The sequence below is a fragment of the Panicum hallii genome, chromosome 6 (genome assembly GCF_002211085.1).
Source record: "Panicum hallii strain FIL2 chromosome 6, PHallii_v3.1, whole genome shotgun sequence".
In the NCBI taxonomy this organism is placed as follows: domain Eukaryota; kingdom Viridiplantae; phylum Streptophyta; class Magnoliopsida; order Poales; family Poaceae; genus Panicum; species Panicum hallii.
In genome coordinates, this window is record NC_038047.1 from 3235650 (window position 1) to 3373936 (window position 138287).

General features: G+C 46.0%; 11 protein-coding genes, 3 long non-coding RNA genes and 1 pseudogene across 27 annotated transcripts; 9 read left to right on the top strand and 6 right to left on the bottom strand.

Annotated features, from left to right (window-relative positions):
• Window positions 1-4039: 4039 nt before the first annotated feature.
• On the bottom strand, window positions 4040-10039 carry LOC112897668. 2 transcript variants are annotated; one of them, XR_003229697.1, is made up of 5 exons: window positions 9960-10039; window positions 9727-9870; window positions 5031-5092; window positions 4555-4915; window positions 4040-4451 (listed from the first exon to the last, which is right to left on the bottom strand). It is a non-coding gene; the product is annotated as an uncharacterized LOC112897668 (long non-coding RNA). The 2 variants fall into 2 exon arrangements; XR_003229698.1 differs by having other exon boundaries at window positions 4996-5092.
• A 107-nt stretch (window positions 10040-10146) lies between these two features.
• LOC112896875 lies at window positions 10147-14070 on the bottom strand (annotated as a pseudogene).
• A 4149-nt stretch (window positions 14071-18219) lies between these two features.
• LOC112896976 lies at window positions 18220-24590 on the top strand. Of its 4 annotated transcripts, XM_025965124.1 has the most exons (4): window positions 18220-19782; window positions 20735-21844; window positions 22349-22447; window positions 22992-23031. In XM_025965124.1, exons 2-4 carry the CDS (start codon window positions 20767-20769, stop codon window positions 23021-23023), a joined length of 1209 nt encoding a protein of 402 aa, XP_025820909.1. In that variant the 5' UTR covers window positions 18220-19782; window positions 20735-20766; the 3' UTR covers window positions 23024-23031. The 4 variants fall into 4 exon arrangements, with proteins under 4 accessions (XP_025820909.1, XP_025820908.1, XP_025820907.1 ...); XM_025965123.1 differs by lacking the exons at window positions 20735-21844; window positions 22349-22447 and adding an exon at window positions 23720-24590 and having other exon boundaries at window positions 18345-19782; window positions 22922-23622; XM_025965122.1 differs by lacking the exons at window positions 20735-21844; window positions 22349-22447 and adding an exon at window positions 23720-24590 and having other exon boundaries at window positions 18347-19782; window positions 22995-23622.
• A 322-nt stretch (window positions 24591-24912) lies between these two features.
• LOC112896876 lies at window positions 24913-26930 on the top strand. Its single transcript, XM_025964996.1, has 4 exons — window positions 24913-25055; window positions 25107-25455; window positions 25625-25952; window positions 26522-26930. Exons 1-4 carry the CDS (start codon window positions 24913-24915, stop codon window positions 26593-26595), a joined length of 894 nt encoding a protein of 297 aa, XP_025820781.1. The 3' UTR covers window positions 26596-26930.
• Window positions 26931-27378: 448 nt separating this feature from the next.
• LOC112896691 (protein FAR1-RELATED SEQUENCE 5-like) lies at window positions 27379-34600 on the top strand. Of its 7 annotated transcripts, XM_025964774.1 has the most exons (7): window positions 27379-27477; window positions 27567-30276; window positions 31748-31840; window positions 32626-32866; window positions 32968-33074; window positions 33166-33469; window positions 33536-34600. In XM_025964774.1, the coding sequence occupies exons 2-4, from the start codon at window positions 27788-27790 to the stop codon at window positions 32630-32632; spliced, it is 2589 nt and encodes an 862-aa protein (XP_025820559.1). In that variant the 5' UTR covers window positions 27379-27477; window positions 27567-27787; the 3' UTR covers window positions 32633-32866; window positions 32968-33074; window positions 33166-33469; window positions 33536-34600. The 7 variants fall into 7 exon arrangements, with proteins under 7 accessions (XP_025820559.1, XP_025820562.1, XP_025820557.1 ...); XM_025964777.1 differs by having other exon boundaries at window positions 31732-31840; window positions 33166-34600; XM_025964772.1 differs by having other exon boundaries at window positions 33166-34600.
• A 21435-nt stretch (window positions 34601-56035) lies between these two features.
• Window positions 56036-60406, top strand: LOC112897848 (ABC transporter G family member 14). The gene is made up of 3 exons (XM_025966242.1): window positions 56036-56452; window positions 56648-57530; window positions 58935-60406. The coding sequence occupies exons 1-3, from the start codon at window positions 56201-56203 to the stop codon at window positions 59978-59980; spliced, it is 2181 nt and encodes a 726-aa protein (XP_025822027.1). The 5' UTR covers window positions 56036-56200; the 3' UTR covers window positions 59981-60406.
• Window positions 60407-62296: 1890 nt separating this feature from the next.
• LOC112897993 (atherin-like) lies at window positions 62297-63146 on the top strand. Its single transcript, XM_025966399.1, has one exon. The coding sequence runs from the start codon at window positions 62352-62354 to the stop codon at window positions 62865-62867; it is 516 nt and encodes a 171-aa protein (XP_025822184.1). The 5' UTR covers window positions 62297-62351; the 3' UTR covers window positions 62868-63146.
• Window positions 63147-63848: 702 nt separating this feature from the next.
• LOC112896877 lies at window positions 63849-72997 on the bottom strand. Its single transcript, XM_025964997.1, has 4 exons — window positions 72811-72997; window positions 72341-72447; window positions 65071-65552; window positions 63849-64433 (listed from the first exon to the last, which is right to left on the bottom strand). Exons 1-4 carry the CDS (start codon window positions 72995-72997, stop codon window positions 63863-63865), a joined length of 1347 nt encoding a protein of 448 aa, XP_025820782.1. The 3' UTR covers window positions 63849-63862.
• Window positions 72998-73982: 985 nt separating this feature from the next.
• On the top strand, window positions 73983-76540 carry LOC112897425 (putative UPF0481 protein At3g02645). The gene is made up of 2 exons (XM_025965715.1): window positions 73983-74472; window positions 74967-76540. The coding sequence occupies exons 1-2, from the start codon at window positions 74093-74095 to the stop codon at window positions 76279-76281; spliced, it is 1695 nt and encodes a 564-aa protein (XP_025821500.1). The 5' UTR covers window positions 73983-74092; the 3' UTR covers window positions 76282-76540.
• Window positions 76541-78102: 1562 nt separating this feature from the next.
• Window positions 78103-79871, top strand: LOC112897141 (protein CHLORORESPIRATORY REDUCTION 6, chloroplastic). Its single transcript, XM_025965354.1, has 4 exons — window positions 78103-78477; window positions 78992-79126; window positions 79225-79433; window positions 79499-79871. The coding sequence occupies exons 1-4, from the start codon at window positions 78240-78242 to the stop codon at window positions 79703-79705; spliced, it is 789 nt and encodes a 262-aa protein (XP_025821139.1). The 5' UTR covers window positions 78103-78239; the 3' UTR covers window positions 79706-79871.
• Window positions 79872-80769: 898 nt separating this feature from the next.
• On the bottom strand, window positions 80770-81627 carry LOC112896374. The gene is made up of 3 exons (XM_025964313.1): window positions 81494-81627; window positions 81308-81348; window positions 80770-81154 (listed from the first exon to the last, which is right to left on the bottom strand). Exons 1-3 carry the CDS (start codon window positions 81555-81557, stop codon window positions 80885-80887), a joined length of 375 nt encoding a protein of 124 aa, XP_025820098.1. The 5' UTR covers window positions 81558-81627; the 3' UTR covers window positions 80770-80884.
• A 9916-nt stretch (window positions 81628-91543) lies between these two features.
• LOC112896436 lies at window positions 91544-96787 on the bottom strand. Of its 2 annotated transcripts, XR_003229450.1 has the most exons (5): window positions 96351-96787; window positions 93569-93696; window positions 92923-93109; window positions 92011-92145; window positions 91544-91928 (listed from the first exon to the last, which is right to left on the bottom strand). It is a non-coding gene; the product is annotated as an uncharacterized LOC112896436 (long non-coding RNA). The 2 variants fall into 2 exon arrangements; XR_003229449.1 differs by lacking the exon at window positions 93569-93696.
• Window positions 91983-95256, top strand: LOC112896435 (zingiberene synthase). Its single transcript, XM_025964403.1, has 7 exons — window positions 91983-92128; window positions 92208-92460; window positions 92837-93200; window positions 93282-93500; window positions 93886-94021; window positions 94439-94690; window positions 94905-95256. Exons 1-7 carry the CDS (start codon window positions 92018-92020, stop codon window positions 95193-95195), a joined length of 1626 nt encoding a protein of 541 aa, XP_025820188.1. The 5' UTR covers window positions 91983-92017; the 3' UTR covers window positions 95196-95256.
• A 6492-nt stretch (window positions 96788-103279) lies between the features above and the next one.
• Window positions 103280-104610, bottom strand: LOC112898544. 3 transcript variants are annotated; one of them, XR_003229851.1, is made up of 3 exons: window positions 104474-104610; window positions 103494-103600; window positions 103280-103420 (listed from the first exon to the last, which is right to left on the bottom strand). It is a non-coding gene; the product is annotated as an uncharacterized LOC112898544 (long non-coding RNA). The 3 variants fall into 3 exon arrangements; XR_003229850.1 differs by having other exon boundaries at window positions 103494-103606; XR_003229852.1 differs by having other exon boundaries at window positions 103494-103711; window positions 104474-104609.
• LOC112898543 (beta-sesquiphellandrene synthase-like) lies at window positions 103426-108782 on the top strand. The gene is made up of 7 exons (XM_025966879.1): window positions 103426-103611; window positions 103690-103942; window positions 104388-104751; window positions 104866-105084; window positions 105776-105911; window positions 107174-107425; window positions 108268-108782. Exons 1-7 carry the CDS (start codon window positions 103483-103485, stop codon window positions 108556-108558), a joined length of 1644 nt encoding a protein of 547 aa, XP_025822664.1. The 5' UTR covers window positions 103426-103482; the 3' UTR covers window positions 108559-108782.
• Window positions 108783-138287: the final 29505 nt, after the last annotated feature.

Sequence of the window (138287 nt, forward strand, 5' to 3'; positions counted from 1 at the left end):
TTTTTACCCTTCGTTTTTCACCCTTCATTGGTGATCCAGAGTTGGTTTTGACCCCTTCGGAATCAATTTTTCACCCTTCGTCGGTGACCCGGAGTTGGTTTTGACCACTTCATAATCAATTTTTCACCCTTCATCGGTGACCCAGAGTTGGTTTTGACCTCTTCGGAATCAATTTTTTACCCTTCATTGGTGACCCGAAGTTGGTTTTGACCACTTCCGAATCAATTTTTCACCCTTCGCAATGACCCGGAGTTGGTTTTGATCCCTTCGGAATCAATTTTTCACCATTCGTCGGTGATCCGAAATTGGTTTTGACCCCTTCAGATTCAATTTTTTCACCCTTCGTCGGTGACACGAAGTTCATTTTTTATCCCTTCGGAATAAGTTTTTCACCCTTCGTTGATGACTCGAGGTTGTTTTTCATGCTTAATTTTTCACCCTTCATCGGTGACTCCCTTCGAAATCAATTTTTCATCCTTCACCAGTGACTAAGGGTTGTCTTTTACCCTTCGGAATTAGTTTTTCACCCTGGTCAGTAACTCCCTTCGGAATTAATTTTTCACCCTTCGTTGGTGACTCGGGGTTATTTTTTATCCTTAGTTTTTCACCCTTCGTTGGTGACTCGGTGTTGGTTTTTACCCTTCAGAATTGGTTTTTCACTCTTCTTCTAAGTGGGCTTCGTCATCGGCCTTCGGAGTATTCTCGTAATGGGACTTCGTCAGTCAGGCCTTCATCACTTAGGCCTTCGTTGGTCAGAAGCCTTCGTCCGGCAGGGCCTTCGTTAGAAATTGACTTCATCATTCATCGGCCTTTGTTAGTCAGGGGCCTTCGTCAGTCAAGGCCTTCGTCAGAAATTGACTTCATCATTCATCGGCCTTCATCATCCAGGGGCCTTCATCGGTTAGGGGCCTTCGTCAGTCAGAGCCTTCATCAGAAATTGACTTCGTCATTCATCAGCCTTCATCGGTCAGGGGCTTTCATCGGTCAGGGGCCTTCGTCAGTCAGGGGCTTCATCCGAAATTGACTTCGTCATTCATCGGCCTTTGTCAGTCAAGCCTTTGTCAGCCTTCATCCTTTGTCAGTCAGGCTTTCTTCACTCAGGCCTTCGTCAGCCAGGCCTTCGTCACTTAGGCCTTCATCAGTCAAGCCTTCGTCACTCAGGCCTTCATTAGCCTTTGGCCTTCGTCAGTCAGGCCTTCATCAGCCAGGACTTCGTCAGTCAGGCCTTCATCACAGAGGCCTTCATTAGTCAGGCCTTCGTCACTCAGGCTTCGTCACTCAGGCCTTCATCAGTCAGGCCTTCGTCAATCAGGCTTTCTTCAGTCAGGCCTTCGTCAATCAGGCCTTCGTCGGTTAGGTCTTCATCAGTCAAGCCTTCGTCAGTTAGGCCTTCACCACTCAGACCTTTGTCGGTCAGGGGCCATCATCGGTCAAGGCTTCATCAGGGCCTTTTTCAGAAATTAACTTCATCATTCATCGGCCTTCGTCGGTCAGGGGCCTTCATCAGTCAGGGCTTTGTTAGCTAGGAACTTTGTCAGAAATTGACTTCATCATTCATCGGCCTTCGTCGGTCAAGGGCCTTCGCCAGTCAGGGGCTTCCTTAGAAATTGACTTCGTCAGTAAGTGGCCTTCATCTGTCATTGACCTTCGTCAATCAGTGTCTTTATCAATCACTCATAATGGAGCTTTGGCATTGCCACCATAACGATCTCACAACCTCGATATCTTGGAGGTTCAACCAGTCTTTATTCATGACGCCGAAGCAACCTACCCCTTCGGTTCAAAGGGGTGTTCTCATCGGCAGAAGGGCTGAAATGCCCATGATAAGCGGGCACAGTCCATCCTTACTTTTAGGGCAATGATGTCCATAGCCCTACTTAATGTCTTACACTTTACCCTTCATTTTTACTCTCATTGCAAAAGCATACATCCATTCATTCATTCATCTCATACATGCAATTTGCATCACGATGCATTGCATTGCACCAGAGCGTGGAGCTAAGAGTGCTCACGCCGAAGATGGAGCCCTTTCTAGCTAAAAGCCGAAGGCATCTGCAAAACAAAAGGCGAAACCCTCTCGAGCGAAATGCCAAAGGTTGTCGCAGAAACAAAGACGGAGCCCTCTCGAGCCAAGAGCCGAAGGCATCCGCAGAAACAAAAATGAAACCCCTTCGTCGGGGCTTTGTTAGAAATTGACTTCGTCAAAAGTTGACTTCATTAGTTATCGGCTTCGTCAGAAATTGATTTCATCAGTCATGGCTTTCGTCAGTGTTGGGCCTTCATCAGAAATTGACTTCGTCGGTGATGGACCTTCATTAGAAATTGATTTTGTCAATGATGGACCTTCACTAGAAATTGACTTCATCAGTGATGGGCCTTCATCAGTGATAGGCCTCCGTCGGTCAGGGGTCTTCATCAACCGGGGCCTTCGCCAGCTAGGGGCTTTGTCAGCATCAGTCTTCGTCAGAAATGGACTTCATCGGTGAATGGCCTTCATCAGAAATGGACTTCGTTGGTGATTGACCTTCGTTAGAAACGAACTTCGTCAGTCATCGGCCTTCATCAGGGATGAGCCTTCATCGACACTGTTCGGCTCGAGGGGCTCGTCATCTACCTCGGCGGCGACTGCTTCGCCTTCGGCCTCGTCGACACTGTTTGGCTCGAGGGGCTCAACGTCTACCTCGGCGATGACTACATCGCCTTCGGTGACGACTACATCGCCTTCGGCCTCGCCGACACTATTTAGCTCGAGGGGCACGCCGTCACCTCGGCAACGACTACTTCACCCTCATCCTCATCGGCGGTGTTTGACTCGAGGGGCTCGGCGACGACTACTTCACACTCATCCTCGTCAACGGTGTTCGACTCAAGGGGCTCAGCAATGACTACTTCGCCTTCGTCCTCGACGACAGTGTTCGGCTCGAGGGGCTCGGCGACGACTACTTCGACTTTATCCACGACGTCGGCTGCTTCGACTACGCCCCACGAAGCATCTTTGCTGCCTCCGCTACAAACCCCAGCCAAGAGGGGCTATGGTGGGGCCATGGTGGACTAACATCACTTGGTGCATCAAGTCTTGTCCGGCGCTCGTGAGCGAAGACCCGAAGGCGCTACATCCCCTACTTGGACTACATCGGCTACAACGAAGAGTGATCTGAGGAGACGACGAGGCTCAACCGGCTCCGAGGGTGTGAGTGCTCGGGAACCAAGGCTCCGGAGCCTACGCGACGAAGTCAAGTGATGAAGCTTTTGCCTTCATCATCGCCGAAGACCCACATCATCATTAAGACCGAAGTCAATCACTAACTAGATTATCATCGTCGTGTATGTGTGGACCAGCTAGGCGTGCGTACTCTTTTCTCCATCTGTTTTGTCCCACTGGGTTTTTGGATGGAGTTTTTAGCGAGGCGTATGAACGGCTGGTCATGAGGGTATTTCCTTACGGCCGAGGTCCTAGATAGATTTGGGCCACTTCCTATGTATTCAGCTACGGTGATTTGTTGTACCAGCCAAACTGAAGTAGCTGAGGGGCTACTGTTGGAGGAATGGCCCAGCCCATGAAGTAAAATGTACCTCATGTGAAGGTTCGAGGTCCTATTTGTAAATATTGAACCCGCCAGGGACCTGAGGGCAAATTGGCACCCACCCTCTTCTATATAAAGAACCCAAGATGTTATTAGGAGAGGACTCAATTTGAGCACTCCACACTTGACTCATATGTTTTATGACGTCACCTCACTCACTTGGACCTTCGGAGCTCTCTTCCTCTCTCTCTCGGCTGCTTGGTGGAGTCACTTCCCCAACACACATGAACCCTAGCTAGCAAAGATGATGAGCAGAGTAAGTGAAGCTAGTAACTGTACAGTTGTGAAGTTGCTGCTTTCACTCTTAAGCTAATTTATAACCAATCATCGAGCAGCGGCAGGCCGGCAGACAGCAGCATATGTACGTGTCTGCTAGACTGTTACCTGCCCTTCACGCCAGTTGCGCCTTTGCGTCCTGAATGCTTGCTACCTTTTGCTTTCAATTTCAGGAGATCTGGTAAAATTGGTAGACTGGCCTACATCTTTTTTCCTGGGCACAACTGTTTTTTTAGGACTCACATATAAAACTGGTAAAACTGAAACTAGAACTGCAAAGTTTCACTTATAATGCAAGAAACTTTGCCAGTTTTTTTTGTAAGGATCGTAGAATTCTTGCAAAAAATTTTCCGTTCCAAACAGACAGGTGGACTGGCCAAATTATTTATTTGAAACGAAAAATTCTTGCAGTTTGTTCGTCACGGTTCGCAGAGATCACGACAGAGTCCTCTGCCTCACCACTTCACCAGCGATGGCCGCCAATGTTGCCTGCCTTTGCCCTGCGCCTGCCCGTCGTCGTCTCCATGCTAGAAAGCTGTTGGCCGTCCTGGTATATGCTCGTGCGCATGCCGCAGTGCTCCTGCTTCATCTCTACAGGCATGCGGTGGCAGGTTCAGTGCCAGAGCCACATAGGAACGACCAAAGCAAAAGAACAGCACGTGCCTACATGAGTTCTTGTTCAAGCAAATCTTACAGTGGGTAGCACACATACGTGTGTTCAGATTGACCTTCACCGCTGTGAAACACTGAAACTTGGGACATGCTTCTCGGTAGATAATGGTTTTCGAGCTGCTTCTTCAGTTCGTCAGATCTTGCAGGGGATCAAGCCCCCCTATCTCCTCAAAATTAATGAATACCCCCTAATCTCTCCCTTATTTTTGGGAACAAAGAATGAACAAGAGGGGAGGAAGAAGAAAAGAAGGGGAGGAAGAAGAAGAAAAGGAGATGAGCCCTCTCTTCACTTGGCTTTAGGATTGGCCACTGAGATCTTGGAATCCAAAAGGTCTGTAACGTCACGCTGGTCAGACTATTTCTATCGACATCTTGAACCAATCCTGAAAGGGAACCACATACGATGAGTTACAGGCACAGGAAGGAACCGAAAATAGATAATTTAGTAACCGAACCAACTTACAATGGGTACAAGCTGCATAGTTTAACGTGACAAACCTGTTTAGGCCGACATCCAGGAATAGCATACTTCCAGGATTTAGGGTCCTTCAGTTTAGGCCCTAACAGTGGGGAAAAAAATAATGTCAGAATGTCACTGTGAAACTAGTTGCTGCGTCCGGGATTTTTAACATCGTAAGAGTTGGATTGGAGAGTGAATGTTAATCAAACAAAACGAGGCTCACTCACCCCAATCATACTGAAATGCATCCAAACAGAAAATAAAGTTGCACGTTACTGGATGCAACTAGCTGTGGGGATCAAGTCTAATTATACTTGTTGGCCCCTGTGGCGCCTGATTGCATTGGCTAACCTCCATAGTCAAGTACAGAAGCACGGTGGTGCTCTGGCTCTGTAACATCCCAGGTTTTACCTAGAATGTTAATGTTGCAAAAATCATGAATTTTAAAAACTTTTCGCGTAAGTGCTCTTAGTTAGGATCAAACGCAAGGATAATCTCTCCTACCCCAAATTCCTGGAAAATTTAACCGAAATTAAACTAAGGACGATATTGTTAGTGTGTAAATTTGGAGTCATTTGGATTTATTTGGAATCTACCTTGTTTGAAATTGTTGTTGGATCTTATTTGAATTGCATCCAATTTGTTTGATTCAATTGAGTGCAATTTGAATTTGAATGGATCATTCAAATTCAAAATCAAATACTAACTACCCTAAGCCTACTTGGGCCAATAGCCCGAAACCGGCCCACACGAGCATAGCCCGGCCCAGCACCCTTTCTCCCTTCCCCCACAAGCACCGCCCACGCGACACGGCCACTCCGGCCCAGCCCGCCAGCCGCACCCCTTTACCTCTCACCCAGGCAGCTGCCAAGTGGGGCCCGCTTGTCACCTTTCCCTTCCACCTCCAGCCGCGCCCCTGCGACGCTCCCGCTTCCGCCCCACGACAAGGCAGCGCCGCCACGCCCTTCGCCTGCGTTACCGCCGCGCCCTTCGCCTACATCACTCCACCCCCGCGCCTCGCCTGTCCTCGCTCCGCGACATGGAAGCGAAACCGTCGCGCCACCCATGTCGGCCACCGAGCCCGCACCGCAAACCCTAGCCCGCGCCACGCCGTGCGTTGGCACCACGCGTCTCCACGCCGCGGCCGTCCCATCACCGCCCTTGATGTCCGGGCCCGCGCCGCGAACCCTAGCACAGCCTCCTTAAGAACCCCCAAGACTGCCGCCAAAAATCCTAGCCGTCTCTGTGTTTCCCTCTTCCACCGCCGCCGCAACCGAGAAGGAGGGAGAAGGAAGGAGAAGGAGAGCACGGGAAAAGGACGACGCCGCCATCGCAGGAGCGTCTTCACTGAGCCAGCGCCCCGATTGACGACGTCGATGACCCCGCTCTCCCCGGCATTGCTCCGTCTCGCCACGGCCTCGCCTCTCCGCCGCCCCGAGCACCAACTTCCCCAGCCTCAACCGGTGAGCTTCGCCACTGCTCCCCAACTCCCTTGTGCTGCCGGCATTGCCGATGAGCCTTCCCTAGCTCAGCTCTAGGACCCCCAACCCCTATCCCGGCCTTCGTGCCGCCTTTGCTGCAAGAGCCCATCGCGCCGCCGTTCTCCCTGCAACCACCATCGCCTCCCTGTCGTCACATTGTGCCGCGGGCCCGGAACACCGGTACCCCGCGCGCGGCACGGCCACGCTGCGGTCCCGGGATGCCAGGACTCGCGCGCGCGCGTGCACACTCGAGCCATCAACCAGGCCCGAGCCTTGGCTTCAAACCGCCGCCGTGACCGCCTCGCCGGCGCCGAGCCGCGACCCTGAAGGACCGGGACACCATGGGCACACACACGCGCACATCCAACACCGACCCATACCGAGCCTTGCTACCGGCCGTTCCCTGCTGCCACACCGCCGCCGCCGGGGCTGTCGCGCCGCGGCCACGCATGACCGCGCACACCCCCGCGATGTCGCGGCCTGGCGCATGTGGGCGCCTCTACAGCATATCGCCGAGCGCCTCACATGCGTCTGCACGCACACACTCGCTGCACACACACACACGAACACACGCACACCTATCTGCCATACCAGATCCTACCGAGGCCAACGCGTGGGGCCGCCCTATCAGCAAGAGGAGGAGAAGGAGGAGGGGAAGCCACCCCAGCCCAACACGGCCCACGGTGCTACCGGGCCCGAAGACGAGTCAGCCCACGATGAAGCTGAAGCCCAAGCTAGCCTGTTAAACCCGAGCCGGCCCGCCTAGTCGTAACCAAGCCGGCCTGCGAGCCGAGCTGAGTGGATGGACCAGATCGGGCCGGCCCATCACTTTCAGCCCAAAAACGGAGACGAGCCCCGTTTCCCTTTTTCCTTTTCCCAACCTAGCCTGTGGACCCCGCCTGTCAGCTCGAGGTGAGACTGACCTGTGGGTCCCACCAACCGCTGACCCCGTTGACCGTTGACCGGTCAACGCTGACGTCAGCAGGGCACATTGCTGACGTCGGCTGGTACTGAACCCCTGCTGACGTCCGCATGCCACGTGGCACTCTTTGGTGCTGCCACGTGTCGCTGCTGAGTGATTTTCTTTTTCAAAATTCTTTTATTAATTTTAGGAATAGGTTTTTTCTTAGAAAATTCATAATAAATCAACTGGACCTCCGAAAATTATGAAACCAGTTCTATAATTCTTCTGAAATTATGAACTACCTATTAGAGTAGGTTTTGTGGTAATCTGGGTCTTATTTGGCATCATTTGTATATTTTTACATTTTGATCCTTGCCCTTACTCGTATTTACAAATAGGACTCATCTACTCGTATTTACGAATAGGACCCAGCTACAAGGAGCTGATCGAGGGCCAGGACCACCCGGAAGCCCAAGAGGACTTCGAAGAACCACCAGGTTCATGCCCATCTATGATCTGATTACCTATTAGGCATTGATTGCTAGATGTGCTACCGCATCATGGTGTGTTACTATGAGATGAACCTGCATAGCCTATTTATTTACCGGTACTCCTTGCAAACCTATCACACTTGAATATTATATGAAACACCTTACTATTATTTGCATGTGTATGTGTGGGGATGGATGGATAGTCTTGGCGTGAGTGGAGATACACTTTCCAGGAGTTGGTGAATAGGGCTTTTAGCCGGGAGCGGGTGAACTTAACTCGATCATGGATCGAGGGCTTGGGGTGTATATCTTGGCACACTCTAAGAAGTACCTGTGGCGGGTACAACTTTTGGATACTTGGCTGAGGTGTTGGGGCACCCGTAATGGGTGCAGTTGCGGACCATTGCGGTGGAGACGCATATGACAAAGATGCCCGCTTCGGTAATTGAGGATCGAGTGAGAGTAACTATGATTAGTGGGAGTATGTTAAACATGCACACCACTTACCCGTTATGAGAGTGGGCGCGGTCTGGGGCTAACAAGTGCGGTACCAAGCTGGTAGGAGGATCGTGTATCGGTGCAGGGGAAGGAGATGCTAACCTTACGTTCCTCGAAACGCAAGGGAGGCTTCACAGTCCCGGGGTGACCTCTTGCGGGAGGATGCGCCCATGACCCGGGAAAGTTGGATGGTACCGTGGCTCCTAGTTCTGTTTCAGTAGACCAGTGTCTCGTTGCTCAGTTGGCTGATCCCCGGCTGGCTTCAATTCGAGTGGGTCCTCCTCTAGAGATGACTTCCTGCCTAGGGCAGTTGAGATGTGAAGAGAAGGAGTTCTCGCATCGACTTGGTGGTTTTGGAAGGTGTGTGTTGGACTGGAGTCCGGAAATGCCGGAAAGGCCCGAGTTCGAAGTTGGAAGAAGTTATATATATATATATGGATGTATGTATATATATACATATATATATGTTGTTGCGCATGCATAGGAACCACAATTTAATCTCTTGAACTTTTATTATACCCTTAGTATAGTCCACTTTAAAGCTTGCATACGGATGGTGATATGAAGCTATCACATACCTTGGGGATAGCCTGGTACAATGTAAGATCCGATCTGGAGTTCGACCCCAACGATGACGGTTGGTACGATTGAAATCCGTGCTATGCTACCGCTTTCCGTTTTCTGTTTGTTCGCTCTAGCCGAGAGGTTTGTAATGAATCCCGTACTACAAATTCTATGGATTTATGTAATAATTAAACCCGTAATTGACCTTATGCGAAGTATGACTATGATATTATGATTGAAATGAGTTCTGTACGTGATAGCACTTGATCCAGGAACTATCACAATGATAGAATGATACAGGGAGTCGGATTCTCGATTTGGGAATCCGGTTCGTTTCAGGCTCTAAGTCCTAGATACAGAAGGGGAGGGAACGAGATAAATTTGCTTTCCAATTGTCTTGGGGAAAACAATTAGAACAATCTCCTAGCCATCAACCAGCAAAACTTATTCCCAGATACAGGAGGGGAGGGGACGAGATAAATTTGCTTTCCAATTGTCTTGGGGAAAACAATTAGAACAATCTCCTAGCCATCAACCAGCAAAACTTATTCTGAAGTGGTGTTCCTCTCATGTCTCATCAGAAATGTTACAATAGCACCACCTAACCACCCACTCTTTCCGTTTCCGTAGGCAGAAAGGAAAAAAAAACACATGCAAGGAAATAAGAACAGCCAAGAATTTGAAATCAACCGACTAAATTTTAAACAATCAAATGTACCCAGCAAACTTACAAGCCCAGGAAATTAAAAACTTGAGATTGCAACTGCATATGGAACTAAAATGGATTGCTACATACCTCAGAGTCTGCAGAGTCTGCAGATAACTGAGTTTCCAAGGTCTGGAGGCATGCCCTTCAATGAACGACATCCCTCAGTATAGAGGTGTCGCAGGCTTGCCATATATTTCATATCCCTTGGAAGCCGACAAAGTTTCGCACAGCCTGAAAGAATCAGAGTCTGTAGATTATACCGAATGCTTATTTCTTCAGGAAGTTGTTTGGTCCACCAGTTGCCTGAGAGATCAAGATACCTTAGGTGTTTTAAGTGTCCAGGTCTGATTTTCAATTCCATATATAGAAAGGAAATCTTAGGGGCTATTTGGTTGCCTGCCGACGGCACCACACCGCGCCTAAGGTGCGGCAGCCGATTCGGCTGCCACACCTGCGGCGCGAGATGTGTGGTGTGGCGCGGCGTCCGAGGCAGGCAACCAAACAGCCTCTTAGTGCTCGCAGAGAATTATACTTTAGCAGACGCGGTGTCCAAATTTTTGCTCCCCCATGTGAACACAACAACGTTTGGAGAGTTGGGGCTTGTTCCTTCAGAAAATCAATCAGATGTATTAGAGTATATTTGGTAGGTTAGGATATGTAATCCCAGACTGCCATATGTATCGGGGAGGTGCCTTACCTCCAAGTCTTTGTACTCTATATATACCGCCCAAGGGGCTCAATGCAATATAATCCAATATTCCATGCAACTTCTTTTGATCATAACACGATAAGAGCATGTGCTGAGTGTGTTTCGACAACAACTTCTTTTGATCATACCTGTCGGTGATAGCTGCACACTCTTCTCCTAAAACGGACAAAGCAATGTCATGCATGAGATCATGTATCTTGCATTTCTTACTACTACGGAAATGACTCCAGTTTTGATCCTCCAACATGGTTTGCTCTGCGTCTTGAAAGAATGATCTCCAAGCTAGCTCATCGAAAGTCCGTCTTCCAGTTGTTTCAAGAGGCACGTTCTCTGAAGCGGTACATAGTCGTTTGCCATCCACAGTTGGATCAAATCTTCCACATCAATCTTCTCATCTTTTGGAAACACGGCACAAAATGCAAAGCACTGTTTCATATGTAATAGCTGAGTATTGGTAAAATTCCAGTCTCCTCATTGCATATGTTACTTTTCTTTAATACAGCCATCCATTCGTCCTTGCTACTCTTGGTACTCAACATTGCTCCTGTGGCTTTGGCAGCTAAAGGAGAGCCACAACATCAATGTCCTCCAGCTTAGAAACTTCTGGCTTCTGCAAAATGAATGCTTGCTCTCAAGAATTTCTTTTAGAAATACATCATCTAGATTTCCCAGATTATGGGCTTCAACTTTACCCCCAGCCATAAATCGAGCTAGTTTTGCATCACGAGTTGTGGTGAGTATCGCACTACCTGTGCCAGCATGCTGAAGACATGTCTTCAGCTTTTCCCACTTATTAAAATCCTGATTCCATACATCATCCAACACGAGGAGGCACATTTTTCCGCATAGTTCTTTCTGAAGGTCTTTCAATGCCATTTCACTATCTTTCTCTGTGCTATTGCAGATGCTTCTTGCAATATTACCCACATCAAAATGCTCTGACACACAATACCACTTTTGGAACTGAAAATGCTTCTTTATTTCGGGGTCACTGTAAACTAGCTGCACAAATTAAAGGTGGTTTTGCCCAGCCCACCCATTCCAACAATAGGTGAGAACCAGGAGATCAACTTTGTTACCTTGGTCAAGTAATATCTTCACAATCTTCTTCTCTTCATTTCTAGATCTGCTAACAATATCCTTCTCAGATTCAATCAGGATGGGATCTGTCTGCCGCCATGGCTTTGATGATAGTACTTGCCACCTGTGTCTGAAACCATAAGCGTTCATCCCTGCAACCAGGATCTCAATGTCTTGCACGATTTTCTGGAGTTTCTTGCCCATCCTGCGACGGAACGGAACACAATAGGGTTATAAGTAGGGAAGAGGCTTGCAACATCCATGCTGAGCGTATTGTGGTGCCCCCTCTTCGTGGCTTCTCGCCGAAGTGCCTCGTACTTGAGAGCTCATCGAAGATATCATTTGCTTCATAGGATACCTTCTTGAGTTTTCTGAACCAGGCACTCACTCCTGGCTGGTACGCACCCTTCTACTTTGCGTCATCGATGATGTTTAGTGTAGGACCGAAATGGCGACCAGAAGGGGAGTCTTTAAAAATTCTCACTGACGAGAGAACAAGGCTATATCCTAACTTTCACTCCAAGACCATACCGCCAAGATGAAGCAAGTTAACTGGTGATAAGCTCACCATAGGAATGGTTCAGAAGAGCTCGACGCAAAGTGGAAGCAACTGAAAAGCAAAGCTTGAAACGAAGCGGAAGCAGCTGAAAGCAATCGATACAAAACTACCACCAAAGCTTCTATTAACCAAGCACGCGAAGAACTCGAAGAACCAACAAAGCTTCTATTAACCAAGCACATGAAGAACTCGAAGAACCAACAGAGACTAGCAAGAACAAGCTTCAAAACACTAGCTAAACATGCTAAAGAAAACTTAACTAAGCATGCAAGAACTAATAAAGATTGCCATGAACAAAAGCTAATCAACAAAAACTAACTAACCATGCAAAGGCTAACAAGAGTTACTGACAAAAATTGCTAAATAACAAGCTTAAGCAAGAAAGCAGTAAATAGATAAATGTGAGAGCAAACAAAAATAAAACAGAGCTCATTGTGCTTTCTTGCTGTTACTGTGCTGGGCTGCCACCTTCCCTCGTAAATGCCGGCATGCTTCGCACCTGGCTGGCTGGGCCGACTGCCTGCTCCCCGTGCTGCAGCTCGTGGGCCGTGCCAGCAGGAGCCGAGCCTGCCGCCTGGGCAGCTGCAGGCCTGCACCACTCACCCCGCCTGGGCCGAGCTGGACTGCTGGCCTGCGCACGACGGCCCGCCTGGCCTGCGGGCAGCTCGAGCGCTGCACGTGCGCTGCTGACCGCGCGAGCTCCAGCCGCAGGCACCGCCTCGCGCTGCGCGGCCGGGGCTGCCTGCCCCGCCCCTGTGCGTCGCGTGCGCAAGCACGGCACGCCCCGCGCACTGCCGTTCCCCCGAAATCCGCTGCGCACAAACAGAAGAAGAAAGAAAAGGAAGGCATGAAAAAAATCGAGATTTCAAACGCAAATTCCTCTCTGAAAACGCAATAATTTCGAATAAGATTTCAGCCATAGATCCGTGCGACTAGACCTAGCAGATGTAATAAGAAAATTACGAAAAGATCTAGTAACCATCAAAAATGAAAAATTCTCTGAAAATCATCCGAAAATGAGAAAAAGAAAAGAGATCGGGAGAGATAAAAGAGCCACGGGATTTTCGATCAACCGAGCAATTGGATATTAAAAAATCATCTTGAACAAGTAATCTAGCTAGAAATCTACCCTTATCCTCCCTCTTTTGACTGGAACTTGAGATCAAGAGCAATCACCCTCTCCCTCTCATCCCCTCTCATGGAGCCCTCTCCTAGCAAAGAGAAAATAAAATTAAGGTTCTAAGAGTTGCCTCAAACCAGCCATGCCCTTCTATATATATAGTCCATGGCAAAAGATAGAAATACCTCTACACTAATAACTACGATACATGTCCACGCAGGGGCAAAATAGTCCATCTTTTTGTAGAAGTCTCAGACAGACACGCCGCCTTCACGACTTCGCTTCGCGAAGATGCCACGTGTCCTCCATCTCCGCCATCCGGGCGCACTGGACGCGCCCCCGGTTTTGAGACCAAACCGGTCAAACGCTCTTGCACGCCCTGCAAGACGTGACTCACCCCCGGTTTTGAGGCCAAACCGGTTAAACCCTTGATGTCGACGCGTGTCCGACCTCCCGCCAAGTGCCACTATACCTTCAAGATCTTTCGCTCCCGCGGCATGGGCAGCCTACACGAACTTGCCATCGCCTTCCTCCCTGACTCGGCCGACGCCGTCTTCATCACATCCATATACTCTTGCTCTTCCATGTACCACATGAACCGCCCATGACTCCGCCCGGACTCCTCGGGTCCCTCAGTCCAAACCTACTCACGTTCATCCTTCACTGTCCTAGTCCATCGGTACGAACGTTTCGCTTGACCTTCACCACATGTCGTCGAACGCCACGTTGCATCCTCCGCTTGCACATCACGAGCCAAGAGATATATAAGTCCACACACCATTGTCAATCACTCATCTCATCCAGATGACCACCGTTGATCACCGGTAGCTTGCGCTCCAAGATCTCGCGCTGCTCCTCCATACCTTCTATCACCTTGTACTCATCAAGAAGGTAGTTGGACACCTTGCCCTTCACCATGGAGACCAGCGGCCCGATGAGCATACTGGTTACCAATTCAGCCATTGTTGCACTCAAAATTCTGAGAATGTACGGAGCAAAGCACACTGTTTCAGGGAATTTGGCAAAGGAGAGGTGGATGAACTATGAAGTGATGAACTGAGGGAAGGAGAAGTGGGAGCAGGAAAATGTGGAGAAAAGAGATAAAGGTGGTCGGCACTACAAGTGAGAAAGAGGAAAGGGCAAGGAAAGAACGTGTTGCCAGCAAGGGTACTGGAATAAAATATGCCAAAAAAGGAATATTGTACCAAACGAATATGAAAATAAAATTCCATGCATTTGTGCTTAATAATAGAGAATTTTTATGACGGACAATACGACCATGGTCTGAAAAGCACTCGTATATAAACATCGGACGGTCGAGATTTTTCTATATCAATAAAATATTGATTAGTAGTATGAGGTAATATATTTAGATGGTATAAGTAGTATAAGGGTAATATAGAAAAGTTATTTCACTGCAAGGTTTCACCCCTGATGCAACGGTCTAAAAGTGTTACAATATTAGTTGCAATAGATAAAATTGCAAAAAAAAAAATAAAAATTATCCTTAAGTTACTCATGATAATCTTACCCCTTCTAATGAACGATTGAATCTTTTCTATACTACATGCTACCTACCAAGTGGTTGTATTGCACGCATTAAAAAAAGCCTAATAAGATTGCAGGTGCAGTGGCGTTCCTAAGTTAGATCTTAAATTGTACTCAGGTTGTCCAGCATTTTCCTGATGCATGTAGATTTTTCCTATGTTACGCTAATATTACGATTCTATAATAATATGCATAGGTCAGCAAGCAAGTTTAACAGCCTTGAAAATTTTAAGGCACACTTACCAGCAAAAACAAGTAAACGTGAAATAATTAGGGCACCCGCAATTGTCCATGTCATCTGTAGAGAGCATCGTAGACTAGTGTCCCAACAGGATTACTGTAACATTTATTTTTAAGTTTTAATGGACCCCACCTCTCTGATTCTTTTAATCCCATAGCAGCGGCAGGAGAAAAGGGGCGGGCGTGGAACAAGATGGGGCCCGCTCGTGTGGGAGTCTGTGTAGCGGCTCTCGCTACGTTAAGCAACAGCTTTCTCTCTCTCCTCAGATGCTGACATGGAACTCTTATAGAGAGCTGACGTGGTCCCGTTGCGGGTGCCCTTAAGGTCGTCATAGAATAATCAAGCAAGCGATAAGAACGAAACAAAAGGAAAAAGGCACAAAGGCAGTGAGTGATCCACTGGCCTGTATAAACTACAAGGGAACCCACTTACGTGTGAGCGTGTTACGATCAAGATGGCAAGCCGACCCTCCACCCCCTTTCCAACGCTGAACCGCGGCCGCGGCCATACGCCAACGACCGTGCCCAGCGCCGCCTGCTTTCCCTTCTCTCCCGACACCATCGCGGAAGCGCCAGCACGCACGCTGGCTGGCTCGCTGCAGGAGGCGGCGGTGAGAGTGGGGAATGGCAGATTGGAGACGGCTTGACGCTCCTCGCCACCGGTCGCCGGAACTCGAAAGCCGCTGGCCGGCAGCGAAAGCGAGCACGATGGACAGAGGAAGGGCAGAACGTTTGGTTGGGCCTTCTTTTTATTTATGGGCGGCTGGCTGGGCTTTGGGCCTGTCTGTTTTCTTCCTCTCCCCTTACATTTCAGTTAAGTAAGGCCCACTCCCCTTTGTCAACACATAACGCCTGAATAAAAATGCAAATGCTCCCACCATCTTAAAAAGGGTAAAGATAATTCCCAGCAAGATGATGGAGTCAGCAATCTGAAGCACGGTTTTATAAGAAGCAACCCGTGTATGTATGAATTTGCAGTGTTCCAGGTTCATTTTTCCGTGGATGTCCATGTAGCAAGCAACTCCGACGAATTTAGTCGAGGCATTACAGTAAAATTAACAAACTGAAGCCGAGGCCAACTCAAACGGCACATGAAGGTATCCACTGGTAAAAAGGTTTCTAGAACGGAGCATTCGAGGTGAGATATTAGAGGAAACTGAACCCTCACCGCTTCTTTTTTACTCCGATGGATGTGGCTTCAGTTCCCTCTAATCCTCAGCTCAAATGGCACATGCGGATGACATGCACTCTCCTGTACCCAATATGCTACATGATGGACTACAACTTGTAGGGAAGCTAGACAATAGACATCAATCATGCGTGTTCAGACATCCACCCGGCCATCAGCTTGTATTCCTCCAACTCTCACTTTCAGTGCCTGAACCGAGAAAACTAAAGCCCATGAAAAAAAAAGAACTTGCAAAACTAGCAGGGGCAAGTGAGCAGTGAAGCTTGTAGGTTTTGTAACTATCCAGTCGTGAAGTTGCTTTCAGCCGGAGGTAATTTTTATAGCCTGGTTGGCCCGGAACTGAAGGAAGATTCCCAATCATGGAGCAGCGGGCCGGCAGATGCTTCGGTTACACCTGCCCTTCATGCCAATTCCGCCTCCAGCCTCTGGCGCATGCGCCTTTCGCTTTCAGTTTCAGAAGGCTCGTGTGGTTGGAGCACCGGTAAAAATCGGTGGAAATGGTCTGCAGGATCTGTGTCTTTGCTGGTTGAAATGGAAATAGACTGCGGTGAATTGAAATGTCTGATTGGTTGGTTTCCAATTTTTATCCAGTTAAAACTAAGATATGCCAATAAAATTCGGCTAGCATCAGTTCATATCTAAAAGTTGGCACTTTAATATCTGTGGCCAAAACCATTGCAAAATACTAGAAATTCCTTAAACCTTATAAGAGAAAAAGTATTAGCTGCTACCTTTTAGCACTAAACTAAATGAATACTAATTTTTTTCTCACACTTTGGAATGCCTTAATTTTTGCAAACCAACATCTTGGCTTGCAAGAGAAATTAGTATACCAAACAGGCTCGTAAGTTCTAGATTGCTCTGACAAATTCAGATCCATGAATAGCTAATATCATTGAGGCTGATCCCTTTCAAACAAAAGAATATATCATTGAGGTTGTGCTCAGCGAAGACGACGTTAGAATTGGTGGTTCATGGGACGTATGACGGCGAATGAAGATTCTGTGGCTATTGAGGTTTTTAGCTTCAAGATCGAACCCCGGCCCACCCGAAACGCAATTTGACTCTGACCTGAAATTTTACTTGACCATAGCTAGGCATGAATTCAATCCAACTTTAGTGAATTATTTTCTGTTAACTGTTTTCTCGGAGGTCTCGTGCCTAATTTCCATGCACTGGTAATGGCTATTGCACGTTGGCCTAATACACTAGTACTAGACTCTGTTGTCAGTTCTTTCGCCACCGCTAGCTTTGTGTGACACCTCATACACGGGCCACGGCAGCAAGCAAGCAAGACTACACCCAACTTGCCCAGGACACGACTCCACGTGGATTTTCACAAGAGGTTTAGTGAGCAAAGTTTAAGTGTTGAGCGTAAAATTTTGTTTTCTCTTTTTTCACGCGGCGTGAGTAGGCAGCGTTCTGTACAGTTTTGTATTTATAGCTTTTTTTTAGTTTTCTTCATTCCCGAGCATGCAGTAACTAAAATAAGAGAGAGAGAAAGGAAGATCGTGCTTGTTAAAGGAGGTCTAAGCTTAAATTAAAAGCTTTAGCTACTATGCAATTGTATGTATAGGTGACAAACAAAATCAGATCGTGTAGTAAAGTAGCCGGGAGGCGGCCGGCCGAGCGCCCCGAGAACAGAAACAGCTCGCAGCAGTTGCTGTGCGGTCGAAGCATGCATGGGCACACGTGTGCGCTCGCCACCGGTACGTGGCATGCAGGCTCGCACCATGTGGCCGCCGACCGAATCCAGCGATTCCATACGTGCGGTCGGCCGCCCGACGGCCGGAATTTCCACCTGCTGGGTTTGTTGAAGAAGTCAGTGTGGTTTGTTTGTACCGTGATCCACGGTACGTGCCTGCGAAGGTCAGAACCCGCGCGTACTTTGTTAGGCCGAAAAGAATGCGGGGACGGTGTGCGTTAGGCCTGACAGGCACCCTGATTTGCGGTGATGGTGTGCGCTTGGCTGCTAGAGCAAATCGGAGGCCTTTTCCTTTTCCCCTTGGAAACTTTGTGTCCGCGGGGCCCACGTGGTGGTGAGGGGTGGGGATTCTCTTGGCGCGGCAGAAACAGGGGCGTCTATTCATCCCATTCAGCGATTTTTACCGCCCCGGTCGCATAAGGCCGCGGGTGCTGTTCCCCCGCCTTCCCTCAGCTCCGGCGCCATCTTCGACGCTTCCGCCGCCGTTCTCCACCACCGCCACTGCTAACCACTCTCACGCCATGCCGCCTATCCACCACCGCCGTCTTCTCCTCACCCCGCCGCCGGCCACCGCCTGATCGGCGGCGCGGGAGTGCCGCCTTGCCTCCGCCGCTGGTTGATCGCTGCCACCGCCTACCTTTTTTAGAGTCGGTGGTTATTGGAGCTCTAGAGCCCCGAACTCTAAAGTTCCGCTGCCTTGACCACCATCCTAGCCGCCGGCGGTCTCGCCGGTGGCCGCTCCGCCATCTCGCATCTCTTGTTGGCGGACCCTCCACCTCCTCTCTTAGCTCACCCGCGACCGCTCCCCCTCCTCAGCTTGGGGAAGAAGATGAACAGGATCTCCGGTTCTTCTGCGATGGCATCGTGCGCAGTAACGCGCGCGTTAGAATAGATTTCCCCGGCAGAAACGGCGCGGGTCCGAGGGCCGGCGTGCACGCGGACAGGTGGGCGCGCGTACCGCATTCTCTGTGCGTACTCCGTACGCAGACGCGCGCGCGCGGGGAACGGGTTGACTCTCCGTGCGAGCGAGCGAGCGAGCGAGCGAGAGGTGGGCTGGGTTAGGGCAGAGCTGAGCTGAGCTGAGCAGGAGTCGCCGGAGCCGGGGCGGGTCGCGGTCGGCGCCAGGCTGTCGGGAAAGCGAGGCGCCGAGGCCGCAAGTGGCCCGCGGTGCGCTCCAGCTGGCACGCATCCCCCCTACTACTGCTGCCGTCATCCCTCTCGTCCTATCGGCCATCGCATCCCGTCCCGTGACACGACACTCCACGCTTCCACACCATCAGCTGCTCGCTGTCCGTCAGTATACAAGGCTGCTGCTGCTGCTACTGTAGCAGTGTACAGCAGCCATCAGATCCGATCATCACACCGTCCGTCGTCTGCCCAGCCCAGCAACTAATCCCTAATCACCACCCTGCTACTCGCGACCACGCAAGAACAGCTCGCCTCGCCTCGAGCTGCGCGCCCTCCCGCCTCAGCTCGCCAGCTGCTGGCTTCGCTTGCGTGCGCTCCCCGCCTAACCGCTCTCCTAATCTTTTGTTTAGCCGCGGCCCCGGCGACTAATCTTTCCCGCGGGTGGTGCTGGTATAAGTAGCGGCCGCCGCCGCCCTCCCTTCCTCGCGCCCTCCTCGCCCCAGCTCTGCCCTCCTTCCTCCGCACCGAGCCACCGACCCGTCCTGCTTACTCTGCCCGGCCGGCCTCTGCCTCGACCCACCCGCTGCCCGCTCCGCCCCCCACCACCATCACCTGCTCATCCGCCCGCCATGGATCCCTGCTCCGGGGGCCTTGCCGTGGCCGGGTTGCGCGCGGGCGGGGCTCTGCCGCGGCCGTCGTCGTGCCTGCTCCTCGTCGCCTGCTGCAGCCTCACCACCAAGCGGCTATAGCGAGCGGGTGCGCGCCCACCGAGCTCGCAGCTCGGACCTCAGCAAGCCAGCGTCCATCCCATCTGAAGCCCGGCGGCTCCTTCGTGAGGGCCCAAGGAGGCGGTCCCCAAACACAGGTAAAATCAAATTCAAATTTGTCACTTTTTCGTTCCTCTGCTCCGGCTTCGAAACGTACATACACGATACATACATATATACAAGTAGTAACCTACCAGTAGCACCGATCATGTTCCTTGTGTTACATGCATCACGAGTTGTGTTATGCACACTTTTGATTTCGGTTTCAACTTTTGTTTACCCCCAAAGCACTTTAGGTCGCATCTCTTTCTTTTTTTTTTCTCGACAAACACTTTTGGCCATTTGAGCTTGGGAGGAGAGAGCTGGGAGATTCTTGGGATCCGGCCGGGCTCGCCTGATTTCCTTCTAGTCAAAGCGCAATCAATCAATTAGGGAGATGGAAAGAGGAAGGAGCAAGGAAAGGAAGAAGAAGAAAGGGAGCACATGCATATGCAGTTCACCGCCTCAGCCACTGACCGCGTTGCTGCCAGGTGCCAGCACGACGCATTTCTTCTTCTCCTCCGTCCGAGTCTGACTCCCCCCTTCCACACGCTTTGGTTCTCCTTTCCATGGCCCTCCCCATCCCCCCCGCCTCTTGTCCTCTGGGGATCAAAAGGGTCCGCCATTCAATTCCCCAATCAAGGAAAGCTTGGGAGGAAAACGAAAGGAAGAAAGCAGGAGCACCAATTCTTGCAGCAAATTGAACACAGCCTCTGCAAATCAACTTTTAATTATTACCGCTGTCCGAAAGAATTACTGCAAATTTTGATCGTTCCCACCACCGGTATCTATCACCTCAATTTTTCTGCAGCTATGGCTCTGCTGATTCCTACTATCTAGAAATTCATTTACAAATGGGTAGAAAGAGCTAGTAGTAAAGAATTGATCGATCCTTGCCAGCCTATACATGAGGGTAATTCAGTCAATCAGAACTCAGAAGGAACCCAAGAAACTGAACCCAGCTGATGTTCCTGAATCTTGATCCATCCCACTTCATGGATTTGAGCTCAGAAGGCTAGAACTACTGGCTAGACACGGCGGGCATGGCGGTCGTCAGGTCAGAAGAACCAGAACTTGGACTTGGAGTTGCAGCTGAAGTGGAGCGCGGTGCCGTTGGGCCAGAAGAACCGGAGCTCGCAGGCCAGCCGCGTCCAGTGGTGGACGCCGACGAGCCCCGCGATCTTCCACGCCGTCCTGGCCTCCCCGTCCACCCCGAACGGCACCACGCCGTCCCGGAGCGCGGCTTCCATGGCGGCGCTGCGGGTGGCGTCGAGCGGCGCGCCCTGCGCGCGCGCCACGTAGGCCAGCGGCAGGGTGCCCCTGGGCGGCAGCCCGAACGGGTCCGCGCGGAGCTTGGCGAGGACCCCGCCGCCGAACGCCAGCCGGAGCTCCAGGCGCGAGAACGACGCGGCGGAGCGCGCGTTGGCGTTGCGGGCCTCCACGAGGAGCGAGAGCTGCACGTCATCCAGCGCGCCCTGCTGGTCGTACATCAGGGAGTTCAGGCTCGCCGTCCGGACGGCCAGGTACGGCGACCGGGGCTGCAGCAGCAGCACCACCACCAGCACGGTCACCGCCGCCAGCAGCACCACGATGGCCAGCACCGTGAACACCACCGCCGCCGTCCACTCCAGCACGCCCGACCGGTGGCCCCGGAAGTCGTTGTACCGCTGCCGCCGGTGCGGGCGCCGCCCGGCGTCTTGCCGCCAGTGGCTGCCGCCGTAACCGTCGCGCTGCTGCTGCTGCTGGTCGCCGTAGCCCTCGAGCTGTTGATGCCGGTCGCCGTAGCCGTCGCGCTGCTGATGCCGGTCGCCGTAGACGCCGCGGCCGCCGTCTCGTTGGTGGTACTGCTCGGAATGTGGCCGGTGCTCGTCAGAGAGGCGATCCCGGCCGGTCGACATGGCGGCAGCGGCGGCGAGCTACAACGGCAAGCGGCAGCGGCAGCAGCATGCCAGCATCAGGCGCGGGGAGAGGCGATCGAGCGCGGGGCCGGGGGGATTCAGCTCAGCGACGGCGTGCCGTGCCGTGCGGTGGCGGCCGCCTTATTATGTGCGCGGGGAGAGCGGCGGCGACGTGGCCGTTGCCCGGCGCGGGGGGAGTTCGTTCGCGCTGTGGCCGGCAAAGGTTTGGTATCTCCACCTCGCACGCTCGTTTCTACGACGCAGAAAGCATCCTCCCGATCGGAGGAAGCTTTGGGCGTCGGGTTAAAGAAATGGAGGCAAGGGAGCACGCCGCGCTCGGGCTACCTCGCTCGGAGCCACTGCCATGGCGGCCCTTCCCTCCCGGGGCAATCACTAGTTTAATTTTAGTAATCGAGCCATTGATGCTGCTCAGTCACTCATGGATGCTTTGGCAGGCTAAGCTTTCTGCAAATGCAGCTTTGCATTGCACTGATCGAGCTGGGGTGCTAATGAAATCGGCATGTCCACTGCCATCCTTGCAAAAGCACCGGATGCCTTTTGCTTTTCTGTTGCTCTGTTTGTTTAAACTTGGTGGTGCTGTGTGCCTTTTAGCAGTGCTTGCAAAATAGTGGTTTTCAAAAGGGCATCTGCTGGATCAACATTCATCTTTAATTTCTTATACAATAATTTCTGACCACGTTTTTTTTCTACTGAAAAATATCGGTAGCTATGTGCGTAGTAGAGGATCAACATTCAGATTTCCTATACAACCATCTAGGATGGAGCTGGAGTAGGACTCAGATGGATGATGGATACTCTGTCCATGGTTGGTCTTACATTAACAAGTGGGAATATTCTAGATCAATATTTACCTTTCTTGTAGAATATTTTTTTGAAGGTTCTAAAAGTTATACTAAAGCAAAATGGAGAACCTAAGCATCTAGTTAGTAGTAGATACATGTATGTGTTGGTTTGCTCTGATACTAATAAACATTTGCTAGGCTAGAGCCTAGAGCTACATTAGGATAGTCAAATGGATAATATACTTAGCTTTGCCCCAACGAATATGAAGTTATGAACCTAAATACTTTGATTATGGTTTCGAGAACCCTCAGGAGACCTGCGGGTCGATACTTTGCCCAAGTGTAGGAAAAGTGTTTTTACCTTAGCAAAAACGAAAGTTTAGGAGTACACATCTTTGCAGAGCTGCGAATAGGCAGTGCAGCACACTGTCTCAGACACTGTCATCATTCATCACCTAAGCAATGTTTAAAGATCTGATTTAACCTATTGTTTGCAGCTATCTTTTCCTAAAATCATACAATGATATAGGATCTGACACCATGGATATTCCAAACTTTCATCATCAGCAGCAACAGCAATGTCGGGAGCTGGTTTCTAGTGACGCGGCACCATGGATCCCCAGCCGTTCGTGCGACTCTCTGTCGGCCAGCTCGGTCTCAAGCTCCCCGCCGGTGGAAATGCTAGCAAGGCGGCGTCCCGGCTCTGCGACTGCGAGATCCGGCTCGGCGGCTTCCCGGTGCAGACGGCTCAGGTTCCGCTGATCCATTCGCCGGAGTTCAACCTCGACCCCTTCACCAACGCGGCGGTCTTCTCCCTCGACGAGTCCGACCTCAAGGCGCTGGCGGCGCCGGGGTGCTTCCGTGCCCCGCGGTCGTACCTCGAGGTCGCCGTGTACCTGGCCCGCTTCGGCGCGCGCTGCGGCGTCGCCTGGAGGAAGCGGCTGGTGGGCGTGTTCAGGGTGGAGCTCGCGTCGTCGTCGGAGTGGCGGGAGGGGAAGCCCGTGCTGCTGCACCATGGGTGGGCCGGCATCGGCAAGGGCGAGGCCAGGCCGGAGCTCCACCTCAGGGTCAAGATGGAGGCGGACCCCCGGTACATCTTCCAGTTCGACGATGAGATCGCGCTCAACCCGCAGGTTGTCCAGCTCCATGGCAGCATCCGTCAGCCCATCTTCAGCTGCAAGTTCATCCGCGACCGGCGGTGAGCTTCTCGATCGATCAATTCCTTGCACGCATTGTGAAATTTGTGATCGTGTTGAATTAGGAGAAGGTTAATGGCGGTTGTTGTGTGCTTGCAGGCCGTCTCAGAGTGACCCGTTGGGCGGGCAGTACTGGTCGAGCTCCGGCAGCGAGGAGAAGGACATGGAGATGGTGAGGAGGGAGAGGAAGGGCTGGAAGGTGGTGATCCACGACCTGTCCGGCTCGGCCGTCGCGGCGGCGTTCATGGCCACGCCGTTCGTGCCGGCGCCGGGCGGCGACACGGTGGCGCGGTCCAACCCGGGCGCGTGGCTCATCGTGCGCGCCGACACCACGGGGTCGTCGGAGAGCTGGCAGCCGTGGGGCCGGCTGGAGGCGTGGCGGGAGTCGTCGGCGCCGGCGGCGGTGGCGAGCAGCAGGGATACGGTGCGGCTGCGGCTGCACCTGCTCCCGGACGGGCAGGACGACTGCGTGCTCGTGTCGGAGGCGCCTCTGAGCAGCGACAAGGGCGGGGAGTTCTCCATCGACATGGACCGGCAGGTGCCGGCCGCCACGGCGGCGGACCACTGCGCGGCGAGCCTGGGTGCCGCTTGCGCCGGCGGCGGGTTCGTGATGAGCTGCAGGGTCGAGGGGGAGGCGAGGAGCAGCAGGCCGTTCGTGCAGCTCGCCATGCGGCACGTCACTTGCATGGAGGACGCCGCCATGTTCGTCGCGCTCGCCGCGGCCGTCGACCTTAGCGTCAAGGCATGCCGGCCGTTCCAGAGGAAGCCCAACAAGAAGGCCGGCTCGCCGGCGCCCGACCCTCTCGAGCTCGACACGTAGAAGCACGGCTCAGGCACACACTGTAAATTGACTTAGCATCCATCCATGGCCATGGAATCCATCTTCTAACTTTGTAAATTCACTTATTTTCACAAACTGGATAGCATCGCTTTCAGCAATCAGAACTCTATCGTTTGATCTTGATTCAAATGCCTCATTCAAATTTGTCGCATATTTTTTCTCGTCGCCGGCGAGCCTCTGGACGACGGCACTGGCGTCGTTGACTCACACTTTGACAATCCTTGGCCCCACCCGTCAGACACTGTGGTTGGCCTCGTCAGACCTGGCCCAGTTCGTGGGCCCACACGTCAGTGACTTGACTTATGCTGACGACGCCTTCAAATGCTTCACCACCGCGCCCCAACGCAACCGTCGTAACAAACTCTCTGCTCTCTTCTTCCTCGCGACGCGACGCCAAGAAACCAAGAAGCCATCCGCGTCGGCGTCTCCCTCTCTGAAGTCGTCGGCAGCAATGGAGGTGTTCGAAGGCGTGGATTTCGTGCGGCTGCGGAGCCTGGAGCACGGCACGTACCTCCACGCCGCCGAGGACGGCCGAAGCGTCCACCTGGACGCGCTCGGCGCGTCGCACCACGCGGCGTGGGCCGTGCAGAGGAAGCAAGGAGGCGGCGGAGGCAGAGGAGGCGGTAGCGGCAGCGGCAGCAGCAGCCGCGGCACGAGCCACGTCCTCCTCCGCGGCGTCTACGGCCGGTACCTCGGCGCCCCCGACCCTAGCGGGCCGCTCCACCCCTGCCGCCGCCGCGCGGCCACGCAGCGCGACCGGGACGAGCGGGAGGTCAAGGCCATCATGTGGCGTGCCGTCGCAACGGGCTCCGGCGCCGGCGTCGTCCTGCTGCACGACGCCCACGGGCGCTTCCTCCGCGCCAACTGGAGGCGCCTCCCCTGCCGCTCCGGTGTCGCCGTCGGCGACGACAGTTGCCTCGGCCCGACGACGAAGTGGGCGGTCGAGGTCATCCCCCCGAAGCACGGTCAGCCTGAGTTACCGCTCGCCCGCGACGTGAGCTCCTCGTCCCCTCCTAGCCTCCTCCCTTCCTGTACCTCCCAACTTCGTTGTGTGGTCGAGTTCTTGAGTTCTTGAATTGTTCGCGTCAAAGATTCTGCCATTCTTTCAAGAACTCCAAATTTTCACTTATTTGCCGCCGGAATAATCTGATGATCTTGTGCAGTCGGAGTGGGTCAAGTTCTTCGACGGAGCGTGCCCGCCGCTGGCTCGCCTTCGCCGGTGGGTGTGGGCAGCTTCCCAGCAGCGGGAGATCCAGTGGGTGCTGGCGGACGGCGTCGGCAACTTCAGGGAGGAGGACTGGGCCTCCTCCCAGTACTCCGGGAGGTCCGCGATCCTGCTGCGAAGCAAGCTGGCGCACCTCACGCTGCAGTTCTGCCGCCTCACGCTGTTCATCCGCGCCGGCCGCCACGGGCAGCTGACCCCTCTCGTCACGGACCTGCCGCGCAGCAGGGAGCGCCTCGACATTGTGGTCATCAGGGCCGACGCCATAGGTCAGTGCTGGTTAATTGAACTTCTTGTCGGCTTATTCTGAGTCTCTAGTTCTGAACCACAGAGGTTCCTGATGGTGTTCATGCAGAGTTAATCGGTAGTTCTGAACTTGCTCTTATTTTTCTTTTTCCTGCAAACTTCTTGCTGGTCTTTTCTGAATTTCTGTACTTCTGAATGGGATGAATTGCATAAAACAGAGTAAATTGGTGGCAATTAGTGTATAGTTTCATTTGACATCTCTTTTCTTTCTTTTTTTAATTTGCTGTAAAATGTGCTGTTTGTGCGTGTTATTGGAAAGCAGTTTTTGTATCTGAAGAATGTTGTGGCTCACTTACAAGTTCACATCCGTAGGTGTGGCCTGAAACTAGTTCAAACCGCTAGTGTTTGCGTATTTTGGTGGGAGCTGAATTCAGTTTGTTGTGGGAATGGTTACTTTTGTCCTACTTCAGTGAGAGACGCAGCATCTTCGTAGCAGTTTTACTTGCAGAACTTCTGTTTCAGCAGTTTCTATGTTCATGAGCATGTTAATTCTTCCATGTCTAACTGCAACCTTGTTTGGCTGTTCTTGCAGCGGCTGATCAGTTGATATTCCCAGATGTGGATACGGAGACGGAAGGGCCAGTAAAGGAAGGTGTATGCTTATGACCTCCTCGCGGACTCGTCACTTTCAAAAGCATCACAATTCTTCCCAGATTTGATGGCATGAGGATAGGATGATTCGTTTTCGTTTTGTTCAGATAGGTTCAGAGAACTAAACTTCACTCCTAGTTTTCTAGTGTCAGGGAGAAGCAGTTTTGGTTTGGTCTTTCGGTTTCCGAAACTTGAGCAGTTCATCAGACTGTCTGAGCAGTTCTGGTTTCCCAGATTTCTAGCGGTAGAATCTAGAATGTTTGCAGTTCTAGTCTTCATCTATGAGATTGTGCAAATGTGGGTTCCGCAGTAGATTGGTGCTGGTGAACCATGTCTACTCTACAGGAATTACAAACAGTACTGAGATCTGATAGCAATACATGAATCATTGAAGCTCCACTGCTGTGCCCATTTTCAGTTTCTCTAATCTCTGAATTCTGACAACACACCTGAAAGGCCGAAACCGACAAACCTCCCATAGCTTCCGATCCTTTAGGTCGGTCGCTTGCTTGTGCTATTCCTCAAGCTCTGTACTCCAAATTTCGATGGAGTGGGTTAACTCTTGAGATTTTTAAGGGATTTTTAAATAAAATGTTGAAAGGATATTAAGCAAATCGAATTTTTCAGTGATTTGATTAAGATCCATTCATGATGATGGTGGCTTGAGTCAGATCGTGAAGGCCGAACTGACACGACCCATACCCATGATGGGCCTGAGGCCTGATTGACTTGGGCCTAATCTCCATTCTCTCTGCGCGAGAACAAACATATGCTCACTTGCATGTTTCTGTAGCCCATCCCTTGTTTCTTTCCGGCAGCAGTGTTCTGACCGTAGCAGCAGCAGCAGCAGCCGCCGCAGGCAGCGCCGACCAGCCAACCAAGCCGCGGAGCCCGAAGGTACTGCCTTTGCTTGCCCCTCCCCCCAAATCGCTCCCCTTTTCTTTCATTTCCGTCGAATCCCAGGTCTCACCAATTTAATTCTCTAGGGTTCTTGCTCCCCATTTCCGCAATTGGAGCCACCTGCTTTCGATTCCTCTTTCTGCAGTCGTGGAGTTGTCAAAGATTCAGATTTCTTGCTTCCCCGCAGCAATTTGGCAGGGTCCGAGTGCCGGAGGGCGGCAGCTGGTAGTTTCCATGGTTCTTGGTTTGCTGCTGGGGTGGATATAACACGGGGGAGGAGATTGGGGGCTGGCGGCGGGCGCGCGGGATGATGGAGCCCCAGGTGGTGGACCTCGAGGATGACAGCATCAACTTCTGGGCCTCCCTCGGCGTCAGCCCCCATGTCGACCAGATGCCGCTGCACAACGTCCACATCGTCGACCACCAGGCTCAGCCACCGCCGGCTGCGGCAGCGGCACAGCTGCAGTCCGTCTGCAGGGACCTCTTCCCAGTCGAGTCCGACGCCTGCCTGGAACCTCGGTTGGGGATGGAGTTTGAGTCCGGGGAGGCTGCCAAAACCTTCTACATTGCTTACGCGGGCCGTGTTGGGTTCTCCATCCGCATTGCCCGGTCGCGCAAGTCCAAGTGCAGTGAGTCCATTATCATGTTACGGTTTGTGTGCTCGAGGGAAGGGTTCAGTAAGGAGAAACGCTCCGTGGCAGCTGGGAAGAAGACGAGGAAGCGGGCCGCCTCCATTAGGGAGGGCTGCAATGCCATGCTCGAGGTGCTCCGCAGAGGCGATAGCAAGTGGGTTGTTACCAAGCTTGTCAAGGAGCACAATCATGAGGTTGGGCTACCCAGCAGAGTGCATTATATTGCCATCGAGGGTGATGCTGTGGTTGACCCTTACCTTGGTATGGAGTTCGAGTCCCTTGAGGCTGCCAAGACATTCTACTACTCATATGCCAGCCGTGCCGGGTTTGAAGCTCGTGTGCGTCAGTCCCGCAAGTCGCAAGATGAGTCACTCAAGATGCTGAAGCTCGTGTGCTCGAGGCATCGATACCATTCAGGCCGGGAGAACAATGGAGAGGATACCAAGAGAGTGCGTGCATTGGACCCCTCTAGGGATGGCTGTGATGCATTGTTTGAGATAATTCGGAAGGGCAAAGATGTATGGATGGTCTCCAAACTCATCCTAGAACATACTCATGAGCTGAACCCAGCTCCAGCAAGCAGAGTTCACTGTGTTCGCTCTCAAGGTGAGGTACTTGTCATTGCAAATAATTTTGCCGACACACGCAATCTCCTTCTGAATGGCCAAGATTCTCAGCGTCCTAGAGAGATGCGGTATAATGATTTAGGGCCAGAGGATGCTCAAAGCCTATTTGAATATCTTAAGAAGAGACAAGATGAGGACCCTTCATTTTTCTATGCCATGCAGCACGGAAAGAATGGGCAGTCAGCAAATATCTTCTGGGCTGATGCTAAAGCTAGGATGGCTTACTACCATTTCGGTGATGCTGTTAGGTTTGAGACAGCATACCGGAAAAACAAGGAGACTATCCCTATCGTCATATTCTTAGGTGTAAATCATCATGTGCAGCCTGTTGTTTTTGGCTGTGCACTACTTATTGATGAGTCTGAAGCATCATTTACATGGTTATTTGAAAAATGGCTTGAAGCAATGCACATGGAGCCACCTATTTCATTGGTAACAGAGTTCAACAGGGTTATGGCAACTGCTATTGCCAAGGTATTACCTGATACCCACCATATTTTCTGTGAAAAGCATATCTTAGACACCGTGAGGGAGGGGCTACATGGTATGTTCCCAGATCTAGAGCCTTTCATAACTGATCTGAGGAAGTGCATTGATGGGTCCAGAATAGAAGAATTGTTTGAATCAGGTTGGAACTCAGTCATCATAAAGCATGGACTCAGCAATAATGAGCTTTTACAATCTCTCTATGATATTCGCCAACAATGGGCTCCTGCATACACAAAAAAGGTATTTTATCCTGGAAACCAGATGCCAACAACCTGTGAAAATATAGAGAAGGTTGTTGAGAAGTACTTTTCTTCCAAGACTGAATTGCGGGTGGCAGTTTGGCAACTTGGAGAAGCTATTTCCAGTTCATTTGATGCTGAAGTTCAGGCAGATTATTTGACAATGTTCCAAATGCTACCGTTGAAAACTGCCTCACCAGTAGAAAAACAAGGGAGTTCAATATTCACTAGCACAATATTTGGCTTATTTCAGGGGCAATTTGCTGAGTCTTTTGGGTACAATGCAGAGAGACTCGAGGATGAGACAGTACACAAGTATCGTGTCACAAGATATGAGGGTGATGAGGAGACACACACTGTCTCTTTCAATCCAGATCAAAGTACCGTGAATTGTAGCTGCTGCCTGTTTGAGAGCTGTGGTATGTTGTGCAGGCATGCTCTCCGGATTTTCATTATCGAAGGAGTACGTGCCCTTCCAAAAGCATATATCCTGAAACGTTGGACAAAACATGCAAAAAATATAATCACCTCCGAAAATTACATTGATCTGAGGGGAGACCATGAGGATCCTTCAACTGTAAGGTACAATGATCTCTTCTGTGATGCAGTGAAATGTGCAAAAGAAGGTTCAAAATCCTCTGAAATCTATGCAATTGCTAAAGATGCACTGCACAAGACTCTTGATGAGGTAATACGGTCGTCAAAGAACTTTAGAGGGCAGCAACTTCTGCGAAGCTGTACAACGTCAATAAAAAGGCCAATCAAGAAGTTTGATAAGGCCAAAGATTCCTCTGGTAAAAGCTTAAAGAGGTCAGCATCTAAAAGTCCCCTCATGGAGAGTGATGATATTAGATGACCAAAAAACCTCGAATTAGGGAACAACATGATTTTCCTGTCAACTTGTATGTAGCACCATGCAATCTAATAATTGCTAGTTAAATTGTAGCTGGCTGCAGGATTTGGCTATTAGCAGATCTAGTGGCCATAAGTGTGATAGTGAACCCTTAATCTTGAGAGATTAATGCTCAAAAAAATGTAGAAACAGATGCCTTTTTGTGGAAAGATTTGTAAATACTATTCCAGATAGATTGTTTTCTTAATATGAAACTGTGGTCTTAGTTTTCCTTGTAGGATTGCACACCATTGTGATTTTCCTGCATGCTAGTTGCAGTTCAATTTTTGTGCTGCTATGACTATTAATATTGGCCTTTATGACCCCACAAATGGCGGAATAAGCGGTAATAACAGCTGTGGTTGTTGTATGCGTTAGAGTTGAGTGGGCTGATGCAATGTTACATTTAGCAGTTAAATAGGTTGATATAGTGGTTTGGGGGAACCTTGGTATGCGTTAAGAGTTGAGTGGGCTGATGCAATGTTACATTTAGCAGTTAAATAGGTTGATATAGTGGTTTGGGGGAACCTTGAAATACATCTATCAAAAGATAAATATTTTTCTCTGATGTTCGCATATCTTTGGCCATTTGACTGTAGTGCAGTGACCTCAAATTAAACTATATATGAACTCATTTCTTGAATGTTTGTTTTTTATTCTACACATAGAAGTAGTTATCAAACCGCTTAAAAGGCCGCGTACCACACAAAGATCACAAGATATAATGACAACTAGCTAACTGATATTTAGAACATTGTTTGAAAATGTACGTTCAGATATTAGGTTCTATTTAAACACACATAGGGATTAGTATCCTTTGTACGACCTTTGCCCTGAACTCCAACGGCCAACTTTGCAAAACATTATTGCTAGTCTATATCACTACCTAATGATACTGGCATACTGAATCATTGTTGACAACTCACTTGCCTTATCCAACTTTTATCCTAGTTTAATTCTTATCTGAATTGATTTGTGGCATGTGCTGCTCCCTCTGCATATCCTGTTCTTTGCATACCTCCAAAAAACGTCTACTCTTCTAAAAGGACTAAAAGAGTTTTTTTTTAATGAAATAAAAGTGGTTCTTCTACATCTCTACTCTATGCATACTATGTCTAGCTTACTGGTATCTCATGACTCGTGCCTTCACTCTCGTCTATGGTTCTCCCTTTAGCAGCATAGCTCGCCACATAACTGGATCAGTGCTCCCTTGAACCCCATCACCAGTTCCAGAATTACTTGATTGGTCCATCGAGAGCCAATAATCAGCAAGTGCATTTTCAATTTCTGAAATATGTAAATTTACATTCTCAATTGTAGTCGGTATGGAGATGTGTGCTGCAGTTTTCTTCCTTTCTGATGAATCCTGTCAGTTTAAAATATTGCTAGAAACATGGAGGCAGCCAAATCGTGCAGAGAAGTGAATATTGATCATTTAAACCTATTCAGGTCCTGGAATATTCTTGATACCTATTTCTTCTGGTAAATTTTTCATAACCTTCCATTTGTGATAAAAAATCGCTCTGGTATGCATTTTATTGCTTGTTCATGGCATAGTGTATGCATAAAGCAGTGAGGTATTTCCCGCAAAATAAGGGTGTTTTGTAGTGGTACTTGTTGTCATGGTTTCAGCTAGGCCGAATAGTTGTCTTTGCTTGATAGCACCATATTTTGTTTCCCGTGCCCTCTGTACATCCGTTTCTATTCACTTCAAATGTTCTTTTAAATGATAATATAATATTTGGTTCCTTGGTCCAATACTCCGACTCAACAGGCTTTACTTTTGTTTTATTAGAATGTGGATGTTGACTTACCTCTTTTCTAGTCGCATATCAATATGATTCGCACTATGTAACTGCCAAATATTGCTCCTGTGCTTTTTTTTATTTCACTATTCCATGCCACTGTGTCGTGGGTTGTTGTGTAAAGTTCACTTTTGGACAATGCCATGTTTGAGCAACTGTCAATGTTTTATCTTTACAAAATGGGATTTTGCATGCCATGGGTACCCCATTACTGTTCTTCATTTGCAACTGCAAACAAAACCGTCCTTAAGGCCTTGTTTGGATGTGCCTAATCCCAGTCTAATCTACATGTATGGGTAGGGAATTTGAACTAAATTCCTGGGATCCATGTGGACTGGGTTAGGATTCAGCATCCATGCAGGCCCTAACTGCACCTGGGCTAATTGAGCTGCTTTTGTGCATGTCTCAATCTTTCCTCATGTGCTAGTTTCCGCTGCTTGCTTTGACATTTTTTTTTTGCAGTGTCTAACAAAAAAACTCGACCCTTGGGGAAAAATCTCCCTGGGTTTAAGCCTAAGATTGAGAGAAACTCAACAGTAGGGTCGAGAAGAGGCCTGTACAAGGAACCTCTACCCACTGTACAGCTCTTAACCTGCACTGTCACAGCAAGGGGCCTTTTTTTGGGTGCAAGACCAGGGCTCAAATCCTGGCCGGTTGGCTCTCCACTGGACTGCAACCACTGGGCATCTAACACTTGCTCCTGGTTAGTTTCAGAAGCAGCTTTGTTTTCTCTTTAGTTTTAGACATAGGTATTTTTTTTTTGTCCTAGTCTAGGAATGAGTTTAATACCACATCGAATTGCAGTATTTCAGCGTTGAGGTGCAGTTTGAGAACCACTGAAGGCTGGAATGACCTGTACATTGGTTTTGCTCCACTGTTGTCCTACAAATGCTGTAATTCTTACATGCTTGGTCAGTCTCTTTTTCTCATTGTTTTGGTATCTGTGGGTTGCTAAAGCTGAACATGATATGCTAATGCTGTGTTCTCTTTTTTTGTTGACAGGTTGTAATCGCCGAAAATGTTCAGTATCAGCTGCATGCCATACTTCAAATTGGCCGCTGGCTGAATGACCAGGAGAGCTGTTTCTGTGCTTCAATTTCTTCAGATCCTTTTTTTCTTGAGGGAGTTCCCACAAGATCCTGTCAGCATGAACTTCGACATGCTTTCAGCTGGAGGTCACTCTTTATGTGCACCATTTTGTTGATGTAAACAGTTTGTTACAGTACTCGGTAAAACGAAAAGATTAGTGGAGTCATGAAAGGGAAGTGCTGTTTCCCCCATTATGGAAGCAAGTGTGATGAAAAAGGTGACACCTTGCACAACACGTCTTCACAGTTCACAGCAAATCTGATTCCATGGCTGGAACTTGTAGGATGCTGTTGGACATGTTCCCGGGGGCAAGAAGATCAGTTGAACCTTTCTGGAACAGCACCACGCATGCACATCATACCACAAACCGGGTACAGTGGATGATAAGTAAGAGCACAGAAAGAGAAGGACTGGCATGCCAAGATGTGTCTAGATAGAAAGCAACATCTGTGCAGAGACACGGCGCAAGATCTAGCTCGAGAAGCATGCTGCGATCGTCGACTATCAGCATGCTGACCACTGTGGCATCTTACCTGGGAACAGAAATGAATTTGAGGACCACATTTTCTCCATCGAAGAATGCAAGGTGGGTGCATCAGTGACCACTGATCAGGCATGTGCATCCTGCATCAGGCTCATCGCCCGTTTGTGCAAAAGTGAGAAGGTGGTGGTGGGTTTTCAGATGCAAATTGCAGGGTTTGGTGGCAGTCGTGCGGTTGCAAGTGTCAGGCTCAGAACTGGAGCTTTCAGTTCAGACTCACTGGTGCTTCCAGTCCCAGGCAGACGTGTCCCGGCATCAGCTACCTCCCTGCACACGTCTCCACCCGGCTGTTGATCAGCCCCCACCAAACCCGCCGGCCCACGGTCTCACCGCGCGGCTGAGATGGGGGGATAGATTGTGTGCTGTGTGTTGTCGCCGGCGTGGAGCTTGTGGCCGAACTGATAGAGCACTAGGCTGGTCTGCCATTGGCCGCCAGGGAGCAAGGGGGCAGCATGCCTGGGTTTCTTTAACCTCCCTAAGCTTCTGCCACCGTGCTTTGCCTTTGCAGGCCTTGCTGAGTTCGTCACCTGCATAATGAAGGATACATGGCTGCTGTCTGCAGCTTGCTTAATTCCCTCTCCAATTACTACTCCAATGTCAAACCTTTCTTATCATCCGGATCGATAATTGAGTGTGCATCATTTGGATAATATTGTAATTAGCTGTTGCATCCCCTTTCTTTGGGCATACTCAATGTGGACCAAGTGAGTTCACTTTGCTCTTCTTTCTTTAAGAGAAGTGGACCAGTTGATCCAACCTAGTCATGTTCTATGCTTAAACTGAAGTGAACCAATGTGACCTAGTGCTTGATTCCATGTTCCTTATCTGTGTGGAGTTGTGTTTAGTTTTAGTGATGACTATATATGCTGCAAATCATTGAGCTGTGGACTAGAATTGGGAACTGAAATGGCCATAGTTATGCGAGAAATATACTGGTGACTGGAGTTTGGGTTTTTTTTCATGTTGATTTAGTAGCCAAACCAAAACTGATGGCATGATTGTACTCCGACATCTCCTCCCTACTAAGCAAAGTTTGCTTGTACCAAGCCTACTAAGTTTGGTTGTAACACGCAATACGACGAAAGCGATTTCGCCTCCCGAAAAACGGTATCTTAGCTCTTCTTTTGGAGGCTCATCATCAACTTGGATGACATCTTTGCTCAGATTGTATATATAATCAGCTCGTGGGGCGAGCAGATGGTGATGCTCACTCGAGTAAAGTTGCGGCGGATGAAGAGATCAGTGTCGGAGTTCGATGCAACTAGCCTAGTTGGCATTGGGCCTCACCCTTCAAACTATTCCCAGAACTAACTCCCCAACTCGCCAAACTGCAAATGATTTCATCACCCAAATATATAATGCATTCTCAAGTGGCAGTGCTTTGTTGTCAAGGTGTACAAGTTTAAAAAATGTTATACTTGATATGCCAAATCAAGGCCTAGATCTCCATGCTAGAATGAGATGCTGGGCAGTGTTTTGTATTGTGTTGCATTGTAGCATCATCAACCATAACTGGCTCTGACTCCCAAGGGAGCCTTTGAAAAGGGAGACAGAAGGCAGTGGCATTGTTCCTGGCTGCAAGAGCAAGGGAAGGGAGGAGCTAAACTAACCCAGCTATACTAGACTCCAAAGGTGAATTCAGGAAAGCATGGTGCATCATGTCCTGTCATGCTTATTCAACCACACATGTCATCTAGATAGGGTTGCGTTACAACTTTTTCAAAAAGATAGAACCGTGTTAGAACTATCTCCGTAAAAATTAGGAAAAACGAAAACGACGGTTTGGCCATCCTATATAGATGGTATTGTGGTGAGTGGACCACCTTAGCCTCATGTGCTGGAACTTGGCTGGACATTTCTTTTGTCCAATCTAAGTTGCTAAAGGTGTTAGAATTGTGCTTCTTCAAACAAAAGAACCAGTATATAGAAATAACTACTTGATAGCAGAATGTTCAAACCTTAACTTTGTTTCTCAAATGTACTATGAATTTTTCATAAGTGCATATCCACAGCAACTTAAATAATACGGCACTTAGGACAATTGAGCACAGAAATCACAAACTGACCCATAACCATCCACGGAGTGCACTAGTCATTACTGCCAGAAAATGGAGCATTCGTCTGCGGGCATCAGTACCGCTTGTCTTTCAGCCGGTACTAAGGTGCACATTGAGTACCGGGCTGGAGTTACAGTACCCGGGGAGCCATTTAGTACCGGGCTTCAGCCAGTATTAAAGTGTGCCACCGACACCGGGGGGCAACGGCTAAACTTTAGTACCGGCTGGAGCACCGGTACTAAATGAAGCCAATAAGCCTTAGTACCGGCTGACAGCTCCAGCCGGTACTAAATGGAGAGAGCTAGCACCGGCTAGAGCCACCAACCGATTAGCCTCTTCCTCCCCAAGCCTAAGCCAAACCATTTGACCGAGCTCGGGCTTCTTCTCCACGGCGCCGTTTTAGAGAGGAGGTGCTGCCCATTTCTATTTTCCCCAAGTTTTGTGGGGATTTCACTCATCCAAGTGCTCAAAAGCTTATCAACTTCATCCTCCCTTCTTTGATGGTCTTTATGCCTCCTTTCATGCTTTATAGTTAGAAATTTGTGATTTTTACAAAGAGTGAGAGAATGAGCATGATTTTTTGAAGATTTATTGGATACATGGTTAGTTTGCTAGTTGTGTTATGCTTTGTAGCTAAAGAAATTTATGATTTTTGGATAGATTGCCACATCCTACATTTCAACCTTAATTTATGGTTAGTTTTGCTAATATTTATTGAATGTGTGAATGTTTATGTGAAATGTGAAATGTCAAATTGAATAATTATTGAAAGTGCAAAAAAGATGTATTATTTGGTATTTATTTTGTATTATGAATGAATTATTTTGACACTCTAATGATGTATTTATTCAGGCTCCTATTAAAACTATGAAGAAGTTAAAAAAAATCTTTGTTTCAAATATGTATCTGTCATTAACCTTGACCATACAGTGTTGATACTGCCATTCGGGGCCAACATTGATGTCCGTGATACAGTGCGGTATAGGGACGTGATGAAGGAGCATAGCCTTGGTCCCAATGAAGAAATCCTCACCTTTAAGCGAGGTGAGGATGCCACCATTCGGACCAAGGTTGTACTGCTTCATCACGTCCTTAGACCGCACCATGTCGCGGTTATCAATGTTGGCCCCCAATGATAGTGTCATCACCGTAGGGTCAAGGTTAACAATATATACATATCCTAAACAAAGACTATTTTGTTCTCGATGGTTTTTGCATATAGAGCTTGAATAAATGTTCTGAACCATGATTGCATCCCATATGGCGTGGAACGACGAGTGTTCGCCTCAAACTGAAGTGTGTTAAAATAACGTGGACCTTTTAATTAGTCATGGTGTGTGATGGATATTTGGAACTTTTAATTTTATTATCAAATTTCATCCTTCATTATGTTAATATTTTAATGTGATGGATATTTGTGTTTGTTTGAATGGAATTTTTGTTCTGTTGACTAAATAGTTTTGACATTTTTAAGTTGCATGTTAGTTGTTGGGATATTAATTTGTGTTTGTTTGAATGGGATTTATGTTCTGTTGACTAAATTCTGCTGGATGTTGAGAACATGAGCTTTTTACAAAGAATGCATTTATTTAGAGTTTGGTCCTTTATATTAGTAATATGATTTCATCATATTAAGGAAGATGTGCATCTTTTATTATAGTTCCTTATTAAAAAAGTGCGAAGCCCTATCCCATTGACGTAAATTGCTCATCCAAAGTGTTCCTCAATGGAAAAATATGATTGCAGATGGACCGACAATGGATGTACGATGACTGGCGCAGCATGGCGTGGATTAATGGCCTAAAGTCTTTTCTCGATGCAGCTGAGGCTCACAGGTCATCGAAAGGTTTCATGTGCTGTCCATGCCACACTTGCAAAAATAACAAGAAATTCTCTAAAAGAAACACTCTACACGTCCATATTATTGAAAGGAGTTTTATGGATAACTATGCTCTTTGAACCAAGCATGGTGAACCTGGAGTTCTGATGAAAAACGATGAAGATGATGCTGATGATAGCAATAATTCAGACTTGGCTCACTTATATGAAGCGGGTGCTTTTGATGATGAACCAATGGACAAGGCTGAAGAAAATGCTGCAGAAGAGCTACCACATGACGAACTAGGTCAGGTATTGCTTGATGCATAGAAAGACTGTGAAACTGTGAAGGAGTCAAAGAAGTTTGAGAAGATGTTGGAGGATCACAAAAAATTATTGTATCCATATTGCAAACAAGGGCACAAAAAGTTGGGTAGCACACTGGAATTGCTGAAGTGGAAGGCAGCAAATGGTGTTACCGATAAGGGCTTTGAGGAGCTACTGGGAATCGTAAAGAACATGCTTCCCAAGGGTAACGAATTGCCCTCCTCAACATACGAAGCAAAAAAGGTTGTTTGCCCTCTTGGATTGGGGATAAAAAAGATTCATGCATGTTCTAATGACTGTATCCTCTATCGTGGTGATGAATATGAGAATCTGGATGCTTGTCCTGTTTGCGACGCAAAGCAGTAAAGATCAGGCAAAATGATACTGGTGATATTGGAAAAAAATTCCCGCTAAAGTTATGTGGTATTTCCCTATAATACCACATTTTAAGCGCTTGTTCAGAAACAAGGCACACGCTAAGTTGATGCGGTAGCACAAAGAAGAGCATAAGCAGGATCAGATGCTGAGGCACCCGCAGATGGGTCCTAGTGGAGAAACGTGAATAGAGAATTCCTAGATTTCGAAAAGGATGCAAGGAACATAAGGTTTGGTTTAAGTACGGACGGAATGAATCCATTCGGCAAGTGGGGCAGCGGTCACAGTACATGGCCTGTGACTCTATGTATGTTCAACCTTCCTTCTAACATGTAGTCGTACATAGTGCAGAGACAGATCGTATTGTACCATTTCCGATATCCCGTATAACCTGTTTCATTTTCCCGGACAAACTTTCCGTTTCCGTTTCGGATATCCCTTATAAAAATGGTTAGGGTTGTACCTTATGTAATTTGTTCGCACAGGAATCGAGATAGGACCCAGTGATGATGAGGAGGAGTTCCTTCTTTAAAATATGATTCATGAAGGTATGAAGCAACAAGCTTCCCTAGAAGATTATGAAGCGCTCGAGGATGATGGCTGCCAATATCTCAACGATACTGGTGATGGCGATGCTGAGCAGCAAGAAATTGGTGAGCCAGACATTGGTGCTGAGGTATATGCGTGGAATTTGTGCATTTATAAGCATGACGTGAATTCTCTACGTATGTACATCATATATTAATAGATATTTTTTCAGGCATTTGGGGAAGCCAAAGCGGAAATGAGGCTCAAAGAAAAAGATGGAGGGGCATACCAACATCACCTTAGTGGACTCAGACAGTGAACCAAAGGGTCCCAAGGGTGTTGATAGGACAGTGGTCAATCAATGTGGATATTATGTCAGGGAAAATATCCCCATTAGCTACAAGCTATGGAAGAAAACAAAACCACTAATAATGATGCAGATGCCGTCCCCGACATAGAGAAGGAAATGTTATGGAGAGAGGTGAAACAACACTTTAATTTTCTAGTTGATAAAGAGGAAATCTTCAAGAAATGGGTCATGAAGAAGATGGCTATTGCTTTCCAGATGTTCAAGAAAAACTTGAACAAAGACTACATCAAAAAGGGCCCCATGCCAGACTTTAAGAAAAACTTCAAGAAGAAACGTGCTTTCTAGGATGAATTTGTGCAGTACAAGCTGTCCGAGGACAGCAAGGAGCGAACAAGATGGAACAAAGACAATACGAGCAAGAAGAAGCACTTCCATCATCTAGGGCAAGGAGGTTGTTCGTCAGCCATTCCGAAATGACAGAAGATGGAAGAAGATTAGATTGCAAGAGAAATCATACCGGCGACTTTCAACTTGCCATTGCGAGCAAAGTATTTCTTCTATGCTCATGGTAGCACACTAAACATGAAGATGGATCGTTTGTGACTACCGATTGACTAAGAGAAGCGGCCGACAGGCTCGATATGGCACTAAAGGCTGTTGCCAAAGGCATTTTGAAGCATGACAGAGAGAAAGACAAGCTGACATACGCTCTTAGGACACCGGAACACACAGGACGTGTCCGAGGCATGGGCGTAGTTTCATGGAAGCATGGCTTCAGTGCAGATATCGAGACTTATTAAAGCCGATGCAGAAGGAAGGCTGAGCAGGAAGAAAAAGTGCGTGCCCTTGAAGAACGAGTAGCTTCGATTGAAGGCGCATTGGCAGCTAGCCATCGACAACAAAAAGCTTCATCAGTTCCTAATATGGAGAGCAGCCCCAGCTCTCAACGCCGTAGCAGCGTGGCTTCCATGGAGCACCCAGCCGGAGACTGAACTGAAATGGTTGCGGACAACCAACAATGTTACCCCGTGGACGGCATCACCGTGAGGATCCCCTGCGAGCTTCTTTATCAGCAAAGGAAAAAGATCAAAGTAGTGGCTCATAGTATTGCTGAAGTACCTGCTCAAGGCGGGACAATTCATGGCACGCTGATTCCTGAAGGTTATGCTAGAGTCATGGTTGACCTCGAGATTCTTGAAGGCGACAGAGAAGAGGAACTACAACATGCCCTCCACAAATGGATCTGTTGGAACAAGCGCTACATAAGATTTCCGCAAGGAAACATGGATTCCGCAGCATCACCTTAGAACCCAATGCTAAGATCGCCACTGTCACCACCCACACAAAGGGGCCACAGCATGGATCTGCCGTCACGATCTCCACAAATGGATCCTAGCATGGATTTGCCGTCACCAGCCGCTCAAAGGGACCCCATCATGAGTCCGCTGCCTCTTAAGGTGAAGAAGACTGCAAAGGCTTGGGTCCCGCCACCACCACCTCCAAAGGCGAAGAAGAACTCAGCTAAGAAGAAAGAGAAGCCTCCACCTCCGAAGTTAGCGTATGAAATGACTAATGAGGAATTGCATGCACACGTGAGAAAGGAGGTTACCGATCACTTCACGCCGAGGAAGCCTGAGCTGAAGCAACCAGTGGATCCGGCTGAGCAGAAGTTCTTCGTAACCATGTGCCAACCAAGGGCGAAAGAAACATAGTTGGACTACGATTGCTCAATGACAAAGTCTTATCAGAAGAAGAGTAATCGTCAATACAACCAAATCCCCTAGCTCGGAGAACAACCCAAACAATCAATACCTCCACTAAAAGTGCTTTCAAAATAGGATCAAGCTACGACCGAGTTTGTGGTGGAAACGAATCTCACGAAAGGTCAACTCTGAGAGGAGGATCAAATCCCGATTCACCCAGGGGCATGAAGAAAACCATTTGTATTGGGTGAACCTCTTATGTAGCCAGAGTTGGTGGAGATGCTACCAATGATAATGCGTGAGTTGCATAAATGGTAATTGAAGGCGCATGCAGATGGAGACGTAATGTTCGCAGCTCGGGTTAAACATACTGATTTATATCGGGGGCTCGCTGATGTATGGATTGAGTTTGTTAGTCTTTGGTTTCTATATAATCAAGACGCCCTAGACAATTCCCTTATCAGTGCATTTGTTATGTAAGTGTTTCTTCTCATTTCTATATTCTAGCTCTACTACTTCTGTGCTTTCTCATTCCCTCTTTTGTTTTGTATCACGTATAGGATGAAGGAGAAAGAATGCCGAATCGGACCGAGAATAATATATTTATGGTCTTGGATGGGCAGAATACTTGTACATTCATTATTTTGCCGTACAACTTCAAGTAAGCCCTTCGACTCTTTTTTTCATGCCTTCAATTTGATAATAAGTATATCAAATATGTTATCTGTATATGTGTATCAATAGGTTTCATTGAGATCTTGCTCTCTATCGAGATTGATCGATCCCGAGTTGTGGTGTTCGACCCTAAGAAAAAACCGATAGAAGAATATCAAAAACTTATAGACATCCTTCAAAAAGCATATGGGCTCATTTTCTTAAAAAGCACATAGGATTCATAGAGAACCCGGGTATGCTTTATATCAAAATGGACTTTCCGGTATGAACACAATTCGCATATCTAGTTCCATTTCTTTAAACACCATTAATATTTCATAATCCATGTATATACATATAGTATTTGAGACAGGCGGAAGGAAATAATTTATGCGTGTACTACGTATGTGAGTTCATCCACACGTTTTTGTGGTCCAAAGAAAATGACGCAAAATGTACATAAAAAATTAAGAACAATTTCTTTCATTTAATTCCTGATGTTTGCATGTGACAGATCTTGCGAATGAAAGACGATCTCATCGAACCGGAAAGAATCAGGGCAATTCAAGAAGCACTATGTGGATTCCTGCTTGATGAGGTCATAAATCCTAAGGGAGAATTTTATGCAGATTATAGGATAAGCGTGGGTCAACTTGATCCAAATAGGGCCGACGACGACAATGAAGACCAGTAATATTTGAAATACTTGTAATGAAATAACTTGTGTGACTACTTGTAATACTGAAGTGTATATAAATTATATATATAATATGTATAGCCATCTTTGCTATGTTAGATACGAATATAAATTAAATATGAGTATGAAAACGAATGCTAGCTATACACAAATGGATACGAATACGAATTCGAATTAAAATTAAAAAGAAAAAGAAAAAAACCAAAGCAAACATATAAAAAATAAAGCATTTAATACCGGTTGGTAATACCAGCCGGTACTAAATTGCCGCTCTAGATGTCTTGCGTGGCGAGCAGTTTAGTATCGGCTGCTGTTTCGAGCCGGTACTGAATACGCTATTTAGTACCGGGTATTGCGCCCGGTACTAAATTCAAGCTGGCTTAGTACCATCTGGACTGTACTGGTGTACTGGTGGGAAACTGTACTAGCTAGGAGTTCCCGTCCGGTACCTATGCTAATTCTAGCAGTGCATTAGAAATTATTACTACCTCCAGTCATTAAAATATGACGACAAATAAAAAAGACAGAGAGCACGTTGCTTCTCCTGCCTAAAACGCCGTCGTCTTTTAGTGACGGGAGGTACGTACTTTATTTTCTTTGCTCGGTGATATAGTGGTATATATCTGGTGACTTGAATATAATATGGCCACATAGTTCTTAAGACAATCATATAGTATGCCAAAAAAAATTTTCCATACAAACAAACAAGTACATATTGCTTAGCGCCTGCACATAAACATATAGGCGCCTGTACCTGCGGTGATTTCGTCAATCTCGATGATTTGCCGGCTTAGTATTCGAAGATGCTCATAGGGGTAGGGTTTGCGTACGTATACGTGTTTATAAGGATGAGTGTGCGTGCATTGTGAATGTTTGAGTTGTACTGTGTAATAAAAAAATAATTATATAGGCCAGTCATCCAACTTCATGTAGCTTACTTGTAGGAATCCAGAGGAGAACAACATCAACAATACTCAATACCGCATGATTACTGCACACTTAACGCTCAATATTCTTAACAGGAAGACATCTATGTATGCTATCATCTTCTCAATATGGTAGAAGTACCAAGAAAATTGACTAAATCAAGAGCACAAGAGACAATATTGTACCAAACCTCTTTTTAAAACCAAACACCAAATGAGACATCACAAGAAATTAGAAGAACATATAAATGGGAGCCAACAAATTCAGAAACTTGCCTAATCCCCTTGGAAATATAACTAAGAACAATGGAGAGAAACCTCTTGTATTTGAATTGAGGAAGTGATCCCATAGTTTAAATGCCTACATTTTGCTTGATAATAAAAGGTGTCAACAATTTAGGGTTATTTGCAAATTATTTTTTTGGCATCAGGAGAACAGGTATAAATTTATTTTTTTAGGGAAAGTAACAAATAATAACTTAGTGGATACCAGATCTAAATTAGTCATCCTTGGTGTAATCTAGGTGCGAATTGATTGAATTCAAATTTATAATTTGAGTTCAAATGGATTTAATTGGCTTCAACGTACAAAAGGTTGCTTTTCTTGTGTCCTAAAACTGTGACACCCATGATCTAAGAACTTCTTAGAATCCCAAATCGAGAATCCTAGGCTAAATATCCATATCACATAGTGGAAATACCAAAATTCCTCGGACATTTGTTTGGGAGAAAATCTCCTGGAAAATATAGTATGGAACTATTGAAAATATATTGCTACGTACTGCTACAGTAAACTGTATAGGCTATCTAGACCGTCTAGCGCATTGTGAACACAAATGTAGAATCTGAAATGTGATTCACTTCCATGGTAGCATAAAGATCACTAGGAATCATTTTTGCAGTTTACCTGATAGCCCAACCTAGATAGAGATCGAAAGCAACACTTGTCAAAACAGACCCATACTTTGATTCGAGACATACATACGTGCGTTCATCATATCTACCGGTCACAAGTCTTCCATGTCTGAAATAACAATGTTCCACTTGTGACTTCAGAGATAATATCTGAAATGTAACTGGATAGCATCAATTGCATACATGCATGTGTCTTTCATTCTGATCTGACTGCATATCTGAAATTCCCTTTGCATCAGGAACAAGAGAACTTTGCAAATTGCAAGTATTCCTAGCTAGTAACAGTACACTACTGCTAGTAGCACTCCAGAGAAAGGTAATGGTGGGTACGTTAGGTGATGGAGGCAACAAACAGGGAAGAATAGGTATCAATGTGGTCATGCTGAGGAAGGATATACATATTACATGCTCCAAATAGTATTCTGTGGATGCTATAGATCAGCACTAATTATACTAGATATATGTATTAAAGAGAAGAAGACGACAACTTTGCTTGCACTAGCTAGATTGCACTAATCTGAAAGATCTTTTCAGATTCTGAATGAGGAGGTGTGGGTCTTGTGTTTTGTTTTTATTTTAGTTTTTGGGTTTGGTGGGTTAGGGCGTATTGTGTTGAAGAATCTTCATTTGGGAAACAAAAAAAGGACCATTATTTACTAAACCTTGCCCTAAACAAAATTTAACCAATGTTTTTATTACCAGAACAGAGGATTAATAATATCTCTTGATGTGTCTATATTCAAGAGATAATTAATAAACTTGATACTCAAAACATGGTCTTTTTTACCATTAGCAAGGCTAGCCATTATCCATCAACTAATTTACCTTGTACTATAAATACAAGAAAACACAATAAAAATACACCCTTGCTAATTATTTTTGTATATAGTAAGCATATAAAGTTTTTAAAGTTTATTTTTATACTCATATGTAGTATCAACTTTCTTATGTTTAAAATATACCATGGTGCCAAGGATTACTAAAGTTATGTTTTAATTAATGTGCAAATGTCTAAACTACACTTATTGGTGAGAGTTCTATGTTTCAAAAACAGGGGTCACTCATGCATCAACACTATAATACAAACTTTTTAACCTTTTCTAAAAAGTTTTCAAAAATATTATAGTGACATGAAAATATATCTAATGAAAATACATCTATTAATTTACATGAAATATTTACATACTTATTTGTGTCCAACTATTTTACGAACTTAGATATGGACTTTTCAAGGTAAACACCTACTCTAAAATGAGGGAATAAGTGCTAACAGATGTCATACAGGATAGGTCGGTCTGGGCATTGATGCTAATCTATCAAATGAACAAAATAAGCATATTAACTATGATCTTTTTTCTGTGGTAGGACCTTAATTTGTTAAGAAACTGGGCATGAGTCTTAGAGTATAATTAGCTTTATTTATCTAGAGTTAAGCTAAGTAATTTCTTTGGGGACTCAACGCCATGATTGATCACCACCACTAGAAGTGGGATTCTGGAGAACCCATCCTGCCACTTCCTTACCCATAGATAACCTATTTTAAGTGTTGATCTCCTAGTTAGTTAAGCAAGGATTAATTTTTGTTCGTTAGGCATCCATTAAATTCAAACTCACTTCACCACTTCCCCCCTAGTATATTTATCTTTCGGTCGCCTACGGAATATTTCGTCATCTTATTAGTGCGGCATATTAGTTGAGCATAGGTTCTGCATACTAGGACTGGTAGCTCACAAGTGTTGAAAGAATGTGTGCATATGCTATCTCATTTATTGTACTTAACACCTAATAAAGTTTCATACATACTATTTGAACTCTACCTGAGTAACTGTATTTTCAGATTGATGGTTGTACTATTTTCTAATTAGTTAAAAAACAAAGAAACAAATTTTGTCGCACATCAGCCGCTCATGTGCTAGAAAACTTAAAATTCCTTGGTTATTTTTTATTTACTTCTCTCTATTCCCTTTTGATTTTGATGTGCCCTTTCAAAGTATCTTGGTTTTGTGTCAATGATAACAGATTAACAGTTTTGGTTATATCACATACGTGAACTCTATTCTGATTATTAGTTTTCTCCCTAGTTTCCACTCCTGTTTCTGATACAATTAAATGACACCGAGCAGTTAATTAGTAGCAAAGAGCAATAAAAGTTTATTTGGTACTATCGATTTGATGGTTCCATATATAGGGGTATTTTGATCTACCTGATGTAGTATTTTAATTATCATATGATTGATGTTCTGAACTTTATTGCAGAAAGTTATATCGTGAAAATCGAGTAAGTGGGAGCTATAATATTTTGTCCTAGGATACAACATCAGGTCCAGATCTCCTCCATTACCGATCAGGGAATGGACAGGATGCGACATCTAAAATGCAAAATTTATCTAGTGCTTTCACCTTTCATATGCTCATAATGGCTATATTATAGGTTACAAAAAGACCTACTCCAGGTGTACTAACGCTTACATCACTTCACATATATACATGCATGATCCACTACCAAATGAAACTTTTTGGGGACCCAACTGATGATCATCAGAAAAAAAATGTACCGAAACCAAACAAATCAAACTTCCACACATAGATACCTGCGGTGAAATAATTAACTTACAATGAAGCATCATAAATAGCTTTGCATAATACTATCATTTGCATAAACAAATTATTAATTTTTTTGAAACAACAACAACAAAAGATTTGATGCAAGTTCTATTAGTAGGTCCTGTTTGTTTCATCTTCTGGTCGATTTTGGAAAATCCAAAAGTCACATTGATTATTAGAATCGAGAATCGAGAATCTAGCTGATTATGGATTCTGGGAGTCATCTGACTTTTGGATTTCTCAAAATCGAATCTTCAAAATCGACCATAAGCTATAACAAACAGGGCCGAAAAAAGGCAAAACAATGTAGTAGTGTTGGCCCACTTTGTAAGGGAACACAGGGCCTAAAAACCGAACAACTTTGTGATTCATTAGTGGGATGCCTCATAGAGCACCACTAACCCAAATAACAAGTCAAATGGCACAATTTATCAAGGGAAAACTGGCCAATTTAATGAATCTCCGTCCATTTGAGAATCTGATATCATATTCTAAGTATTTGTGTCACATATTTTCCAAGCTAGTAACTCTAGGCAAGCATAGATATTCCATAAGAACTAATTGTAAAACATAATGCAAATCATCACTTGAAAGTATTGATTGATCTGTCCCTTCCAAAAGGTTCTTGCATTGAACATACCTGATATTTGTGATGACAGATGTTGAGGTTTGTGCAAATAATCCAGAAGCCACAACTTTTGTCGGCCACAGCAGTAGTCTAATATAACACATTTCCACTCCTACTTGTTCTCCTGTGAAAAGGATGGTTAGTACGTGCCTTGATGCTAACGCAAGTAATAGATTCTATATATTGTCCTAATAAACAATCGCCGGCCAAATTAGTCTAGTTATTCATAGATGCTTAGGGCAGCCGTTTCTGCATTTATTCAGCTCTGGCTAGAACTAGCTAAAGCTGTATGTGTAGACTGAGGATTGATGCCCCTCTCTAGTCTTTGTGTGATTCCATGATCTGAAAATCAAAGGAGCAGAGAAAGTGATGCCTTAAAGTTTAAACAGGTGCAAAAATGACAGCACATAGAACATATCCTATGGCGATACATATATATTTAACACTAGCTGCTTTGACGTGTAGGTTTTAACAATCAATATTGTTCCATCATGCACACTTTTTTCTATATTATTCACATTAACTAAATCTCTTAGTAGATTCATCTTGGTTCCCAAATATGGACTGATATCTGATCTTGTGAATATATAGGTTATAGGCCAGTGCAGCGTAGAAATTAGTGGAGACAACTAAAGTCAACTGGACACCATTAACCTCGTCACTAGTTCGTTTTTTTTTTCAGAAGCTAAATTAGATGCATTCTATGGTAGTTTTGTTTTGAAGGAACAGGAGGGGTTTCACCCTACTGGTAATATATTATTATAATAAAAAAGTTAAAAGAGATATAAGAGAGGGGGATCTAGGAAACAAAGAAGAGTAAACTAAAAATTACAGGGCTTGCAGCCATATCTCAATTTCTGGAAAGTAATTTTTCTTTGCTCTATGTAACAACAGGGCAAATTCTTTCTTGCAAATTTCCTTGCAACCCTGCATCGAGGGCTGGATTATTATGCTCGTGAATTATGTCGCTTCTATTGTGAAAGGACACAGGAACCGTTATTTTTTATAAATTGAAAAAACTTATGAGAAAAGACCTCTAACATTTCAAAATAACATTTCTCTTGAGTAATATTCATCAATACTTTATACACAAGAAGCAGTTTTTCTCTTTGGTCCTTTCTCTCCCAAAAAGGTCAGTTTTCCTCTTCTGATCGAACTAAAGGACTACATTGATTGATTATGATTATGATTCCAATTGGGAAGAAATGGTGCCTAAAGCATCTATCTCTCATATCTATAAGAGAACAATCTAAGTGTGTTTTTCCTCTACAGCCAATGACTTACTTAGAGGTTTGATTGTTGGCTTTTGATCGAGGTGAAACCAAGGCACAAGCCACGTGCTACCATGACGTGTCAACTCACAAACTACATATGCTATTGCTCCTTCCCATTGCACGGGTGCTGGCCAGAATATAATCTTCCTTTGCTCCGCCTTTTACCTTATCCCGCAAAGAATATTGCTCGTCAGACTGCACCAATGGCGCACACAGGAGAAAAAAGAGAGAGTCACTGCATGACATGAACAAACACATGTGGTCTCATCATTTTCATGTTCCTTGATGGCACCTGTGAACCAATTAAAAAAGCAGTTAGCAAAGGTATTTAGAGGAAAATGTTTCTTCCAGATAAATACGCGCCGGTGACGAATCTATGCTTCCACATCAATATCAGCACACTATAGATGTACATTTGGGCCGGGCTATACGGGCTGGCACGAAGCACGACGATTTTGGCCCGGTCCAGGCACGGCACGGCCCGACTGTAAACGGGCCCGGGCTGGCACGGGCCCGGTCATTGGGCCGTTCTTGGGCCGGCAGCTGAGCACGATGGGCGGCACGGCACGGCCCGTGTAACTAGCGGCCCGCTGAAGTCCGTGGGCAGCACGGTCCGAATAATGGCACGGCCCGAAAAAAACGGCCCGTATAGAGCCCGTATATATCTGTACCTAGATGAGGATTGAAGAATGCCTAAGTGGGAATGAGTTGTTGCTGTACTCTTTTCCTTTCTAGGGTTTTCTCATGTAGTTGATATGAGTTTTTACTTAGAAAGGTTTTTAACGAGGCAGCAAAACGCTCGTACAACTCATAACCTCACAAAGGCATTGAACTTTCAGTATTTTGAGACTTTATTCTGTTCTTTCTATTGAGAATGTGTGAAGTTTGATTATACTGTTTGAAATTTGATTATATTTTGAATCATTGAATGTTCTGAAAATGAAACTTAACTGTAATATTGATGTGAAATTACTGAAGTTCTAATTTACGGGCTGAAATAAGGGCTCACGGGCTATTGGGCTGACGGGCTAGACGGGCCAAACGGGCTGGCCCGGCACGGTTATACCGGTGGCGTGCCGTGCCTTGGGCCGAGACCCTCGCCCATGGGCCGGCACGGCACGGCCCGAGGTCCTAATCGGGCCGTGCCGGGCTGAGAAAAAAAGGCCCGAACCCGGCCGGGCCTGGGCCGTGCCGTGCCGGGCCGGCCCGTTGGCCATCTATACAGCACACTAAGACGGCATCTATTTTGGACCGGAGGCGGTAATCACACTATATATGCGAACCAGCCAGCAAGCTCAATCACAGAGCAGGATGATGAATATACATGTGAGGCCCAGGCTGTGCCCTGAGTGCGCGCCACTCAAGCTGGCATGCGCCGCAGTTTGATGCACGCATGTCTCCGAGCTGAGCATGCGTGTGCAGGGGAGTAAGTAATCGTGCAGCAAGGTAGTTAAAAGGATAGTCAGATTGAGGCCCTGATGGAACGGGGTACGGTTGCATGTGGTGGCCGCTTGTCCACACAGTGGCGTTTTTATTTGGGCCAATGGAGGCAAGTGAAGATCGCAGGCACAAGATCTGGTGGGCATCACCATGTCCCTCCTGCAGCAAAGCTTTTTATTAGTTCTACCCCTGGGTTGCGAGTTATCCGGGTGCGATTAGTAGCCTTTGTGACTGTGGATGTTGGGTAGTTCAGCAATCGAAGCTTATTAGGGAGAGTTGTACGAGCAAGCGAGGACGAAAATGTAAACGAGGACGATGTTGTTATAAAACTGTGGATGCCTGGTGAGTACTGAACAACCCCACTGGGCCTATCCATAGATTTATGTATCTTAGCTTCACTTGAGCAACAATAAGGAAGATCTGGATGATAGATCTTAGATGTTTTCTGGTTGAGCTTCGGCTCCTGATGATGATCACAATAAACTAGGTACGGCACTGTTGATTATGTAACAGAAAGGAAGAGACATAGTAGATGGGGCCGGTGCAGCGGCATCTCTCAAAGGAACCTGATCAACCATCCACTGTCTGCCTCCTCTCTCTCTCTCTCTCTCTCTCTCTCTTTGCTATCTTGTCTCTCTCTCTCTCTCTTTGCTATCTTGCAAAAGCCAAAGGGTGCATGAAATTCATATATATGTATATACGCAAATGGGTAGTGAACTGATGCCCCTCTTTCTCTGGGCTAGCTAAAAAATTCATCAACCTTCTTATAAGGTACTTGAGAATCCAATTGACTCATCTTCTCCTCCTGCACCATTCACAAACAATTAACAGCCTCCCCTTTTGTCCTCTTACCTCCTTTTTGCTAGGCTTTCTGTCTCATTGCTGGCTGCTATCTGCTGCCCCGGCCTCTTGCACACAAAAGAGGGACGACTGGCTCCGAGAGAGCACATGGATTTGATGAGTTGAGTTCTCTTCATTCCCGGCCTTTCCATCAACGCACAGTCACCCCACAACCCTAAAGGTCCTTCACAACAGGGATGCCTTTTGTTATTTGTGAATTCTGATGCCCTATTTTCATACATGTATAATGTCTTATCACCCTATGTTCCACTGCATATATGTTGTACTGTGATGCTTGCACATATGTGTGTGCCTGTGGTGGGCAACATGTGCCTTTCATGCATACTTCTTGGCATATATGCACCTAGCTTGTTAGAGCTATACAACAACCCCACACGAAAAGGACACATATATACTTGCTTGCTACTAGCTAACTATATTCCATCAAGGGGGGCCTCTAAAATATTCCATCATCAAGGGCATTCATGTAGTGTCCACAAAGAAAGATGCCCTGCTAACACAGGGGCCAAGCTCTAAAGACATAGTAGACACAAATTAGATTACATTCAGTACACAAGAAAACATGAGTATCCATCCATCTAGCTATCTGTCTCTACTAGAGGTCCTATCTTCCGGTCCAACGCTCCTTTTAATTGTTCCTACAAAACCCAAGAAAAAGTCGATATATTCGCAGAAGTATTGTCCCCCTATGTTCTTTGAGAACCTATACATCCAGAAAGAATTCTCTAAAGCTCAGTCAATATATGCCAAGCGTGATACACACACATTTCCGTGTACTAGTGATCGAGCTAATTGTTTGCGTGTTCTTCTATTCCCAGATGCCTGTTCTGTCTTTGAAGAAAGGAATTAATCAGATCCTTAGAATTCAGCATTAGCAGCTATGTATATGTGCGCTCACACTAGCTTCATATCTGCGCATGCGCAGTGCATGGGATTCTCCAAAGCTAATCAGGATTGCATGGCGTTACCAACGGACGTAGGGATCACACAGTTCATAAAGGGAATGCACTTATAACCATACCTGGATCAAGTTTGTTGGGATCTATACCGTTACTGATCTTGCTCTGTTGGTCCTTAAATCATCGACTTGACATATATTCTTGTGATCCTCCGGGTGGACTGACGATGATGAGGAACTAACACAAGTGCAAGCTTAGCTAGCAGATCGACACCGATGCATCGCCATCAGGCCATGCTCATCATGTATATCCATCATTCCGCACTCTTATTCGGTCACGAATTGTGTACCAATGGTCCCCAAGTTGCCTGTTTGATATGTGAAAAGGACACATGAGCAATTGCCCAGTGGACGAGTGGAGCACACTAGCCAAGCCAACTGAGTTGATGAGCAATATGAAAATTCCTTGGCATATATCTGAGGCAACAAATGTTAGTTGATGCTGGAACAACATCACATGATATGAGGGAGATAGAGTATGGATGCAAAAATAATCAAGCTAGTATCTTCAATTGCCTCTCACTAGATTCTGAATGTAGCAGTTGAGTCTGCCCCCTACTCATGACCATCATATATATGCCCAAACAATAAGCTGGCTCAAAGTGTACACCATTCACAGAAAAGAGAGTATCCTCCAATAAAGGCTAGATTACAACTGCTACATTACAATTAGAGCAATGACACATCTGAATTTCAGCTCATTAGTCTACAATATCTCAGGCTCAGCACATGGTACCCAACTCCATCAGACCGGATTTCAGGTCGTCTCCTGCTTAATTTGTACTCTTTCTAAAAAGAAAACTACTGCACAGATCTCTAGATGGTGACGTATGATCAATAATCTCTGACGGCAAGTTAAGATGTGAATCGCCGGCTTTGCTTTGAGATTAGTGTAGTTTTCGCTTAGTAAAGCATGCGGTCGGAAACATAAAAATTAACGCCGTCTTTATGTTGAGTCACTGCTAAACTTTGTGAGCCCACATCATGATCATTGTGGCCAAAGCAGGCAGAGGAAAGCACGCAATGAATGCAAGCTGCTGGGGAAAAACTGAACAAGTACCACCATACTTTTTCCATGTCATGCAAAGGGAACCCCAGCTGATTTGGTTTGTACTACACTATGTACACCTTTGATGTGGCTGGTTTTGGTCCTCAGATGCATCATTGCCTGCACATGGTTATGCAAAGCTAACCCTTGAAACAAAACAGTTAATCTACCAGATATCTCAAACTGGCAGCCTTTACAAACTCTGTAGCTGTTAGCTATGGCTAGTATAGGCAATCAAGAAAAAAGAAGTAAAAAGGCGACAAAGAAAAAAAGAGAAAGAAAGATAGAAATGAGGAGACGGAGAGAAAAGAGGCTATCTAGTGGTAGCAGCATAAATTCAGATGACAATTTGACGTGAGTGGCACAGATTCACCAGCTCCCTATAGAAAAGTAATCTGGCGACATGCATGAGTGACATAAATTATCGTTTGGCACCTAAAGCATTGGCACAAGAACACCGAGAATTGCAATTTCTCTGGCTGCTCTCTAAGTGCTGTCTCTTATTAGTAATTACCTTGCAGCTAGATACAACAGGTCTCACTCTCATCAGTATGGGTCTCAGCTGTGACCAATGCATTAGTAATTTGGAGTTGATCTGCATGGTTGCATCTTGCTTTCTGCTGCAAGTAAAGGCGGTGCAGGGCCCGCGCTTGTCCTGCAAGTAGCCAAAGTTTTGGGCTTTATGTTAATGTGACATCACTGGCCAAAGGAAGATCTTGTTTCAAGATCTCTCTATTTCTCAAATGATTCTGAACAATAGCAGTATGCTTTCTAGCTTGAAATCAGCGCATAAACGATGTGTGCTAACATGGGTATTCGTTTTTGTTTGGGTTTTAATTAATTGGAAGTAATTATCTAGTTGACTTCATTTTTCTTTGTAGTCTAGCTAGAATATTTAGTGATCTTGTTCGGTTTTCTTGTAGTGATCTCATCTGAAGAAATAAAAAATTAAAATGAACAGGTGAACAAGAAAAATAAAGGAAAGCTGTGGCAACTAGTGCGCTAGATTGGATTGCGCACAAGCAAGAAAGGGGATTGTGTTAGAAGACACGGTGTTTCATTTTAAACTAAACTGCTCAAGAATAGAAAGTGGAAAAGATTGATCAGGGCATGTGTACTTATATATTATTTTTCAAAAAATAATTTGGGTCAGAGCGCACCCAGCAACAGCTGGGTATCGCAATCATATTCTCTTGAGTTCATGTACATTCACATGGTCTTTAATTACTTTGTGTTCCATCATGAAAGCTTCTAGAGGCTTGTTTGCAAGGACAGCTCAATTTCACAAGAATTATTTTGCAAAAAGATTTACAGCAGGTTAAATAATAACCATAAGTTAGGAAATATTTTTTCCGTCCAAATTAAATTTATGGGACTAACTAATGTATGGTTTGCTCACTTCACACAAACATTTACTTTGTTATTTAAGTCTCTTTCTACTTGTTATATATTTCATCACGCTAACTTATAATGAAATGAAATTTATTATAAATAATAATTCAAACTTGTATCTGTGGTCATCTCAAGCAAAATAGATACTAATTTGAGTCTTTGCGATGGAGGTTCAAAACTTCATGTCAATGTATATATGCACCCTACTATAGGATTTGTTGGTTCAGTTAGTCAAGAGTCATGAGAATGTAGAGATTAGTAGTGAAGAAATTAGGTATACTAAATAGATTATATGTAATATATATACTAATATTAGACATCTAGTGCGTTGTAGTTTCCACATAAGAAGGAGACAATAGCTAGATGTAAAGGATTTCGAGAAATGGTCTAGCAGAGATGCATCACAAATGAAAACAGAAGGATGGGAAACAGCTAAAGGCCAGGAGCTCATCAGTCCTAACATTTTGAAAACGAGGGTTAAGATTTCCTTATGTCAGCCTCCACAATCGCCCCACTAAGTTTTACTAGCTCGTTAATGGGTTGCAACGTAATGCCACAAAGGCTAACACATGCCAACACCATGCAATTGATACTTCATCCTCATTTCGCGCAGAAGGGTTACGCTGTCACGCTACAAGACAAAGTGTTGATAATCACTTACCAGTTTTGCCGGCGCAGACTTTCCCTCTGTATCTTGGTTCATTCATTTTTACAAAGGGGCACACATTATAATGATCAGATTTTGCATGTTGTTCAACAAAAAAACAATCCAACAAAAGTTATGATTTAAACATGTGTAGTGCTATCATATTATTATTGTTTTGTTGTTATGAACTGCATAAACTAATTAATAGCGCAACTTTAAAGTTGCCAAATATATAAGACTTCGATTTCTTCATAAAAAAATAATATTTTGATATTTACAAAGGTAATATTGTACCCTTTTATGTTATAATTATTTTGATCAATGCAACAGTGAAATAAGGGAATGGCATGGCGAGAACAGCAATCTCCAAGCCACAAAACCAAATATTTTGGTGTGAGTTGGGACTTACTTTTTTTTTTTTGAAAGATCGACCATGAGCGCTACTTTCAGTTCTCTATACAATTATGTCCATGCATACTGTTCCTTATTTCTGTCAAAGAGTTAAAAATTGGATTGCACCAAACCGAACTTGGACCTGCAGATGAATTCCCAGTTGCAAACAAAGTGCCCAATTCACTGAAACATGCATGAACACCACCACAGTTAATTTCCATTATCAACAGAAAAAGAAAGAGAGAAAAGGATATGTTATCTACTGAATATCCACCACCCATCCATTATCATCCATATATGCAGGGATCCATCCCCCATAAACTCAAAACCTACAACCACCACAACCATACCAGCAAACCCCTCTTTACCAATAACTACCATCTGTAACTGGATATATATACAGCTAGTGGTGACATGATGCTACTTTATCACCCCACGCCACACAATTAAGTTGTTAATTGCAACTTGGTACTGATCACTAGTAGCAAGTACCACTGCCCCTTGTAACTAACCGGGGTGCCATATACCCTGGCCAATAAAAAATTGACAGCAACAAGTGTTGGTCCCCTGGCCCACCTTGTAGGGCCCCCCTCTTCCCCCTCCCCTCCCCTCCCCTGCCCTTGCCAATGCCCCCTTCTCCTATGATAAATACCTTGCCATGAGCCAGCCCACTCCAGAACCACACTTTCAGCTGATCAGTCAAGTAGGGCTAGCTGAGAGTAGAAGCAGCTAGCAAACCAAAATTGTTGAGCTCCAACACCTACACACACCAGCTGCTGTGATTGTGTGAGCTGATAACACAGAGGGAGGAGAGAGACAAGGATCGAAAAGATACATCGATCGATCGATCGCCATGCCGCCTCAGCTGGAGCACGATGAGCAGCAGACGGCGGGAAGTCTCGGCCACCGAGCAGCGCCTCCTCCTCCGAACATGCTCACCTTTAGTAGCAGCGGCGGCGCTCCCTCTTCTACTTCTGTCGCGACCGGCACCACTACCACCACCAACTCCTCTGGCGCCGTCGTCCATCCCACCACCTCCAGCCCGCCGTCGTCGGCCGCTGCTCGCCTCCGCCCCGCCGCCAACTCTTTCCCTCTCGTCCTCAAGGTAACCTAGCTGGTTCTATTTATATACATACATATATGTATATATGTGTATGTTTTTTTCTTGATAATGTATATATACATGTAAGTATGTTAATGTTAGTATGCACGTGGCTGCGTGTTTAGTCTATCTCAAGTTTTTGAGGGTGCATGGTGATGAGATGACTGATGAGACGTGTACATGCATGGTCTTGTGCAGTTCGAGGAGGTGGTGTACAAGGTGAAGCTCGGCCAGCCGACGGCCGGATGGTGCGACAAGCTGTCGGCCGCGGCGAGCATGGCTGTCGGCGGCGGCGGGGACGGGAGGAAGAAGAAGGCGGTGTCAGCGGCGGGGTCGTCGGCGCGGGAGAAGACGATCATCAGCGGGATGTCCGGCGTGGTGCGGCCGGGGGAGATGCTGGCGATGCTGGGCCCGTCCGGGAGCGGCAAGACGACGCTGCTGACGGCGCTGGGTGGGCGGCACGGCGGCCGGGCGCTGCTGTCGGGCAAGATCACCTACAACGGCCAGCCCTTCTCGGGCGCCGTCAAGCGGCGCACCGGGTTCGTGACTCAGCACGACGTGTTGTACCCGCACCTCACGGTGGCCGAGACGCTGTGGTACACGGCGCTGCTCCGGCTGCCCCGCGCGCTGGGCGCCGGCGAGAAGCGCGCGCAGGCGGAGGCCGTGATGCGGGAGCTGGGCCTCGCCAAGGTCGCGCACAGCATGGTCGGCGGTGTCCGCGGCTTGCGCGGGCTGTCCGGCGGCGAGCGCAAGCGCGTCAGCATCGGGCTCGAGATGCTCGTCGACCCCAGCCTGCTGCTCCTCGACGAGCCCACCTCCGGACTCGACTCCACCACCGCCGCCCGGATCGTCGGCACGCTGCGGCGGATGGCGGCCGACGGCGGCCGCACCGTCGTGGTCACCATCCACCAGCCGTCGTCGCGTCTGTACCACATGTTCGACAAGGTGCTGCTGCTGTCCGCTGACGGGTGCCCCATCTACTACGGCCGCGCCGCCGACGCGCTCTCCTACTTCGCCTCCGTCGGCTTCGCCTCGCCGCTCTCCCTCAACCCCGCCGACCTCATGCTCGACCTCGCCAACGGTACGCCGCCATGCACCCCTCACACCCACTTGCGCACAAATATTCCTTCACTCTCCTCGCTCTCTACCTTTTCACGATGCCTTCCAATTCATAGGGCACATTGGCATGTGCCATTCCATTCCATTCCATTCCTTGCGCTGACGTCATCCATTCTCCTCAATAGCAAGCAGCTAAGGTGGGCGAGAAATTCAGCCCTAATTCCTGGTAGGCCATGGAAAAAAAATTCAATAGGGCAAACTCTCCAGCATTACAAAGGACGCTTGCCATTACCATCTACTGAAAACGTTTTCTTCGCCCGCATCACCCTATGGGTAGTTTGTGTTTTACTGTGGTTCAAAGCCCGCACGCCACTTCTCGCACAAATTAGCCGCTTTCCACCAAGATTTGGAAGTGGCACCGGAGGAACGATTTATCTAGTTTCACAGTCATATGTACCTCGATCTGTTCCGTTTCTTGCTATTATAAAATGGGTCGACAAGGTCTTCCATTGACGACCCAGACAGTGAGTTTCAGTTAATGTTTAACGAAAAAGCAAAGATGCTCAGTTAACCACCTTGAAAAGTTAAGAACAAAATAAAGCGCAGAAGAATACCACGGGCCTGAAAAAACATAAAGAAACAAAAAGAAATGAGCACATATATGGAAGGAGTGTGAGCAGCACAAACAAATGTGTGCCAAGATTGCGTTCTTGATACGGTTTGCGCATGCAGTTGGTGTCCTGGCCCATTGGGGGTCCCCTGAGGAGAGTGACGGTTTCTTTCACTTTTTTCCCTTTGATCCGCGTGATGATCACCATCAGCATCCATCACCATTTTCATCTTCATGGCATATATGCAACACTAATCCTAAGATAATTACATGGATTTACTTCAAGAATCAGTGAGATTCAAGTTGCATAGTAGGTAAAGAATTCCTACATAATTTACATTTGGGAAAATACATATCGAAATTCTCTTATTAATCAAAGTACGTAGATAATTGTTTAAGCTGCTTAGTGCGAGATTTTAACAGAATATATATCAATCAGATTTAGGTAGTAGAGCTCGAATGATTGTGAAGAAAAACCTATATTTCTATTTTCCTCTAACATAAATATTCGAACAATTCAGTTAGTTTTCCAAATCGACCACACTGAACGAAAGCGTCACAAAGATGCAAAATGGGCAACGGCAATGATGCAGTTGGGGGGTTGGGTGGGGGGAGACATGGACAGGGACACACTCCTCTGTCCACTCCCAATCATGGATCCGCACCGCCCATCATTCCCTCTTCCATCCCAATCTTGATTTTTTTCCTTTTTCATACGACCAGTGGCTCGATCTCTCTGAAAAAATGGTGGACACTTGTCGAGCTCGTGGAGCCTTTCCGTTTCGATCACTGTGCTGACGTGCGCTGCGCATGCAGGTATCGCGCCGCAGACGACGAGCGGCGACGCCGACGGCGGCGAGGTGCGGATGGCGGCGGTGACCGGCGGCAGCGAGAGCGAGCACAAGGAGGTGCGGGCCAAGCTGGCGGCCGCGTACGAGCGCCACATCGCGCCGGCGGTGAAGCTGGACATCTGCGCGCGGGAGACGGCGGCCGCGGCGTCGCCGCAGGCGTCGTCGGCGCGGCGCGGGTCGGCGCCGTCGGAGTGGACGACGGGGTGGTGGACGCAGTTCCTGGTGCTCCTCCAGCGCGGGCTCAAGGAGCGGCGGCACGAGTCGTTCAACAAGCTGCGCATCTTCCAGGTGCTGAGCGTGGCGAGCCTGGCGGGCCTGCTGTGGTGGCGCACGCCGGCGTCGCACCTGCAGGACCGGACGGCGCTCGTCTTCTTCTTCTCCGTCTTCTGGGGCTTCTTCCCGCTCTACAACGCCGTGTTCACGTTCCCACTGGAGCGGCCGATGCTGCTCAAGGAGCGCTCGTCGGGGATGTACCGCCTCTCCTCCTACTTCGCGTCGCGCGCCGCCGCCGACCTGCCCATGGAGCTCGGCCTGCCCACGGCGTTCGTGCTCATCCTCTACTGGATGGGCGGGCTGGACCCGCGCCCGGGCCCCTTCCTCCTCTCGCTCGCCGTCGTGCTCTACAGCGTGCTGGTGGCGCAGAGCCTGGGGCTCGCCATCGGCGCCGTGCTCATGGACGTGAAGCAGGGCACCACGCTGGCCTCCGTCATCACCATGGTCTTCCTCATCGCCGGCGGGTACTACGTGCAGCACATCCCGCCGTTCGTGGCATGGCTCCGGTGGCTCAACTACAGCTTCTACTGCTACCGCCTCCTGCTCGGGATCCAGTTCCCCAACGGCGGCGGGTACTACGACTGCGGCCACGGCGCGAGGTGCCCGGTGGCCGAGTTCCCGGCCATCAAGGCCGTCGGGCTCAACCACCACTGGGTGGACGTCTGCGTCATGGCGCTGCTCCTCGTCGGGTACCGCGTCGTCGCCTACGTCGCGCTGGACCGCCTCAAGCCGAGGTGAAATTTGAAGCCATGAAGGCTCCAGCCATTATTACGCCATGGCTGCGGCCAAGCTGCCCGTGCACGAATCGATCCATGGAGCAGCGGAATCTGATTGATGAATCAGCTCAAGGCCGAGAGACAGTAATTAACTGGACGAGTTAGTTAACTAGCTTCTTGTTTAACTCTTCCCGTTTCATGGAGGGATGTACGGTGTCAGGTGATTAGTGCTTAATCAGGCGATCAAGAGGTAGAAGAAAGGGTTAATAGCGGTGATCACTGATTAGCGAAATTATTATTAGATTGATCTGTGGAGAGAAGAGAAGGAAGCACTCGGTGCTCTGTATAATACAAGGGGAAATACAATACAAACCTGCAGCCATCAGCTGCAGCTCCTCTCTGAGACTCTTCTAAAAGTCTGAATGAGTTCCAGATGGCTACTAAGTAATCTGGTGTGCCAAGTTCCATTTAGAAGATCACCAGAATGATTTTTTTTCATGAGTGACCATTGTCGAATCTAACCGGCAGCATTAGTGACTGACAAAAACATCTTGTGCAATTCATATTCAGCCTCCTGAAAGACTGTTCATGATGAACTGAACAAAACAGGACTGAACAGAACAGGGGTCTGATGAACTGCTTGTGTGAGTGAGACTCAAGTACACGAAGCTTCCAGCAGTGTTAGGACGAGTATGCATGCAGACCCGATCTGCATTCTCCACTCCGAGGTGATGCTTCACTCCGTTGGATTTTGCAGCTATCCCCGCCGCCGCCGGCATACCTGCTCGTCCTCCCGATTCGGCGATTCCCCCTCGATCTTGTGCCTCGCTCTCAATAACAGAAGAATGAATCTTGCCTTCCTTTGACCAGAAAGGCAGCGGTTGTGCGAGTTTTTTGGCGGAGATCAGGGTGGGAAGCTTGGCGGCGGGTTGGCGGCGGGGCAGCGGACCTGGCCGCCGGCGAGCGCACGGCGCCACCGCGTATTCGGAAGCCAGCCCGGATCTTTGCAAAAAGGCCCTTAATATATGCATATACCCCCCTGATTTGGATCGCGATTAATATATGCATATAGGCCCCTGTATCGGGTAGGAAATATACGAAAATGTCCCCCTGTTTGGTTCTCTACCCGCCTCCCCTCGACTCATCCTCCTGCGCTTGCGCCGCCGGTCGCCGGCCACGGGCCACCTCCACCTTCCATTCCGGAGGGAAGAGCGACAGTCCAGACCGGGTTTTCACTTCCCCACTACCGATCGTCGGATTCCTGGCCGGCACCAGACCAACGCGAAAAAAAATCTCCGGCCGGCGGCAGGCCGGCGGTCAGCAAAACCATGCAGCTTGGACCGCATCCCCACATAACCGGCGGCGAGGAAGAAGCCGACCGACCAATTAACAAGGCCGGGGACGCGCTGCTGAGATTGGCTTCGATGCGCCATGCGCGTGTCACGGCTGCGAACTCAGATCTCCAGAATGATATTGTTTCACATGAGCTCCCATGACGAAGCTCAGTGTAACAGAAATAGATGGTGCCGCTCTTCTGAAACCCCAATGATACCATGGCATCTCCTTCTTGAGATGGCTATAAATCTGGGTCGAGCTGGAGAGCAGTAGCTTCAAGCTGCCATTGTTCCCGTTTCCAACTGTCCTTGCTTGCTCAACGTTGTCGTCAGACACTGAAGGTGAGACGTTGGAGGAAGACAAACAGACCGTCGGCCACGGGCCACATCTGCCCATCGATCTGCTGCACACTCTGAATCTCTGATGATGAATCAGTTTGTCTTCCTTCAGCGTCTCACCTTCAGCCAACTGCTTGGTTGCTGCATACAGACAGCATTTGCAGCTCTGCACCACTCCTTGTGCTTCCCTTGTTCAGTTTAGCTTACACTAGTATGCGTCATCAGAACTCAACTGACGAACTGGCGTTCCCATTTACCCCCCGGCTTCCCAGTCCTCGTATTGATGCATCATCGTGCGGACATCACTGCGCGACCTCACGTAATTTTAGCAGCAGGATCGCAGGAGCAAAATGGCGAGTGTCAGTCAGTTTTCTCCTCTTCGGTCTTCAGTCTTCACAGGCGCACACGGAGTGAGTGACCCGGCAAGCAGCCAATGGTTGGAGGCGGGAGGCCCACAAGGAGACTTGTCCAGCTTCCAGATTCCGACCCAGCCAATCCAACGGTCTTCCATCTCCCAGCCCAGCTCCACCGAACTGGGCCCAGTTCCAGCGCCACCTGGGTCGGACTTGGACCGGGTCGCCTCTCCTCCCTCCCGCTCGCCCCCCTATAAATGGCGCACCGCGGCGGCGACCCTAGGTTTGGCCGCACCACCGCCCCGAAACGCCACTTGCCACCACTGACCAAGCCTCCTCCCGCGCGCGCTCCGCGTCTGGAACCCCGATGGCGAGAGCGACCGCGCCGTCCCGGAGGCCGCCGAGCGCCGTGGCATCGGCGGCACCCTCGCCGCCCGCCGCGCGCGTCCCGCTCCCGCAGCGCCGCGCCAGCCTCGCCTCCGGCGGCGTCCGCTCGCACCCGAAGGGCGCGCCCCCGTCCGCGCTGCCCGCCGCCGCGCCGCCCCGGCGGCGGGCCCCGTCGTGCGCGTGCTCCCCCACCACGCACCCGGGCTCCTTCCGCTGCGCCCTGCACCGGGGGCACGCCGCCCCGCCGCCCGTGTCGAGCAGGCTGAGCGCGCCGCGGCGCGCGTCGATGGCGAACCCGCTGGTGCGCATCGCGGCGGTGGAGGGCGGCGACCAGATCAGGCGCGCGCTCGCGTCGCTCCCCCGCCCGCCGCCGTCCTCGCAGCAGCAGCAGCACCGCCGCCGCGCCGGCGCCTTCCGCCCGCGGCCCAGCCGCCTCTCCGCCGCGTCCTCCGCGGCCGACGACGAGGACAAGCCGTCGCCCCGCCCTGAAGAGTGAAGCGTTCCCGAACCCACCCCTCGCTGCATCCTCGCCGCGACAGCTTTGCTATCCCACTCCACGTGTCGATTCCGTTCCTTCAATTCGTTTTTCCTTCCTCCGTCCTCGCCGTCGCCGGCCGGCGTTTCGCAATGTAGTAACCGTAGCAGAGTCCTCTCATCCCTCTGAAGGGAGGAACTGCTTGTAACTGTACATTAATTACCGCACGGACGCCATTGATGCGCCAGTTTTGCCCAGTTCAATTTCGCTTTCCAAGCAACGCAGCTGAGAATTCAATCATCCGAGTCCACATTCGCACTGAGAGTTTGGTTTACCGACAAGAGCATTTATTTATTTACTTCGAGAGCCTTGGCCAGCAAGAGAGCTTTGGTTTCTTGGGCGAGGGGTCGGTCTCGAGGTGGCGCAGCGTTTTCGTGCCAGCGATGCAAAGGGCAGCGGGTCAACGAGCTGCCGCCGCCGCCTTCTCCCTCCGGGCCGGTGTGAAGCCTTGGAGATCCGTTGACTCGTTCGGCAGTTGCTGTTGCGTTGGGGGAACGCAGAGACGCACACGTCAGCCAACTCGGCCGTGCTGTGGGCCAAGAAACGGAGCGGTTGCCTTTGCCGGAGCAAACAGTAGACCGCTGGTTTTGAATTCAAGCTCAAGTCTTCCCTTCGTTAGGGGTAGCAAACATTTTTCTAGGTGGGACGTTCCGAGACCTTGGTCTTTTTAGGGCGTGTTTTTCTTGCGATTTGATGCGCTGCGCGGTCTGTTTTGCTCTGCCTCGCCCGAGCTGCATGCTCTGCTTTTCTGCGCAGTTTGACACTTTGACTAAGTGGTGCATAGGAAAGAAAAAAAAATAAGGTTAAAATAATCAAAAACATTTTCTGAGGAAAAAAAAACTATCTATTCATCTACCGATAGGCTTCTCTGATCGTTGGATTAAAATCCAATTGTTTGGAATCGTTCCTCTACGGTAGAAAATGTGAAATAAGATTGCAACATTTTACTTTACTGTTTAGGTCATTTTTTTCCCCCTCTGCAACATTGCAAATCTGACATATTTTTGGGTTGCAATATAACCGGCGATTTCACCTGCAAGACTGCGACCATCGACAGAATAGGCTACCGCCCCTCGCCGCCTGCTGGCACCGGCAGCTTGAACACTGACCCGAACCATCGGCGGCGGCTCCCGGTCGCCGTCCCCGTCGAAGACGGCCGCGTCGGGGACGAGGAAGTGGTAGAGGAGCTCGAGCATGTGCGCGTGCCTGGCGACGTCGGCCACGACGAGCTCGGCGGTCGTCTTGATCGGGGACACCTCCTTGATGAAGCGGTCGAGGACGGCGTGCAGCGCGCCGGCGGCGGCCTGCTCGGTGGGGTGGCGGAGCGCGAGGGCCTGGGAGAAGAGGAAGAGCGGGAGCTGGTTCTCGAGCCTCATGGCGTCGCGCACGGTGGCGTTGATCCAGTTGGTCGCCGAGGAGACCATGTCGGTGACCTCGTCGCGGTGGTAGCTCTCGAGGAAGTCGAGGAGGAAGCACGTGTCGATGGCCATCATCCATGCCAACGTCTGGTCGCTCAGTTCAAGGAACCTGCAGCGCCCAGCGCCCAGCAGATTCATCAGTAAGGCCTTATTTGGAATAGCTTTTTCAATGACATTACGAAAAGCTTCACTTAAGCTGCACCAAATAGATACTTTGAACTGGCTTTAGATGTTCTGTGAAGTCCATGTCAGCTTCCATCGGTAAGGTGGAACCATAAAACATGGTTTCAACCGGCTTACAGTTTGGCCAAATATTTTTAAAATGGTTCAACTTCATAGAAAAGCTTTACTTGAAACTGTACCAAATAGATATTTTAAACTAACTTTAGACGTTTTATAAAATCCATTTCAGCTTCTATTGGTAAGGTGGAGCTATAAAATATAGCTTCGACCGGCTTACAGTTTGGCCAAATATTTTTAAAACGGCTTCAGCATCATCAAAAAAGCTACTTCCAGAGCCATTTTAGAAGAAGCTGAAGCCATCCCAAATAGAACCTAGGAAAAAGATGAGTAACTTCACTTTTCGAAGCAAACCTTAATTAATCTTTGAGAAAATGAGCCTTCCAGGACCGGCCCAAAAGAGTAACTGGGCCGAATGCTCTCGTCAGTCTTGACCTTGATTATTAGGCCTAAATAAGTCTGTGAGTGGGAGAAGAAAGTAGGCTGATCATGTAATGGGCCTGGACCTGTGGTATGGCGCCCTCATCTGCTCCTGGGCCTGGAGCAGGCGCTGCACGAGGTCGTCGAACTTGCGGCCGTCGGCGAAGAGCTTCTCGGCGCGCTTGGCGGCGGCGAGCTTGTAGCGCTCCATGTCCCTCAGCTCGGGGCGGTTGCAGTGGTAGGGCCCCAGCGCGAAGTGCTGCGGCAGGTACGCCTCCGGCCGCGTGGCCCTGAGCACGCGCGGCACGTCGAACACCTTGGCCGCGGCGCCCAGCGCCTCCGCCGCCTCCCGCTCCAGGCTCCGCCGCACCCGGCTCAGCCACCGCTCCTCGTCGAAGTGCACGCCGGCGCTCGCCGGCCGACGACTGCACGAACCGCGCCCGCTCCTGCAGCTCCGACAGCGACATCCTCCGGGATCGAGAGCGATCTGGATCCCGATCGTCGTCGTTCTCCTCCTCTCCGATGATCCGATCTCGCAGGGAACTTTCGATTGCTTCGATGGCTTTGGCTATAGAGAAAATGAGAAATGGAGCAGGTTGGTGTGGCCAGCGAGCCCTGCCATGGGATGCGACGAGCTGCGGCTGCTGTAGTGCTGTATACTAGTCTGACGCTGAAGGCAAGTGGGTGGTTACGAGTTTGAAATCAAATTGGGTTTGATTAGACGCAGAGCGCGCGTGAGCGTGAAACATGCATGGATTGTAATTCTAACTAACGCGGGTCGTCGCCGAGTGAAGAGAAAGGTAAAGCAACAGCGGCTGGGGGCAGCAGGATGAACCTCGCTAGCTAGTTGTCAACGCAATGATGAACTTGTCATCTTCTGTGTGTGCGCGCGCTGTGTTCATATGCATGCATGCCGTGGTCAACATGGTAGTAATAGTAATTAATGAACTATTGATGATTGTGTTATGCTAATGTTGTATAAAGCCACGCAGACGTGGAGAGTTCGGGGATAATGGTAAACTAAAGAGTGCTAGGGTTGGACGATAATGATGAACTTTTTCGCGACCGTGTCTGAGCACGTGTTTCATCGAAAAGAGGAGAGGCAAAGACGACGACGATGAATGATGATTGATTAAGTAGAGTTTGAAAAGTACTTGGAATAAAGTTAACCTGACGGTTCTTTTGGATTAATCAGGGATGGATAATACATTAATTGACAGCTCTTGCATTGGGTGACGAAGAAACTGAAATAAACTGAAACCACTGTGAATACACATATAGGTAGTCCGACGATTTACCCCCGTTTGTTGTTTTTATTTTCTGCCACTTGCAGTCACCGGTTAATCATGCAAGTAGTTTACGTCAGAAAATACTGGCATCAGACGTAAACGAAGTTTAATAATAATAATAAAGATGTCGAAGAGAAGACAACGACTGCACTGCGGATGGTAGAGCTGAAAGTGATCGATTCCGCCGAGAGAAGATGAAACAATGAAACTAGCCCCAGCTGCCTGCTGGTGATGACGGAAAAGAAATATGTGGAACGCGAACTTATAATTTCGATTCTGTTACCCGTAATTTTTTTTTATTTTATTGTAATTCCTATAAACATGTTAACTAAGGCTCCGTTTGGATCCATGTGCTAATGAGTGAAAGTGCTAACTAACTCATCGAAACGGGAGTGCTAATCGGATGGACTAAATTTTAGCCAAGATTTAAAAATTTTAGCATAAGTGCTAGCATGTGCTAAAATATAGCACTCAACTTTAGCTCCTCCAAATAACGACCGTATAATTTTGATTCTGCTGTGATTCCCGTCATGCAGAAATAATTTAAGCTACACAAGCATGTGATCTCGACCTGCCCACTTTTCTGGACAGGAACAGAGTGTAGTGCAATGGACCGTGGGGGTCGATTTGATTCCTTTCGTGATTCGTCAGTTTGAACTATGGCAGGTTGATCAAGTGCAAATGCTAATAATCTATAAACATTATTTCAGCTCAGTATCATATACACTTGAGTAGTCCATGCTGATGTTTCCAACCTAAACATGTTTGGAGACGTCTATTTTGATGTGATGACTTTATTAGCTTATTTTCCTTTACAAGTAAATAATAAGTTCCACAAAACTGCTTATAGATTGGTCGAAGAACATAAAATTTGGTATTATTTAAGTGATCTTCAGCAGTGAACTATATATGTGTTTGTGTAAATTTTGTCGCAAAACAAATTTAGTCAATTCCAATTTTATTCAAAAACACAGATTTTGTTTAGTCAATTAGGGCGTCGTAGAATTTGTAGTCCCGCAATATCTAATAATCCTAAAATATATAGTTTCACAATAATCCTTGGTACCCTGCATTCCCGTTTCAAGTTATATATAGTTCACTTTTCACTTTGTCGAGTCAGAGACTGCTCTAGCTTTGATAAACCATGTGTTTAGAAAATTAAGTTTGTCCTAAGTCAAACTACCACTAAATTATTAGTCAAGAACGTAAAGAGTTAGATACTATGATTTAAGGTTTGTTCAGCAGCAGATGTATGTCCAGAGCAGTGGCGGAGCTACAGGGTGGTCCAGGTGGGCCGCGGCATACCCTAAGGCCCAGCCTACCAAGGACCACCCTAGTCCGCAGCGGCCCAGCTGGCCAGCCCACCAAGGAGGCAAACAGCACTGGAGGCAAGCAGTCACGAGTGCGCCAAGCTTCCAGTTCCAGCCGCCAGACGCCCTGCCAGTGCCCTACTGCCCAGACTCCAGAGCCCCAGCTCCCTGCCCCCAGACGGCAGACGCAGTTCCGAGCCGCCGCCGCCAGCCGCCGGGCGCAGGCGCCGCCGCTGGCCCACCGCCGTCCCGCCGCCGCAAAGCCGCAAAGGCCGTCGCTTGAGCAGGAGATCAAGCATCAAGGCTGTCCTGTCCCGCGGCCCCGGCCCCCGGCGTACTGCCGGCGTCCACATGACCACGTCGTCCCCACCTTGGCCGGTAAGCCCCCCCCCCCCCCCCCCAATTCGTTCTCTGTTTCTGTCAATTTGGTCTGCTGGTAGTCATTAGTCAATTTGACTATTTGAGTTAGGGTTTTTCACCCCACGAAGGCCGCATGTTTGTTTAAATGCTTGCAAGGACCAAGGAGGCACATTTCGATCTGGCGTCTAGTATGGGTTGAACTGCTAGCAGCTACATTCTTGGGCCAGTTTGGGTATGGAATATGGATGCGATAATCAACAAGCATATGAATATATCTCAATTTGTTACTATGCTGATATTTCTCCAAATGCTCACTTATGCCCTTTTTTCTCCAACAGTTTAAATTGGGCTAAAATTGATCTTCTGCATTTTAATACCAAATAAATGATTTTCACATGACATTGCATATGCCCAGTGCCATCAGTACATTCATGTTGTGCATGATACAGGCATACAGCTAGCCTATGGAAATCATCATATTCATGAAAACAGCTACCAAAAGATAATATTTTAGTTGTGCAGTACAAATGTGCTAAACCCTAACTTCGATTCCAATAGTTTGATTGTTTAATTTATAACATGATGTGGCCTTTTTTAATTAGTATAACGGCTTGATGGCTGATGCACTATGAATTTTGACATTTGATTGCAGAGTGATTGAATTATGAAGAGGGATGGAGATATTGTATCTCTTTTTCGAAAGCATGCAGCAAAGAGGCAAAATGTGAATCCTATGCCACCTCCGGAAGCAACTCAAGAATAAGAGAGAGTAATTGAAGAAAATGTGAATCCTATGCCACCTCCACCGCCACCACATCCGGAGGCAACTCAAGAGCAAGAGGAAGAGAGAGTAATTAAAGAAATTGTGAATCCTACGCCACCTCCACCGCCGCCACCGCTACCACCATCGGCTCCACCAACTTATGACGTGAGTCGTCTTCCAAATGATCCAGGTGAAAGACAACCTATTGCAAGTTTCCATGCTAATGATCATGATGCAATTCGAAGAGCATATATTCTTAGAGGTCCATTTCAGCCATATGCACATGAGTTCCCAAAAAGGTGGATTGGAGATAGAGAACGTCATTTCAATTTTGTGTGGTTTCACAATTTTCCTTGGGTTGAATATAGTGTCAAGAAAGATGTTGTGTTTTGCTTTGTATGCTACTTGTTCAAAAACAAAGAAAGTAAGGGAAAGGGAACTGATGCATTTACTGTGAAAGGTTGGAAAAACTGGAATATAGGAGAGAATGCACTTTTGAAACATGCACGTTCTAAGGCACATAAGGCAGCCCAAGAGAAATACTTTGGTTTTCTGAATCCTGATGCAGCAATTGATGATAAAATTGAGAAGTGGAGTACTGAGGATCGTTATCTGTATAAGAAAAGGCTGACTTATTCACTTTGATGTTTGAAGTTTCTTTTGCATCAAGGATTAGCATTCCGTGGACATGATGAAAGTGCAGAGTCTAGCAATAGAGGTAATTTCATTGAACTTTTGAAATTTGTTGCTGCACATAGTGAAGAGGTGAACAAGTATGTTCTAAACAATGCTCCAAGTAATTGCACTTTGACTAGCTGAATGATACAAAAACAGATTATTCAGTGTTGTGCCATAGAAACTAGAAAGAAAATAATTGGAGAACTTGGTGAAGAGCCCTTTGCAATTTTAGCAGATGAGTGTAGTGACATATCACATAAAGAACAACTAGCTCTTTGCTTGCGTTATGTTGATGCTTCGGGAAGGCCATGTGAGCACTTTCTTGGAGTTGCTCATGCAGATGATACTACCTCTTTGTCACTTAAAGATGCAATTGAAGCTTTACTTGTTAGTCATGGCTTGACTTTGACACGAATTCGTGGTCAAGGTTATGATGGGGCTAGCAACATGAGAGGAGATATTAAAGGGCTGAAAACATTGATTATGCAAGAGTCACCTTCTGCTTATTATATCCATTGCTTTGCACATCAACTCCAACTAGTTCTTGTTGCTGTTGCCAAGGGAAATAATGACTGTGTTTGGTTTTTTGATCAAGTGTCTCTCTTGCTGAATATTGTTGGAGTCTCTTGTAAGCGTCACGGCATGCTTCGAGATGCTAGGATTGAGAATCTTATGAAAGCACTTGATTGTGGTGAACTTGAAACTGGAAGTGGATTAAATCAAGAGATGGGGTTGGCTAGGCCCGGTGACACTCGGTGGAGCTCTCATTACAAAGCTGTATGCAACATCATTGCTATGTATCCTATAATCCGTGAAGTTCTTTTCACTCTTGGAGAGGATACTACTGTTAGAGCTGATTGGATAAAGATACATACCATGCTTGGTGCATTTGAGTCATTTGACTTTGTTTTTTGTTTACACTTAATGTTTACTATTCTTGGATACACAAATGATTTGTCAGAGTGTTTGCAAAGAAGGGAGCAAGATATTCTTAATGCAATCACACTTGTTAAAGCGGCAAAGAAAAGAATGGAACACTTAAGGAATCATGGTTGGGATCAATTTCTTGATAGGGTCATTTTATTTTGCAACAAGCATGGTGTCCAAGTTCCTGCTATGGAGGGTAATTATGTGCCTTTTGGAAGATCTGTTCGGTTTGTTCATGACCAAAATAATGATGACCACTTTAGAAGAGCAATATATATTGGGGTCATTGATCAAATTAGCATGGAGCTTGCTAGTCGGTTTGATGAAGTTAATATGGAGTTGCTTTCTTGTATGGCAGCCTTTGATCCTTCCAACTCATTTGCTTCATTTGATGCACAGAAGGTACGTAGACTAGCTGAGTTCTATCCTAATGACATATCAAGCACTGACTTGCTAAAACTGGACTTCCAACTTGACAATTTTATTGATGTCCTAAGAGAAGATGATGACTTCAAAGACCTACACAATCTTGTTGATCTCTCAGTTAAGCTTGTTGAAAAAAAAAAGATATAAGGTGTATGATGTTGTGTACTTGCTTCTCAAATTGGTATTGCTTTTACCGGTGGCAACAGCAAGTGTTGAAAGGGCATTCTCTGCATTGACTTTTGTGAAATCTAAATTGAGAAAAAGGATGGGTGATAGTCTTTTGGATGATTGTCTTCTCACATACATTGAGAAGGACTTTTTCTTTGAAGTGGATGAAGAAGACATAATTCAAACTTTCATGGACTTGAGGAAGCGTAGGCCAAATAAGAAGACATAGTCTTTTGGTATGTGTAAGGTTGTTTATGTATCGTTCGCACTTTCCTAGACCATATTTTATTCTAATGTGTGCAACTTTCGCACGTATTGTTGAATGCAAGACTTTATATGTTATTTACCGAATTTTTACTGAATTATTTACAAAACTATATATGCATTTTACTGAATTGCGTATGAAAATTTTGTTCCGGCATACCCAATATAAAAATCCTAGCTCCGCCACTGGTCCAGAGAAGAAAACAAGTATGGAGACGTCTAGCTATTCTCGTGTGACTTAATTATGTTCTTTGCTTGACTAAAGGTAGATACTTTTTCATGACATTCCAAAAAGTTAGGCAACCCGGCTATAGTAGTCGGAACGGGCGTGCGTGACTGCACACTTTTTCCGTGGCTGTGATCCAACCCAACCCGCAATACGCTGTCCATGTCCCCAAAAGTGTGTGCAAGCACAAGCAGCTTGAGTGTGACACTCCAATCTTTTTGTTTTTTCCACGTTGTTAAAAATTTCCGAATTTGGACGGAGTTCATGATCCGATCCATATGCTTCACAAGTATATATACTAGTGCGCTCGTCCCAGCTAGCCTTTCCGATCGATCCGCGGCATCTCCGGAGATGGACCATGGGATAGTACAAAATGTACAATGCACAGTTCGTCCGGATGGATCAGACCAGCAGTGCAGGCAGGCTTTTTTGAGCAAGTGGCGCGAATCATCGTGTAATCCATAATTGTTGCTTTTTGATTAGTTTATTTATAGATTGGATATAGATTCCGATTGTGCATGAGGCGTACATGTCCTCGTCATCGTGACCTGCGAACTATTAGATCTCCGATTTCGAATCCGCAGTTACAAAACCAGACATCCTACACATTTGAACTGTCGAAACCGTGCAAATTATATCCCCAAACCGAAACCATCCCGGTTTTAGACCATGTCAGCCAGCCCAACTATCCAATTTAGCTAGCCTACTTGCTGCTTTCGTTATCGCCTGCCACTCCGGCGGGGCGGCGCAGCGGCGGAGGAGACGGTGCCCGTTGCGCCGGAGATGGCAAGCAGCGGGAGCAGCAGGGACATGGCTAGCACCGCCACCGTGAGCGCACCGCCCGGGAGGGAGCCTGTTGACCCGGACGTGAGGCGCGCAATGGTGGTGATGGCGAGGAGCGCCGTCAGCGCGGGAGCCGCCAGCTAGCAAGTAGAGCTGCAACACCATCCGGTGCGCCGCCGCGCGGAACCGCTTCTCGTGCACGACCACCGCCGCGGCGGCCAGGTGTGCCGCGCACTGCAGCGCCAGGAACGCCGCCTCTAGGCGCGGCCCTTAGTGATGAGAAGATAGGATGAGCAGGATGCCGTAGAAGGTGGCGAGGACTATGGACGCCGCGAGCGCGACGACGAACCCGGAACCGACCCGCACTGCTCCATCCCCCCAGCATGAAGGGCCCCACGCACTCCAGCGGCGTGGCGTCCGATGACAGATCCATGAACTAGAGGTCGTTAAGATCCACAGCGGCATGCGCTGGGTCGAGCGCGTCGGATCTGGGTGCCGCTCCGAACCCCGCCGCCGCCATCGCGAGGCGCTCGAGCTCCCCGGAGATGTCGGAGTTGAAGCTAGAGTAGTCAGAGAAGTCCCGCGATAGCTCGAGCAGCTCTGTGGCGGACGCGTTGATGGCGGAGGATGACTTGGTGACGGCCGCTGGTGCGCGAGCCCTACAATGGCGGTGAGCGCGTTGAGGTGGAAGTTGATGACGGAGTCGGTGAGGTTCTCAATATTGCAGTCACCCACGTTGCCGCTACCGCCATCGCGTGGGGCCGGCAGGGAGCCCAGGACGGAGTCCAGCTGCAGCAGGGCGGAGCGGATGGTGCGCATGGAGCGGCCCGTGCGGCGCTGCGGCTTGGAGCGGAGGATGACCGAGCATTGTTAGCGCCACATCGGCTGGCTGACGTGGTTCAAAACCGGAGTAGTTTCAGTTCGGGGTGTAATTTCCACGGTTTCAACAGTTTGTAGGTGCAGGATGTGTGGTTTCATAATTACGGGTTCAAAATCGGACAATGGTACGAAAAACCGATTTTTCCCTTTCTTAAATTGCATGTACGTCGTACGCTGAATGGAAGAACTCTTCTGCCGGTGACTATCTGTCCTATCAGAAATTTAACTGCAAGTGACGGAAAAACAACACCCGCCAGACACAAGTCTCCTATCTCCCATTTCGTTTTTCAAGCAAGAACCCTGTTCATCATAATGGCTCCAACTAATGCTAATAGCTCGTCTTCGTCCTCGTCAACAATATCTACACATGCACGCCCATATATGCCCATTTTGTTGATTAGTCGTCCAGGTCTATACTAAATTACTTTTCTCTTTCTTTCTTTTTTTGCTTTATTTCTGCAAAATTGGGCTTCTTCCGATGGGATTGACCCCTAGAGATCAAAATCTAGTGGTGATGCACTGCTTTGCATTGCAATTGTCATCCCCGGGCCCCCTCCATGTCTGCTGTGTTTATCTGCTAAGCGCGCGCTCTCTCATCATTGTCATCGTCGTCGTCGTCATCAGTATAATATGATCATTAACCATTGATCGCATCATGATGACGCATATGCACACAAACAAATGCAATGGCATGTTCATCATTGCCCTGCCGCTTTCTTCACTCGGCGACGACGACCAGCTTTACAGTTCAGGCTTCGACGATTATCCTTCACATGCATGTTTCACGCTTACGCGGCGAGCCATGCCTAATCAATCTCTTTTACCTGCTCGTATGTCGTAACCACCCACTTGCTACTAGCAGCAGCTTATCGCATCCCATGGCGGGGCTCGCTGACCTAACCAACCGCCCAGCTGCTACGAGGCATTTCTCTATATAACCAGCCACTGTCGTCGAAGCAAACCGAGCAAACAAACAAGTGATCGAGCAGGAGATCCAGATCCAGATCAACTCTCGATCCCCAGCGATATTCGAGGATGTCGCTGTCGGAGCTGCAGGCGCGGGCGCGGTTCGTGCAGTCGTCGGCGGCGAGCGCCGGCGTGCACTTCGACGAGGAGCGGTGGCTGAGCCGGGTGCGGCGGAGCCTGGAGCGGGAGGCGGCGGAGGTGCTGGGCGCCGCGGCCAAGGTGTTCGACGTGCCGCGCGTGCTCAGGGCTACGCGGCCGGAGGCGTACCTCCCGCAGCACTTCGCGCTGGGGCCCTACCACTGCAACCGCCCCGAGCTGAGGGACATGGAGCGCTACAAGCTCGCCGCCGCCAAGCGCGCCGAGAAGCTCTTCGCCGACGGCCGCAAGTTCGACGACCTCGTGCAGCGCCTGCTCCAGGCCCAGGAGCAGATGAGGGCGCCATACCACAGGTCCAGGCCCATTTCATGATCAGCGTACTTTCTTCTCCCACTCACAGACTTATTTAGGCCTAATAATCAAGGTCAAGACCGACGAGAGCATTCGGCCCAGTTACTCTTTTGGGCCGGTCCTGGAAGGCTCATTTTCTCAGAGATTAATTAAGGTTTGCTTCGAAAAGTGAAGTTGCTCATCTTCCTGGATCTTATTTGGCATGGCTTCAGCTTCTTCTAAAATAGCTCTGATGGCTCTGGAAGTAGCTTCTAACGAAACTGAAGCCGTTTTAAAAATATTTGGCCAAACTGCTTGTTCTTGCGTAAGCCGGTCAAAGCCATGTTTTATGATTTCACCTTACCAATGGAAGCGGATATGGACTTCACAGAACATCTAAAGCCAGTTCAAAATATCTATTTGGTGCAGCTTCAAGTGAAGCTTTTCGTAAAGTCATTGAAAAAGCTATTCCAAATGAGGCCTTACAGATGAATCTGCTGGGCGCTGGGCGCTGCAGGTTCCTTGAGCTGAGCGACCAGACGTTGGCATGGATGATGGCCATCGACACGTGCTTCCTCCTCGACTTCCTCGAGAGCTACCACCGCGACGAGGTCACCGACATGGTCTCCTCGGCGACCAACTGGATCAACGCCACCGTGCGCGACGCCATGATGCTCGAGAACCAGCTCCCGCTCTTCCTCTTCTCCCAGGCCCTCGCGCTCCGCCACCCCACCGAGCAGGCCGCCGCCGGCGCGCTGCACGCCGTCCTCGACCGCTTCATCAAGGAGGTGTCCCCGATCAAGACGACCGCCGAGCTCGTCGTGGCCGACGTCGCCAGGCACGCGCACATGCTCGAGCTCCTCTACCACTTCCTCGTCCCCGACGCGTCCGTCTTCGACGGGGACGGCGACCGGGAGCCGCCGCCGATGGTGCCCGAGGAGTTCACCATCGACATGCTCGACCCTTCGCAGCAGCTCCCGGACTACGACAAGGTGAAGCAGGCGTGCGTGCAGGTGTCCAGCCTCGACGTGGCGCCGGTGCGGTTCCTCCGGAAGAACCTCATCACCCGGCCGATGAGCGTGGCGTCGAGCCTCCCGGGGAAGATCATGCGCAAGGTGCCGCTGCTGGCGGCGGTGGCGCCGCTGGTGACGAAGCTGATGGCGTCCACCGACGTGGAGGCGCGGCTCAAGGGCGTGAACCTGGGCGGCATCATCAACTCGCCGCTGGCGCAGGAGATCATGATCCCGTCGGTGTCGACGCTGGCGCGGTGGGGCGTCCGGTTCGCGCCGGCGCCCGAGGGCATCGCCGGGATCCGCTTCGACGCGGCGGCGGCGACGCTGAGCCTCCCGATCATCACGCTGGACGGAAACACGGAGGTGGTGCTGCGGAACCTGGTGGCGTACGAGGCCGTGGCCGTGCGCGGGCCGCTGGTGCTGGCGCGGTACACGGAGCTGATGAACGGCATCGTGGACACGCCCAGGGACGTGAGGATCCTGCGGCAGAGCGGCGTGGTGGTGAACCACCTCAAGAGCGACAGGGAGGCCGCCGACATGTGGAACGCCATGTGCCGGGCCACGCGCCTCGGCAGGGTGCCCCGCCTCGACGCCGCCATCCGGGAGGTGAACGCGCACCGGAGCCGGCGGGCGGCGGCGCGGGCGCAGAAGCTGCTCAGGAGGTACGTCTTCGGGTCGTGGAGGATCCTGACGCTGCTCGCCGCCGTCGTGCTGCTGCTCATGACGGCGTTGCAGACCTTCTGCTCCGTGTACCCGTGCAAGAGCTGGTTCGGGTCAGTGTTCAAGCTGCCGGTGCCAGCAGGTGGCGAGGGGCGGTAGCCTACTTTGTCGACGGTTTGCAGGATTATTGCAGGTGAAAATCGCCGGTTACATTGCAAAGTTTTCTGAAGTTTATAGTCAAGCTATCATCACATTTGTAGTAAGTGTACATTTGGATAAATGTCGAAACTGGTTGAGAAAATGGTACCTTGAATGAAAAGAAAGAGTACATTTGCAGTTGTCATGTAATTAATTAGATGGATCTTTTGGCATTGGTTGGGTCTCATTTTAAATTTTAGTAGTTTATAATTGGTTAAAATGATAAAATATGTCAATCGATCTCAAATTTGTATACCCGCAAAAAAAAATCTCAAATTTGTTACAGCAATCCTTTGGAGTCCGAAAATCTAATCCTAACCCCTGGGAAAGCTTAATCCTGACGGAGATAGAGGTGGAATATGTCAATGGAGCTAGGTAAAAATAAAGTGAAAGAAAAATTCCTCCCAATGGATTAAAACTCAATTTGCATTTGTCTATTGGGTATACGAAAAGACTTTCGTCTTTCTTTTGGTAGAAAGAAATGAGTTTTCCATTGAGCAAAAGATCGATTTCAACCGACCACTGGACAAGAATGTGATCACTAATTTTTTTTGAAACGAACCGGCAGGAGATCTACCCATTATAATTAAAAAGCCAGAAGCGCCTGGTGGGCCAAAGCACAAAAGCTGAAAAAGTCTGGAAAAAAAAGACAAACAACCTTAACAAACGCGAAAGAATTAAACAATGTTAACTAGAAGGCCCAAGTGCTTTGCACCAGCCAAGCTCCACATCGTTGCTTCATCCTTGATCTTGCTGATGATCGCTGGTGCTGGCGTCTCTCGTCGGTCAAAAATACGTGTGTTTCGTTCTTTCCAAATCTCCCAAATAGTTAGGATGATCAGTAATCGCACTCCACGCCGTGGCACGCCCGTCGTTGTAGCCATGGCCAACCACCAGGTGTGGACAGAGGAGGTTAGCTCCCAGAACATGGGTCGAAGTGTTGGCACTGCTAGCCAATCTGCCAGCTCTGCCCAGATGCGCTTGGTAACTCTACGGGCAACAAAGAGGTGTCTCCCTATCTCAGAATCTGATCACTATACGCTCCGTTTGGGAGCGCTCCACGCGAGAGCGGAGCCGGAACCGGAGTCGGAGTAGGAGCAGGCGAAGCTACAATACCTTTTGTGGCTCCGCTTGTGCGCCGTGCAAAAAGGCTCCGGTTCTCCGGATCGGGGGGCATAAGCGCTTCACCGATCAAGGAGCCGGAGCTGGAGTTACACCAAACGAGCTTTATTTTTATCTATCTATTGGATGAGAACACTATCTTGATCCATCTATTGGATAAAGAAACTCAAATTGTGGATCCAATTGTCCGTCCAGCAGCAGATGACACTATATTTTTACAATTACTTCAATTTGAATAAGTTTGTAAATAACATACATAATATTATTAAAATAAAAATTCAAAAAGATACCGGAGGAAAGTAACAACCATGCTCGATAATTCATACAGTAGTTCATAATTTAAAAATTACTCTGTAGTTTATAATGGATTAAAAGATCAAAATTTTAAATGTTAGTAGAGGTTTACAATGGACTAATAGATTAAATTTTTTTCAAAAGGTAAGATATTGGCTTGTGGGCTCCGTGCGGGTCTGTTGGGCTGATTTCTATGCCTCTCTACAATTTTTTTTCCTCGTACTTATCTAGTATTCCACCAGTTTTTCTTATTTGGGCCAAATGCGCTACCAGCCTCCAGGGCCCATCTGGCCTCACAAAACCGGTCACAGCTCTGCACTCTGCTAAAAAGAAAGCAGTTTCGCTTCAAAAGAAAAAGAAAAGAAAAGAAAACAGTTGCTCGAAAAAAAAAAGCAGAAGAAAAGAGATAAACGGATAGGACAGGCGTGAACCGCGCGACCCCGCGTTTCCCGCCCGTTGCGCCGCAGGCCGCAGCAACCTCCGCCCGCCGGCGGCCGCCCGCCATGGCCGCCACCACCGCCCACTACATGCCCGTGGTGCCGCACCGCCTTGCCCCGATGCGGCACAGCAGCAGCTGCTCGCCGTCGCTCCACCCGGCCTCCCGCCGCTCCGTCGCGGGGAGGCCGCCCGCCCAGCTCCAAGCGGCGCCGGCGAGGGGAGAGAGGGCGGCCGGGCTCACCGCGCGCGTCGCGTTCAACCCCTCCGGAGACTTCGACCTCTCCCTCTCCATGGACCAAGACGGTGATTTTTTTGCGCCTTCTCCCCTCAAATGTGATCCTCTGTGCCAGTACTAAACAAAGTGATGTGCAATTTTAGGTAAAAGCAATAAACTAATCGATCATATGACATGAACTGAGCACCGAATTAGATGATGGTTCTCGTTGTTCGTCGATGAACTGAATACTGAAAGGGCTAACCAGGAGCAGATTTATTCAGATTTCTGTGCGCAGTCATGTGGAATTGTGGATTCATGATTTAGGAACCACTGGAACAAGTCATGTACTTTGGATTTTTAAGGTCGTTTAGTTTGTATCAAGTTCCTGACAGCCATTCAGCCCAGACCCCAGAGGCTATGCACTGCCCGAGCAGCATTTGTCTCTGAGTTTGCCACTGGCTGCTCTCTTTTTCATGCATGACCTGGTCATTATTTCTAAGGATCAAGTGATCAACTATCATTTGATCTATCCACTCTTCACTTCCTGGCACTATAGTAAGTTCCTTGACATTTCTGCATTTGTTTGTGTTTTTGCTATAGATGCCCCGCAAGTCCAACCTCCGCCGCCGCCTACAGAAGGGCGCTTTGAAATCGTCCTCAACAAGGACATCATCCGGGCACTAGACCTGTCGCCTGTTCAAGAGGCACTCGGTGACTTGAGTTCCTTAACGGCAGGTGCACAACCATACCTGGAGCTACAACAACATGCCGCTAACTTCAGTTGCTACTCACCAATTTCATGCTCTGACAATAAGTTTATGCGCATCATTTAGCTGAGTCAAGAAACCTGCTGGACCGGACCGTTGGGTTCACCATAAACTACGAGAGAGAGGATGAGTACGACACGCGGGAGCTGTCAGAGTTCCCTGACATACGGCTATGGTTCGTGAGGCTTGATGCGGCTTACCCTTGGTTCCCGGTTGTGCTTGACTGGAGAGCCGGCGAGCTCGCCAGATATGCTGCGATGCTGGTCCCTCACCAGGTAACCAATCAGAGAAAAAGAAACTGTTTCTGAATAATCTGAATTTAACACATGTTGAACTGCAGATGAGCATGCGGCTCGGCGTCGTCTTCAATCCGGAGGCGCTGGAGCTGTTTGTGATGAAGAAGGCTTTTGCTGTCGACGCGTGGCTTAAGCAGCAGGACCATCCCAAGCCGAGGTTGAAGACGGCAGACATGGCCAGGATGCTCGGCTACGGTATAGGAGATGAGCTGTTCGACTTGATCGAGAAGCACCCTGTTCATCCTTCATAATTAAATTTACAACAATGAAAATAGGGGCCCGACATCTATGAGAAAAGAAAGGATCCAACAGGGAGTTAAATGCAACCATTTCAGCATACAGCCATACAGGATAATGAAGGCTGTTGTACAGAGATCAACATTTGTATGTTTTGTTCGAGGAGCTTTTTGATTCTGTCGTGTTGCTCATAGCGTTTTTTTTTTGCTATTGTACACTTGCTGCACTCAAGTAGCAGCAGGGTACCTGCAAACGAGGGCCGGTGCCCGTGCTCCTGCGACCGCGAGTCTCTCTATCTTGTTGTGATGTTGTCTCAGGTTTAGAAGCATCCAGTGTCACAAGCCTCTGCTAAAATCATTTACTACAGCAATGGAAAAAATATTCGTATAGATAAGTTATCTTTTTGAGGCAATTACAAATAATAATATACTACAGAAACCCATGACATGCGCCATTAAAATTAATGAATCATATAGGATTTACGCAACAAATGTTACAAATCATCATTGTTTTAGTAGTTGCATGCATGACATGGCGTCTCATCCATATATAGGCTCATAGTCAAAGCCTTCCAGGTAGGACACTCACATGAACCAGGAATGGCGCAGCGTTTCCCGCAGCGATGTCTGTCGAGCTCAAGAACCTGACAAACAAAGCCTGCTGCTGCTTAGCATTGGTCACCGTGGAGAGAGATGCGTACATCAGCTTAGTTTTCTCAATCCGGTCCTTTTAAAAAACCTTTGGTTGTTTAATTCGAGATAACCACCCAAAAAGAAGAGATGCCAATCATCTGGCCCAGATGGTCCAAACTTTATAGTTTAATGAACAAATTCTTAGGCATACCAGATTCAAAAGTTCCTTCAAAAAAATTTGAAGACATGTTGACGGTTAAGGTATAAATATGCCGATGGCGCGCAGCCTGAAAGTTTGATTCAGGAAATAAAAAAAACTAAAACGACAAACATTTTAGAACAGGTGGAGTAGCATGTCATGTGCCAACAATAAAGTAGCAGACCAATTCATTTTCTTTTCTGGAAGTACAAGCTTGATTAGTATAGGTTGAAACTCAACAGCTTGGTCCCTTTCTCTCTTCTCTACATGCAAATTGCATCGTTGAACTCTCCACCTACAACATGCATGCAGCTAGCATGTCCATCAGAGAAAACTGAAACACACTCACTAGCTGCTCAACGCTAACACGGGCCGCATCGTATGGTGCGGTGGTGGTTGGGTGAATGGCCGCTGGGCCCGGCGTAGTCTTCGTGGATTAACCTGGGCGCCACCTCACGGTGAGCCCTCATCTTCTTCTTCCTCTCGCCGTCCTCCTCCGCAGCAGCACGAGCCGTGCTCGCATGGTCCTCCGGCGGTGTCGTGCCGTGACGGCCTCCGGATGCGCTGTCCGCCGGACTGCCGCCGGAAGACGGTGGTGGTCGTCGCCACTTGAAGTCAGCTCGAATCTCCCCCTGGCAACACACATCAAGCACGCAGACATCATGCAAGTGTCACAGGATATGCTAGAGGAAGACGATGTCACTCTCTATGTGTATCAGTGTATACACATGGCATGGTGAACAAGAAACGAAGAATGCTAAAAGATAAACCTGATGGCTACTGACCTTCTTGTTCGGTGATGCGTGCATGTCCAGCCCCCGAAGTCCTAAACAAAGAGGAAGATGGAATAGAATTATTACCATCAGCACATACTCAGTTTAGTACAAATTTATGAAGGTGAACTCAGTAAACGGGTACCAATGTACTGATCTCACTAGATGATCCTGAAGCTAGCTAGTAAGTACCATTACCATGAGCTATAGTAGCAAGAAGTAGGAGGGTGATGATAGAGCCAAACACCATGGAACTCCTCATTGCAAGTGGGGAGAGTTGCCTGTAGATGGGAAGCCAAGCCAGCTAAACCCTAGTTTAAGGTATGCAAGCTTGCTCTCACCCTAAGAGCCCAATTCTAAATGCATATATAGGAATGAAGTGGGTACCCATGATGCATGCATGCATATAGAATCCTGTGCGTGGGTACATAATCTGAAGGGCTATGCGTGTCTTCTAGCTAGGCAGCTGAAAGTTTCTGATCACATATTCTTCTTACTGAAGTTGGACTGCGGCAAAGAATGGGATCTTGATGTGATTCTCAAGATGGGGTGCTTGCCGCCCTTTAAGGGAGGATGCTCCCCTGAAATGTGGCGCTTGTTTTGCTCATGCTCAGTCACCTTGTGCGTGTGCTCACTGAGGCTGCGAGCTAGCCTTGGGTAATTAAACCTCTAGCTGCAAGCAGAAATGGAGAATTCCTTTTCCTTAGAAACTGTCTCTCCTCCTTGTAATAAAAGTTGCATGTGAGAAACCCTAACATGTACTCCCTCCATCCTAAATCATTAGCCGTTTTGGCTTTTGTAGGTGCATAATTTTTATTATGCATCTAGATAAATGTTATGTCTAGGTGCATAGTAAAATCGATATATCTAGAAGAGTCAAAATGACTAATAATTTAGAACGTCAATAACTTGCGAGCGAAATGCTAACTATTATTGTGCACGAAATTCCGAGGTCAGGCTGTTAGGACCTCTCTTTCTTTATTTTCTCCGTCTCCACGATCAACACAATTATGGACTAAGCATACTCGGAAGACTCCTTTTTGTGGAACTTGCCCATCAGATTCAAATCATTGATTGACTTGGCACGGATGCATGCATTTTTCTAAATCTATTCCATAATTTAGCACTATTCTTATATTTTTTCAGTGCTAGATGACGCACCTATCGATAGCGATACACCTTTTGTGACTTCAAAAATCTCAAGAGGTTGTGTGTGATTCATAGGGATGAGTATATATGCGTGTATGCATACAATGCACACTTTTTGTGTGAACTTTGGTAACTCAAGATATGGTATTTGTGCCTAGGCATAATGCAGAGTCACTTGATATGAACCAATAAATCCAGCATTGTGATTGTGACACATAGACTGATAATTTCTCTAAGATGTGATTATTAGAATCCATAGAAGGCACATGGATGAGTCATGAGTGTGAGTGTGTGTATGTATACAATGTACATGTTTCATGTGAACTTTGGTAATTGAAGATTGGAAAATATTAGGTGCGCACATACTAATATTTTCCAATCTTCAATTACCAAAGTTGGGCTATTTGACTACATACATCATTTAGACTACAAATCCCATATTCATACCTGAAGGAGCGTGCGCCCGCAGTTGGGCTATTTAATTAACGTATTTGGCTCAATAACTTTTTCCTCCAATCAGCCTGCTATGAATAGGCACGTTGATGACGCTGGCAGCAGCATACACCAGGCACATTTATTGCTCTTGCACATGCATGTAATAGCGACGTATCATACCTACTACAACATCTGCACAGTAAATTTTCTTCACCTTTCTTCTTATATTTCTTTACTTATATCTTTTATTTTTCTTTCTTCTTTCGGCACGCATGAATGCTAGTCATTCACGTTGTTCTTTTTTTACTCCTGCTCTATTTTTATTCTTTTATATTTTTTCTTATAATTTTTATTTTCCTATTCACTATTGAGTTTCTTAAAGTTTTCTTACGTTTTCATTTTTGTTTATATGTCCCTTCCGTTACTTGCTTTGTTTTTTCCATTTTTTTTGTTTACCTTTCACTTCCGTTATTTTTTCTCTTTTCTCATTGACATGATCTTCTTTCATCCCTTTTCTTTCTCTTTCTTGTTTCATTGTAAAATTTCTTTTCTATTTTTTTCTGTCCTTTTCTTGGCATGGCAGGTTACTTTGTATCTTAATTTGTTTCATGATTTCATAAAATTTGTTCTAGATGTATAAATTTCTTTCTTCCATTTTCTCTTTACTTTATAATATAGATTTTGTGATCTATAACACTTGATGCTTCTTCTTTTTTCTATTTTTTATTTAACCTTTTATTTCATTTTCTTTTCCCTCGTTCCCATCTAATAATTTTTCATTTAATTATTTTATTTCTTAATCCATTCTTTTTTACATACTTATTCCGCGACAATTGTACTAATAATTGATATATTTTTTATACGATTTTCCTATTATTTCTTATCTAATATTTTCTTTTATTCTTTAATTTTCTTATTCCACTCTTTTTACCTATTCTTCATGTACCTATCCTCTTTTTTTATATTTTTATATTCTTCTGTTACTCCTTGTTGTTTAATATATCCATTTATGTTTTTACCTATTCTATATTCATAATATAATTGTTCTAAGTGTATAATTTATTTGTTTACTTTATGTTTGGCCATATTTGTCCTTTTATTCATGATATTTATTTTCTATTATTTAGTCTATACAATCAAATGTTCGCGATGTTTAATGTTTATTCGTTGTACATTATTATTTGTTTGTTATGTTCAACTTCTTGTTCGTAAAAATAATTATTTGTTCGTGTTGTTAAAGTATTTTTTCCGAGTAGCCGAAACTAATTATTTAGTACTAAAAAATACTTTTTAAAAATATCGTGCAAATATAGGCAAGTGCTCGTCGTAAAAAATACGATGATGTGATCCGAATTTAATTTTGATATACAGTTTAAGATTTATAGATTTTTTTTTAACTAGAACCCCCATTGCATGTGGGTGATATCATCAATTTGTCTACACTTGCATGCATGCATCTGTTATCTTTTTCTTTTCGGAACATTACTAATCATGATACTACTTCTTCAAGTCATATATGTGCAGTTGATTAATTTAAAAGACCGTGCACCTAGTTTGGTGGGCTAGCGGCCTATTTAATATACATGGGAAGCGGACCCTTCATATGATAATTGTTGATTCATCGCCTCAAGTGATGTATAGGCGCATCCTGCATAGGTGCCCACCCAACCAGCACCGTTTGCCTCCGTTAGACCGTGTCCAACAGCTTGAGATGGTTGGAAGGCCTTGCAGGAGGACTATGGCTGCTTTGGAAGGAAGATGTGTCCCTGCAAGTAGAACAGTCTAGCTCTAGCTTTATCTTAGCTAGTTGTGTATATAAGTCTATTGCTAGAACTTCATCCTAGCTTGTGTTTATGGTGACCCCTATCACAGAAGAACTGCGGCGATCTGGCAGGACATTCTCTCTTTTGTTGTAAAATATCCTAATGTTCCTGCTTTCTGTATGGGGGATCTGAACAATATCATGCATGTGAATGAAAAGCTAGGGCCTAGACCTGCTAATGTTTCAAGAATTTTTTCTTTCTGCCATTTGGTTAAACAATGTGGTTTCTTTGATTTGGGTTTTTGTGGTTCTACTTATACTTGGTCTAATAAACAGTTCAATGCTAATCCTACTTTTTGAGCGTTTAGATAGATGTTAGGTAATGCTGAATGGTGTGCTGCTTTTCCAACAATGGCTGTTCACCACCTTCATATGATGAGAAGTGATCATGCACCAATTTTGGCTATTCTCCAAACAACTCACATACACCCTAAGAAGCCTTTCAGACTTGAAAATTGGTGGCTTTTAGAAGATGATTTTCAAGAACAGGCTAAGTTTAGTTGGGATAAGTCAAGATCAAGGTCTTTTCATCTTAAAACAAGTTTTCTAACTTCTGCTTTGAAAAAAATGGATAAAGTGCAAACCCAATCTCAATTCTCAGCTCGAAGCAAAGTCTTTCTCCACAAAGTCAGAATTATTCTTTGCAAGAACAACTTATTCATCAGCATCAGATTATTCTGGATAAACAGGCAGAATTTCACAAGCAGAGATATAAAAAGAGATGGGTTACTGAGGGAGATAGAAATATTCAGTTCTTACAACAAGCCATCCTCAAAAGGGTAAAAAAGAATGGGATCATTTACCTCTCTGATGAAAATGGTCGACCTCTAACAACACAACATCAGATTGCAGATTGTTTCAATAATTATTTAAAGAACTTGTTCTTAAGCTCAAGTCTCCAATCTGAATGGCTTGTCACCGATCATGATCAGCATGCCCATTTGCAAGACAGTGATTTTACTAATTCTATTCCAGACAAAATAGAGTTATGGAGTATTCTTAAGAACATGAAGAAAGATGCTGCTCCAGGTCCTGATGGACTTAATGTTGCATTCTATAGAGCTACTTGGGATTGGATTAGTGATGATGTGGTTTCCCTGGTGCAAAATTTTTATCAGACAGGCATGCTCCCTTCTAAACTTAAGAAAATGTTCATTGTTTTAATTCCAAAAAAACCCACAAGATTTTAGACCTATTAGCCTGTGTAATATTATTTATAAAATTATTTCAAAGTCTCTTGCTGATAGAATCAACCCTCACCTTCCTAATAATATTCATAATGCTCAATCTGCTTTTATTCCTGGTCGTCACATAGCTGCTAATGTTATTATAGCCCAAGAGATTTCTCATTCTTTCAATCTTAGCTCTTGGCATCAAAGAGGTTTCTTACTTAAACTTGATCTTGCTAAAGCTTTTGATAGGATTGAATGGCAGTTTATTTTTAATGCTATGCATAGGCTTAGTTTTAATTCTAAGATCATTGGTTTGGTTAAGGCATGTATCTCTTCTGCCAGTTTTTCTGTTCTGGTTAACAATCAACCTTCTGATCCTTTTGTTTCTCAAAGAGGAGTTAGGCAAGGCTGTCCTTTATTTTCTTATCTTTTTGTGATGGCTATTAATGAACTCTCTAGTGCTCTTCAGGAAGGTTTAAGTTCTAATCATCTCTCAGGTATATCTCTTGGTCCTAACTGTCCTCCCATACACTCCCTTCTTTTTGCTGATGATCTTATCATTTGTGGCAAAGCTAATTTATCTGAAGCTATGAACATTAGGACCATATTAGATAGCTTTTGTCAGAATTCTGGGCAGGCACCTAATTGGAACAAATCCTCTATTCTTTTTAATAAGAGGGTGGATTAGAGCACTAGGCAGAATATTCGCAATTTTTTTCCTGTCCCTATTTTATCTCCTCATACTTTTCATCTTGGTCATCCTCTTATTTTCTCTTATAAGGACAGGTCCAGAGCTTACAGTTTCCTCTTGCAGAAGTTCAGGAATAAACTGACTGGGCTCAAAGCCAACAAGCTCAATCATGCAGGTCGTATCACTTATATCAATTCTATTTTAGCTCCCATTCCTATCTAGTTTATGCAGAATATTCTTTTGCCTAAATTCTCATTGAGAAAATCAATTCTATCCTTGGACGTTTTTGGTGGCAAGGTGTCCAGGATGAAGATTCTTCCAAGCCTTTTCATTTAGATCTTGGGATGACATTTGCCAGCCAAAATCTAGAGGTGGTTTAGGAATCAGAAATATTTTTAGAGTTAATTAGAGTTTAGTCCTTCATTCTGCTTGGATGGCCGCTAATTTCAAGGATCCCTTCCTCTCTGCTATTCTTAAGGCCAAATATTTTCATAACAACTCTTTTTGGAAGGCTAATTATTCTGGGCCCAAATCTATCTTCTAGGCCTCTATCCTCAAGGTCAAGCACCACCTTAATGAGAATTGTATTTATCATATTAGGAAGGGTAATTCTAACATTTGGACTGATCCTTGGTTTGATGGCAGGGCAAATATTCATGATCAGTTAATTATTCCCCTAGTCTCTCCTTCCCTTCCTAATGTCGTTTCTGATCTTTGGGATAATTCTTCCAACTCTTGGAATACAAGATTGATTAGATATATTTTTTATCCTTCTGCAGCTGATAATATTTTGCAAACTCCAAAAATTTCTTCCAATGATCATGACACTCTTTATTGGAAACCAGCTGCTAGTGGTCTCTGTTCAACTAAAGAGGCCTACAAATTCCTCTCTATTCAGGTTGATCATTCCCTTCCTAGTCATGGTCCTCGTAGCATCTCCATTCAAGCTTTCGCTATTCTCATATGTGTTTGGAAGCATAAAACTCTCCCTCCCCGCATTAAGGCTTTTGCTTGGAGGCTGCTTAGAAATGCTCTAGCTTCTGGATATAGAGCTTCTTGTTTCAGTAATAAAATTGATGCTCTTTGTAAGACTTGTGGTTTTTCTGAAACTGATTTCCATCTCTTTTTTGGTTGCACTTTTGCTCGAGCTGTTTGGTTTTCTTCTAGCCCTCCTTTGCGAATAGATTCTTTGCCTTCTAATGAAGATAGTATACAAGCCACCTTAGTTTTTATCTTGAGCAATAATATTTCAGAAGATCTTCTGCAGGAAGTTCTTACCAGACTATGGTATTTATGGAAGGCAAGAAATGATTTCAGGTTTAATAATAAGAAATGATCTGTTGGTAAGGTTGCTCATAAAGTCAAGGCTGACATTCAGTCTTCTAGTTTCATTGCCTCCTTGCTGGTTCTTTGTGTATCCACCACAATCAATCCGGAGATAATGTTGGACATTCAGACCTGTGTTTTCTTTCCCATCAGTCTGCCTCTGCTATTCTTTCTTCTCAAGTTCAGGATAACTCTTTAGGAGGTCATCATCAAGCCTTGTTCTTCCACAGATGCAGCTTTACCTCCTGATAGGCAGGTTTGGGGATTTTTGTTTGTTTTGCAGGTTTGCAACCATCAGGCTTCATATACATTCGTGCTAGTAGATAAGTAAATTCAGTCCTCATGGCTGAATTGGCAGCTCTGGTCTTGGCAGGAAAAGTTGCTGAAGCCCTTGAATTCAGACAAGCTGCATTTCACACTGATTGCAGGATCTTGTTCTTCAACTTCAAAAGGGAGAAGCTCAAGCTTTTTGGGGTCCGAGACCAATGCTCTCTCAATTCTTGTGCCTCCAGGATAGATGTGTTTTCAAGGTGATGAAAATTACTAGACACAAAAATGAGACTGCTCATTGCCTTGCAATGCATGCAAAAGCTGTGTCCAATCTCAGCTTACCTTCTTTTTCTTGTTGTTCTCAGAATCATCACCTTACATGTGCTGTCATCACAGCACTTCAAGATGTAACATGGGGTTCAGTGAACCTCATTGATGTCATTTGTTTTTAATATATACATAAAGCAGTTCTTATTAAGAAAAAACAGCTTGAGCTGGTCACTGGCTTTGACAGTTTGCACGTTTCTCAAAGTGCTGTGGGGCCCGCTTGTTAGAATTTTTTACTCTATCTATCTGTTTTCCTCGTTCTCTTTGCGCACGGCCGCAACAACAGAACAAAAATGCCCAGCCGCGGCCTCCGACCGTTTCACGTCCTGCTGGAGCGCCGCCTCGCCTCCGACGCCGGCAGTCAACGCTGGGCTCTCCTCGCTGCCGCCCAACCACCCCAAATGGCTCCAAGCTCCACCGCCTGTCGCATCCGCATCCTCACCGCCGCTCAACCGCCATGGGCGAGCCTGTATGCTTGCGTTCCGCCGTGGGCAAGCACGGCTGGCCAACGCCTCGGGCCGTCGGTCGCAAGTCGCCCACGGCCGACGCAGCCTTTTTGTCTAGAAATAACTTCTAATCAGATTGATCTCTAGCCTTTTTGTCTAGAAATAGCTGCTATCTAGATTGATCTCTAGCTGCTATCTAGAGAACTCCTAGCGAGTAAACATTCGCTCACTCTGAACACTTGTTTCGATCTGAAATTCTGGCAAAACTGAGAAGTCATGGCATGCATTTTGCGGAAGAACACAATTCGAAACTGGATCATGAATCATTCTGACAAGAACCAGCAAAAACTAATCTGACAAGAAACACAATTTGGGATTTGGATATCAGCATCTAGAATTGACGGAGAATTTGGAGCTCGGGGTCTAATAAGAAACAATCAAACCAAAAGGCAACAATCAAACCAAAAGGTGGGATCTGCAAGACGGCAGCAGCTCGTCATGCTTGGGAGCAGCAACTGGAGGTAGGAGATGAGCATCTGCTTTTTGGATGGCCAAGCAGAAAATGACAAAAACTATTATATGGCCCGCGAGAATGCGGGAGATGCTTTTGCATTTTGACGCCGTTAGTCTCCATTAAAATTTCCGAATGCATCTCCGCCGCTCGTGTGCATCCAACGGGCAACTATCTTGGTGGGCACGTGCCCATGTGTGCAAGGAATCCATTCTCATTGAAGATATAATATTTGTGGCTAAGTATAATTCAGAGTCACCTAATATGAAACAATAAATCCAGGCTGCGGTTGTGGCACATAGACTGATAGTATCTCTAAGAAGTGACTATCACAATCCATAGTAGGCACAATATAGTGAAAGAGCAGAGCACTTTGGTTGTGCCACCACCTTGTAGAAATCTTGTGCATATTTAGATAGGAATTATATAGGTTTTTACATGTGCAAGTTGAATCTTAGTTTTTAAAAACCTAATTCACCTCTCTTACGGCATTAAGGTCCCTTCACGACCGATGCTCTTAGTCATGTATCTGTGGCATAATGCCAACAAAATACGAAGAAGAAAAACAGAGAAGTAACTGATTGGCTTGCTCCCCTACTTCATTATGGCCATCTATCTGATACGGCACTAATATCAAACAGAGGAAGGCGTGTAAACGCCAAATATAGCGAGATAGATATAGATTCTGAAAACAGAGGAGTATTTATTTGTCTTTTGATTTCCTAGCATACCCAAACCGAATTTGGGCTTATGATGAGTAGTTCCATCAGAAATAGAAGTCCAATAAGCTTAATATGTGTAACACCTGAAGTGCAATAGGCTTAACATGTGTAGCACCTGCAGATAATGACAAGAACGTATACCATGCAGATCATGTTAATCTGTCTTTTTTCAGACATTGATGCAGACATGCTGTAATATTTATCGTAGTAACTGTAATTTGTGAATAAGTAGGCTATTTTAGACATGTCGTAATATTTAACATAGGAATAAGTAGACATGTCATTGTATATCAGTTGGATTCGGTCTTTTTTTTAATCTCTAGAGTGTCCTATTTTTCAAAGTCCAAAGAACCTTGTTCAAGTGAGTATTTCTGTGGAAGCTTCCTCAAGACCTAATAGAAAGGGGAAATCAGTGGTCAAGCGTTTCCACTAGTGGTAGCAGGAAACTTTTGTCAAGTCCAGAACACATGTATGGGACGCTGAGGGCGTGCCGTCAGGATTGTTTCTATGGCTGTCAATTTTTCAGGTTTAGCTAGCTCCCTTGACTGACTTAATTCTAACTGACAATAGCTAGTCCTACTTTTAAAACATAATTTGTCCATTCATTCTGCCAATAATATCTTTCTGCCACCAAGGAAATATTTTTTATTACAAAAAAACGAAATTAAGTGCTATGTAAAAATAATTGAATTCCTTGCGAAACAAAAGATAGAATTTGGATACCAGGAACGAATCCTCCAGGTTTCCTACAGAATTCCATACGAATCCTGCTCGTGTGTGCTAGCTTTTTTGTTTGAAATGGTAGTGTATTTTGGTAGAAGCTTAGCCTCCTCATCGATAGTCAAAAGAATGTGAGATTCATCGGTCAGCTTGACAGGAGAATTGTGTCCGAGTCCACAACACATGAATGGAAATTTGTGTCAATCTGTCAAGCGCACTGCCCTCCACTGACTCGAGAGTCAAGTCTTACTACGGCTACATGGTGTTCACGTCCTAAAGTGTAGAAACATCAATAGAAATGGGTAGGTTTAATCCTTCCATTCTTTTTTCCCACGTGGTTTGACTTCACAAAAGTGTACCTTTTCGACCACTACTATCATGGCAAAAGTAAAATCATAGTGTTTTTTTTCTAAAACTCTGAAAGTACTTTATATAAAATACAATGTGGTGTTATAAAAAACTTAGGTTTTAGAACTAGAAGGCTTCTGGATATAAGAAATATGATATACTTTTGAAAACCATAGTATTGGACAATTTTTTTTTTAAGTTTTGGAAACTCCACTGCCAATCGTTTTTTCTTTCTATAAACTTGGTATTAATTGGCTCTGTTTTCTACAATATCATAATTTCTCAAAACATTGTACATATGCACAGTTATTTGCAAAGAGTGCAAGCGTTGGACAATTGAAAATTAGATTACAATTAACCAACTCATTCTTTTACAGGCATACGCTCTGAGGTCATATTGTCGCAAATAGGCGTAAATTGTTCTTGCCACATTTCAGCAATAGCATTGGCACACCTATCACAATAGATTTCTTTGCCCAGCTTTTCCTGGCACCGAATTAAAATGGCCTGGTCTAGGAATTTTCGGGCCAACAAAATTCATAACACATAGACATTGGAATTTGTAGATGAGGTCGAAACATTCCAGGGTCACTTTAAAGCATAATCATCAAAATGCTTACCAGACACGACACCCTGTCAAAGGCAGAACACTCAACGGACCACCAATCACACTCATGCATGCCTCTATAAATACCTGTATGCATGCAATAGAGAATCACCAAGAAATCTAGCTGCAGAACAGATATCATCAAGAAAAACAACACTAAGATTCATACCGAAAAGATGTCTGCACTTCATTCCAACAGTGATGAAGGGCTGACAAAGGCTCCTACCTTTCACCCGAGCCTGTGGGGTGATTTCTTCCTGACTTACCAGCCGCCAACTGCACCTCAGGTAACGCTGGCATTACACTGAAGAAATGGAGCATGTTTTTAAATGCGCTACAACCTAGACTGATGCTTATCTCTTGCAGCATGCGTACATGAAAGAGCGAGCTGAGGTGTTAAAGGAAGAAGTCAGGAAGATTATAAAAGGCACAAATCAACTACCAAAAATATTGGATCTTATATTCACACTACAACGGCTTGGACTGGATAATCACTATGAGGCTGAAATTGATGAGCACTTGCACTTCGTTTACAATTCTGGTTACGACGTTAAAGATCTGAATTTAGTCTCTCTGCGATTTTATCTTCTAAGAAAGAATGGCTATGATGTACCATCTGGTAAGGCCTTGCTGTTAGTTCGAAAAATATTTGAAAGAACAATAGTAGAATTCAAAGTAAACCACATTAAAAGGTATAAAAAAGAAGCTGTTAACTTAGTCTGATGACTTCAATTCCTTTTTCAAGGTTTAGTTCTCAACATGTAGATCTCCATGAATATACATGTGTACAAACACGTCAGTAGTTCATATGGTTAGCTAGTATGCACTGATTCCGGAATATGTAACATAAGGGATGCAAAATTATTGGTTTTAAGTTGAAAGTATGGTCAAATGCTGGCCTATCTGATAAAATAATTGATATGTTGTAATTCATGCATATACTTTTGGATCTAATCATAAAACAATTAATATGCTTGATTCGATCAACTTTGCAGATGTATTTCTAAATTTCAAAGATAAGGAAGGAAATTTTGCTTTTGATGATATTCGAGGTCTTTTGAGCTTATATAATGCAGCATACCTGAGGACTCATGGCGAGAAAGTACTGGATGAAGCCATTATATTCACTAGAAGCCACCTTGAAGCTGTATTAGACTCTTTGGATTCCACATTAGCAGATGAAGTCTCTCAATCCCTTCAAACGCCTCTGTTCCGAAGGGTTAGAATACTGGAAACAAGAAACTATATCCCCATTTACGAAAAGGAGCCTACACGGAATATGGCCATATTAGAGTTTGCAAAATTGAACTTCAACCTCCTTCAACTTCTTTATTGTGAGGAGTTGAAAATGGTCACACTGTAAGTTAGTACAGAACTTTGAAGTTATATTCACTAGCTAAGTCAATTACACAACACATATTTACAACTATATCATTACAGGTGGTGGAAGCAGCTTAATGTTGAAACAAACTTAAGTTTTATTCGAGACAGAATAGTTGAAATGCATTTCTGGATGGCAGGAGCATGCTCTGAGCCCAAATATTCTCTTTCACGAGTTATACTAACGAAGATGACAGCCTTTATCACCATATTAGATGATATAATTGATACCTATAGTACAACAGAGGAGGGCATGCTGCTTGCTAAAGCAATATACAGGTACAATTACAAGTCTCCCAGGCAATCTAATAGTCCGTATTGATATTGTAATTTTATCTTTTACTCACCTCTACTGTAAAATTCATGTTTACTTGCCATTTTGCATATGCATAACATCTGTCATGGTGAAGGCTCCATGGGCAGCATGCAACAGCTGCACAGCAGCTATTGCTGCTAGCATAAGTTCCACCGTGGACTGTGTATACCATGAGATAGCATCACATTAGATGGCCTATTTTCTATTAGTATATTTAGGAAGCCATATTAAATAAGTTGGGATAATTTAGAATCTTGTCTCTTGCAACTTTTTTTTTTAGATTTGTGTTGTTATGATAAAAGATGCAATGGAACTGCTTCAAATGTTCCCAATGGATTGTAAATGCAGGTGCAATGAAGACGCAACAGAACTACTTCCGGACTACATGAAGGACTTCTACCTGTTTTTATTGAAGACATTTGACTCTTGTGAGGATGAACTGGGACCAAACAGAAGATATCGGGTGTTTTATCTCAAGGAAATGGCAAGTATTGACTAGACAGCTAGTTCTAGTTACTTAGCAAACAAATGGTTTAATAGAAGTACATATGTATTGTCTTAGAGGGTCAACCACTAAGGAAAAGAGAATAAGAACATTATATCAATCATATCGTTTGGTTCTACTGTTTTGAAATAATATTTAGTTTCAGTACAGCAGAAGATAGTTACATATTTTCCCAAACAAATATCCATAATTACTTCATACTTGTTGCACAGATTTACTACGATGAAAATTTTCTTTAGAAAGACTCCCTAGTTTTTTGTGGAGAATTCTGAACATAGGTAACAGGCATGCACAAGCCCAACAAGCTGCATGAACTGAAAATCATTGCAAACCTTTCCTCAGGACATCATTATGGCTTCACAAATATGAACTCACATATTTATATGTTCCATGCAGATAAAGATATTGGTCCGAGGATACTCTCAAGAGATACAATGGCGTGATGAACATTATGTTCCAGAAACAATCAACGAACATCTAGAAATTTCAAGAGTAACCGTTGGAGCTTTTCAACTAGCATGTTCTTCATTTGTTGGGATGGGTGACATCATAACAAAGGAAGTTCTGGATTGGCTTCTGGCATATCCAGAACTTCTCAAGTGTTTCACAACATTCGTACGACTCTCAAATGATATTGCATCAACAGAGGTCTTTCTCTATCTTCACACATGTGAATCTCTATGTGTATTCATGCACCTTAGCACATCTACATTATTTTAGTGGAATTGTACTTCATCACCAAATACCACATGATATAAGTGAATAATTTAGTAACTTTTGGTAGACAAGTACCAAACTATGAAAAAATGATTGCAATACACATTGAATCAATCTATTTATTTTATTTTGCTACCAAATGCAGCGTGAGCAAACTGGGGGGCACCACGCTTCTACCATCCAATGTTATATGTTGCAGCACGGAACAACAATGCATGTTGCATGTGAGAAGATAAAAGAACTAATTGAAGATTCATGGAAGGATATGGTGAAACTCTACCTTACACCAACGGAACAGCCAAAGGTCGTGGCACAGACAGTTGTTGATTTTGCAAGGACTGGGGACTACATGTACAAGAAAACTGACGCATTCACTTTTTCCCATACAATCAAAGATATGGTAGCATTACTGTACGTGGAGCCAATATTGTTCTGATCTTCAGAAACTCGGCGATGTAGCTACTATAGTTCAAAAATATAGTGTTTAACTACTTTCATTTGTGTGGAATAAAGTGGTGATCGCCTGACTGGTGTTCACTGGCAGTTAAGGTAGAGTACATGAAACACTATCATCAGCTCATCAGATGTATTGTGTTACCTTCCCGTGTAATATAATGTGATTTTTTCCCTTTTCTTTCCATACATTGCTCTGTTTGCCATCTCTCTAAAATTAATGGTTATGCAGAAAACATGTTACAATGTTACATATGCCAAAAATGCTTTTTATAAGCAGGTGTTAAGTATCACAATTTCCTGCAAATGATCCACATGAGTTCCAGTTCTTTCATTTCGCAGAAGTAATTATAACATAATTGGTCTATTTGACTTTATCTGGTAATATACAAAACTCTCATAATCTCACATATATTGCCAGTCTGGAAAGAGTATATAATGGGCACAAATACAAGATAGAAATCAATACCAGAGGTGTGTTATTCAGGAAACTTTCCATGTAGAATCGGGGCAATTTATGCTCTGTGATGCTAAGGTGATGGAAGAGTGGATGCATCATTTCTTCAAGTATAAGCTCAGTAAGGATTGCTCAAATCAAATTCACAATACTGGAACACATCTGTCCAGATTTGCGATAGCATTACTTAAATAAAAAGCTAGAGATAGGAAAGTATTATTTGATCAAATGGAAGCTATTTAAGTGTCACAAATAGTTAAGTGTGAGCTTGAAAGCAAGAGCTCCTTGACAAATGGCTGATGCTATGACAAGCTGGATCTGCGAACCGCGTCCGAAAGGGCGATTTTGGTTGGCTTCAGTAGCATATTTCTTCATTAGGAATTGCTCTCGTCAACTGAATCATTACATATCACATCTAAAACAAATCGTATGATATCAATATTTTGCTAAACAAATTCTCAGTAGTGTTTTCTCCTACAGTCGTTTTTAACAATAGTTCCACGAATGTGGGGTCACGTCGTCCACAATTGAAATTTTTTGGTTGCTTCTTAATTACAGTGGGCAGTTCGTTTCCTTTTAAAAAAATAAAATAACTACAGCTAAAGCAACATGAATTGCAGGTTCGTTGGTTCACAAAGGAAGGTGAATCAATGGCAAGCAAAGTAACAAGATTTCATTTACCTTATCAAGCAATCCTCTTGTGCCTCCAGGCTCCTGCGCCGGGCAGCCATTTCGTCGAGCATTTAGTGTGCTTCTTCCGTTCTGACTGCGGGTTGCCCGAGACCCAGCCTCATCCGGGAGATCAGAAGCCGCCACCGGAGCCGTCGTCCGTGCGCGGCCGCTGAAGTTCGCTTCCCGTGCCTCCGCTTCTGCACTCGCGCCGTGCACTCCCCTCCCGGCCTCCCCTCGCCGTCGCGCCGGTGCCTCCGCTGGTGCAGCATTTCACCGGCCAAGAAGCTTCCGCTGGTGACGAATGCGACGATTCTCGGGGGCAGCCTCGTCGGTGGCTAAGCTGGCAGGGCGTCTCCAAAGACAGGTTTCAAGTCAGCCACTGCCGGAGCTCGCCTTGAATGCCCAGCCGGCACGAATAAGCGTCAATATGCATATATGCGGGTGGTGATAGCGTCAATATGCAAATAATAGTCGCGATCGAACTAGGGGTCTATATGTAAATATGCGGGTGGTGATTTTGCAAATATTCGATCTTCCGCAAAATTCCCGCGCGGGCGGCATTCCTGCAGAGTGCGGTTTCAGGTAGTGGTTGGGGCTGGCAGCATCGAGGAGGGAGATGACGTGGCAGACCACACGTTCACGTCATCCTTTAATTTGCTGTCTGTCGATTTTTTTTTAAATTTTTTTTTGCAAGAAATGAGGCAACACTTGTAATATAAATGCGTGCTATCGAAGCAGTGCATGCATGACTTTCATATGATTCAGAGTGTGACAGAGACTTGGTCACGTACTTGCTTTTACACCAGTTCCTATTATTGAGAATCTTCTATACGCTAGTTTTGCCGTTTCCATTCTCCCTCTTGGACGACAGTACTTGAAAGTGACCACTGACGAAACTTGAACCAACTAACATAATCGGCAATTTCAAGCCTCAATTAAGCTCTTCTCTTGGCATGTGCTTCAAGCCTCATATATCTCAAGCTGTGGACACGTACGTTCCTCTCCTATCTCTTGCGAGTTTGGCACCTCAAACTCTTCTTTCGTTCGTTCGAGTTAGCTGAAAAGGTTGCTGCTAGATGCCATCAGAACCAAACTAGTGGTCGTGTGGTTGCCGTTGTGAAAAACGACGGCTTTGCTAGTCAGAAGAGATGCGAAACGAGTAGCATGTACGGCACTCAGACGTCATAGCTGCTGCATCTTCAGGATATATGCAACTTATTCAGAACTTGATTGAGAATGGATACAACGTTATTAGAAGCGTTATTAGATTGTTGGTGGGTCTGTCCACAAAGCAGCAACAAACCTCTCCACTGACAAGGTGCTCGATCGTATATATAGTATGAACCAACTGACCTCTCTAGCTAGTATGCCGCATCAAAAATATAATCATCCTAAGGAAAGAGTTCACACTACACCAAATTAGCTTAATTTCGTGGACCACATCTAATTTCGTCGGCTTGTGTAAGCCGACGAAATTAGAAGTATTTTCGTCGGCATGGCACGAGGCCCGACGAAACAAATCCTATATTTTCATCGGTCAGACCGGGCCGACGAAACATAGTCTATATTTTCGTCGGCTCAAGTGTGGCCGACGAAAATAGCGGTGCCCTAATATAAGTAACTGCCACCCCAGATTTGATTTTCTTTCTTACCCGAGCCACCAGCCAGCGCCCCCCCCCCCGCCCCGCCGCCCCCCCCCCCCGGGGCGCCCCGCGCGGCCACCCCGCGGCCCCCGCTGCCGCCCCCGAGGTCCCACGCCGCGGCCCCGCGGCCTGCCGCCGCCCCGCGGCCCGCCAGGTGACACGCACCCACCAGCCTTTCCACCACCGCATCAGGCCTCTCCGATCCCTCCACCACCTTGAGGCTTGAGCAATGAGCATGTCGTCGTCCTCTTCTGCATTCCCTAGGGTGGATCTGTATGAGCAATGGTGTTTCTATTAGGAAATATCTTCTTCCAATTACCACTGATTTTTCTTTTCAATTACCATCAGTTTAAACATCTTTTTTCATTATCTTGGTTATCATCGTGAATGGTCTCGCTCTGTATGAGCAATGGTGTTTCTATTAGGATTTTCGTATGATTGCTAGGGTGGGCTTATGTGATGCTCTAGATCCGTAGATGAACCATTCATTTGCTTGCTTCCAAAGATGAGAGTAGATGTGCCATACTAAAATGAGTACTATTTGTATCCTTGTTGAAGCAATATAGATTTAATCTCTTAGGAGCTGCTCTTCAGTACACAACATTACCCTTCTATACATCAAATATTTTGTTTGGTTTTTTCTTATGCTCAATGTTTTGTGAACAAGATTGAAGTTCCTGTTGGGAGGGGAAAACCACCGGTACTTATCGAAAAAGATGACAATTAATTCTGTTATTATATCATGCATGCATTCTGTTCTTTTTTGTTGTTTTCATATTTAACTTCTGTTTGTACTTACAAATTGCTTCGTCTATTTATGTTTGATTACCTGTTATGCTCTAAATTGTAACTAATTTCTTTACGATTGTAACATAAGTTGGTGTAAATGATTTATATCACATAAGAAAGTAAAAATATCTTTGTACTGCCTCATTACCATTAAATCAAGGAAAATTAGCATACCTGTATAATTTCTTCTCGGTTGTCATAGACACTCTTTCATTACACTTTGCACTGTATATTTTTCTCCTTAACCGGTACTGTCAAGTGTGCTGCCTACTGTTCGCTTGTGTAGGCTTCTGCAATTAGTTACATCTAATTCTTTTTACGTGGATCAGTGATGGAGCTGCTGCATTAGTGTTGGTGAGTGGGCAGAAGGCTCAAGAGCTTGGCCTGCAAGTCCTTGCAAAGATCAAAGGATATGCAGATGCAACTCAAGTAAGCTGTAGTAACAGCTATCTCATTTAAGAGTAGAGTACGCTTCTAGATATATCATCATGATCTTAATATTGAAGGATGTAGGAAGTTATTTTCTCTTGAGCAGTTTATGCTACTATTTTAGATATCAAATTTTATCAATTCCTATCATTCGTATTCTAAAATAGTAACTTTTCAACTATGAATGTTGTTTATACAGGCTCCAGAGCTTTTTACAACCACTCCAGCATATAATTCTTCAAAAACATTTAGTAGCATCTAACAATATATTAAGAATTAACAACAATGTGCTTGCAGGAGAAGATTAATGTTCATGGAGGAGATGTATCTTTAGGTCATCCTCTTGGGTGCAGTGGTGCTCGGATTTTGGTCACCCTTCTTGGAGTAAGTTTTATCTTATGATGCTAATTTTTCTGTTATTCTGAGTTACAATCCCTTATTTCTTTAAGATGTGGAACATTTTTATAGTAGAAAACTAGAAGTTGATTCGTAAGTAATTATGAATTTTGTCAAATACTTGAGCATGTCATAGGGTTTGCCATGTAGGGTAAATCATCTTCACTGCTGCTAGTGGGTTCTATACTTGTGTTAGTGATTTTTCAAAGTGCAAAAATATCATTGTTTCTCTCTCTTTCTTTAGTCATCATTTTGGGACATCATATCTCGTTCCTCATAGTCCTTGTTTCTTTTTAAACAGGTCCTCAGGGAGGAGGTGGAGCATCAACACTTGTTCTTGAGCTCGCATAAGAAATACTGAACTGTAAGACTGAGCACTTGTTCTTCTTCAGCTCGCATAAGAAATACTGACCTGTAAGACTGAGCATACTGATCCTGATGAGTATACTGTAAGAAATATATATCATTTAGACTATGAATTTCATGATTGTGTGATGATGTGTTTCATGATTGTGCTTATGGATGGCTAGTTTTATGTTCATTAACTGTTATTTGTAATTCTAGAAAACTATGAAAAATGCTGTATATGTTTTTTTAGCAGGCGCCCAGTATTTTCATCGGCCACCTGGCCGAGCTGACGAAAATACTGGAGCGTATCTAATATTTTTGTCGGTCGTTGAGACCGACGAAAATACATATTATTTTCGTCGGCCAGCTTAGCCGATGAAAATATTACTTCTATTTTCGTCGACTTCTCGGACCGACGAAAACATGTATTTTCGTCGGTTGCCAACAAAAATGCGTTCATTTTCGTCGATTTTATTCCGTCGGCGGACCGACGAATATATATATTTTCGACGGCTTTCGGGCTATTTTCGACAGTTTCTGGCCGACGAAAATAAGTTATTTTGTTGTATTGTCAGAATCCTCGTGAACTAGTTTAAATGACCAGACATGTCATTTATTTGCAGTGATATAATTAAGCAAGAGGTGGATAGGAACTTGTATAACAAAAAAATGGATTTCGTTTACTTTAATATAGGCGATCCTCTTGTGCCTGTTCGACCAAGAATCGAAGCCATTCTGTCGAGCATCTCGCGTGCTTTCCAAGTGTGTAGCCCAGAGCCCCCATCAGCGAAGCCGCTGCCGGGCTATGCCATTTCGCTTCCATCTCAATCGGAGTCGTTTTTTTGGCATTTCAGTTAAAAAAATGTTTGTGCTAGCTGCTGTCGGTATTATATTTATTTTAGGTCATTGGGTGGATCAAAAGGTTTGATAAAATAAACTAGGATGTTATTGTGCATAATTAATTTACGAGGAGAAATAAATTAGGATGGCATGCCATCGTAATTATTTAGTTAACCTATAAAATTCAATTAGGTAGCCACTTGCATCCCTATGCCATTTGGGTTCAATCTCAACGGAAGTCATTTTTGGCATTTCAGCAAAAAAAGAAAGTAGTAGTTTTTGGCATTTAATCTTCACGCTTTTGTGCGTATGTGTTCTCTAGAAGGCCACTGTGTCTAGAAGTTATACACGTAACATGTAACAGATACACATACATTTGTACGTAGATAGATCTGCTCGTGTTAATTAAAATATAATGTGGACTGCTAGAAGACAAAAAGTTACCATTGTTATCTTGCGTTCTGTCAAGATCAGAACACATGTTCCATGTTACTACATGTTCGATGTAGTGCCATGGCAGTCAAATGCCAACACTACATTATTGCCACCAAAATTGGGCAAAAATCTAAAAAATTTCCATATCAGACACACCTTGAACTCTCCACGCGGCAATACGCCGTAGCCAGACTTTACCTGCTGTCCTGTTCAAACGTCGCTGTGTATTGTTACACATTTTCACATATGAAAAGGGCACATTGTCAGAAGTAACTAGGCTTTATTTAGTGGTTCATGAGCTCAGATGGTGACAGAGATGTGGGCAAATACTAGCGTCCAGCCTAGCTTCTATTCCTCGGCAATAATATTTTGCTCTTGTTTTGTTGTATCCATCCTCTATTATTGGAGGATCAAACTTGAAATTGACAACTATTAAAAGTGTTTTTTGCGTGTAAACTAGCGCCACACATAATTTCAATTTTTTTCTTTTTTCAAAATCTCCAGCAGGATATGCTTGGTTTTTCTCTTATAAAGTTTCTATAATGTCTGCCATACACATAAGATCTTTCTGACCATTTAATTCTCTTTTCATGTAAACTGTTTAACCTCAAGATGCTATATTCACTACCGGAAAAAAGATCTTTGCCGAGTATTTTTTTTCGGGCACTCGGCAAAGAGCGTCTTTGCCGAGTGCCGAAAATGACACTCGGCAAAGACGTCTTTGCCGAGTGCCTTTTTCTGACACTCGGCAAAGAAGCTTTTTGCCGAGTGTCTGAAAACACTCGGCAAAGATAATTTTCAAATCATATTTTGAAGTAGTAAATTAATTTAAATAAAAATATTTTCAACTACAAAGTTGTATAACTCGTCAAGATGCACAATTCTTATTTTGGACATTTCTTCATTTGACAAAATAAATATAAATTTATTCACAAAACATATATATCTCTCTCATAGTTTATGAAACTATAAGAGAGATATATAAGATTTGTGAACAATATTAGAATTATCATGTCAGATGAAGAAATGACAAAACAACCAAAATAAACTTTGTAGATCTTGAGAAGTTATAAGATTTTACAGTTGGCAATATTTTAATTTGAAGTCATCTTATCAACAAAAACTACATCTGAATATAGAAAATTTAAAATTCAAATTTTACAAATGATCTTGAATGGAAAAATCATCAAAATTAAAGTTGTAGATCTCAAAAAGTTATGAAAGTTTGTAGTTGACAACCTTTTGATTTGAAATCATTGTGTCATATTAAAATACGTTTGAAGTTTTCAAATTTGAAATTTAAATTTTGTAAACGATCTCAGATGAAGAAACTACCAAAATAAAAGTTGTAGATCTCGAAAAGTTATGCCACTTTGTAGTTAACAACTTTTTCATTTGAATTTAGTTACTATCTCAAACAAACAATTTACACTCGGTTAATTATAATATGTGGATAATAAAAACGTAATGTTGACACACGTGGTTCAATGGTGCAGTGGTAGAGGGAATTGTTTATGTGCAGTAGGTTGTGAGTTCAAATCCTATCATTGACAACTTATGGAAAATTGTTGAAAAAAATATGCAACCTATTAGATGGGTCACTAGCTGGCTGTGCATGCCTCCCCTAATAAATTTTTTTTCCTGTTTCATCTTTTGGATTTTTTTCCGATTTACATTTTGCCGAGTGCTTTTTGCACTCGGCAAAGACGTCTTTGCCGGTGAAATCTTTGCCGAGTACCCTTTGCCGAGTATTACACTCGGCAAAGCCTTTGCCGAGTGTAATCGGGGCTTTGCTAAGTGTCCCAGACACTCGGTAAAGCCCCTGAATCCGGTAGTGATTTGAAGCGATGAGAATTATAAGCTAGTCCTTACCCTCCTAAATTTTCAAGGTGGGGTACTAAACCATCACTACAACTACATAATTTGACACACCAAGGTGTCAAATTATGTGGATTCGCTGTGTTGAATTTCTCCCATCTACATCAAACGTTTATCATGCAAAACTAGTAGCACAAGTAGTGGCAAACTTGTACAGTTCAGCTGTCACTATTTGCTTCATGTGATTTGTATGCTTTATGTACGTACGACGTACATGCTTAGGCTGTAGATTCCTTTGGCGATGTAATAACGACGTTAGTTGCTGGTCTGCTGGAGCCTATAAGTACTGATGCAATGGAACAGAGATGTCCACCAAGAATCCTACAAGCAGCAGAACAAAGATCAGCAAGAGAAACAAAAAAGTTAAGGCTGACGTCGAGAAGATGGTGCTCACGCCTCCAGTTTGCTCCGTCAATGATGTTCATCAGGGGCAGCGGAAGGATCCGCCGACCTTCCATCCGAGTCTGTGGGGTGATTTTTTCCTGACATACCAGCCGCCAACTGCACCTAAGGTAACATCAGAGTGAAGGTGCGTGCATTGACATTCTTGATCGTAAAAACTAACTGCTATTTTTGTTTGTCCGGTCCAGCGTGCATACATGACAGAAAGGGCTGAAGTGTTAAAAGAAGAAGTTAGGAAGATGGTGAAGGGTGCAAACGAAATACCAAATATATTAGATCTAATAATCACGCTGCAGCGGCTTGGACTGGATAACTACTATGAGAATGAGATTGATGAGCAGTTGCTCTTTGTTTACGATTCTGATTACGATGACAGAGATCTGAATTTAGTCTCACTGCGGTTTTATCTTCTACGGAAAAATGGTTATGATGTGCCATCTGGTAAGACCTCATTTTTAGTACAAAAATGTTGAATAGACAATCATAGAATGTATGAACTATGTCAAACAACAAACAAGCACACTGAAATTTATACTAATGAAAATCATCAATGTTATCATGCTATTTTGATATCCATGCTGACCATGTTTCATCTGACTCCATTACGTACGTATTTGGGACAATTACTATAAATAATAGTAAGCTGGTTCTGCTATTAATACATATATCTCCATGAATATGTATATCAACAGATCGGTATAAATAATGCAATGTTATATAATCAGCCAGCTACTTTTAACTACGAAACATTCGCAAACTATATAAATCATGCAAGTTAAATTGAACAGATCTTGTTAACATTCCCAGACTGATAGATACTTTGAGTGTTGTATTTAATTTGGAGATAAAACATCTACATTTTTTTTTCATTTGATTGTCTTTGCAGATGTCTTCAAAAGTTTTAAAGATAATGAAGGAAATTTTGTTGCGGATAATACGAAAACTCTCTTGAGCTTATATAATGCAGCATACCTTAGGACTCAAGGGGACAAAGTACTTGATGAAGCCATTATATTCACCAGAAGCCAACTTGAAGCCGTATTAGATTCTTTGGAACCAACATTAGCAGATGAAGTATCTCATGCCCTTCAAACACCTCTCTTCCGAAGGATTAGAATACTGGAAACAAGAACCTATATCCCAATTTACGAAAAGAAGGCTGCACGAAATGAAGTCATATTAGAGTTTGCAAAATTGAATTTCAACCTTCTTCAACTTCTTTACTGTGAGGAGTTAAAAACCGTAACACTGTAAGTTGATTCAGATTTGTTGATTTTTAATTATCATCACTAAGTCAATTACACAGTTTTATTTAAAGAGATTAAATTACATGATGTGTGTTTACATTCTTTATATCATTACAGGTGGTGGAAGCAGCTTAATGTGGAGACAAACTTAAGTTTTATTCGAGACAGAATAGTAGAAATGCATTTCTGGATGACAGGAGCTTGCTCTGAGCCTCAGTATTCTCTTACACGAGTGATAACTACAAAGATGACAGCCTATATCACCATACTAGATGATATAATGGATACCTACAGTACAACTGAGGAGGCCATACTGCTTGCCGAGGCAATATACAGGTACAAGTAGTATTCCTTACAATATATCGATTGATACTGTAACTTTATCATATAGTCCAACCCCACCACAAATTTATCTGTGTATTTTTCAATATATTGCAAATATGCAAAAATCCTACCGTGGTAAGCGCTATCTCCATAGGCAGTAGCTAACACATAATGGGTTTGTAGCATGAAGGAGCAGCAGATTAAAATGCACTAATTTATTAGTTTAGCAAAGAGCATAGCCCTCCCAATCCTATAAAAACTACAATTATTGGTTTAGAAACCTCAGTCCCCAATAGGCCACCTATCCCAATATCTTTTTTGGAGGCACCCAACAATCAGACCCTTCACAAAAGAAAGGGATAATCCCCCCTCTCAATCTGTTTGAGTTGTGGAATGTCTCCAAATAATCCTGAAAATAGTATTGGGGTTCTTCCAATACCACCTTATTGGGAGTCACCTTGGCTCTAGAATCCTGATGGGAATCGCTAGTTTCGATTAGTTTAGGATCTTATCTCTAGAAATTGTTTTATTTAGACTAAAATGTTGTAGACATAGGTCTTAAGAGATAAGTCAGTCAAGTATACTGAATATTCAGTTATTCACTACAACCAAATAATGTGAAATTTGATCAGTACTTTCCAATGAAGTGCACTGCGACTATTCAAAATATTAAATATTTCAATTAATGTAATGTAAAATGCAGATGCGAAGAGAACGCAGCAGAATTACTTCCAGAGTACATGAAGGATTTCTACTTGCACTTATTGAAGACATTCGATTCTTGTGAGGATGAACTAGGACCAAATAAAAGCTTCCGAGTGTTTTATCTTAAAGAATTGGTAATTGTTGTATTTGATCTCACTTAACTAGTTAAATAGCAAATGCATGTGCTTTATGAAAGTAATAACTTATTTTCATAGGCGATGAACTATTTTGCATACATATATATAGGAAAAGGAAGAATATTCAAATTTCATAATGTTTAATTGTTGTAAAGTATTATTATAATTTGCATACCATGTTTATTCTGAAATTCATAATTGCTTCCAAAATTATAACAAAAAATCCTTTTAGCCTTAAGCAGTTAGGCTAGAGGTGAAATCAAACAAAAACCGTATTGTCAGAGAATAAAAAGGCATAGTAGTAATAATTGTATTAACAACAACATCAATAGTAGTAATAGTAATAATAATAGTAAAAGGAGGACCCATAGCCATATGGTTCATGTATGTGGCCTGATTCATGGGCGGACCCAAGGCTCGGCTAGCCTGGGCATGTGCCCGGGCTCCTTGCTATGTCATGCACCAACGAGCTTCTTAGTTTCTTGATGAATGGTTGATCCAATGATCTGGAGGGAGATCAGCTGGGCTAAGAAATACTCTTGGATATTTTGTGGCAAATTGTTGAGGCTCAATTTGTTTGTGTCCTCACCTTTCTTAATCTGATATGCACATTCTTGTGTACTAAACACGAATTTAGTTTCAAAACACTAAGAGGCTATCAATTTTGCTTATACCAGTGACGGATTGGCCCAGGCTCTAGAAAGTTTCTGGGTCCACCACTGGCCTGATTGATGATTCAAACATACTCTCCAAAGATAGTTCTTTGGGTATATTTCATCCTCTGAGGTCTCTCTTTAGTACCTCTTCCCATGTCAGGATTGATCTACTCCTACATCTTCTTATATTATTGGCACACCTTAAGAGCAATGGTGTCTCTGTAGGCCTTCATTGGATATGTGTCTAAATCATCTTAATTGACGTTGGACGAGTTTTCTGTTATCGACACACCCATTACCGCATCATGAACATAGTATTTTTGGTAGTATATCCTTATGACCACAAGTCCAATGAAACATGCATAACTGCTAGGCATAAAAGCAATCAGTAAACTACCATTACAATTTTCCATGACTATATGCTAAGAATTTTATTAGCAAACGTTCCACATGTTGTGCAAGAAGAATTCATAATAGCTTACTTGCATAGTAAACTTCATGAACTTATGATACTCATTGTAGACCGTGTTCAAGAAATAAATATGACTTCACAATTATGTGAACATTCAATATGAAAATCACATATATGCGTTTTGAATGCAGTTAAAGGTGTTCGTCCGAGCAGGCTCTCAAGAGATAAAATGGCGTGACGAACAGTATGTTCCAAAAACAATCAATGAACATTTAGAAATATCAAGAGCAACAGTTGGAGGTTTCCAAGTAGCATGTTCTTCATTTGTTGGGATGGGTGACATCATAACGAAGGAAATTCTTGACTGGCTTTTGACATATCCAGAACTTCTCAAGTGTTTATCAACAATAGCACGACTGTCCAATGATATTAAATCAACAGAGGTCTGTCTTTCTCTCTCTCTCTTTGATTTATACATGTGTATTTATGCACAATATTACTGCTACATTATCTTAGTAAAATCAAACTGCAGCACAAAGTGAATGTTGTAACCAAACAATATATGATATAGATAAAAAAATTAGCACCATATCTTAGCTGAGAAAAGAGCACCTAACTAATCAAAGGTGTAACTTGAATATTAGCCTGGGCATAAAACCCGAGCCCAAAGCCCGAAACCCGAAAAACCCGAGCCCGAACCTATTTAGCCCGAAGCCCGATACCCAATGGGCTCCCGTGGGTATTGAATCGTGAAACCCGAATTAATTTCGGGCTTGTTCAGGTAGTAGGCCGCGGTACCCGAATTACCCGAATAGCCCGAAATATTTCAGAAGCAAGAATCCAGCGAGCCCACTTTTGACCTCAGCCCACTGGCCCATCTAAGTCGCTAGACTAATCTACTGTTCTACCGTTCTATGCCTTTACTCTTGTTACGAACTGCTCTTAGTCTTATTTTTTTGACTTGCAGTCTTGCATGCTCTTTAATACTCGTTTGTTTGGCTGTTGTTAACTATTGATCATGCTTTAAATCTGTACATGTAACACTGATTTCTAACCCGATATCAAATTTCGGGCCAAATCGGGCTACCCGAACCCGAACCCGAAATATTCGGGTACCCGAAATTTCGGGCTTAGCTTTTGAAAACCCGATTTCGGGTAGCATTTCCGAATACCCGAATTCCCCAAAAGCCCGAAAAGCCCGACCCGAAAAATTCGGGTAGCCCGAATGCCCAGACTAACTTGAATATACAATTATTCTATATACCAACTTTCTTTTCTGTTGCAGCGGGAGCAAATTGGGGCGCACCATGCATCTACTGTGGGATGTTATATGTTGCAGCATAGGACAACAATGAATGATGCATATGAGAGGATAAAAGATTTAGTTGAAGATGCATGGAAGGATATGATGAAACTCTTTCTTACACCAACAGAACAACCAAAGCTCATCGCAAAAACAGTTGTTGATTTTGCAAGGACTGCGGACTACATGTACAAGAAAACAGATGCATTCACTTTTTCCCACATAATTAAAGATATGATAACAATGCTCTATGTGGAGCCAACATTATTTTGAAGACAAAAAAAATGAAGATGTCCTTTTCCCATCTAGTATACTCCAAAATCCCTTCAGTTGTATTGAATAAAGTGGTATCCACAAGACTTGTGTTTACCAAATTACAAAACTCAACAGTTTAGAGATAGAGTAAAAATGTTGTAATGAGTAAAGTATGAAACGTGTTATGAAGTAATTACATGTACTGTGTTACCATGTCAAGTAATATTACGCACCTTTCTATATGTTGCCATGTTTCTAATCCTTGTTACAATTACTAAGCGATTCAAAAAATATGGTACAATAATCAACAATGTGTTAAAAAATTATTTTATAAGTATGTGCTTATTATGATAAGAGGGTAGTGGTTCGGCCCTGCACAGGGCCAAGGCACCTGCAGGAAGGAGAAGGAAGAAAGGGTAGGGGTGCAGAAGAAGATGACATGACAGGCCAGATATTTACTTCAACCTTTGGCTATCTAGTTATTTGTTTATTCAAATTTTGTAAGAAATGGGCCAACACTTGTGAAAAAGATTGCACGAAACTGGGCACATTATCATGAAACTATTTCGAAGGTGTGTACTATCGAAGTTCCTATTGAGGTGCACTCCTACAAAAATAATTTGCAGAAGCATTACCTTTTAAGGAGCGAACGAAGGGTTTATCCGCCCCTACTACCTTCTAGGAGCAGCCAACCTGCTCTTCAGAATTAATTTTTAGGGGAGAGGATTCATGATATGGTCAACTCCTGAAAATTGCCCTTATTTTCATGGGTGGACTCAAACATGGATCATCCCTAGAAATTAATATTTCAGGAGCGATCCATGGTGCGGACAACCCCAAAAAATAACTCCAATTTATTGGGATGAGCCACTTTATGAACTATCCCTAATAGTGGCGGTTCATGATATGGCACACCCTTAGAAATGGTCCCGGGAAAATAAATTTGTAACTTTTTTATAATTTTGGATGAAGATAAACTTTATAGTAAAATTGTGAAACTTGACGAGATCTAGTTGACATCTTTTTCACTTGAGATCACTTAATGGTCCAAAAATTTATTATAAGCTAACATTTTTTTACATCATTTTTTATAATTTTTGAAACAATCTCGCAGGCTCTAAATCAAAGTTACAGTGTCACACCCGGTTTTTAAAATAAAATCGAATGCATAACTATATGTATACCAGGATCAAATTTCGTACATATAGTGATATCATAATGAAATGATGAGCAACAACGCCACGAAAAAAAGACTTACAACAACTAAAGCTATGAGAGATACACAGCTTATCCTGAAAACGACGGCTCTACACTTCATAGGCAATCGACCGGGAGTTACGTACGCCTGGAACTGAGCAACATCTTCAGAAATCTTCACAGCAACTTTCTCTTCTGAGCAGCGATTTTAGCATTTATGGTTGGTACTCAGTAAGTATATTAGGAAATAAATGGCATGCAAGGCTTAAACAAGGATAAAGGCTGGCTGAATAAAGCGGTAAGTATTTTAATAAACAGCTGAACATTAACAACCTATTTACTAAGCCATGAATCACTATTGCCCACATTTATGGAATAAAGAGATAACTGAGTAATAAATAAACTTGGAACAATTAAATTACTGAATTAAACACGGATTCAATTCAATTAAGTCATGGGAGGGTCCGAGCCGCTCTTGACCGTGAGCATGGCTGATATATCAGTTTTACACTCTATAGAGGTTGCATACTTTACCCACAAATCGTGTCTCCCTTGGTGCCCAAGGTAGCTAGCCTCTTAAACACTTCTGAGATGAGTGGCAGAAATTCACTATGAAGCCTTTCCAAAAACTCCCTAACAAGTCAATAGCCCGCTAAGATTTCAGCAACTATGTGAGTGAACATCCCCCAAGGTATGATAGAAACCAAGCAAAAGAGTACACCCTTGGCTGGCAGTGAACCCCTCATCACCAACCCCCTCATGCGCTTTCCGGTAAGTTACCAACAAGACAGAGACATCTAATTATTTAGCTAAGACCAGAGCCATATAGTCCTTGTGGTTGCACTATTTTTCCGGGTGGTCACTCCATAATTTAAATTAATCATTTAATCATTATTCATCATAGTGGTTCCAAAAGATGTAAAACATGTATCAAGTATTATTTTCATAAACCACCCGTAACCATAGTTTAGCGACTAAGCAAACTACCCATTATTTAAATAAAACCCGGCTTTCAAGGACATGGATAATCAATATGGATAAATTAGAAACCCGTCAAGTTAATGCATGCAAGCGTATAAATAAATAAAGGTTATTTCGACAAAATATGATCAAAGAATATATTTGCCTTCCTCAGTTATTTGCTGCTGCTCAGAGTTTTCAACTGTTCTTCTTGCATCTCTTAATCTTGAACCACGTCCTTTCTACTCGCAACAAGTATCGGGCACAAACATACGAGAAACAAACAAGTACAACTAAGAACACAGCACCAAACAGAAGAAAAGCAAAAGGAGCATGCTACGGGACATGGCTCGAAGCTATGATCACAGAAGCGCAAGAAACGCTGAAAATGGAGCTACGGTTGAAAAGATACAGCTATAGGAAGGTTTGCATTGTAAAAAAAATAAATCTATAAGCTAAATTTATTTTAATTATGAAAACATATGTAGAATTTAATTTATATTTGTAAAGATGAGACAAACTTAGTCAATTTTTATTTATCAAGTCATGTACAAATTAAATCAATTAATTCTTTAACTAGCAAATAAAAGACACGTGAGCATAACTAGCGTGAAACTTTATGACTGGTGTTGAACTAAACAACTTATATTAAAAGATACATTTATATTGATATTAATCAATTGACATTAATTAGGAAAATCGGTGTGGGACACTAATTTGCTTTTAATTAGAAAAGCTACTTTAAATAATGCATTAATCAAATTAATTCTAATTTATTTATAAAATATAAACTATAGTAAAACAACACTACTAAATGATAGCTCATGCTAAAATAAAATTAACGCAACAAGAATGGATTAAAACAGATCTAAAACTATGGAAGGAGCAATTTTGCAGGGACCTATTTGCGATAAACTGCAGATTTCAGGGCTAAACTGCAAAAACTCGAGAAACACAGCCATGGAGGCCGGCGGGTGCAGTAGCAAGAATTCCTGATGATTCGTCGCGCAAGAGGCTTTGGGAAGCGGGGAATAGAAAGAGGATGACAATTAATTGCGATGGGAATGCATCGTGATGGTCGGAATCGGCGGCGCAAGAAGCGGCGACGATCTGTTCATGGCTGGTCCTCCTAGCGGCTACTTGGTTGTCGCGTGTAGGGGCACCGGGTTGTGTCAAGCAGAGGACGAGGCGCACTGGCTGTAGGGGCAACGGCACTCTGCTCCGTTGATCTCTTGAGGCCACGGTGCTGCACAACGCGTGGCGAGCAGCAGGGGGTATGGGAATACCTGGGCGCTCGACCTCCTGGGGCGGCGCTGGGTAGAGACGTGCGTGGGCACAGGGGCGTGGCGAGCGAGGCAGCATGCATTGCAGGGGGAGCAGGAGGGGCAGAGGGGCGCAACGAGTCCTGGCGGTGGCGCACAAGGGCGTGACGCGCACAAGGGTGTGACAAGGCACAGCGGGCGGCGGCGACAGTAGGGGCGCGGGGAGGCAGGCGCTCGCGCTCGTGAAGGTAGAAGGCATGGGCACATCCCCAGGCACACACGCCCAGGCTCTTCTGCGGCGGGGCTGACCGTGTAGGGGACGACAGCTGTAGGCCTGGTCGGGCTTGGTTGGCCCGGCCTGTTAGGTTTTCTTGATATATTTTTTACTTCAAAACAAATCTAGAGAAATCTATATAATGTATTTTGAACTAAGAAAAATATCTAGAAGCATCCAATAATTCTGAGAAAAATCTAGGAGATGAAGTTGGACACAACAAACCTAGATAAAATATTTGGAGCTTGTGAAAAGGTTCCAAGAAGCTTCCGAAAAAATTGGATTAGTGCTAGAAAAATTGAGAAAAAAGCCAGAAAAATCTGGAAATTTCTTAGAAGATTTAGAAATTGGATAAAAATATTTGAAAAGGTATTTACGTCCCAAAATCAAAATTTTGGGGTGTGACATATAATATTCAACTAGATCTAAAATTGTTGGTTGAACAATTTTGTCATTTGAGATCATTTAGCACTCCAAATATTCAATATAAATTTCACCAAAGTTAATATAAACAAAACAATAGCACATGCCATGTAGTCACCACTAGTGTGGTGTTATGGAGACGAACAAACATGCCATGCAAGGCCTCTGATCTATTTCAAGCAAAAATCCTGAGACTTGCTTGTGGCCGCACGGTACATCCTTGAATATCTATAATTTTTTAGAATTGATTTCTAGGAGCGGCTCATGTTATGGTCCACCCACTCCTAATTTTAGCGTGAAAAGTAGGAGGCTTTGACCATCCCTACAAATATTTTATGCAGTAGTAGGTGGTCAATATAGTACCTGAAAGTGACCTATGATGCGATTCAAAAAAGAAAGAAAGAAATTGACCTACGATGGGCCTTGCACAATTGGGAGTTTTCCTTTGTCGAAATCTCAACCAGGATATGCTTCGAGCCTCAACTGTGGACAATTGACCTATGGTTGCCATTGTGTGAATGAAGAAGACCGCAAGTAGATCACCGTCCTTTGGTTGGACTGTGTTGTGAACGGCTTTGACAGCCAAATGTTGCGAAAATAAGTGAATGTCCAGCTGAGCGTTTAAAGTGGTCTCTCTGCCATGCATTTTGAGATGAGTTAGCATGAATGAAAATCAGTCAGGATACAACTTCAACACTTTAAAACGTGTTTGGGAGTGGATACAACGTTAGAAACAGTACAAACTTTCTGTTCAAACATTGATGTGAACTGACGTCCACGGTCCACCCTAGTCTCTAGTATTTGGCAAGAATCTTTTGCTCATGATTTGTTGTATCTGTCCTCCATTGGCCGACCGAACCTGAAATTGACCAGTGATAAAACTTGAGCCAGATATAATTGCCATTTTATTTTTTTTGAAAAGGTAATTACCATTTTCACTTTTGTCAAAATCTGTACCAGGATATGCTTCAACCCCCCTGTTCACTCTTTTTTTTCCTCTTGTGAGTTTCAAGCCTGGAACTCTCATTTTGTCGAGTACATGGAGTTCAGATGCCTGAAAAAAAAACTCAACCCGTCGAGGGAAGACCTCCCGAAGCCATTGTGATTAAGATAGAAGACAATCTCGACCACGGATCGAGAAAATCTCCGAACCCCAATTTTTATTTGTGAGGGAATTTTTCTAACACGAGCTACGTAAATTCGCTCCAACTAGAATTCGCACCTAGGTGTACTGGATGCTACTCGGGTGCTGTGACCGTATGGAGATACCGGTGAACCGTTTAATAGTCAGACGATGTGAAGTGTGCTGTGACATCCAGGTAATAAGATTCATACAAACCAAACCCTGGATGTAATAGACATAGATGTTAAGGGTGTATTTAAAAATTTTCCTGCATTACAAGTCCTTTTGTGCAAGGTGTGTGCTTGGGTTTGGTCATAAGGTAAAATAAGCTCTTAAGTGAAAGCAAGGGCCTGTGTGTAAAAATGCAGGATTACAGGGTCTTTTGTGCAAAAAGTAAGGGGTAAAAGTAATTTTATGCTTACTTAAGGACCTATCTGTAAAAAAATAATTGTCATCATGATATCCTAAGAATAATGTAAAAATGTCAAAAATTTGATTAAAACTTGATTTGGTAAGGACAGGGGTAAATTCATTTTACCTTGATTCAAAATTCATTTTGTAATAGGGCAAACTTTGAGTTTTTGAATTTGAGTCTTAAAGCAAAAGTGTAGAGCTTGAAAAACCCTACAATTTTCATGTTGGACTTTTTCTCAGAAAACCCCTAGATTAGTGGGAAAAAGTACTTTTCTGTAGGGTCCCTATAACTTTCACAAATTGCAAACTAGTCCCTGGATCTTTTCCCCTTTCTTCTTCCTCTGCACCCCTTCTGCTCCTCTGCTCCTGCCCAGACGCCGGCGACAGTGCGCCTCCCCTGGCCGCCGTCTTGCAGTCGCCGCCGTCCACCTCATGCTGCCCCTCTCCACGTGTCAGTCCCCTCCTTGCCCACCGCAGCAGCCCCTGCTCCGGTGTCCTCTTGCGCAGGCGCCACGATGCCTCGGTTGCATGCCGGCCGCCGCCTCGCCGTCGCAATCCAGAGCCGGCCGTGATCCATTCTTTTCCCCAGCGTCTCCCTCTCTTCTGTGAGCTAGTATTGCTACAACCGAAACACACTCCCTCCTCTTTCCCCAGCTAGATTGCCCTGTGTTCTTCTCCACGGTCACCAGAACCCGAGCTCGCCGCCGTGCATTCCTCGCCAAAATCCGTAGCACTCACTTTGTCCCGATCCAATTCCTTGCACCGGTGACTTCTCCACCCTCTCCTCTTGCTCCTCAGCTCGAGCCCCATCAACCCCGACCGCCCCTTGGCCGGAATCTTGCTCACCCCGAGCCGCCACCCGCCGGAGCTGTTTGAGCTCGGTCCTCCCGTCGACAGCCCCTTCCACTCGGTCTCTCGCTCCACCAGGTAGATAAACCACTCCCCGATGGTCCACTGGTGCTCATGCGCCCCTTCTTGGCCCGTGTTCGCCGTCCCATCGCCGGGAACGGCGATGCGCCGCCACGGCCGCCGCCCCCATCCGTCGGTCGCCCTGTTCATCTACTACCAATCCTGTGTTTCCTTGTGCTATACTCTTCCGAGGTCGTGTAGATGGTGATAGACCCCTCCCCCTTGGCCGGAGTCCTCGCCGCCGGCGGGAACGCCGTCGTGCCCGACGCGCCGGCCGTCGCGAGGTCGGGCAAGGACCCTGATGCAATTAGTTCTTTTGTTCCAGGGGTCCCAATGCAAAAATACCGAGGCCCCCCCCTAAGTGCCTGTTATTTCATGTGAGATGCATATGCTGTCTTGTAAAATACATAACAAATCACAGGAAATTCCAAAATTAGCAAAACTTGTTTTGTTAGAAACTAGATTAAGAACTCTATAAATTTTGTTAAAAGGATTTGATATGAAACCAAATATTTTTGAATCTAATTTAAATTTGAAACAAGGAAATGTAATGTCTTTAATTCTTGCATATTGTGTTGATTGTTTGCAATTATGATATGTAATTCTTATACATGATATCTAAAATGATGCAAAACATTCAAAATCAAGTTGTACTACAATTTGAATCCTTTTAAATTATTTTAAATTAATATTAGCTAGACATATCTTTTCAAACTTTAACTAATTAGATCCTTTAGTTATGAATTAAGAGGTGATCTATTTCTTTTTAAGTGTTCCAAATTTTATAACCTTCTTTACTTAAAAAGTTTAAATTCAAATTTAAATTTAACTTTAATATATGCTTTGATGCTTATCTTAAATTAATTCAATAATGTGGTTAAATTAAGCATCAATTATAAATTTAGGCTAACATTTTCCTTGTTTTGACCTTTCTCGAAATGTTAATCTTTGAAAGCATAATCTTTGATGTGACCCAAATAAAAGAATGCACATTTCTTAATAATATTTGCTTTGCATATCATGTAGAACCGATTACCCTCGCTGACGGTGACTACGAACTGATCGCGGATCAAGTCGAGGAAATTCCTGAAAATCCCGGAGACACCGTCGAGAATCTAACTGAAGATCCGAACCAAAGTTCGGAGAACCTCGATCCTTCTACTCTCAACCCTGCTCAAGAAGGCAAGCCCCGGACATAACCCTATTTTATTTACACTACCATTTATATTATTTATATTTCTGCATTAAGTTCTCAGGAATTGCTTGAAACTCTAGTTGCATTCTCCTAGGAACCAATGTATTGAATACTAGTACTTGAGTCCGGCTAGCTGCTCTGCTAATAGGGCCGGTAGAAGTCGAGTGATTTCCTGTCACTCGCGCGACATAGGGTTGTAATGCTTACATTTCTGTTATCACTATAAGGATGACGGACGGGAGTTTTGTGAGGTATCATGATCGAGGTGATACCCCGTCTGTGTTGTTAAATTCTGATAAGGTCGCAGCGTGTGGTGATCGGGATTAAGCGTTTGAAAGTACTAGCCACATGCCGCGAAATATGGTAAGCGGTAAGCCTAGTAGCCAATCGGCCCGAGTAGTGGACATACCTCCCACCACTTGTCTTGCTTCTTTTGGTTACTTATGTTCGACGTGTAGGCATACGTGTTGCTGGGCAACCAGGAGTACGGGTTTTGTAGTCGCGCTACAGACGTACGTCCTGCACTTTGGAAGTGCGTATGACCTGCAGTCGCTTGTGGTGGATCTGATCCATGAGTCGGAATGAAAGGCAAACGGTTGCTTCGGGACGACCCTGTGGTGTTCCAAGCGTGTGTGTTAGGTTTACCTTGCAAGGTTAAATTCGATTCGAATCGTCCGCTTCTCACGATGGTTGAGACTGCTTAATTCCTTTGTCACATTGAGTAATAAGAGCAATCATAGTATGAGATTCAAAAGAATTGAATGATCAAAGTTTATACCATGCTTGCTTAGATCTAGGTGCTCACATAGAATGAATATCCAACTAGAATCTTTAAAGCTAAAAGAGAAAGATAAGGATCCACTCTTAGATGCGTTTCCGCTGAAAGTTTATCCCAAAACCGTTACCAGATTTCATGAGTCTAGTTATATGGCTATGTATACCATCACCGGGTAAGCCTTGCTGAGTATTAGAATACTCAGCCTTGTTTTATAACTTTTGTCCAGGTGATGCTTCTGCTGATCAAGCCCTGCCTGTACCGTGGCCTTACCCTCTACCTGATGGTTGGTCCGTGGAGTGGGACCCGTCCCCGGCCAACCTGGACCCCTCCGAGTGATGTCATGCAAGGGCAAACATGACATCTATACTGGCGACGTGTATCACACCGTACTTTAATATCGCTGTTTGTTCTAAGACTTATGTCAGTTGTAATAATTCCCCGGTTGGGAAGATTATTTACTTTTAAACACTCATGTATTCTAACTGCCTGTGATGTAAAATATGATGGCCTTTGTATCTCTGGACTCGCCTTCGTGCGGGGTACCTTGTTTGATCCTGTGTATCGGTGGTTTATCGGGACGTTACCCGACAGGCCAAGGGATTATACCGTCTGAAGCACATTGGAGTCCTCGGAAATGGACTCGCGTACTTGAGCCGGTATAATTCAGGTTGGTTCTGCCACAGCTGGTATCAGAGCTACAAGTGTACACTGGAGATGTAAGTGCCTTAAAAAACTTTAGTATAAAATTTGCTTAACAAAATTTTGCAAAAGAACGTTGGATCCGTTAAGGTTTGTTTAGTACGTAAAGCCCTAGGGTGTGTCTAAGGGAAATAGAGGTGGCTTATATATAGTATATAATCTAACTTCCAGCATTACTTTCAGTCAAAACTTAAATTCATGCACAACCCAACTTTACTTTCTGTAACGACACTTCGATGGGAGGTAAGAGGTAAGGATCCTCAGCCAACTGAGGGAGCTTGGCCTTCCTGTCGGTGATGCGAACCGAACGCTGTTTCTCAAGCAGTGGCCTACTTGAGATGCTGCCAATGTACCAACCTTGGTTGACTACATTGGGAGTATAAGGTTCGGCGCAGGGTATGGCGATCGCTGTTCATACCCCCGCATTTTGCGGTACCCCCCGTGAATACGTTGTTTCGACGACGTATGTAACGTTGTCTGTACGGCGGTAATTGTACAGATGCTGTTTCTATAGTGAACAGTAATGAATGGGACGCTTTCATGACATGCTGGCATGAAAGGTTCATTGAATATATATATGTATTGTGGTTTTCTGCAGGTACACTAACCACGATTACGAAATTAGGACGGATAGGGCTTATCGACTAGTTATTAAGGAGAGACGTATGTACTATGCCACCGAAACTAACCACGTAAGTCCGAAGATATTCGGCAGTTGTTTTTGGTTTGTGAGGACGAGTAGAACGTGCATGCATAATTCATCAATACATGAATGCAATGTGTTTTTGGTTCTTTTAGGATGTGTGGTAGAATGTTGATCCTTGGTGCGAATACGGGATTCTTGTGGTAGTGTTAGTTAAGCCTCTTAAGTATCTTTCTGCTTTCCAGCTCTTGCTATATCAAAATCAGTTATCTCGTCCTATTTACCTTGTAAGTCTTTAGCAGGGTAAATAAATCTTATCATCTAAATTCTTGTTTCAGATGGTTGGAGCCACACGTGGAACCCCGGAAGGTTTCCGGGCAGATCAGGCCAGTGGTTCTCAACAGACGCCCCCACCGCCTCCCAACCTAGCTGAGGTGATGGCTCGGCAGACGAGCTTCTTAATCTGCTGGTGCAAGCACAACAAAACCAGCAGCGTCAACCGTTTCGTGGAGGTCGTGATGACCTTCCTCCTCCAGTGGCCAGCTATCAAGATTTCCTTAGCACTCAACCTCCGTTCTTCAGTAAAGCCGAAGAACCTTTGGATGCTGATGCCTGGCTTCATATCATTGAGTCCAAGTTCGCCTTTTGACTATACCTTGTGCGGACTCAAGCAAAGCTTCTTTTGCTGCTCAGCAGCTGCGCGGTGCTGCTCGCATATGGTGGGATAATTTTTGACCATGCAGCCCGCGGGACACGTTATCTCCTGGGAAGAATTCCGAACCGTCTTCGGGCACATTATATCCCTGAAGGATTACTGGAGCGGAAGTTAAATGAGTTCTTAGCACTTACTCAGGCTCCAGTACGATATTGCAGTATGCACAAACGTTCAATCATCTGTGCCAATATGCTGGTCATCATGCAGATAATGATGCCAAAAAGCAAGACCGCTTCCGTCGTGGCCTTAATACCAAGCTTAAGGAACGTCTGAATCTTGTTAGACCCAATAGTTTCAATGAGCTGGTAAATATGGCCTTAACCCAGGAGGATTGTATCATGGCACACCGTGCGGAAAAGAAAAGAAAGACCCCTACGGGATCCTCGAGTGCTCAACCGCCAAGATATCGGGTTGTTCCTAACACCCAAACAAGAGCACCCCAGAGGAATGCTCCCGTTGGTCGATTGGTTTTTAGGCCGCCTCAACAACAAGGTAGCTATAGACCCTCTGCACCTCCACAACAACAACAACAATTTGGTCCAAGGCCAAATGCGCGGCAAGCTCCACCAAAAGGCAGCAACTATCGCTGTTTTAACTGTGGGAGTGCAGATCATTTCATCAGGGATTGTCCACGGCCTAAGAAACCTAACCCAGGGCTGAGTTCTAATCAAGGCAATCAAAGCAAGGGTAAAAGGCCGTTGATGAAAGTTCGGCAAGGGCAAATCAACTTCACCACCCTTGCGGAACTTCCGGACGGAGCCCCTGTCATGTCGGGTACGTTTTATATCCATCATCAACCAGTTGTTACTTTATTTGATTCTGGAGCAACTCATAGTTTTATTAGTAACAACTGTAGTACCCGAATAAAACTTGATCCTTGTCCCACCCAAGGATCATATATGATTTCCACGCCAGGAGGCAAAATTATTTCGAATCAAATGGTTAAAAGTATACCCATTCGATTCGGCAGCCAAGTAATTAAAACTGATTTGATGTTGCTAAATCTTGAGGGTATTGACGTTATACTCGGGACCAATTGGATGACTGAGCATAAAGTACTCCTAGACATTTCTTCCCGAGTTATTGAAATCGATTCACCCCATTGTGGAGCCATTACCCTCTATCTGCCCAGGCAGGAGTATCTCTATTCTTGCACTTACGCTATCACAGACCTCAAAGTTAAGGACATTCCGGTAGTTTGTGAGTATCCGGATGTCTTTCCTGATGATTTGCCTGGGATGCCACCTGACAGAGAAATTGAGTTCATTATTGAACTCCAACCAGGCACTGCTCCTATCTCTAAAAGGCCATATCGTATGCCTCCAAACGAATTGGCCGAACTTAAAATTCAACTTCAAGATCTTCTTGATAAAGGTTTCATACGCCCAAGTGCGTCGCCTTGGGGTTGTCCTGCTCTTTTTGTTAAAAAGAAAGACAATAGCCTAAGGCTATGTGTTGACTATCGACCACTCAATGCGGTCACCATCAAAAACAAGTATCCACTCCCCCGCATTGATATTTTGTTTGATCAATTAGCTGGAGCTAAGGTCTTCTCAAAAATTGACTTACGCTCTGGCTATCATCAGATTAAAATTAAGCCTTGTGACATTCCGAAAACGGCTTTCTCAACCAGATATGGGCTATATGAATATCTGGTTATGTCTTTTGGGCTTACTAACGCTCCGGCATATTTCATGTATCTTATGAATTCAGTCTTCATGCCGGAACTTGATAAATTCGTCGTGGTCTTCATTGACGATATCTTAATCTATTCCAAAAATAATGAAGACCATGCCAATCATCTACATATCGTTCTTCAGCGATTACGTGATCATCGCCTTTATGCCAAATTCTCAAAATGTGAATTTTGGCTGGATAGTGTGAAATTTCTGGGACACACTATCTCTAGCAAAGGCATATCAGTTGATCCAACAAAAGTCCAAGAAGTTATGGATTGGAAGCCCCCAACTTCAGTCCATCAAATCCGTAGCTTCCTTGGATTGGCAGGGTATTATCGCCGATTTATTCCGGATTTCTCTAAGATAGCTAAGCCCATGACTGAGCTTCTTAAGAAAGGAGTTAAATATCAGTGGAGTGATAAGTGTGATGAGGCATTCCATACCTTAAGGAAGCTTCTAACAACTGCTCCCGTACTAGCTCAGCCGGATAATACCCAACCTTTTGATGTTTATTGTGATGCTTCCGGGACTGGTCTCGGTTGTGTTCTGATGCAAAACAACCGAGTCATTGCTTATGCATCCCGAGCACTTCGGAATCATGAGCAAAATTATCCAACTCATGACCTGGAATTAGCAGCCGTTGTCCATGCTCTTAAGATTTGGAGGCACCATCTCATGGGTGCTAAGTGTAACATTTACACTGATCATAAGAGCCTCAAATACATCTTTACCCAAGTAGATTTGAATATGAGGCAAAGGCGATGGCTAGAATTGATTAAAGACTATGACCTTGAGGTATACTACCACCCTGGAAAAGCTAATGTGGTTGCGGATGCACTTAGCCGCAAAACACATTGCCACTGTGCATCCATAACTGCTATTAATGATACTCTCTGCAATCAGATGAAGAAACTTAATCTAGAGATCGTTCCTCAAGGCAGCCTAAATCTTTTAGCCTTGGAGAATACCCTTCGGGATAAAATTATCATGTCACAACTACATAATAAGGGTATCAAAATCATCAAATCAGAACTATCCCAAGGAAAAGCTAAATACAAGTGTTTCATATTGACCCTCAGGGAGTCTTATGGTTCAACAAACGCCTTGTTGTACCAAAAGATCATCAGCTTCGCAGGCAAATTCTTGATGAAGCTCATTTGTCCAAATTCTCTATTCATCCCGGTAGCACCAAAATATATCAAGACCTACGACAACATTTTTGGTGGACTAGGATGAGAAGGAAAATTGCTAAATATGTATCTGAGTGTGATACATGTCAAAGGGTCAAGGCTAGTCACCTTAAAACTTCGGGTGCACTCCAACCATTACCCATTCCATCGTGGAAATGGGAAGACATTAGTATGGATTTCATTGTTGGTCTTCCCAATACTTCCCAAAAGCATGATTCCATATGGGTAATTATTGATAGACTCACAAAAGTGGCTCACTTTATTCCCGTGCATACTACTTATTCCGCTAAAAAGTATGCTGAAGTCTATCTTGATCAAATTGTTCGACTGCATGGTATTCCTAAGACCATCATCTCTGATCGTGGGGCACCATTTGTTGCACGTTTCTGGGAGCAATTACAATCCGCTCTCGGCACCAAACTGATTCGAAGCTCTGCATATCATCCTCAAACAGATGGACAAACTGAACGGGTTAATCAAATTCTCGAAGATATGCTCCGAGCTTGTATCATTCACTATGGGACAAGTTGGGACAAATATCTTGCCTTGGCTGAATTCTCTTACAACAACAGTTACCAGTCCAGTCTCCAAATGTCACCTTTTGAAGCTTTATATGGTCGCAAATGTCGAACCCCTTTAAGTTGGTCTGAGACTGGTGAACGCAAGATTTTTGGACCAGATTTGGTTATGGAAGCCGAGGACAGGGTCAGAATTATTCAAGCTAATCTTAAAACAGCTCAGTCTAGACAAAAGAGTTATGCGGATCGGAGAAGGAAACCCTTGCAGTTCCAAATAGGAGATTTTGTATATCTCCGAGTATCCCCCACTAAGGGCGTTCAACGTTTTGGAATAAAAGGAAAACTAGCACCCCGTTATATCGGACCTTTCAAAATTCTTGAAATTTGTGGCCCCGTGGCTTACAAACTCCTCCTTCCACCTCAAATGAGTGCTATTCACGATATCTTCCATGTCTCTCAGCTTAAAAAGTGTATTAAGGTACCCTCGGAGATCATTGAAATCCCAGCCATCGAGATCGAACCCGATCTATCCTATGTTGAACAACCTATTAAAATCTTGGATACCAAGGAAAGAGTCACCAGAAGGAGGACAGTCAAAATGTATAAGATCCTATGGGATCATCACACTGAAGAAGAAGCGACTTGGGAAACGGAATCTTATCTTCAACAAAATTTCCCGACTTTCCTTTCAACTGGTTCCCAAATCTGATCATTCCATTATCTTCTGCTTTCGAATCTCAGGACGAGATTCTTTTTAGGGGGGAAGGCTGTGACATCCAGGTAATAAGATTCATACAAACCAAACCCTGGATGTAATAGACATAGATGTTAAGGGTGTATTTAAAAATTTTCCTGCATTACAAGTCCTTTTGTGCAAGGTGTGTGCTTGGGTTTGTTCATAAGGTAAAATAAGCTCCTAAGTAAAAGCAAGGGCCTGTGTGTAAAAATGCAAGATTACAGGGTCTTTTGTGCAAAAAGTAAGGGGTAAAAGTAATTTTATGCTTACTTAAGGACCTATCTGTAAAAAAATAATTGTCATCATGATATCCTAAGAATAATGTAAAAATGTCAAAAATTTGATTAAAACTTGATTTGGTAAGGACAGGGGTAAATTCATTTTACCTTGATTCAAAATTCATTTTGTAATAGGGCAAACTTTGAGTTTTTGAATTTGAGTCTTAAAGCAAAAGTGTAGAGCTTGAAAAACCCTACAATTTTCATGTTGGACTTTTTCTCAGAAAACCCCTAGATTAGTGGGAAAAAGTACTTTTCTGCAGGGTCCCTGTAACTTTCACAAATTGCAAACTAGTCCCTGGATCTTTTCCCCTTTCTTCTTCCTCTGCACCCCTTCTGCTCCTCTGCTCCTGCCCAGACGCCGGCGACAGTGCACCTCTCCTGGCCGCCGTCTTGCAGTCGCCGCCGTCCACCTCATGCTGCCCCTCTCCACGTGTCAGTCTCCTCCTTGCCCACCGCAGCAGCCCCTGCTCCGGTGTCCCCCTGCGTAGGCGCCACGACATCCTCGGGTGCATGCTGGCCGCCCTCTCGCCGTCGCAATCCAGAGCTCGGCTGCAATCCATTCTTTTCCCTAGTGTTTCCCTCTCTTCTGTGAGCTAGCGATGCTACAACCAAACCACATTCCCTCCTCTTTCTCCAGTTAGCTTGCCCTGTGCTCTTCTCCACGGTCACCAGAACCCGAGCTCGCCACCGTGCATTCCCCGCCAAAATCCGAAGCACTCACTTCATCCCAATCCAATTCCTTGCACCGGTAGCTCCTCCACCCTCTCCTCTTGCTCCTCAGCTCGAGCCCCATCAACCCCGACCGCCCCTTGGCCGGAATCTTGCTCATCCCGAGCCGCCGCCCGCCGGAGCTGTTTGAGCTCGGTCCTCCCGTCGACAGCCCCTTCCACTCGGTCTCTCGCTCCACCAGGTAGACAAACCACTCCCCGATGGTCCACTGGTGCTCATGCGCCCCTTCTTGGCCCGTGTTCGCCGTCCCATCGCCAGGAACGGCGATGCGCCGCCACGGCCGCCGCCCCCATCCGTCGGTCGCCCTGTTCATCTACTACCAATCCTGTGTTTCCTTGTGCTATACTCTTCCGAGGTCGTGTAGATGGTGATAGACCCCTCCCCCTTGGCCGGAGTCCTCGCCGCCGGCGGGAACGCCGTCGTGCCCGACGCGCCGGCCGTCGCGAGGTCGGGCAAGGACCCTGATGCAATTAGTTCTTTTGTTCCAGGGGTCCCAATGCAAAAATACCGAGGCCCCCCCCTAAGTGCCTGTTATTTCATGTGAGATGCATATGCTGTCTTGTAAAATACATAACAAATCACAGGAAATTCCAAAATTAGCAAAACTTGTTTTGTTGGAAACTAGATTAAGAACTCTATAAATTTTGTTAAAAGGATTTGATATGAAACCAAATATTTTTGAATCTAATTTAAATTTGAAACAAGGAAATGTAATGTCTTTAATTCTTGCATATTGTGTTGATTGTTTGCAATTATGATATGTAATTCTTATACATGATATCTAAAATGATGCAAAACATTCAAAATCAAGTTGTACTACAATTTGAATCCTTTTAAATTATTTTAAATTAATATTAGCTAGACATATCTTTTCAAACTTTAACTAATTAGATCCTTTAGTTATGAATTAAGAGGTGATCTATTTCTTTTTAAGTGTTCCAAATTTTATAACCTTCTTTACTTAAAAAGTTTAAATTCAAATTTAAATTTAACTTTAATATATGCTTTGATGCTTATCTTAAATTAATTCAATAATGTGGTTAAATTAAGCATCAATTATAAATTTAGGCTAACATTTTCTTTGTTTTGACCTTTCTCGAAATGTTAATCTTTGAAAGCATAATCTTTGATGTGACCCAAATAAAAGAATGCACATTTCTTAATAATATTTGCTTTGCATATCATGTAGAACCGATTACCCTCGCTGACGGTGACTACGAACTGATCGCGGATCAAGTCGAGGAAAGTCCTGAAAATCCCGGAGACACCGTCGAGAATCTAACTGAAGATCCGAACCAAAGTTCGGAGAACCTCGATCCTTCTACTCTCAACCCTGCTCAAGAAGGCAAGCCCCGGACATAAACCTTATTTTATTTACTCTACCATTTATATTATTATATATATTTCTGCATTAAGTTCTTAGGGATTGCTTGAAACCCTAGTTGCATCCTCCTAGGAACCAATGTATTGAATACTAGTACTTGAGTCCGGCTAGCTGCTCTGCTAATAGGGCCGGTAGAAGTCGAGTGATTTCCTGTCACTCGCGCGACATAGGGTTGTAATGCTTACATTTCTGTTATCACTATAAGGATGACGGACGGGAGTTTTGTGAGGTATCATGATCGAGGTGATACCCCGTCTGTGTTGTTGAAATTCTGATAAGGTCGCAGCGTGTGGTGATCGGGATTAAGCGTTTGAAAGTACTAGCCACATGCCGCGAAATATGGTAAGCGGTAAGCCTAGTAGCCAATCGGCCCGAGTAGTGGACATACCTCCCACCACTTGTCTTGCTTCTTTTGGTTACTTATGTTCGACGTGTAGGCATACGTGTTGCTGGGCAACCAGGAGTACGGGTTTTGTAGTCGCGCTACAGACGTACGTCCTGCACTTTGGAAGTGCGTATGACCTGCAGTCGCTTGTGGTGGATCTGATCCATGAGTCGGAATGAAAGGCAAACGGTTGCTTCGGGACGACCCTGTGGTGTTCCAAGCGTGTGTGTTAGGTTTACCTTGCAAGGTTAAATTCGATTCGAATCGTCCGCTTCTCACGATGGTTGAGACTGCTTAATTCCTTTGTCACATTGAGTAATAAGAGCAATCATAGTATGAGATTCAAAAGAATTGAATGATCAAAGTTTATACCATGCTTGCTTAGATCTAGGTGCTCACATAGAATGAATATCCAACTAGAATCTTAAAAGCTAAAAGAGAAAGATAAGGATCCACTCTTAGATGCGTTTCCACTGAAAGTTTATCCCAAAACCGTTACCAGATTTCATGAGTCTAGTTATATGGCTATGTATACCATCACCGGGTAAGCCTTGCTGAGTATTAGAATATTCAGCCTTGTTTTATAACTTTTGTCCAGGTAATGCTTCTGCTGATCAAGCCCTGCCTGTACCGTGGCCTTACCCTCTACCTGATGGTTGGTCCGTGGAGTGGGACCCGTCCCCGGCCAACCTGGACCCCTCCGAGTGATGTCATGCAAGGGCAAACATGACATCTATACTGGCGACGTGTATCACACCGTACTTTAATATCGCTGTTTGTTCTAAGACTTATGTCAGTTTGTAATAATTCCCCGGTTGGGAAGATTATGTTACTTTTAAACACTCATGTATTCTAACTGCCTGTGATGTAAAATATGATGGCCTTTGTATCTCTGGACTCGCCTTCGTGCGGGGTACCTTGTTTGATCCTGTGTATCGGTGGTTTATCGGGACGTTACCCGACAGGCCAAGGGATTATACCGTCTGAAGCACGTTGGAGTCCTCGGAAATGGACTCGCGTACTTGAGTCGGTATAATTCAGGTTGGTTCTGCCACAGTATCATCATTTTGGTAATTTCTGAAGTTGTCATTTTTTAGCCTGCATGCCACGATTTTCGGATCCTTGTCTCCAAATTTGTGGGATCTGGATTCAAGGCTCGGGGGCTGCAGGATATGTGGCATCGACTACTTATTTTTCAAATTTCTTTGAAGGATAACGAGGATTACAGACTAACGGGACCCTCAGCCGGATTCTCTGATTCAACCTAAGGCTCAGGGGCTACTCCATATGGAGTGCGATTTTTAAATCGCACACCATAACAAAAATTCGGGGCATGAGCACCTCATTGCTTCGATGCAGCTAAGCAAGTACTCGAAGGACTTCAAGATGAAGCTTCAGAAGAAGTCGAAGACTGCTTCGAAAGTACTCGATAAGCCTGCAGTGTCAGACCCGGGGCCACCGGGCTGGGCATGTTATGTAGTCTAAGAGATTAAGCCCGTCTTATCTCTTATTCATTTTGTTTATCTCTTATTTATCCCGTTTAAATAGGAGATAGAGCTAACCAACACGGAGAGGATCTACTCGAGATGTGTTCTGGTGTGATCCCTCGACGGGGGTTGGTTAGCACCTTTGTAACTCTGGCCTCTCGGGCATATAAGAGAGGTCAGGGACCCCCCTCAAAACAGAAGATCATTAGGTCATTCTACATCAAAGGCAATACAAACCATACAGGACGTAGGGTGTTACGCTCCGTGCGGCCCGAACCTGTCTAAGTCTTGTGTTCCTTGCACCTTCGAGTTCCTGATCTCGACGTCTCCTCACCCAAAACTTACCACCTTGGGCATATCCCTCGGTGGGCAGCCGGTTAAACACCGACAGCTGGCGCGCCAGGTAGGGGAGCGCGTTGAAGATCCACCGGCGAGCTTGATGGCATTTTTCAATTTCGCCAGGTCAGTTCCTTCTCAGGGCACGACATTCATTTTTGGTTCATGGGTCTGCGTCGCAGATGGTGCGGGCAGTTTCCGACGATTCCTCGTCGACATGAAGCCAAAGACCCCCGTTGCGGATCTCCGCTGCGACCTCGACAAGTTCGTCGACGGGCTCGACAACTTGCCGCTCCACACTTCCGCAGCACAGATCGAGATGGAGTCTGCTCCGGCCTCGACTTCTTCTGGTGTTGCGGCAATTCCCCCTGGTTTGGGCTCGTTCCAATCTAGGGATCTGCATAACCGATTTCAACTCGGCTTGTGCGAATCGGCCACTGACCTTCAGGAAGCCAACGCTTCTGGGTCCCTCTCCATGTTAGAGAAGGACCTGGACTTGCTACTCCAGGTCGGAAAGCTTGAAGCCACCGCATGTCGGGGGGCTTCGGGTTGTTCCGATATCGGTGATTTGGTGGTCACCTCTCTGTCGGAGGGGCACGTGGTGCATTGGAGGGGCATGCCGCTCCCCAACCTACTCGAGGCAGAGGGTCGACTCGTGGCCCACCTTGAGCCCTTGCCTTTTCAAGAGGGCAGGCCTTTGGCCACCGTGGCGGAGCGGTCGACTGAACTAGTCAACGAAAGTTCTCATGAGCTTTCCTCCCGCCAGGTGCTGATGGCCGAAGAAGGCGAGGGCGATGAGGACCTCCTCATCGTCAACTTTGAAGCGATCTCTGAGGACGAGATCACAGCCGACGCCGCTGACGAGAACGATGCCGATCGCGAAGTGCGGAGGGCCAGGAACAGGGCCCGCGCGATCCGGCGGAGGAGGGCCAACGAGCGAAGGCGATCTATGCATCGCGAGCTCGACCCTGAGTTTGCCGCCATAAGCGAGCGGGGTTTCCGGACTCCGGTGGCCAACATCGCCAGGGTAACGGCCATCCTCGAGCGCAGCCATGATCCGGAAGTGCGTCAAGCGCTCCTTTATGCACAGAGGGCCTGGATCCAGTTGGATCAGCACAACCCGGCCCCCACCATCAGGGAGGAGCGCATGGGTGAGAGCCGGAGCCAGGCTCACAGCCGAACGGCTGGCGGCCGTCCTCGACACCAGCCCAGCAATGACAACGCTCGCGGGAGCCAGACCCCTGGCGGGAGGCAGCAGCCACCGCAAGGGGGTCAGCCACGACAAGCCAATCATCGACTTCCTCCAGGGGATCTGCGCCAACACATCAATGAAGGCCGCGATGCGCGGACAGTGATCTCTTCCAGGCACAAGACCCGTGAAGAAGTCGAAAACGAAGGTACTGACTGTAGTGATCGATTTCCAGAGGGTTTCAAACCCATTGGCATCACCAAGTACGACGGCAAGCAGGCTCCCCAGCAGTGGCTCCGCTGCTACTCCACGGCCATTGAGGTCGCGGGGGGCTCAAATATCACCAAAGTCGTCTACTTCCCGATGGCTTTGGACCCTGCGCCGCTCACTTGGCTGGAGAGCCTCGGCAGCAACTCCATCGATTCCTGGGAACGACTTAAGAAGGTCTTCATCGACAATTTCCAGGGAGCGATTACCCGTGCAGGTACTCGACACGATCTTGCCCAGTGTAAGCAAGAACGTAACGAGCTTCTACGGTCCTACACGCGTCGCTTCTTCGACGTCCGCGCCACCATCGCGAACATCTCGGAGGAGGACATCATCGACTGCTTCTACAACGGCATCACCGACCCGAGCATATACAGAGATTTCGGGCGGAACAGGCCGAAAACTGTTGCGGGCCTTCGTGATATGATGCACGATTGGTCCGAGCAGGAGGAGAAGATGCGGGAGCGGTTCCCGCGGCGCCATGATAGCAATCTGCGGCGCCCAAACGACAACCACAGCGATAAAGGCCAGCGGGACTCTTCCGGGCCACCCCGGAAACGAAAGCTAGATGATGTCATCGCGGCTATCGATCGTCCTTCGCGGGGCAAGAAGTCGACAACTCAGGAGGAGTTCGAGAAGCTCCTGCAGAAGAAGTGCCCGTGGCATCCGGGCGCCAACCACGCTGCCATCGACTGCTACCACCTTCGGAGGACGTTCAGCAACTCCAGTGGCGGCAAGAAGAACAAGAAGCCTGCTGACAAAGAACCCGAGGACGATGATCAGGAGGATCACGGGCGCAACCCGAAGTTTCAGGATGCGTCGAAGGTGGTCAACGTCATCTTCGGGGGGACGAGGACTTCTGTTCTAGGCGGGATCAGAAGCTGCTCCTCCGAGAGATTTTGTCCATCGAGCCGGCGGTACCACGGCCACTCCGTTGGTCGGAGGTCCCCATCTCGTTCTCTCGTAATGACCAGTGGATGAGCTTTTTCGAGCCTGGTAAGTTTCCCTTGGTCCTGGATCCTGTGGTAGCAAAGGTTAAGCTTACCAAGGTCCTGATCGACGGCGGGAGTGGGCTCAATCTCATCTTCATCAGCACTTTAAAGAAGATGGGTCTGGATTTCAAGGATATGCTGGTTCCCAGCAAGTCCCCCTTCTACGGCATCGTCCCAGGTAATGCGGCACACCCGCTTGGTACGGTGGTCCTCCCAGTCACCTTCGGCACGCAGGAGAATTATCGTACTGAATTCATCAAGTTCGAAGTGGCTACTTTTGACTCTTCTTACCATGCAATACTGGGTCGACCGGCACTTGCCAAGTTCATGGTAGTGCCGCATTATGTCTATCTGCTTCTTAAGATGCCAGGACTCGGTGGAGTGCTCACCCTCCGCGGCGACTTGAAGAAGTCGTACGACTGCAATCAGAAGGCGATCCAGTACGCTTCGACTACTCGTGTGCCAGATGCTTCGGGAGAAGTACTCGCGGCCGCGCAGCAGCCCTCCCAGACTGGGCTGGAGATTCCTTCCAAGAAGGCCAACAAGTCGAGCATCCAGTCGACTGATGATGTGGCCCTCAAGACGATCCAGCTCAAGGAGGGAGATTCATCCAAGACCGCCATCATCGGTGCAGGCTTGGGTGACAAATAGGAACTCGCGCTCGTCAGCTTTCTTCGGGCTAACCGAGACATATTCGTATGGAAACCAGTGGATATGCCAGGGGTGCCCAGGGAGTTGATCGAGCATGCTTTGAATGTACACCCGAAGGCCACGCCTAAGAAGCAACGCCTGCGGAGGTTTGCCCACGACAAGCGTGAGGCCATTAAACGGGAGATCGCTAAACTTCTCGCGGCTGGATTCATTAAAGAAGTTATCCATCCAGAGTGGGTAGCGAATCCCGTCCTTGTAAAGAAAAAGAACAATGAATGGAGAATGTGTGTCGACTACACCGATCTCAACAAGCATTGCCCAAAAGATCATTTTGGGCTGCCGCGCATTGACCAAGTCGTCGATTCGACGGCTGGATGTGTCCTTCTTTGTTTTCTTGATTGTTACTCAGGGTATCATCAGATTGCGCTCAAGGAGGAGGACAAAATCAAGACTGCATTCATCACGCCGTACGGGACTTACGCCTACAAAACAATGTCCTTCGGGTTGAAGAATGCAGGAGCAACATATCAGCGTGCGATCCAGATGTGTTTCGCGGATCAGCTGCACCAGAACGTTGAGGCCTATGTGGATGATGTGGTCGTCAAGACCAGGGATTCCGATAACTTGATCGTAGATTTGGAGGAAACATTTTGCAGTCTACGCAGATATCGGTGGAAACTCAATCCCACCAAGTGTGTTTTTGGAGTATCTTCAGGGAAGTTGCTCAGGTTCATCGTCAGCAACCGGGGCATCGAAGCCAACCCTGTAAAGATCACTACCATTACTGATATGGAGGCTCCGGCCACAATCAAGGATGTGCAGAAGCTGACAGGTTGTATGGCGGCCCTGAACAGGTTCATCTCCCGACTCGGGGAGAGAGGACTACCTTTCTTCAAGCTCCTAAAACGCCAAGACAAGTTTCAATGGACGGAGGAGGCCGAGCGGGCTCTACAAGACTTGAAAATTCACCTCCAGTCACCTCCGATCCTTACAGCTCCGCTATCGGAAGAGGATCTACTACTCTACATCGCGGCGACAACCCACGTTGTCAGCAGTGCTATTGTAGTCGAGCGAGGCGAAGAAGGCCATGCGTTTGGAGTGCAGAGGCCTGTCTACTTCGTCAGCGAGGTCCTCTCCGAATCAAAGGTACGGTACCCAGCTGTTCAAAAGCTCTTACATGCAATTCTAATTACATCAAGAAAGTTGCGCCATTACTTCGATGAGTACAAGATCACTGTGATTACGGATTTCCCGCTGGCGGATATTCTCCATAATCAAGATGCCACGGGACGCATATCTAAGTGGGCAGTGGAACTGGGGGCTTTGTCAATCGACTTTAAGCCACGCACTGCAATCAAGTCACAGGCTCTAGTTGACTTCATGGCTGAATGGAGGGAGAATCAAGTCCCAACCCCAGTGGACAAGCCAGAGCACTGGACCATGTATTTTGATGGGTCCCTCAAGCTCGACGGCGGGGGTGCTGGTGTTTTGCTTATCTCCCCACGTGGCGAACAACTGAAGTACGTCCTTCAGATCCTATGGAAGGTATCCAATAATGAAGCCGAGTATGAAGCCTTGCTTCACGGGCTTCGTTTGGCGATATCACTAGGGATCAAGCGACTACTCGTATATGGCGATTCTCTTCTTGTTGTTCAGCAGGTCAATAAGGAATGGGACTGCAACAAGGAGACAATGGATGCATACGTACAGGAAGTGAGCAAGCTGGAAAGCAAGTTTTCCGGCTTGGAGGTTCACCATGTGTTACGGGAGCACAATGTTGGTGCAGATATCCTGTCCAAGTTGGGGTCAACGCGCGCTCAAGTCCCGCCGGGGGTTTTCGTCCAGGAGCTCGATCAGCCATCCATCAAGCCTTCTCCGTAGGTAACCATCGACTCGGGTTCCCGACAACCCGATTGAGAGGTTATGGTGCTGGAGGAAGACTGGCGAGGGGCTTTCATCGACTTCATACGAGATCAACGGTTGCCAGCGGGAATCGACGCCAGGAGCGCTGACGCAGCTCGCATCTTGCGAAGAAGCAAAGGTTTCGTCCTGGTCGACGGCAAGCTCTATCGGCGAGGCGCCCGGTCAGGGGTTCTCATGAAGTGCGTCACAAAGGAAGACGGTTACGCCATACTGCGGGAGATCCACGACGGCGTCCGCGGCAACCATGCGGCTTCGAGAACGCTGGTGGGGAAAGCTTACAGAGCTGGCTTCTGGTGGCCCACCGCGGTGACCGACGCGGAGGATCTCGTGCGCAGGTGCCAAAACTGTCAATTCTTCGGCAAACAGACGCACGTTCCAGCTCACAGCCTCATCACCATACCGCCATCCTGGCCTTTCGCCTGTTGGAGTCTTGACATGATCGGGCCCTTCACGACGGCACCAGGCGGTTTCACCCATGTTCTGGTGGCTATCGACAAGTTTACTAAGTGGATCGAGTACAAGCCGATAGCCAAGCTCACACCAGATCGGGTCGTCGACTTCATTTCAGATATTCTGCACCGTTTCAGCTTCCCCAACTCCATCATCACAGACTTGGGGTCAAACTTCATGGTGAACCAGTTATGGAAGTTCTACGAGAATGCTTGCATTGAAGTCAAATATGTCTCGGTTGCACACCCCAGGGCTAACGGACAAGTCGAACGGGCGAACGGCTTGATCATCGACGGCCTCAAGAAGAGACTTTATGATGAGAACAGCAAGAAGGAAGGAAAATGGGTGCATGAGCTACCACATGTCGTCTGGGGACTTCGGACTCAGCCGTCCAAAGCCACACGACAAACATCTTTCTTCCTCGTGTATGGATCCGAAGCTATCCTACCAGCCGATATCATGTGGAGGTCTCCAAGGGTCGAAATGTACAATGAAGGCGAGGCGGACGAGGTGCGGCAGTTAGAGCTCGATTCCGCGGAGGAAGCTCGCTGTACCGCCCTTGTTGAGTCAGCCCGGTACCTGCAGGGGATCCGGCGATACCATGATCGCAACGTCAGGGAGCGGTCATTCAGCGTCGGCGATTTGGTCTTGCGTCGTATTCAGGACGAGTCTGGCCTACACAAGCTCAATTCAAGGTGGGAAGGCCGTTCGTCGTCAAGCAGGTCACAAGGCCAGGGTCTTATCGACTACAATTCCCCGATGGTCGCGAGGTCCCGAACTCCTGGAACGTTCAAAACCTGCGCAAGTTCTACCCTTAAGTCGAGACCCAGTGATCGCTAATTCCCCGGGGGCTCAGAAGATTTTCTTTCCCCGAATCAATTTGGAGGCCGTGACCCACATAACTCGGGTTGTACATGCCGTCTTACTTCCACGATGGCAGGTGTCATGTGCAAACACATATACATACAAATCGACTTCTTGTCGCGCATGACGCGGGGGCCACGGCCACGGTCATCTCCTTTCGACTTCCGTTTCTGACGGAGCCCTCGGCTCCGGCTAACTTCTCGGCATATCAAGCTCCGCCGCGACCTTCGATGGTCGCACGCGACAGCGGTCGCAGTTTTTCCAGCACAGTCGATCCGTTCGACTGGCCTACACCTAGTACGTTGGAACGGCTCGCATAAAGAGCTACATCGACTACATTCTGAGTGGCTGCACTCAGAACAGTCTCGTTTTTGCCAAAAAGAATGGCAATCCCGCGGCGCTGCCCGCACCCGCTCCTTGCAAGTTTGATCCGTCTGTCCGGATCTTACCTAGCTTGCGGAGCACGCTCACAGAAGGAGCGCTCCTCGACTACACTCCGAGGCCTCGTACTTGGGGTAGTCCCCCCTTTGCCCTATGCACGGCAACCCTGCGACGATGCTCGCGTTCATTCCTAACAAGTCTAGACCCGCTCGATCGAGTTGTGGCTACTTTGTTACACGAATTCTAGCTGCCCTTCGGGTCGTTGCACCCAGGGACGCGCCTACTACTTGAGTCTCGTAAGCCTGGATCCCAATTCAGCTAAGATATGCAAACAAGTAGAGTTGTCGAGGGAAGCATTCACATACGAGAATGATTAAGTGTTTCATATACCCTAATCCTGCAGTACATTATGTACAATTTGTTCTGCTACAGGTTGGGCCTCTAGTAAGTACTCTTCGAACCGCTCGTCTGTGCAGTCCGCCGCCATCCCTTGCGCGAAGATGCTCAGCTGCGCGTTCGGCACGAAGGACTTGACATAGGCGAGCGCATTGCTCACGCACGCGACCGGAGCCTCGGATAGGAACTTGAGCACCTTCTTCAGGGCTTCGCGGAGTCGCTCCAGCAGGGGCCGCGGGCCTGCATCGCCTTCTTCTGGCGGATCCACCATGTCCACCACCTCCTGGGCGGCCCCCCCGGAGGTCCTCCAGCTCCTTGCGCTGCTGCCCGTCCTTCTCGCTCAGCGCTTTGACTTGCTGAAGGCAGTCGACGAACTGACGTTCAGTGTCGCCGATCACCTTCTGCAGCCTTTCAACATCATCTGTACGTCGATACAGCATATTCTTCACGTCAGTAAGCAACTCCTCTTTGTGTTTTGTTATTTTCCTAAGCTCTGTGATAAGGGTACTTCAGCATCTAATGGGGAGTTACTGAGGGAAAGTACTCGAGTGGAGCGAGGGCCTACCTTGGTGCGCCTTCTTCTCTGCCTTGAGCTGCTCCTGGTACTCTGCTTGTTGCTCCTTGAGCTGTTGTTGGAGCTCGGAGTTGGCCTTCTCCATGTTTTTTAGGTCATTCTTGAGCAGCCAGGTCTCTCGAGTCCTTTCTTGCTTCAGCATATCAAGCTCTCGCTGCAGATAGCAATTCTTCGTCTTCTCCTCGGAGATGCGCTTGTTCAGGGCAGCTAATTCCCGCGCATCACTCACGACCGCGCGGAGTTTCTCCGACTTCTTCTGGGATTTGGTGATCACATGCTGCGCAAAAGGGGGAGAATGAGTCCTAAACAACTCACCAATGCGCACATCGGGAACATTACCCGAGTATTACCATGGAGAAGTCGTATAGCTCCTTGAAGGTGCTTTTGAAGGTCTTCAGGTTCTCCGCCGACAGCAGGAGGTCATCCACCAGGTCGGTAGTGATGACATTCTGGTGCCCTGACCCGGCCCTCAACACCTCACGGGGACTCCCCGAGGGCCCGGCGGCATCCCCGGGCGGCGGCGGCTGGACACCTGCAAGCACACAACGTGGTCAACACATTATGCCCAGACCTCCGCAACCAGCCGCGGGCGGGTAAGCGCGTACCTGCGCCATCAGTATGAGCGGCATCAGGGATCTCGACTTGTTCCCCACCACTGGGTCCGGCTCCCTCTTGTCGGGGCTCGGGAGGCGGCAAGTCGGGGAGCGCCGCATCCGCTTCAGGGGCCACCTCTGCGGGTACCGGCCCCTCAGGCACTGGGGGCTCGGGGGCTGCAGCAGCCGAGGCAGGCACTGCAGCCGTGCCTAGTTCCAGCTGGAGTTGCACGGCGCTCGCAGCCCTGGTGACATCGATAACATTGTTATCCAAGTGGGCATGAGCAGGATCTTCAAGCGATCGAAAGAAAACTTACAGTGTCGACTTCTTCTTGGCAGCCTTCTTTACCCGCCAGGCCCGTCGGGGAACGCCCGTTGCTGATGGCGAGGCCTGGTCGGCCGATGGAGGGGTCCCCGCCACGGCGATTGTCACCGCCGCGGCGGCACAGGGGCCTGCCTCCACCACTTCGGGTTCAGTCCCGGGTGGCAGAGCAGGGAGACTGCAAGGGGACGCTGTCAGTACTCAGCATCATGGAAACTTCGCAACTGGCCAAAACAGCAATTTCATACCTGGAGGACTCGACTTCTTGGGCCTTGCGTTTGCGCACCTGGCGCTGGCCCTTCGGCACCGGTGGCAGAGCGCCGGCCAACTCCACGCTCTGGTCGGAGGAGTTGTCCCGACGTGGCTCCCCTCCGGTTCCTTCGCTCGCCTGCGAGCTCACGCACTCGGTGGACCCGCTGCTGCCTTGAACCGCAGCAAGGCGAGCCGTCTTGGTGGCAACGGCGGCAGCAGGGCGCGGACCTCCTTCGGCTTCTTCCCCCGCTGGCGAGTCCACGCGTTCGGCGGACTCGTGGCGGCTTTGAGCCACAGCAAGGCGAGCCTTCTTGGCCGCCGTGGCTGCAGAAGGAAGGAGGTGATACGCTCGGGGGAGGTCCGGCTGCGGCGGGTAGCTGCAGTACAGCTCCGAGTGTCCCTGCAGGAATTTCTTCAGTTCCGTACCGGCGCAGTAGCCGATTTCTTCAGCGAAAGAAGTCGAATACTTACCGGCGGGGGCGGATTTCGCGCGGAGTATAAGGTGGGCACGTACGGCACGGTGTTTACGTCCAGCAGCACCCGCTGAACCCGCTGGAGCGCGACTTCGTCTGGCACCTCCTCTGTGCACATGCGAGAAGGGTCAGCGGGGCTGGTGTACTCGAAGCCCAGGCAACATCGCTGTTGGATGGGTTGGACGCGGCGCTTGTAAAATGAGAACATGACGGAGGCGCTGGTCACTCCCTCCTTCTTCAGCGCCTCGATGGCCTCCAGCAGCTCTTTGACCTGTATCATTTCCATGCCGGAGGGTTCAAGGTTCCATTCCCCCCTCACCACTGGCGGTCTGCTCGACTCCGTCAGCAGGGGGGAGCATGGTTTTCGATGTAAAACCATAGGTTTTTCCATCCAGGAAGGTTGGAGGGGAATTTATATGAAAGGTATTTTTCGCCGGCCTGCTGTCGCAGTTGGATGCAGGCGCCCCCCACTACAGCAAGTTTTTTCATGGTTGGTTGGGGTTTGACGCGGAAGAGGAAACGGAACAGATCCCAGTGGGGTTCGATTCCGAGAAATGCTTCACAGAAGTGGATGAAAATGGAAATATGGCAAATGGAATTCGGGTTGAGGTGATGGAGCTCAAGCCCGTAGTAGTAAAGAAGGCCGCGAAAGAAAGAACAAGTGGGGAGGGCCAATCCCAGTTCGGCAAAATGGTTGAATGTGATGATTTCGTCGACATTCTCCATGGGGAAAGGTTCACGGATAGAGGGGCGCCAGTTGACAAGGTTCTTCTCTTGTAGCAACCCCTCAGAAACCAGCTTTTTCAGATTGTTGAGGGAGCACTTACTGTGTGTCCACTCCGCGGTCGATGGCTCCGCATCCTTCTTCATTTCCTCGATCTCCAACTTCTTGGACGCCATCTCCGATGCGCTGGCCACGAGATGCTCGAGGGCTGCGGGGAGAGGGGCGGGGAGGTCGGAGCGGGAGATTCCTCCTGGGGGAAGGTGGCGGTGCTTGGCTCGGATTGGGGAATTCGGTGGCTTTTGATGGAATGCAGATTGAAAGCGTGGTTTTTTCCTACAGTTATCGCGGGGTTAAATAACCAGCGGGGTGGGGAAAAGTT

Excerpts from the sequence above, each read along its gene's own strand:
- LOC112896976 (XM_025965123.1), top strand. The coding sequence starts at position 23,036 with ATGGATCCCCAGCCGTTCGTGCGACTCTCTGTCGGCCAGCTCGGTCTC. Across the intron at positions 23,623-23,719 it reads AAGTTCATCCGCGACCGGCG|GCCGTCTCAGAGTGACCCGT; the intron begins GTGAGCTTCTCG and ends GTGTGCTTGCAG.
- LOC112898543 (XM_025966879.1), top strand. The coding sequence starts at position 103,483 with ATGGTGCTCACGCCTCCAGTTTGCTCCGTCAATGATGTTCATCAGGGG. Across the intron at positions 105,085-105,775 it reads CTTGCCGAGGCAATATACAG|ATGCGAAGAGAACGCAGCAG; the intron begins GTACAAGTAGTA and ends TGTAAAATGCAG. Across the intron at positions 107,426-108,267 it reads ATGATATTAAATCAACAGAG|CGGGAGCAAATTGGGGCGCA; the intron begins GTCTGTCTTTCT and ends TTTCTGTTGCAG.
- LOC112897993 (XM_025966399.1), top strand. The coding sequence starts at position 62,352 with ATGGCGAGAGCGACCGCGCCGTCCCGGAGGCCGCCGAGCGCCGTGGCA.
- LOC112896877 (XM_025964997.1), bottom strand. The coding sequence starts at position 72,997 with ATGCGCACCATCCGCTCCGCCCTGCTGCAGCTGGACTCCGTCCTGGGC. Across the intron at positions 65,553-72,340 it reads GCGCGGCGGCGCACCGGATG|CCAAAGCCATCGAAGCAATC; the intron begins GTGTTGCAGCTC and ends TTTTCTCTATAG. Across the intron at positions 64,434-65,070 it reads ATGAGGGCGCCATACCACAG|GTTCCTTGAACTGAGCGACC; the intron begins GTCCAGGCCCAT and ends TGGGCGCTGCAG.
- LOC112896435 (XM_025964403.1), top strand. The coding sequence starts at position 92,018 with ATGTCTGCACTTCATTCCAACAGTGATGAAGGGCTGACAAAGGCTCCT. Across the intron at positions 92,129-92,207 it reads AGCCGCCAACTGCACCTCAG|CATGCGTACATGAAAGAGCG; the intron begins GTAACGCTGGCA and ends TATCTCTTGCAG. Across the intron at positions 92,461-92,836 it reads TGGCTATGATGTACCATCTG|ATGTATTTCTAAATTTCAAA; the intron begins GTAAGGCCTTGC and ends TCAACTTTGCAG.
- LOC112897141 (XM_025965354.1), top strand. The coding sequence starts at position 78,240 with ATGGCCGCCACCACCGCCCACTACATGCCCGTGGTGCCGCACCGCCTT. Across the intron at positions 78,478-78,991 it reads CCTCTCCATGGACCAAGACG|ATGCCCCGCAAGTCCAACCT; the intron begins GTGATTTTTTTG and ends TTTTTGCTATAG. Across the intron at positions 79,127-79,224 it reads CTTGAGTTCCTTAACGGCAG|CTGAGTCAAGAAACCTGCTG; the intron begins GTGCACAACCAT and ends CGCATCATTTAG.
- LOC112897848 (XM_025966242.1), top strand. The coding sequence starts at position 56,201 with ATGCCGCCTCAGCTGGAGCACGATGAGCAGCAGACGGCGGGAAGTCTC. Across the intron at positions 56,453-56,647 it reads CTTTCCCTCTCGTCCTCAAG|TTCGAGGAGGTGGTGTACAA; the intron begins GTAACCTAGCTG and ends GGTCTTGTGCAG. Across the intron at positions 57,531-58,934 it reads CATGCTCGACCTCGCCAACG|GTATCGCGCCGCAGACGACG; the intron begins GTACGCCGCCAT and ends CTGCGCATGCAG.
- LOC112896374 (XM_025964313.1), bottom strand. The coding sequence starts at position 81,557 with ATGAGGAGTTCCATGGTGTTTGGCTCTATCATCACCCTCCTACTTCTT. Across the intron at positions 81,349-81,493 it reads TCTTGCTACTATAGCTCATG|GACTTCGGGGGCTGGACATG; the intron begins GTAATGGTACTT and ends CTCTTTGTTTAG. Across the intron at positions 81,155-81,307 it reads ACGCATCACCGAACAAGAAG|GGGGAGATTCGAGCTGACTT; the intron begins GTCAGTAGCCAT and ends GTGTGTTGCCAG.
- LOC112896876 (XM_025964996.1), top strand. The coding sequence starts at position 24,913 with ATGGAGGTGTTCGAAGGCGTGGATTTCGTGCGGCTGCGGAGCCTGGAG. Across the intron at positions 25,056-25,106 it reads GCGTGGGCCGTGCAGAGGAA|CCGCGGCACGAGCCACGTCC; the intron begins GCAAGGAGGCGG and ends CGGCAGCAGCAG. Across the intron at positions 25,456-25,624 it reads AGTTACCGCTCGCCCGCGAC|TCGGAGTGGGTCAAGTTCTT; the intron begins GTGAGCTCCTCG and ends GATCTTGTGCAG.
- LOC112897425 (XM_025965715.1), top strand. The coding sequence starts at position 74,093 with ATGTCGCTGTCGGAGCTGCAGGCGCGGGCGCGGTTCGTGCAGTCGTCG. Across the intron at positions 74,473-74,966 it reads ATGAGGGCGCCATACCACAG|GTTCCTTGAGCTGAGCGACC; the intron begins GTCCAGGCCCAT and ends TGGGCGCTGCAG.
- LOC112896691 (XM_025964772.1), top strand. The coding sequence starts at position 27,788 with ATGATGGAGCCCCAGGTGGTGGACCTCGAGGATGACAGCATCAACTTC. Across the intron at positions 30,277-31,747 it reads TCTGGTAAAAGCTTAAAGAG|AAACATGGAGGCAGCCAAAT; the intron begins GTCAGCATCTAA and ends AAATATTGCTAG.